Source organism: Capra hircus, chromosome 19 (genome assembly GCF_001704415.2).
Source record: "Capra hircus breed San Clemente chromosome 19, ASM170441v1, whole genome shotgun sequence".
Classification (NCBI taxonomy): Eukaryota; Metazoa; Chordata; class Mammalia; order Artiodactyla; family Bovidae; genus Capra; species Capra hircus.
Genome location: NC_030826.1, coordinates 42,177,823 through 42,283,880, shown reverse-complemented (window position 1 = coordinate 42,283,880; position 106,058 = coordinate 42,177,823). Strand labels below are relative to the sequence as shown.

The 106,058-nt window shown below is 45.9% G+C and overlaps 3 protein-coding genes, 1 long non-coding RNA gene and 1 other non-coding gene across 11 annotated transcripts; 2 read left to right on the top strand and 3 right to left on the bottom strand.

Moving 5' to 3' along the window:
* HSD17B1 (hydroxysteroid 17-beta dehydrogenase 1) lies at positions 9,443 to 11,929 on the bottom strand. 2 transcript variants are annotated; one of them, XM_018065126.1, is made up of 6 exons: positions 11,273 to 11,929; positions 10,993 to 11,160; positions 10,671 to 10,850; positions 10,386 to 10,479; positions 9,784 to 9,961; positions 9,443 to 9,695 (listed from the first exon to the last, which is right to left on the bottom strand). In XM_018065126.1, the coding sequence occupies exons 1-6, from the start codon at positions 11,367 to 11,369 to the stop codon at positions 9,459 to 9,461; spliced, it is 954 nt and encodes a 317-aa protein (XP_017920615.1). In that variant the 5' UTR covers positions 11,370 to 11,929; the 3' UTR covers positions 9,443 to 9,458. The 2 variants fall into 2 exon arrangements, with proteins under 2 accessions (XP_017920615.1, XP_017920614.1); XM_018065125.1 differs by having other exon boundaries at positions 9,445 to 9,961.
* Positions 14,485 to 21,444, bottom strand: NAGLU (N-acetyl-alpha-glucosaminidase). Its single transcript, XM_018065124.1, has 6 exons — positions 21,023 to 21,444; positions 20,063 to 20,210; positions 18,690 to 18,836; positions 18,447 to 18,532; positions 17,098 to 17,354; positions 14,485 to 15,922 (listed from the first exon to the last, which is right to left on the bottom strand). The coding sequence occupies exons 1-6, from the start codon at positions 21,403 to 21,405 to the stop codon at positions 14,718 to 14,720; spliced, it is 2,226 nt and encodes a 741-aa protein (XP_017920613.1). The 5' UTR covers positions 21,406 to 21,444; the 3' UTR covers positions 14,485 to 14,717.
* Positions 28,813 to 87,087, bottom strand: ATP6V0A1 (ATPase H+ transporting V0 subunit a1). 6 transcript variants are annotated; one of them, XM_013972159.2, is made up of 22 exons: positions 86,817 to 87,087; positions 80,004 to 80,167; positions 69,256 to 69,334; positions 67,643 to 67,740; positions 66,542 to 66,670; positions 60,799 to 60,902; positions 60,353 to 60,479; positions 58,430 to 58,512; positions 57,712 to 57,805; positions 55,067 to 55,279; positions 52,689 to 52,839; positions 51,664 to 51,803; positions 50,704 to 50,861; positions 50,161 to 50,251; positions 47,646 to 47,764; positions 46,629 to 46,845; positions 46,155 to 46,262; positions 41,459 to 41,566; positions 40,481 to 40,498; positions 36,295 to 36,412; positions 35,836 to 36,007; positions 28,813 to 30,360 (listed from the first exon to the last, which is right to left on the bottom strand). In XM_013972159.2, the coding sequence occupies exons 2-22, from the start codon at positions 80,118 to 80,120 to the stop codon at positions 30,267 to 30,269; spliced, it is 2,538 nt and encodes an 845-aa protein (XP_013827613.1). In that variant the 5' UTR covers positions 80,121 to 80,167; positions 86,817 to 87,087; the 3' UTR covers positions 28,813 to 30,266. The 6 variants fall into 6 exon arrangements, with proteins under 6 accessions (XP_013827613.1, XP_017920609.1, XP_017920611.1 ...); XM_018065120.1 differs by lacking the exon at positions 86,817 to 87,087 and adding an exon at positions 82,083 to 82,186; XM_018065122.1 differs by lacking the exon at positions 86,817 to 87,087 and adding an exon at positions 82,083 to 82,186 and having other exon boundaries at positions 60,799 to 60,881.
* Positions 30,368 to 33,358, top strand: LOC108638305. The gene is made up of 2 exons (XR_001919752.1): positions 30,368 to 32,970; positions 33,067 to 33,358. It is a non-coding gene; the product is annotated as an uncharacterized LOC108638305 (long non-coding RNA).
* TRNAS-GCU lies at positions 68,124 to 68,205 on the top strand. The gene has a single exon. It is a non-coding gene; the product is annotated as a tRNA-Ser (tRNA).

Genomic DNA, 106,058 nt, shown 5'->3' with positions numbered 1-106,058 from the left:
CATGGACAGAGGAGCCTGCCGGGCTGCACTCCATGGGGTCGCAAAGAGTCGGACACAACTGAAGAGACTTAGCACGCACGCTGGGCAAGGCGGGCTTGAAAACCTGCTTAACGGGTGCCCTTCAGACTCTCAGAGAAGAGACTGGCTTCAGCCAGGTCACTCGGGAGACAACGGCAAAGGCGGAGCTAACACCTGGCTTTCCTGCTTAATAAATCGCGGGGACAGAGGTGGAGGGATGTGTCATAGGGTAGCATTTAAGTTAGGGCTCGGCGTCCCCAGAGCCCTCCTGACGCCCTCCCAATCTAAGGATCTGGTCACGGAACAGTTCTGTCCAAGTCCCCATTTCACAGATGGAAACATTGAGGCCCTGTATGTTCCAGGGACATCTAGGGAGGTAAGGACAGAGGCCATGTGTCGTGGCTCCCGTGCAGTGCTCTCCACATCACCCAGAACCAGTGATATGACAGTTTTCCCAAGAGAGGAGGAAGAAGAGGAGAGCTCTGCGTATGAGCTCAGTAGAGCTGCCAGAGAATGGTCCCTGTGGGCGGAAGAAAAGGCAGCGGGGCTAGGGGAGGAGACTCAGTGGCGAGAATTACCATGAGGCTAAAAAGTTGGCTTAAAGCTCAACATTCAGAAAACGAAGATCATGGCATCTGGTCCCATCACTTCATGGGAAACAGATGGGGAAATAGTGGAAACAGTGTCAGACTTTATTTTGGGGGGCTCCAAAATCACTGCAGATGGTGATTTCAGCCATGAAATTAAAAGACACTGACTCCTTGGAAGGAAAGTTAATGACCAACCTAGATAGCATATTTAAAAGCAGAGACACTACTTTGCCAACAAAGGTCCGTCTAGTCAAGGCTATGGTTTTTCCAGTAGTCATGTATGGTTGTGAGAGTTGGACTGTGAAGAAAGCTGAGCGCCGAAGAATTGATGCTTTTGAACTGTGGTGTTTGAGAAGACTCTTGAGAGTCCCTTGGACTGCAAGGAGATCCAACCAGTCCATTCTGAAGGAGATCAGCCCTGGGATTTCTTTGGAGGGAATGATGCTGAAGCTGAAACTCCAGTACTTTGGCCACCTCATGTGAAGAGTTGACTGATTGGAGAAGATTCTGATGCTGGGAGGGATTGGGGGCAGGAGGAGAAGGGGACGACCCAGGATGAGATGGCTGGATGGCATCACGGACTCGATGGATGTGAGTCTGAGTGAACTCCGGGAGTTGGTGATGGACAGGGAGGCCTGGCGTGCTGCTATTCATGGGGTCACAAAGAGTCAGACACGACTGAGCGACTGAACTGAACTGAACTGAAAGAGTGCTGGTCTGGGGAAGGAAATGGCCACCCATTCCAGTATTCTTGCCTGGAGAATTCCTTGGACAGAGGAGCCTCGTGGGCCACAGTCCATAGGGTCGCAAAGAGTCGGACACGACTGGAGTGACTTAGCATGCGAAGAGTGCTGGAGAGGCTGGAATTGGTAGTCTTGGTGGGAAGACAAAGCCAGGTTGCCATTAGGAACATTTCAGGTAAATTGTTCAGGGAGGTCTCAAAACGGAGGGAAACCAATTTCCAAGATCCACAGTAACGTGCTGTGGTTTCTGTTCCCATACTAAATAAATGTTCACTTGCACACTTAATTTTGTTTTTAGTCATAAAGAGGTCTCCCAAAGTGTACAAGCTTCTGGCCTCACAGAACCTGGATCTGGTCCTGAAGTCAATGATGGAAGAGTTTTAGTGCCACAAAGGCCTTGAGACCAGTCTTCTTGCAGAGACATCTTAAGGTGGGTTTTAAAGAGAGGACCCAGGACTTCCCTGGCAGTCCAGTGGTTAAGAATCTGCCTGCAAATGCAGGGGACCGGGTGTGATCCCAGGACCGGGTGTGATCCCTGGTCCGGGAAGATTCCACATGCCAAGGGGCAGCTAAGCCCCTGTGCCACAACTGCTGAGCCCTTGAACCTAGAGCCCTTGTTCTGCAACAAGACACCGCGCTGAGAAGCCCATGCACCACAATGAGAGTAGCCCCCACTCACTGCAACTAGAAAAAGCCCTCACAGCAATGAAGACCCAGTGCAGCCAAAAATGAAAGTGTGAAAAAGAGAGGACCCAGTTGGGGAAGCAAACCACAAAGACTGTGAGGCGATTCCCTGAAACATCTGGACACACTGTTTCACATGCTTACAGAATCACTGTTGGAGGAGCTCTCTGGAGGATGTCACTGGCAATTGACCCTTGAGCTGGAGTTGGGCAATCAGAGGCAGCTCACCCCTCCTGTGTCCTTGGAATGTAGTCTTCCCACGATTCCTCCAGTGGGACCTATTTCAAGCATGCAGCCTTGAGAGGGCAACATGTTGTTGAGACCACCTGGATGGTTTAGGTGACTGAACCCAGTTAAGGCCTCTGTAGAAACCTGGAGATTCTGGTGGGCAGCTGCAGAGATCTACTCTTCTTTCTCCACCATGACAAGCCTCGTATGTAAGTTCCCTTGCTTTTTTTAAAAAACAAACAAACTTTTTTTTGGCCACACTCCACGGCATGTGGCATTGAACTTGCACCCCTGCACTTGAAGGCTTAGTCTAAACCACTGGATGTCTGGGAAGCTCCCATTGCTTATTAAACCTGCCACCTTCCAATCTAGAGTGGTTGCCGCTTTCTTCAGTCTGGGGGGGGTCTTTGCCCCCAGTTGACAAATCAACGTTGGTGGCAAGCCAACCAGGAGACCAAAGAAATGGACCTTGGCAAAGAGGCACCTGCATGGGAAATCTTGGGAAACACAGGCTGGTCTAGTGAGCTTGTTTGAGGAACCACGCAGGGTGAACCACTGCAAAGACGGGAGATGAATATCCTGGAGTGGGCTGGCCGCTGCTGTGGGCAGACCACTGGGCACCAGTGCCCAACTAGAGGCTGAAAGTCAAGCTGGAAAGTTAGAAGGAGAACTGAGGCTGGAAAAGCACGTGTGGTGCTCTCTTCGGGGCTCGCAGGTGGGTGGGAGAGCAGGATGATAATTTGGAAATATTACCCTGCTGTTTGCAAAGCTAGGAGCTCATGAGCTGCCTCAAATTAAGGTCCAAGCACTTGTGACAAAGCCTGACTGGAGGCTAAGAGGTGGAATCCCTGGGACAGTGAGTAGAGAGAAGGGGAGGGTGTTGTGGTGACTGACAGTCTAAAGACCAAACACACCTCATGCCCTAGGACCCCCTTATACAGAGGAAAACAAAAACCCTGCAATGACCCCCACCCCAGCTGGCTCATCAGCCCTTGTTCAGGGAATGTTCAGTTGAGAGGATAAACATCCACCGAGGTTATTGATATAGCTGCCAAATTCCAGCAAAAGGCCAGGGAAAGTATACAAGCATGGTTGGCTATGGGACTGGGGGGAGGGGTGGGGGTGATTTCCCTGGCTGGGGAGGAGGCAGAGAAACTGAGCAAAATCACCACACAGCCTGCCTTCCTGCAGCATCTGCATAGGACTTGAGGGGAGGGAGAACAAGGTCCTCACTTCCTCATAGACTGGATCATTCTAGCCTGCAGGCAGGCTTGTCCCAATATGGGGGGCAGGTCTCTTTGGGCATGTGAGACCCTGGAAGTCCATAGAGGAGGGGGAGCTCCTAGATTTGAAGGGCTGATCGAGCCACATTCACTGCAGGAATGAAAGCCAGGATCCTCCAGTCTACCTGTGTGGGATGTGATATCCGTGCTGAGCCCAGCTGAGGGACAAGACGTTCATGATGCTAGGCAACCATGTTGATCTGGAAGAAACTGACAAATCCCAGAAATGGGTATATACTGGCCTGCAGGAAAGACCCAAGACACAGAGGGAGCTCGAGAAGCCAGAATGCTATCCTGCAGGGCTGTAAAGATGGTAAAAGTAACCTGGAAGCCAATGTGGTTTAATCTTATTACTGCCAGGACTGCACAGAAAAGTACAAACTGGCCATCCAATGGTGTGTTTGTTGGCCTGTGGAAAGGCTTAAAGCATGAACAACTGTTCAGACCTGCCCTACCTACCCCTAAATCCCTGCTTCCCTGCCAACCCCAGCAGAGGCCTTGGAGAAACTCCTATTCAAGGTGGGTGCCTCCCACATCCCAGGTTATAGGATGCAGGCCAAGATTGCCTCCAGGTGAGACCCATTGGAGGCAATTGGTTGGAGCTCAACACGGATTGATCTTCCACAAATAAAAGGGGACAGCTTCAGTGGATACTGGAGCCAGTATGCTTTAATTTCTTTTTCCTTTTTGGCCACCCTGCACAGCTTGTGCAATCTTAGTCTCCCAATCAGGGATTGAGCCTGGGCCATGGCGGTGAAAGCCTGGAATCCTGACCACTGGACTGCCGTGGAATTCCCCGGACATACTCTAACACATAGTCATCTTCAGAAGTTTTTCAGGCTCCCTCAGCACCACTGAATTAGAGAGGGCAAATGGTTGCAATCAGGAAGATCCTTTTCACAAAACAAATTGGGCATTCTCCCTGCCCTTGCACACACCCTGAAAATATCCGATACAAGGAACACAGTGGGCATTGATATCCGACAAGGTCAAACTCTGCAAACCTCTGTCAGGGAATTCTGCCTCAGTTCAGTTCAGTTGCTCAGTCGTGTCCGACTCTTTGTGACCCCATGAACTGCAGCACGCCAGGCCTCCTTGTCCATCACCAACTCCCGGAGTCCACCCAAACCCAAGTCCATCAAGTCGGTGATGCCATCCAACCATCTCATCCTCTGTTGTCCCCTTCTCCTCCTGCCCTCAATCCCTCCCAGGATCAGGGTCTTTTCAAATGAATCAGCTCTTTGCATCAGGTGGCCAAAGTATTGGAGTTTCAGCTTCAGCATCAGTCCCTCCAATGAACACCCAGGACTGATCTCCTTTAGGATGGACTGGCTGGATCTCCTTGCAGTCCAAGGGACTCTCAAGAGTCTTCTCAAACACCACAGTTCAAAAGCATCAATTCTTCGGTGCTCAGCCTTCTTTATAGTCCAACTCTCACATCCATACATGACTACTGGATAAACCATAGCCTTGACTAGACAGACCTTTGTTGGCAAAGTAATGTCTCTGCTTTATAATATGCTGTCTAGGTTGGTCATAACTTTCCTTTCAAGGAGTAAGCATCTTTTAATTTCATGGCTGCAATCACCATCTGCAGTGATTTTGGAGCCGCCCAAAATAAAGTCTGACACTGTTTCCACTGTTTCCCCATCTATTTGCCATGAAGTGATGGGACCAGATGCCATGGTCTTTGTTTTCTGAATGTTGAGCTTTAAGCCAACTTTTTCACTTTTCTCTTTTACTTTCATCAAGAGACTCTTTAGTTCTTCACTTTCTGCCATAAGGGTGGTGTCATCTGCATATCTGAGGTTATTGATATTTCTCCTGGCAATCTTGATTCCAGCTTGTGCTTCCTCCAGCCTAGCATTTCTCATGATGTACTCTGCATATAAGTTAAATAAGCAGGGTGACGATATACAGCCTTGACGTACTCCTTTTCCTATTTGGATCCAGTCTGTTGTTCCATGTCCAGTTCTAACTGTTGCTTCCTGACCTGCATACAGATTTCTCAGGAGGCAGGTCAGGTGGTCGGGTATTCCCATCTCTTTCAGAATTTTCCACAGTTTATTGTGATCTGCACAGTCAAAGGCTTTGGCATAGTCAATCAGGGTTAAAGTAATCGAACCAGTGATGAAGTGACACCAACTGGGAACCGTAGGGGAAGAAAGGTAACTGTCATGTGGGCGGGGCTTAAGGAATTAAACAGAAGAAACTATTCCAGAACTGCACTGTGTGGGAATGGTACACCCTGCCCGTAATGCTTTCATCAGCCCGGTACAGTTGCTAAAATGGCCAGATGGCTCATGGCAGCTGACTGTGGGCCACCGAGAGTTGAACAAGCCCCCATGCACGTGGCTGTGCCCAACAATGCCACTCCTGCCGTCTTAGGAACCTTCCATGTAGTACTGGGCTTAGCAAATGCTTTTTTCAGTCTGCACCTGGCATCATCTTACCTTCATGTGGGAGGAGTGACAATGGCCCTTTCAAGGGCTTCCCCATGGTCACTTGCACAGCACCCCCACATGTCGTGGGATGGGAGCCCAAGACTTGTCCTTGTACTCCTTCCCCACATCAGTAAAACGGCCCATTACATGGATGATATAATGTTAACATATGCAGACTTGCCTCTGCTTCAGGACCTTCTGCAGATGTTGCTGGAACATCAGTGAGGAAAGGATGGGTGGTGAGCCCTCCAAAAATTCAAGGCCCAGACAACCCCATAAAGTTTCACGTCTCGGGAGCTGTGATTGATAAGTTACAAGCCTGTCCAGCTCCTAAGAACATGAAAGAGGTGCAAGCCTTTGTGAGGGATTTGGGGGGACTTCTATTCCCCACCTGGCCTGGTACCTCCATCCCTTATCCCACCTGGTAAAGAGAAAGCACACGTGGGGCTGGGGGTCAGGGCAGCAAGCTGCCTTTGAGACAGCAAGAATACCAGTGAAACACATCACAGCACTGGGCCTCTCCCGGCAGGGACACGATTGGAGCTAGAGGCGTCTGTGACGACAAACACATGGCGGCAGAGACAACAGAAGGCGAGAGTGCCCTAGGATTCTGGCCCCTGCTCTGGGAGGGGACAAACCCCAGTACACCCCCATAGAGCCTCCTTGCAGCATACACAGAACACCCCATCAGGTAGAGCCTCTCATGAAAAGAACAGTCTATCATGGTGAGAACTGCCCTTCCTGTCAAGAGCAGAGACTATGCTCTATCAACCCACCTTTGCCATGCTTCAACCCCCACGTTACCTAAGTGGCCATTTGCAACAAAAGGGTACCTTGTCTAGCAGTCCACTGTCTCTAGACATTCAAGAGCTACTTGGTCCTGAAGAATGTGGAGATGCCTCTATACCTGGAGTGGCCCCTGCAGCTCAGAGAGAGGTGGGGCGGGAGCAGGGGTCCCTGCTGGTGCCTGGTGTACAGATGGGTCTAACCAGGGCACCCCACGCACTTGGACTGCAGTTGCTCTTCTGCCCAACAATGACATCATCTAGATGGAAACAGGAAGGAACTGCAGCAGCCAATGGGCTGAATGCAGAACAGTTGGGCTGTTCTAAACGATTAACCCCTCTGCAACAAGAGAAGCCACTGTAATGAGAAGCCCCTGCTCACTACAAGTAGAGAAAGTCTGCACACAGCAATGAAGACCCAGCTGAACCCAAACTAAAATAATTTAAAAAAGAATTGCACTTGGGTGCACACGCACACATTCACTTGCCTGTACAGTTGGTGAAACGTGAACAAACTCTGGCGATTATAAAAATAAATAAAGGGGTTTACCCTATGGCTTGGACAAAGGGAAGCTGAGAGATGGTTAAGCCCTGGTAAGGTCAAGATGTGTGAAGACATTTGTGTTCATCTGCAAGAACCTGACGTGGTCCTCACCGTTTTCCACATTCTGGCTCATAAGGTGCTGACATCTCCTAGCGATCAGGAAGCTGATGCCCTGCCTAGGTACAAGCTCTAGAAACGGACCCTTCAGTAGATACAACAGACTGGGTGCATTGAAAAAGCAATCACTGAAGAGCCTGGATGGGATGGCGTATTGCCAAGAATATCCACTTGCCCTTGAAATATAGTGATGTGGTTAACGCAGTAACAGCATGACCTATGTGTTCTAAACAATGCCCAAAGCAACTGCCAAAGGAGTCAGGGGGCATCCACTGGAGTTCCCAACCAGTGATGGGTTGGTGGTTGAAACATACTCTACTTGGAGTGGACCATGCACCATTAAAAAGGGGAAGAAGGTGGGAATTCCCTGGTGGTCCCATGGTTAGGACTCTGCTCTTTCACTGTTGAGGCTGCAGATTTAACCCCTGGTCAGGGAACTAAGATCCCAAAAGTCACGTGGCCAAAAAAAGAGAGAAAGAGAAGATGAAGGTCTGGTCTAGCATACCCAGCACCTCCCACCGCGCCCCCGTGCTCACAGCTGACAGTGCTGCACCCTTGGGCAATGCGTATGGCATGCACAACCAGGTCAAGTACCTAAGCCTGCCGCCACCTCCTCTTCAGGGCCATGTGAGCGCATTCTGTGCTCACTGTCACAAATCATTAGCCTGCGGTCTTTGTTCCCTCCTTTGGCCTGGGGAAAGTTACAGCACACACATGCCCTAACTGACGGCACCCAGCAAGCCTTAAATGATAATCAACAAAGCCCGTCCTGAGGTCTCTAATGAGAAAGCTGTCCTCCAAAACAGGATGCCTCTGGACATTATCGCTGCCTCACAAGGAGGGACCTGGGCCGTTACCCAGAGTACTGTGTGTTCGTACCTGCCAAGTCTGCTAATGCATCTTCTGTATTAAGCTCCTCCTGGAGCACCCCTACTACTTTCCTCTTTTTGCAACCTCCCCATCTAGTCTCTATCTCCACCCCTCCTCCAGCATCCAAACTCCGAGGAAATCAGATCGTCTCTGCAACCCTGCAGGCCCTTTCAGTGGCTCTTGCCACTCCAGCTCCTTTTGCCGGCTTCCGGAAGGAGAGGATGGACCATTGGTCTGATCAGCCAGGCCTGCCGCCTCAGCTAGACCTCCTGGTGAGAGTCAGCTTCTGGGTGGGTCAGGATCCTTCCTGTTCAGTGTTGTCTAGGGCAGGGGGCAAGGAGGGGATGAGTGGGGCTGTTTCCTTTTGGGTCATTTAACCTTCTTTTTTACACATCTGGCTTCTACAGGGGAACACAAGGACAATAGTAATACCCCTAGTAGTAACAATGTTAGTCAGTGCCTGCTATTAAGACCTCTAATACCAGCACTTTCAGGCACTATCTCAGTTAATTCTTATCACAATCCATGATATGTGTGTGCCTACTGCACTCAGTTGTGTCTGATTCTTTGTGACTCCATGGATTGTAGCCCTCCAGGCTCCTCTGTCCATGGAATTCTCCAGGTGAGAATACTGGAGTGGCTTGTCATTTCCTACTTCTGGAGATCTTCCTGACCCAGGGACCGAACCAGTGTCTCCTGCATTAGCAGGCGGATTCTTTACCACTGCGCCACCTGGGAAGCCCCCACACAGGTATCATACCCATTTTTCAGGTAAGAAAACAGACTCAGAGAGGGTCAGAACGATGCCTAAGGTTCCGTGACTCTTGGGAGCCACATCACAAGCCGACTCTCCCCCGCCAGGTCCACCTAACTCCAGTGGCTGCAGACACCCCTAGGGCAAGAATATAGGGAATGCTCCCCCTGCCCTTCGGTGAACTTGAGGCCTGATCTTGGGCTAGCTCCTTCCCTTTCTGGGCCTCGGTTTCCAGAGGTATTACTCGGGCTAACACTGTCTTTCGCGATCATCCACCCACTGTGCGTGCCCGTGGTCACGCAGCTGCAGCCCAGTCAAAGCCCCTTTCCGTTCCCCAAACGCACCCCACCCCCCAGGGACGCAAAAGAGAGCGCGGGAGACGGCAGCGGATTAGGCCTTTATTGCGGGGCGAGAGGAGCGCGGAGCTCAGATGCTCTCAGTTTACCGGCTTCGGCCTCAGCCCCGTTGCCGTCGGAGCCCTCGGCGGCCACGTCGTGGAACGCTGACTTGTGCGCAGCGGCGACGTAGCTGGAGCCGCTGGGGTCGGAGAAGCGCAGCTGCACCAGTGGCAGGAATCGCTCGGTGGTGAAGTAGCGCAGGGCCGGGCGCCGGGCGCGTAGCGCCTGGAGGAAGACCTGCAGCAGCAGCAGGAGGCGCGCTGGCCGGGCTGGGCTGGGGAACCCGGGGGCGGCCTCCGCTCCCGCAGTCCTGCTCGGCGCTTACCTCGACCACCTCCTCCGGGTCCTGACCCGCCTCACGTATGACCCGCTCGCAGTGGCGACAGTAGCGGTAGAAGAGGTCGCGGGTCTCGGCGTCCGCGCGGTCCAGCATCCCGCCCAGGCCGCCCTCCACCTTCTCGGGGAAGGGGGTGTGCACCGGGCCGCACTCGATGAGGCTCACGCTGCGGGCCGGAGAGCGGCGAGTGAGCGCGGGCGAATGCAAGCCCGGAAGGGAGGGCCAGAGCGGGGCTCGGGCTGCGAGCACTTGAAAGCGGGTTTACAGCCGGAAAAGCGCCCCCACATCCCTTGGAGGTTCTGAGAGAGGCTCTGGCGTCAGAATGCCAACCTGGCCGGGTCACTTACAACGGTGTGACCTTGGGTCAGTCACCGAGCCTCTCTGGCCTGAGCTGCCCAATACCGACGCCTCACCAGCAGGGTGGACAGGTGGAACGAGAGGACGCGTGCCAAGCGCCCTGAACTGTGCCTGGCGCACAACCAACGGGAGCCGCACTGGGGAGAATGCCTGAGAGCGGGTCCAACAAGATGGGGTGCTGAGGTTCCCAAAGTCAGGGGTCAGGGGGCCCCCGGGGCAAGGCGGTGACTCACTGGACCCCGAAGGGCTGCAGCAGAATCGACAGACTCTCGCACAAACCCTCGAGCGCGAACTTGCTGGCGCAGTAAACGGCGTTGAAGGGAAGCGCTGGGAGGGAGAGGAGTCTGCTGGGGCGCGTCCGGGGTGGTGGGGTGGTGCGGTCCGCGGGGAGGGGCGCAGGAGCGGCCCGGGGCAGCCTCACCAGGGCCCTGCCCTTTATTGGACACCCTCCTCCCCATCGCTCCTGCTGAGCCACCCCCGCCCCGCGCGCCTCTGGCCCTTGGCCGCGTTCCGCTCACCCATCAAGCCGCCTATGCTCCCGGTCACCAATATGCGTCCCGAGCGGCGGCGCTTCATGTCTGGCAGGAAGGCCTGCAGCATCCGCACGGTCCCCGTTAGGTTCACGTCCAGCACGGCGTCCACGCTGCCCTCCTTGTGTGCCTCCAGCGGCCCCACCAGGCCCCGGCCTGCGTTACACACTGCGGGGAGAGAGAGCCGACCCCGCCGCCTCACGCACGGCCCTCCTTCCCGCCCGTCCCCCTGTGCTCCGTGGGCTTCGGACATCTTGGTTTGGACACAGAGTGAGGAAGGCTCTTGGGCTTGTTTTGCGGGGAGGCTCACCCAGCACATCCACGCGGCCCTCGGTCACGCGTGCCTGGGCAGCGGCTATGGAATCTGCATCCCTCACATCCAGCTGCAACGTCTCCAGGGAGCCGGGAGGGCACCCTCGGGACTGGGCGGCCTCCAGCAGTGGGCCCTGTGAGGCCAGGTCCCTCAGCGTGGCATACACTGGAGGTTGGGGGAGAGGACAAGGCTCTGAATTCCGGTCTTTCAGCCTTTCTTAGGCCCCCTAGGCCAGGAAGGAGTTGCTCCCTTCTCTCCACCCTGTTCCATCAGGTACCTTTGAAGCTCTGGGACGGGTGGGACGCCAGTCGCAGGGCCAGGTGTAGGCCAATGCCAGAGGAACAGCCGGTGATGAGTACCACCGTGCGGTCCATGGGGATGTGCGCAGGGAGAGACCCCGGAAATGCTGGGCTCTGGTCTCTGGGGATGGATATCACCTGCTTCGCTCCGCCCCTGCCCTCCAGGGTCCCCACCCCTTTATTATGTCTGCAGCACAATCTCAAGGCTGAGCCCTCCTGTGGGTCCCTGGCCTGCTCTCCAGGTCAAGGCAGAGAAGAGGGCCCCTGGCTTAGACAGCCCCTTCTTTGTCAGTCAGAGGGAGGGTGAAGTTTTGCAAACAGGAGGTATGAGCTCCCATGTGGGCACTGAGTGCCCTGGGCAGATCTTGTCCTGGCAAGCCTCTGTCCCAGAAAGCCTCTGTACCACAGGGACAATTTTTTTGCCGAAGTTAGCCGCTGAGGGTGTGGAAGTGTTTTGGAAGGGCGTTCTTGGTTCAAAGGTCAGGTGCGTATATGTGTGCTCAGTTGCTGGGTGGTGTCTGACTCTTTGCCACCCCATGGACTGTAGCTCGCCAGGCTCCTCTGTCCATGGAATTCTCCAGGAGTGGGTTGCATTTCCTACTTGACCCAGGGATCCAACCCATGTCTCTTGTGTCTCCTGCATTGGCAGGTGGATTCTTTACCACTGCGCCACTTGGGAAGCCTCAAAGATCAGGGGTTAATATTAAATCTGGGGAAGCTTGGTGGCTAAGTGAACAAGGAAGCAGCCTGATCTGGCTTTGACTGCTGAGGGCTGTGATCCAACCTTGGAGGAGGAGGAAGGGAGTGAACAGGCACTAAGGAGTAAAGACGAGCTGATCAAATTAATAGATGGTGTTCTGAGAGACAAGAACATGACAGATACAGGAACTATGCTGAGTGGCAAAAATCACTGCAGCAGACATGATGTGGCCATGTGCTAGTTAGATGCTAATGTGACCCATTCTAAAGTGATGGAAGGCTTTTGGTAGTGCAGAATAACCCACTTTCAAAACAATACCAAACAGTTATTTTGGTAAAAACCTGTAGCAGCTTGTTACATTAGGGTGAGAAAAGAGAAATCAAAAAGCAGAGAAAGGGGACATACTGTAGTCCTCAAGTATTGTTAACTCTCTAACTGGGCAAGAGTCTGATCAAAGAGTTCTTTTAAGAATATTGGATTCTTGGAGATGAGCACTCAGAAACTGGACTGGAGAATGCTGCCAGGCTCTTGATTTTAATTTAAGCCACGCGTAAAGTATAACAAGCTTTTGTTAACCAGACACATTTTCCAGTAACAGAAAGAATGGAATAAATGCCAGATATTTCCCCTGGGGATGTCCTGTCTCTTCAGGGAAATGTGGTCGATTTTCTGTAAAATTTCCCCTGGCCTAAATTGTTATCTGCTCCAGACAAGGAGTATTTATTAGACTGTTTCAAAGTGACACCATCAGGGCTTCCTGGATGGCTGTGTGGTAAAGAATCCTCCTGCCAACGCAGGAGACATGGGTTCAGTCCCTCTTCCAGGATGATCACGCATGCCTCGGAGCAACTAAGCCCCGGGGGCCACAACTACTTAGCTCATGTGCCCTAGAGTCCTTGCTCTGCAACAAGAGAGTTGACTACAGTGAGAAGCCCGTCACTGGAACTGAAGAATAACCCCCACTGACTGAAACTAGAGAAAAGTTCACACAGCAATAGACCCAGCCCAGCCAAAATAGAAAAAGTCACACCAGCAGAAAAATGTCAAATAGATCAGCTAGACACAGTCTCTTAAGATTCTGTAAGTCCTGGCACTTTAGAAATTACATGCCACTGATTTAAGTGATTCACCTTTTTCATTTTTTCAATATTTTATCAATATAAAGCTACTGCCTCATCCTTTGGAATTCCCAGGTGGCTCAGGGCCTGCCAATGCAGGACATGCAGGAGATTCATGTTTGATCCTTGGGTAGCAAGATCCACTGGAGGAGGAAATGCACCCCCCTCCAGTATTGTTGCCTGGAGAGTACCATGGACAGAGGAGCCTGGGGGGCTACGTCCATGGGGTGGCAGAGTCGGACTTGACTAAGCATGTGTGAGCACACCATATCCTTACACTTTCTTCTTCAACTAGGAGTGTTCTCAAATCACAGAGTGCTCTTGGGACTCCTCTGGTGGTCCAGTGGCTAAGACTCCTGCTTCCAATGCAGATGGGCCTGGGTTCAATCCCTGGTCAGGGAACTAGACTCCGCATGTCACATCAAGAGTTTGCATGCTATGACTAAAGACCTCACAGGCCGCAAGGAAGACGAAGATCTTCCGTGTCACAACTAAGACCAGTGCAGTCAAATAAATACGTTTTAAAAATTAAAGTGTTCTCTGTTTCTCATCATTAACAAATGTTTTAGCTTTCTAAATATTTGTATTTAACTGTTGCTTCTACGGTTTTGTTTTTGCAGTTTAGAAACTCTTAGGAATATAAAGACTTTTATCCCTTCTGCTTGAAACAGCAGGGGTGAACACTAGCCAGACTAGCCTAAGTGAAAAATGAAAAGATTCTTCATTAAGCACAGTGACTAACCTGATCTAAGTTAGATTTGGAAGGAATGTTTTAATTACCTCTTCTAGCCTGAATACATGAATTCTTTCAGATCAGGAAAGACTAGACAAAGCAGCAGCAGCTGATTATAATTTGGTTTATGGCCTGTCAGATGTGCTGTGATAGGAAATCTGAAACGACAGTTAAAGGGGAAAAAAGTTGTGTAAAATTTGCTGTAAGCGATATAGAGGCTTGTTTTCTGAAGTAGTCTTGTAAGAAAAACACGTATTTGTAAAAATGGTTTCCATGTCAAGGATATTTGTGCAATTAGAGCTGAACTGTATTCTATTCTTGTAATATTTCATTATCTTGAAATATTTAGATAATCAATTCTGGATATATGACCAATAAAACTAATAAAACACAACACTGAGGAAGCCAAGGCAAGAGGGCAGGGAGACCTGCCCTCACCAGTGTCCAGGCTACAGACCCGAGTCCTCGCTGGCATCATGACACTGACATTCTTTTTTTGTTTTTGCTTTTGCTATGCCACATGGCATGTGGGATCTTAGTTCCCTGACCAGGGATGGAACCTGCATCCGCTACAGTGGCAACAAGGAGTCTTAACCACTGGACCACAAGGAAGTCCAGCACTGACATTCTGACACACCATCCAGATGATTTACCAGTTTATTAAGTTGTATTAAAATAGTACTTTGATCCCAAATTTGGGATGTGGAGGAAGGCAGCTCAGCCCCTCCAGACAGTCCGCGCCTGACCCCATGGGTCAGTGAGTTCCTTCACTCAGGTCTGCGGTGCTCCTGTGATGCCTGCCCAGCCCCAGGCCCTGGAAACCTGCCCAGGTTGGGAGTCTGGGGAGAAGGTGGCTTCAGAATGGTTAATTGTCAGAAGAAGCCAGCCCGGGGGTAATATTTGAGGAAGAGCTTCTTGACCAGGTCCACTGTGTCTCCTTCAGGCTGGCTAGGATACCTCCTTGTGCCAAGGACAAAGGTCTGTTCGAGTTGGAAGGCGTTCTTGTCGAACTGGTGCTGCTGGAAGGGGACACCCTGGACCAGGCTTTCCGCCAGCGTCTCTGCGAAGAGCCGCCAGCGGGGGGCGTAGTAGTCAGCCACCAGTCCTGCCAGCTGCTTGTTAGCATAGTCTAGGATGTTGCCCTCCGGCCCCCACAGGGTCAGCTGGTAGCGGCTGTTCTGCTCATAGAAATGGGCCTCAGTCTCACTGACCGCTGCCAGTCGGGCCTGCTCCAGCCAGCTGCCCAGCAGGAAATGGCAGTCACTGGCCAGCACCTGGTCAAGGGCAGGCAGGAGCTCGTACGCCAGGATGCCTCCTGCCCTCATCAGGGGAACCAGCTCCTTCTTCAGATAGGCGGTCCTCATCTCTTCGTAGTACAAGCTGACCAGCTCCTGGACTGCCTGGCGGGTCACGTCTACCAGGTCGTAGCGGAAGGCCGGGCTGCTGGCCAGGGTGGGGGTGGCTGCCAGCAGCAGCCGCCAGGCTTCAAATACATCTGATCGGTTGTACCAGACAGTGGTGACCATGTGCAGGGATGGTCGCTTGACCAGCGGGCTGTGATTGTGTCCCCGGCACTCCTCACCCGAGCAGTTGTAGACACTCCTGAGCAGCAGCCGCCACGCTGCCTCTGCATCCCCATGGGAGACCCCGTACCGCCGTGCTGCAAAGCTGGTCACCCAGGCCCCCAAATCGGCCACTGGGTCCTTCCGCCAGCCCAGCTCGGCCATGAGGGCGTAGACCACCTCGTTCTGGCCGATGCCCTCGGGGGCCATGCCTGTGCCTACCAAGGTGGAGTTGGGGAAGCGGCGGGCGGTTGCGGGGCCTTGGTTCACAGACTCCAGGGCCCCGAACAGGCCATGGTTGCCCCCGAAGTTATGCAGCATGCACCAGATGAAGGGCTGGCCCTGGAAGGAGGCTGTGCGGACGTACACGGGCTGGCTCTCAGCGAACAGGTCCAGAACGAGGAGGCGACCACGGGGCACGGCCCCCAGCACAGCCGCCACCTGGGCAGGCCCCCAGAACTCAGGCTGGTTCTGAAAGAGCCAGCCTTGGAGCAGCCACACAGCGTCAGGGTCCACTGTTGGGGGCAGAGGACAGGAGGGTGATGAGAGGAGAGGGGGGTAGGGAGCACTCACCGTACTTTACAGATGAAGAAACAGAGGTCCAGAGAAGTTAAATGACTCTATCACACTCTATCATGTCCCTGTAAATCATCCCCCGACCCGCATCATCAGGACACTCCGTCACTCATACCCTTCCCCCTGGGACTACCAGCTGAGTACTGCAAAGCTGCAGAAACCATCAGAATTACCCAGAGGCCTGGGCCCCAGGCCCCCTCACTCTGACTCAGGAGATGGGGGAGGTTGAGAACCTGCAATCCGACCGGCCCTGGGGTGACACTGCTGGTCCCAGACCACACTTGGAGCACCGCTGCTCAAGGAAGCCTGAGCCAATTCACCCCAATCTGCCCCTTCCCGGCTGACACAGAGGCCTCCCCAAGCCATTCCTGACCTGGCCCTTCTCCTGGCCTCCCCTATTAGTGGCAGGGAGGAGTGCTGTGTTCATATTTGTGTACCAGGAAGGGCACCTTATTGACTGGGGGCACATCTCTAACCTCTAGCCTACCAGCATACACGTGTGTGCGTGTGCTAAGCCACTCAGTCATGTCCAACTCTTGGCAACCCTGTGGACTGTAGCCCTCCAGGCTCTTCTGTCCAAGGAATTCTCCAGGCAAGAATACTGGAGAGGATATGCACACCTTCCTCCAGGGGATCTTCCCAACCCAGGGGCTGAACCTGTATCTCTTGTGTCTCCTGCATTGGCAGGCAGGTTCTTTACCACTAGCACCACCTGAGAAGCCCTCAGCATGCAGGTAGAGACTAAATAAAACCTTTTCAATAGTCAGCACTTAATGACACTTTACTCTGGGCCGGGCGTCAGTCTATGAGCGAGCCCCTTTTGCAGATGAAGCAGCCGAGGTACTGGGAGGGAGGGGAGCTGCTGCAAGTCTCGCAGGCAGGAAGTGGCAGGGCAGGTGAGGGAGCAGGGTGTCCGCTCCAGGGCTCACCCCTGAACCACAGCGTGACTAAATGAGATGATGTGTGTGTACAAGTGCTTGGGAAATGGTAAAGTGCTCTGTGTCACAGTGAGGTGTTACAATTCCCCATCCCTCCTCCCACCCCCCTGACCTCTGCCACCTCCATCTCGAGGGCCCAGGGGACTTCCCTTTCTCCCCTCCCGCTGGCACCCTACCTGCGGTCATGGCCTGGTAGACAGCGGCGGTGGCTGCAGCCAGGTAAGAGGGCTCCGAGGACGGGGGCTGCATCTCGTTGAAAGTGTCAGCCCCGTAGATGTGGTCCGTGCCGAACTCTTTGGTCAGCTCCCGCAGGAAAAGGCTCCCCACGAGGGGGAAGAGGGGATCTTCTGGAGCCAGGAGGAAGGAGCAGGAGTAGGAGCAGTTGAAATGGCCCCAGCTGCCCATCTGGGTGACATTGACCTGAGGGAACACCCTAGTGCGGGGGAGGGGGTGACAGTTCAGACATTTACCGGAGGCCGATGCAGTACTTTCCTCTAGCCTCACTGACACCTGCAGTTCCGGGAGCCCTCATGCCTCTGGGCCTTTGCCCATGCTGTGCCCTGGGCCTGGAGCTCTCGCTTCCCCCCGTCCCTGCTGATGCATCTGGTTACTCCTTGACATCCTTTTTGTGTCCCCTGTCTGGAAAGCTTTGGCTGTCTCTCCTCCTCCCACAGAGGATGAGATGGTTGGATGGCATCAGCAACCAATGGACTTGAGTTTAAGCAAACTCCGGGAGATAGTGAAGGACAGGGAAGTCTGGCGCTCTGCAGTCCATAGGGTGGCAAAGGGTCGGACAGGACTGAGTAACCAAACAAGAAGCCCTTCCCACTGGCTTAGATAAATGATACCACCTCTGCGCTGAGCTCTTCTTGCCCCTCCCTTCCCCAAGCAGAAGTGACCTTGATGGAGAACTGGGCCACATCCATTCCTATCACTGGGTTGTATCCCCCTGGCAACGTGTCTCCCACCAGGAGCAGGGCCTCTGTGCACCTTCGTGGCTGCACCCCCAGCCCCCAGCCCAGGGCCCGGTCTGGCAGCCCCAGACAGTCTGACAAATGTTGGCTAAATGTATGAATGAGTTTCTTGCTGCCGAGCTAGGAAAGCCAAGGAGTGGCCAGTGAGGCCAGCAGCATGTGCTGAGCGCTGAGAGAAGTGGGAACCAGGCATTTATGGGCCCAAGGGAGGTGATAACCGATGCTGGGGGCCCCTGGCAAGGCTTCCTGAAGGAGAGGTCTCAGTTGGGCCTTGAAGAAATTGACCAGCCACAGTAGAGGGTGTGTATAGCACAGAGGAGCAGAGGAGCACCCCTACCATCACTAAGAGCTGCCATTTGCTAAGACTCTGTGCCAAGCCATACAAGTGAGGAAACAGGCCCAGAGCAGTCAAGGTCACATGTCAGTAACAGAACCAGGAATCAAGCCCAGGCCTACATCCAGAGCTTGAGTTTTTCTTCAAATAGTGTCTTGCAGGGGAACATGTATTCTCTCTCTGAGCTGAATGGGGAGGGGTGAGGGGGGGACATCACCTGGTGAGAGCCTTGGGGACATGTCCTGCAAACGCCGGCAGCACAGGGATCATACCAAACGAGCGCATCCGGTCAAGGATCCGATGCTGGGAGGAACAGAAGGGGTGGTGGAGAGCATGCCCCCCGCTCCCCCGCTAGGGGGAGGTCTCCTCTCTCCCAAGGCACACAGAGTCCCCCTACCCCCACCCCAGACCTGTGACTATCCAGCATCAATTCTGCCCCTTCCATTCCCCATCCTTTTACCTGCAGGTAAAGCTGCTTGAGGTGCCAGGATGGGGGCAGGGGGCCACTCCAGGTGTGCAAGTTGCCCATGCGCCCCCAGGCCAGGAAGGCAGGACCAGTGAAGTATTCGTCGATCTCTGTCTGGGTCAGACCCAAGGCCAGATACACCTAAGGAGGAAGGCAAGCCCCACACATAAGACCACTCATCTCTGTTCACTGATCCATTCACTCGACAAACATACATCCATCTCTTCTCTGTGCCTTAGAGTTCCTAAGACAAGCTCTGATCCCTGCCTGCAAGGAGCCCACAGTCCAGAAGAAATAGATCAGTTAGCAGGTGAGTTTGCGAATGTCACTCTTGGTGCATAGGCGGGGTGAGGCACAAAGGGGTTCTCCCTCAAATGGGGAAGGGGCTTAGAAGGCTTCATGGAGCAAGCAGGGCTAGCATGATGGGTGAGGGCAGCTCTGAAAGGAGCTTAAGCAGCCCCAGGTGCAGACAGAGCTCTCAGGGCTCAGGCATGGCAGCTCCCAGGCTGGGCAGAGCCTGATGGTAACAGGGAACTCCTGGGTGTGTTCAAAGTTGAAGGTCTCCCCTAGATTCACATTTCAGAAATGACACTCTGGTACAACTCAGAGCCAGGAGTCTTGTTTTGAAAGGAAAATATTTCTTAAGAGAGCTCTCTAAGCACTAATGACCAGGAGGTCACTAAAGAAATGTAATTTATGCATGTCTAAGCCGGAGAGGAATCTGACCTTTTAATCTGATCAAGTCATCCAAAATGCCTTCTAGAAACTCAAGATACTTATCAGGCCCTTACCCTAAAATAACTTGCAATCAATGTCAGTCAGTCACAATTCTCATCAGGTAACTTCTAATAGTCTCATGGCTTCAAAAAAAAGAGCCCCTACTTCTCTTTCTCAGAGCACTCTTTCAGGTATCTGAGCCTGTGTTTCCCAAATGGCAATTAGTAAAGTCTCCCAAACAAACTCTTCTTATATGCAGCCTCTTGCATTATTTTTTGGTTGATGCTCTTCAGGGGCTGTGGTGGGCAGGCGACCAAGGAGAGGGGACTGACTGCCTGAACTGGCGCCATGAAGAAGGATGGAGAGGAAGAGGGCAGGCAGAGCAAGAGCTGCTAATGGAACAGAATCCAGAGAAGCAGCTGACTGGCTCACGTGGGGTGGGGAGACAGGGAAACCTGGCTTCTTAATGTTTACTGGGGGTGCTGGGGGCCAGCCCTGGGGAAGTGTTCCCACGTGTGTGCCTCAACCATGGAAGCTGGGAGGCTGGAGCCGTCACTCCTGGTACCAACACTTCTGGAGCCCTAGTCTCTGTGCCAGATGCTGAGCTGATGTGGGGGAGGCAGGACACCTGGGGTGTGGTGGGCACCCACCCGCTGCCAGATGGCCTCCTGGCCGCTCCAGGCCAGCGCCAGGTTGATTCCATTCAGCGCCATCCAGTCGATCTCCTGCTCCCAGCGGGCCCAGTCCCACCACAGGAAGGAGTAGCTTTGTGTGCACACATTCTGGTAATAGCGGTACCTGCAGGCAGGGGCAGGAGCTGGGGCATGGCCCTAGGGGCAAAGAGGAGGTTTCTCAGCCCGGAGGGTACACAATCGGGGAAAAACTGGGGGAGCAGCTTGCCCTGCCACCCCAGATGGAGCCCAGAGAGGAGTGGCTCTGGGTGTGACCCCTAGACTACTGCTTCACTCCAGGATCCAACCCAGGTGCCGCAGAGACTCTGAGGCTTGAGCTTCCAAGGTGTCCACCCACCTATCCCCAGCACTCAGCTCTCTAGCCTCCCAGACATCTGCGGGCACATTCCATTTTCATTCCTACTCTGGGTACAGTGTGCCCCTGTCCTGTAAGGGGGATCACTCTCCCCACAGTCTAACGGGGAGAAAGCTGTGTGAACCCATCATCTCAGGACAGTGGGGCAAGCGCTGGAGCAGAGGACTGTGCCAGGCTGGGTGTCACTCCCCAGGGAGCATCTTCGAAGAGAGGGTGGGGTAGGAACGGAGCGGCATTTACTGCTCACCGATTGTGCACCACAATTTCTACACCCCGCACCGTGCAAATCATCACAATAAGAAAGGCACCACTGCACGGTAGAGGTCATTGTTTCCACTTTTCCCTTGTTTCCCGCTGAGGCTCAGAGAGGCCAAGTGACTTATTCAAGGATACTCAGCTTTTAGAATCAGAGCTGGGGTCTGAAGCCAGTGCTTGCTAGCAGCCAGGCACTGGGGCGGGGCGGGGACTTCGGCCCGAGTGGGCGCCCCTGGTGGGGGGAGGGGGCGGGAACGCGGCCAGCGGGAGCTGCAGGGGAGCCGACCGGCGGGGTCCGGTCGCGGTACCTGTTGGGTGTGGCCTCGGTCAGCTCCTCCGGCACAGCGGGCAGGGGCTGCGGTAAGCGCAGCTGAGAGCCCGACCAGGCCACGTGGCAGCCGCAGAAGTCGCGCAGGTATCGGTGGAGCCCCGCGGCGGCGGCCACGCCCGTGGAGCCGAGCACCTGCACCCGCGCCCCGGCACCGCCGCCGCTCAGGCGGTAGGTGTCCAGGCCGGACTTGGTCGCCAGGGAGCGCTCCACCGACACGGAGAAGGCGGCCGCTGGCCCGGGCCCCAGAAGCCGGACTAGCAGCTCCCGCACGGCGGCCGCCTCTCGGGCCGCGTCCCCGGTCGAACCTCCTGCCGTGAGGAGCAGGAGCCCCAGAGCCACGGCCACCCCCATGGCCTCCATGGTCCAGCGGTCCTCAGCCCGGCTGTGGCCCCGTGGGGAACCAATGGGGACTAGGGAGCAGGGCTGGGACGGCCGCGCCCAATCAGCTGCGGGCCTCAGGTCACGTGGAGCTGAAGGGACAACCCGCCGGCGACCGGGAAACTCCGCTTCCGGGCCCCGCACCAGCTTCTCGTGGGTGTTTTCCGACCACACTTGGTCCAAGAGCGCGTGACTCTAATGATTTCAAAAGTCCAGGACGGGATGTGATTCGCAGCCCTTCACAAGAGCCCTTGGGTATAATGTGCTTTCACGTACAAATCACTTTCCTTCCATCCATCCTACCATTTGATAAATATTTGACATTGATTTTGTACCAGGCACTACCACCCCTCTCCTGAGACCTACAAACTAAGTACTTATATTATACAACTGTATATATTGTACAATTATACAATTATACAAGATTTATATTATACAATTGACCCTTGAATTGTGCGCGTGTGTTAGGAGTGCTGACCCCGCTGGCAGTCAAGATATGACTTTACAGTCAGCCCTCCTGTATCCAGGGTACTACACCCGCAGATCATGTAGTACAGTAACTCGTATTTATGGGAAAACATCCCTGTGTAAGTGGACCTGTGCAGTTCAAATGGGTGTTGTTCAAGCGTCCACTGTAGTTGTGATGCTGTGCAGGGTACCCAGCCAAAGGCTTCCAAAAAGACGTGACATTTAATCTGAATTAAATTGGGATTGACTAGGAGAAGATGAGGGGAAGACCATTCCTAGAAGGAAAAAATGCATATATGAATACCCAGGAAGGGTAAGGAAAGAGCTGAGCAGGTTTGAGGAACTAAATTGTAAGGAAGGAAAAAATGCATATATGAATACCCAGGAAGGGTAAGGAAAGAGCTGAGTAGGTTTGAGGAACTACAAGGCCAGGAAGTCAGAGGACAGATGTGTCATGTGAGCCTGGGCTGACCAAGGAGCAGGGTCTAGTGGGTATGTCAAGGGCTCTCATGTGATCCATAAGTGGTAGCAGCTGCTGAACAGTTATCTTTTTTTTTTTTAAACTTCTCATTTTATACTGGAGTATGGCCAATTAACAATGCTGTGATAGTTTTAGGTACACAACAAGGGACTCAGTCATACACATACATGTGTCCATTGCCCCCCAAACTCCCCTCCCTTCCAGCCTGCCACATAACATTGAGCAGAGTTCCCTGTGCTATACAGTAGGTCCTTATTGGTTATTCATTTTAAATATGGCAGTGTGTACATGTCCCTCCCAAACTCCCTAACTAATCTGTTCCCCCATCCTTCCTCCCTAGCAACCATAATTTTGTTCTCTGTGACTCTTTCTGTTTTGTAAATAAGTTCATTTGTATACTTTTTTTTGGATTCTGCATATAGAGGATGTCATATGATATTTCTCCTTCTCTCACTTCACTCAGTATGACAATCTCTAGGTCCATGCATGTTGTTACAAGTGCCATTATTTCACTCTTTTTAATGACTATTATTCCACTGTGTATATGTACGACATCATCTTTATCCATCCCTGTCAATGGACATTAGGCTGCTTCTGTGTCTTGGCTGTTGCAAACAGTGCTGCGATGATCACCAGGGTGCATGTATCCTTTTGGACCATGTTTTCTCTGGACATATGCCCAGGAGTGGGATGGCAGGGTCACATGGTAGCTCAACTTTTAGTTTTTTAAGGAACTTCCATACAGTTCTCCACAGTGGCTGCATCAATTTACATTCCCACCAACAGTGTCGGAGGGTTTCCTTCTCTAGGACGGGAATTATCTTCATTTTACATACTGGGAAACTGAGGGCCAGAGGAAGGAGGTAACTTTGAGAAGATCAATGACAAGTAGGACAGCAGGACTGGGACTAGAACCAGAAAGTCTTAGCTCTCAGATGAGTGTTCTTGCCGCCATCCCCTGAGAGATGCAACGTTTCATGCTGCTTACTGGCAGGGAGGGGTTGAGTAGGGCTGTGTGGTGGCCAGGAGTGGTGGGCCCTTTAGAAAGATTGCACTTTCTAAAAGGATTCTGAGCCCTTTTGGAGGCAGGTGTAGCTTTTACCAAATTGTCAGGCCTGAGTGCAGCTGCTTAGAGACAGGAAAGGGGTCAGAGGAGGGTTGCCAACTCAGGACATCCAGAGGGAATGTGGGAATCCACTGAGCTTACTCTGCCCCCTGCCCCCAGGTTCGGACTCAAGCTATGGTGCCCACGGCCTTGTTCCTGGCTCAGTGGGCAATAAGTGCAGCAGGTGCGGCCCTGTTCCATTCTACTCAGTTCCTAGTATCAGAGGCTTTTCAGCTTTTTCTGGAAAGGAGCTCCTCGACCTGCCCAGAGAGATGGGCCCTTGTGGAGCTATAGCTTTTAGCCCCCCAGGCCCTTCTCCACTCCAACACCCCCTCCAAACACCTCTTGCTCCAGGTGAGATTCAGCAGACTCTACTCCTCCAAGGACCTGTTTTGCCAGTAATCTGGGTCTTAGGGAATGCACTGCTTGGGGGAACTGAGCTGCAGGTGCACCGTCAGGCTCAGGTTACCTCTCTGTGGGGCCTTCATGCAGAATGGCAGATGGTTGCTGGCAGGGACAGCAGGTTGGGGACACCATCCCGGGGGCTGATAGCACATTTGCAGCCTGAGCTCATGGGATGTGTGGCAGGGGTCGCACCGATTAGTCTGGTGCATCACACTGTCTTTCTCATTTTCCCCACCAAGCTGGGAACTCTTTGAGGACAGTAGAGGGCTGGCTGAAGAAATTTAAGGTGCATTGGTAAGATGAAATATCAAGCATTTGCTTTTTAAAAAAGTGAGGAAGATGTATTGGTGCTGATTTGGAATGTTCTGCAAAGTATATATATATATATATTTTTTAAAGGTCAAATCACTGGATATAGTACATCCCATCATTTTTTTTAAAATGCTGTTTAAAAAGTGCTTACCTTGCGTAGGGTAATGGGGTGGAAAACTTTACTTTTGGCTATGCTGGGCCTTCGTGGCTGTGTGGGGCTTTCTGTAGTTGTGGCAAGCAGGGACTGTTTTCCAGTTGTGGTGTGCAGGCTTCTCATTGCGATGTCTTCTCTTGTGACAGAGCATGAGCTCTGGAGTGTGGGCTCAGTGCCCGTGGTGCACAGGCTTAGTTGCCCCGAGGCATGTGGAACCCATGTGCCCTGCGTTAGCAGGTGGATTCATAACACTGGACCACCAGGGAAGCCTGGAAGACTTACTTTTACATTAGGCCCTTCTGTAAGGTTTGAGAAGCCATCGCAATGAGAAGCCTGCAGTCTCCTTTCTCCTGGGTTCTGGTGCGCACAAGGTTCTGTTTGTGCCCTCCGAGAGTCTGTTTCCCCAAGTCCTGTTTAAGTTCTGGCAGCTCTATGGTGGAGTTAATGGCGACCTCCTCCAGGAGGGCTTATGCTATTGGGGAAACAATGGAAACAGTGACAGACTTTATTTTGGGGGGCTCCAAAATCACTTCAGATAGTGATTGCAGCCATGAAATTAAAAGATGCTTGCTCCTTGGAAGAAAAGTTATGACCAACTGAGACAGCATATTAAAAAGAAGAGACATTACTTTGCCAACAAAGGTCCATCTATTCAAAGTTACGGTTTTTCCAGGAGTCATGTATGGATACGAGAGTTAGACTATAAAGAAAGCTGAATGCTGAAGAATTGATGCTTTTGAACTGTGGTGCTGGAGAAGACTCTTGAGAGTCCCTTCGACTGCAAGGAGATCCAAGCAGTCCATCCTAAAGGAAATCAGTCCTGAATATTCGTTGGAAGGCCTGATGCTGAAGCTGAAACTCCAATACTTTGGCCACCTGATGCGAAGAACTGACTCGTTGGAAAAGACCCTGATGCTGGGAAAGAGTGAAGGTGGGAGAAGAAGGGGACAACAGAAGATGAGATGGTTGGATGGCATCACCAACTCAATGGACATGAGTTTGGATGAACTCCGGGAGCTGGTGATGGACAGGGAGGCCTGGCATGCTGCATCCATGGGGTCGCAGAGTCGGAGACGACTGAGCGACTGAACTGTACGGTTTGATCCCTTTACCACGTGACACATTTCATTGCTGTTTCATTTACTGTGTGTGAAACAAATTGTCCACACTCTCCACTCCTATCTTATCTCTTTCATTCCTGCCAACCTGCCCTCTGCCTGTGCACCTTCCAGATCTGGTTGGCCCTCTGCCCTGCCAATCCAGTTCCCTACCTGTCACAACCCCACTAGGATCCCACCTGCCTTACCTACAAAGAGGAATGAGTCGTTCCCTGTCTGGCCACCAGGGAGCAGCCCATGCCTAGGCCTTGCCTTTGGAAGGCTGGAGAGGGGAGCTCCAACGCCCTTTCTACACCACACTCCTGGGCAGAAAGAGGTGCCATCCTGCCCAGGTCTTCCGAGGGACAGGAAAAAGAGACGGGTCCTGAAGATGGTGATGGAATTGTCCCCGATCTTTATAATACTGAGCAGGCCCAAAGCCACCCTCTCCACACTGTTCTAGGACCTCAAGAGGACTTCACTGATGGAGGCACAGACTCACTCAGCAGATGTCTGGGGTCCAGGGATTCCACCAGAAGGGGTATCAGGATAAAGGTCTAGACTTAAAAATAGGAGCAATGGGAATTCCCTGGGTTTAAGACCCCATAAACCAAGGGACCAAAAGAGATCACAACAACAAAAGAGCAACAGAGCCACCGTTCCCCACCCCCACCCCAGGGCTCCTGGGGATTCCCTCTCAGGGTTCAGTTCTATTTGGTCCTATCTTTAGCTGGCTGGGCTGGGATCAGCCCAAGGCCACTAGATCCTAAATCCTTAGCTAATGACCCCCTGACCCAGATCTTTTGGGAGGAATTTCTTCCTGGGGAAGTCCTAGTTCCACCTTCCTAGCCCCACTTTATTGATCTTATCAGGAAGTTTATCAGTTTAAACTCAATTGTTTTTTTTTTAGTATACCCATAGTTGTGCAACCGTCACCATAATCTAAGTATCATCCCCCAAAGAAACCCTGCCTGCAGCGCCGCCCAGCAGCGGGTACTGGGCAGCCACGGATCTACATCATCTCTGCAGATTTGCCCTTTCTAGACATTTCACATAAAAGGAGTCATACGTTGTGTGGCCTTATGTCTGACTCTGAGGTCCATTCATGTAGCATGTATCCATGTCCTTCCTTTTTATTGTAGAATATCCATTGGACAGATTTTCTGCCTTTTGTTTATCCATTCATCAGCTAACATTTGGGTCATTTCCACTTGGGGCTATTATGGATAAAGTCACTATGAGTGCTTATGCACAAGTTGGTGTAGACATTTTTTCATTTTCCTTGAGTAGATACCTAGAACTCAAATTTCTGGGTCCTAACTTAACCCTACATTTAACATTTTGAGAAACTGCCAGGCTGCTTTCCAAAGCAGCTGCACCATTTTCTGTTTCCACCAGCAGGGGATGGGGTTTTCAGTTTCTCCACAACCTTGTCAACACTTGTAATTGTCTTTTAAAAATTATAGCCTTTTTAGGTGGTGTGATGTCTCAAGATTTTGATTTGCATTTTCCTAATGACTTACCATGTCAAGTATCTCTTCATGGACTTATTTGCCTCATATTTTCTTTGGAGAAATGTGTATTCAAATTCTTTGTCCTTTTTTTAAGGTTAGGTCTTTGTCTCTATCACTGAGTAATGAAAGTCCTACGTATATTCTAGATATAAGCCCTTTGTTAGAGATACGCTCTGCAAATATTTTCTCCCACCACGAGGGTTGCCTTGACCCTGTCCTTCGAAGCACTAACGTTTTTTAATTTTTGCTAAAACCCAACTTATCTTTAGGAGAAGGCAATGGCACTCCACTCCAGTACTTTCGCCTGGAAAATCCCATGGACAGAGGAGCCTGGAAGGCTGCAGTCCATGGGGTCGCTGAGTTGGACACCACTGAGCGACTTCACTTTCGCTTTTAACTTTCATGCATTGGAGAAGGAAATGGCAACCCACTCCAGTGTTCTTGCCTGGAGAATCCCAAGGACGGGGAAGCCTGGTGGGCTGCCGTCTATGGGGTCGCACAGAGTCAGACACGACTGAAGCGACTTAGCAGCAGCAGCAACTTATCTTTTATCTTTTTATCATTTGTGCTTCTAATGCCATTTCTAAAAACCACTGCCTAACCCAGGGTCAGGAAGATGTACTCCTATGATTTCCTTTAAAATTTCTCTTACATTTAGGTCGATGACCCATTTTGAGTTAATTTTTATATATGGTGAGTCGCAGTCCAAATTTGTCATGTGTGGATACTATTCTAGCCTGGAGAATTCCATGGACTGTATAGTCCATGGGGTCGCAAACAGACACTACTGAGCGACTTTCACTTTCACCCAGCTGTACCGAAACCATCTGTTGAAAGGATTGTTGTTTATCCATTGAATTATCTTGGCCCCTGTGTGGAAAACCAGCTGACTATACCTGTTAGGGTTTGCTTCTGAACTTTCAATTCTATTCCATTAACTCCAAGTATCTATTCTCACTAGGCCTCCCTCTTTGAGTCAGTAACAGAGTGGAGGTTAAAAGAGCTCATTTACCTGAATGGTCCCTCTCAACTTTCTGAGGAGCGGATGCTGGGTGTTGTGCCCAGGCCTGTTCCAGGCCAGGTGGCTTGTCAGGGAGGAGACGGTTTGAGGAGCATGGCATGAACAGGGTGTTCCTGCCCCTCCTGGAGCAGCAGCAGTTGTCAACCTGGTGCTCACATTCCTGGGCAGCCCCTCCCCTGGAGGTTTGAGAAGGCAGGAATGGAGAGGACGGGCTGAGAAAGAATGTGGTCGCCTTACATGGCCGTGAGGAGGGAGAAGGCACCCGCCCTGCCCACCCCACCAGCTGGGACAGCCTGTTGGCCCTTGGGCTGCCTGCCTCAGCACCTCGAATTCTCCAGCTGCCCTGAGGAACCAACCCCCCACCCCCCCCCCCATCCCGGCAGAGTTCCACCTACACCAAGGCCAAAGGCAATCAGGGCTAAAAATAGCCAGGCAGCTGAGCCCTGGAGAGCATGCTCGTAGCGTAGCGGAGGGAGAGGAGGGTGGGCAGACACCCAGGGCCCTGCTCCGGCCCTCCCCGGGCTGTCTGGGTGTGCGGCGCAGAAAAGGGGGTGGTGATGGGACCCCAAGCCCCCTCCCCAACATGGGTGGTGTCTGCAAAGCTGCCTTGGCTCAGGGAGGGTGGGATCGGGGAGTGGGAAGGCCCCTGGGAAACGAGATAAGGTGAGAATTTCACAAACTGCCTGGCCAGGGCCACCGCAGCTGTGGCCTTGGATCACAGAAAAAGGCAGCAATGCTGGCGAAGGGAAGTGGAGGGGGTAAGATACTAGATGGACTCAAGAGGGTTGAGTGACACGGGAGCTGTGGGCACGCAGACGGGCAGCCTCCCTGATAGAGTCAAACACACTTTATTCAGCACAGGAATGTCTGAACAGAAGGACCTTGGCAGGATTCCTGATCAAGAACTCTGCTTCCAACCCCTCTGTCCACAGAGTAAAGGTCATCATGTAACCCACAGGGGCCAGACAGGAGGGGCTCTGCACATGGGCTGGGTCAGGTCACACTGGCTGGCACGGGGTCAAGCTGGGGTGGGGCAGATAGCCTGGGGAGTCACTGAGCAGCTCCAAGCAGCTCCCTTTGACAAGTGTGTGTGTGTGGGGGGCTGACCAATTTAGGGGGTCCTCTCGATCACTGAAGGTCTGCTGATCAATTTAGCTGAAGCAGCTGGGGCTGCCGTGCCAATACATGATTAAAAGGCCCCAAGATCCATCTCCTGCTGTGGGGGTGATGGGGAGGTAGTGCTCAGGGCCATGCTCACACAGCCACACACACTGGCAGCCCTGCCAGCTGCCTCCAACCAGCAAATGGTAAATGCCATCGACCTTCCCACCCAGGACTCACTGGACGTGGGGTTGTCACGGAGGTAGGGAGGGGCACTGGTGGGCAGAGCAGGCAGAAACACCTTGATGACTACAATTCTGAGACTCATAATTGGGGGTGGGCAAGGTCTCCCATCTGCACCAGGAAAGGACATCAGTCTGGAACCTCTGTGCAGAGGGTGTGCTTGTGGCATGGTCCAAGCGTGGCCTGAGACTCAGCCAACCAAGGAAGCCAGTCAGGACCTCTGTCTTGGGCCCTCCCAGCTGTGCAGGTTATGCTGGGTACCAAAAGGGGAATCTGGGAGGGAGGGGGGGAAGGTGCGAGTTTAGGGTGTGCTTAGGAAGGTGGTGTGGGGTATCTACGGACACTCCGGGCTGCCAGGGAGACGCCATGCTTGCTGGCGCAGCTGGGTTGAGCCGAACTCCTGATGAGCAAGCACTGAAGATCAAAGCGAGTGAGTGGAGGACAAAAACACCACCTCCTTGGATGCCTCGCTGCTAATCTAAGAGTGGGGAGTGTTAAAGAGCACCCCACCCCCAGCCAGGAGAGAGAATGGCAGGAGCAGGGGCTCAAAGTTCGGGTGTGGACAGCGGACGGCCCCCCTCCAAGTGCTCTTGGCTCTCGTGTAAATTCACAAATGGGTTCACCACCAGGGGGCAAAGAAAGAGTGAGACAGAGGCCGGGAGGGCAGGGTGGGTGCCCAGGGTGAGCGGGTGTGAGTGACCGTCAGAGCGCGGCTTCTCTAAAATACCACTACACTACCACACACCAAGCTGCGGGTGGCAGGGGACTGGGGGATCTGGGGGACCTGGATCGAGCTAAATGCCTCACAGGTGGCTGGGGGGAGGGGATGGGGATGACACAGGTGCCCTGATACCCAGGGATCACAACCAGCAGGCAAGCGGAGCACAGCTAACCACTGTGGCGGGGAGCAGAGGGCAGCCGGGCACACAGCCCCTTGGGGGCTCAGTCATCAAACTTCCCTTCCCGGATGTGCTCAAAGGAGAAAGGCAGGAACTTGAAGCCAGTCCCGCTGTAGAACTTGTTCTGGAACTCCACCCTGGAGAATGGGAAGAAGAGAGTGTCATTCCACAAAAACTTTGGGACTCTACAGAAAGATGCCTCGACCCCAAGTTCCTCAAGCCCCTTGCTGCCTATGAAGCCGACTTTAGCCTGCTTCCAGCCCGTGATGCCCAGGGCCTGCCCTCAGCAAGGGCGCACCGCACCAATGCATTGATTTGGTCTCAGTTCCTGCTCTGTCCTGCTCAGCGGAAAATGTGTGTATGCCAAACTCTGCAGAAAGCTGCGTGCAAAAACCCTTCAGCTGGCCTGAGCCTCTAACAGTGATGGGGAAGAGTCCCCCAGCACCCCCTCCTGGCAGGGCCTGGTGTGGACCTCCAACGGAAGTGTCCCACGTGGAGTGGTGTGAGCTCGTGTGAGGAACCTTGGCAGGGACCACTGTTCTCTTGTTTGTATCTCTTCTCAGGGGAGGAAGGAGAGGCAAGGGTTGCGAGTGAACAGTGGAGGCTTTCGATTTAGGGGAGGAAATTCCCAGGAAAGGGGGAAGTTAGGAGGGGAAGTCTTCTCAAAGCAATGGCAAAAATATTCTCCAACTACAAAAACATCTGAGAAAGAATTCTTCTCTTGGGGACTGAAAGGAAAAACAGCTTTAGCTCCCTTCCCCAGCAGCTCAGCATCCATCCCTGATGGTCTCCCTGGGCCCTTCGAGCTCTGAGGGGGCAGGAAGGCGTCCACGCCTGGAAGCAGGGCCTGGCTGCAAGCTCACCCTGGACGGCTGCCCAGCGACCAAATCACCACCAAATATGGGCAGAAAAATGCATGATTCAGAGGATAAAAAAGCCAAGGAGAGCTGCCCTGAGGAATAGTTTCCACTCAATGCTGTGTGACCCTGGTGGCCTGGATCCCTGAAGCAGCAGGCCGCGCGGGGCTGAGGCAGGCTGTGGGCAGCGGGCACCAATACACTCTCCACCTTCCTGCTTCTCATTCAGCCTTCCGCCAGGGCATTCTCCCTCCAAGACAAAGCAGGACATCAGTGAAAAGGAGGTGGGAAGGGGACTGTCTGCGGTAGTCGCAAGAGGTCCCCAGAGGCCCCTCAGACCTGGGGAACTGGCTGAGGTCACCAACTGCAGAGGCGCCAGCTCCATCCCCTGGGGAGAGGGGGAACAGGGTTTTCTGTGTGAGCACAAGAGGCAGCCCTTCTCCCTGGATCCCGCATTCCAGGGGCTGATCCCACATTCCAGGGGCTGCGCCAAGGTCCCCAGAGCCTCCTGACCCCTGGAGGAGTCCGGTCAGTGCCTCGGCCATGCCCCCTCAGAGAGCACGGGATCCAGGAGGGGGTGCTTCAAACTGACTCAGTTGCAGGACTCAGCCCCATGTCCCAACACCCCCATGACGAAGGTCCAGCTCCAGATAGCTCCCCTGAGGAATGCGGTGGGGGTGGGGGTGGGTTTCGGCTTCTCCCGGCTCTGAGGACTGAATCCGCCTTGCTGGGTAGGCTGTGTGTGCACAGGCAACAACATTTCATGTCATTCAACCATGTACAGCCAGACCATGGGCAAGCCACCTTGGGGTCTGTGATGCATCTGACCTCTGGCTGACTCATCACACAAACAGTTCTGATCCAAACTGGCTGAAGAGAGAAGCTGCAGATGTGTTCACAGGCCCAAGGGGTCAGAGGCAGAGGCCTCTTGCCATCATCCTGCCTGCTTCATGTGTATCAGGGGACCCAGGCCTGGGAGGGGGGCACACACATTCTACTGTGTGAGCGGATGGGCGGTCCCTCTGACACACCACCTGATGCCCCTTCGCCCACTAGCTGCCACTTAAGGACTTAGGGTGGTGCCCACCGGGGGCACTGTGGGTATTTCAAGGCCAGTGTGGCTCCACTTCTTGGTCGTGCTTGCCCCAACCTCCCAGTACAAAGCTGGAAAGCAGTTTCCTTGCCGGTCTCTCCCCCACACCCCCTGGCCGCAGCCAGGAACTGTGTGCTTCCTGACAAAGTACAGACATGAAGTTCTCTGTGCCGGGGCGCGGCGGGACCTTGCTGGCTGCCCTGTAAGTCCTTCCTCCTTGGGGGCGGGGGTAGGGGGGCTCTGCTTGGGGCGCCTCCAGGGTCTTACCACACCCCAGGTCACTAAAATGCATTTCCAACTCAGCAGCTGCGAGGAGAGCCTCGGGCAGTCGGGCGGGGTTCTGTCACTCTGCCAGCTCCCACACCTGGCAAAGGCCACCTAGTGGCCTGGAAGGACTGACTGGGAGTCCCCGGAGAGAGCACCCCTGCTACGTGACAGAAATCTTGTTTTCTTGAGTGAACGAAGGGAGAAAGCCTGGGCCTCTTCCCTTCCCTGCTGGGGTGTGGCCAGAGGGAGGCGGTTTTAGAAAGACGGTCCTGTCCTGATCTGAGCAGTGCTGGGCCTGCAGCACACCGCCAGCCGATGACCCCCATGCGGGCCCATGAGGTCAGCCCAGGGGGATACATTTCAGGGGTGTTCATTCTCCTGAGCAGCCACTCCCTCAGCCACCCGCGGTGTCTGGCTGTGGTGCCACTGTATTCCTTACAAAGTGGCTCCCAAATCTGCCCCTTTAGCCCCTCGTCTGTGAGTGTGCACATGGAACCTGCTAGGCAGGAAGGGATGAGGTTCCTGTGAAGGTAGGTCATTGGGCAACAAGTTTTCTATTAACATCAATCCAGTGTCCACAGTTCAAACCACAAATCGCACCCCTGCCTTTGCCTTTTCTGAGGAAGAAAAGACCTTTCATTATGGTGGGCAAGAAGGCCACGCGGCACACAGTCGGTGGGGGAAAAGACAGACAGAGGCAACTCAGGAGGAGACAGAATTAGCAGGTAGGTCCATGAATTCACCTGCTGTTTTCACTTGTCCTTCACCTCCTCATGTCCCTACATGACCCTCAGTCTCAAGGTTTATCCTTGTTATCAAGTCAGATGTTTTTCTTCTTGTTCCCACCGAAGAGACCCAGAACTGGTAATGGGGCAGTCCTTGCAGCAGAATCAAGAAAGCCCAGCTGAAGACCGGAGGTAAACTGACAGGTATGAAGATGCCCAGGCTGGAAGCCAGGAAAACATCGCAGCAATGTCCCATCAGCCATTTTCAGCGGGCCCAGCTGTTCCCACCCCTCACAGGATGGTCATAACTCAGAATGCCTGCAGTCCTGCTGGACTGAGATCCTTGGGGCACGTCCACACTCAGCCAGGAGGGGGTGCACGAGCACCAGCTTCATTCACTCCTTCCTAGTGGCAGGGGAAAACAAAGGTCTCCAGGGATGAGATTCTCAAAGGTGCACAAAGGAATCTGCACTGCTGTTTTTTTCTCTCCTATCCAAAATTTCCCCTACCAAACCACCACCACCCTGCAAGTATGATACAGTATTTGATTGGCTTATTCCTTGCAAACTACGTCTGGGAGGCATTCAAGTGGTCTCATGTGCCTCACCCTGGGGTCTCTCTTCTAACAGACTGAAGCAGAGCGCCTATAGGGGCCCCAGCCCTCTGGGCAGGGCAGCCCCATCTGCATTTGCTCTCAGGTTCGATGCACCAGGGCACCAGGACAGTCACTTGGTCTGTGCAGTATTTCCTACTCAACTGCAGCAACCTTGTCACATGGACATTATCCTCTCTTTTTACAGGAGAGAAAGTGAGGTTCAGAGAGGCCAGTGCTGTCCTCAGGGGCGCCCCCAGCCAGTGCCAGCACAGCTGGAATTTAAATTCGGGTCGCCCGATTCTGAAGCCTGCTCACTTGCCACCCGTTACTTCCTCAGGCTCGTTCATGAGGACTTTCACTCAAAGCCCACAGGTGAGTCTGAGGAAGAAGAATCCTTCTGGCAGCAAAGCATGACCTCCAGTCGCCACAGTTCACCCTGGACATCGGGCCCAGGCGGCCCCTCCCTGCTCCATGTGGGCCTGGCTCACTGCTCTGACAGGTCTGCCCCAGCTCCTTGACTGCGCCCCACTGACCTGGGGGTAAGTAATGGGCTCCCCACTAGGGCTGGAGTCCAGGTAGGTTGGTCACTGTTCCCTGGAGCCCAGCGCTCAGAGACCAAGTGAGTCACCACAGGCTGGCAGCACTGGGTGGTGAGGAAGTGTGCTGGGGCGAGCGTGCGCTGATAAGCTGAGAGCAGGTAGTGCGCCAGCAGTCGGGCCACTCGGCCGGGCTAGACTCCTGGCTCCCAGTAAACAACAGCTGGGCGGGGAGGGGACGTGGGGGAGGAGAAAGCACGGTGTCCTGACGCCGATTCTCCTAAAGGAGCTTTTGAGGGAAGAGTCAGACCCGGCCACGGCTCCCCCTCCCATGCCTCACTTTTCCCTCTGTAATTTAGAACAACAAACAGCGGAATCTTTGAGCAGGCTCAGCTGAAAACAAGTCAGGCGAGAAAAAAACAAAGATAAGGGGAGTGGGGAAGAGGTTTCTCAGGTTCAGATTTTAGTTTTCTTCAGGTTTTGAGAAACAACGGAAAGAGTCTCAGCCCTCTCTCCTGACCCTGAGATCATGAACACTACAAATCATCTCATCTCGGGAGCCCAAAGGGAGGGGTAGTGAGAATGTGAGCCCCTAAACTGGCACAACCGTGTGTGCACACGTCAGGTCTAAAGCTTCCAGAGCCGATGGACCCCAAAAGAGAGGGAGAATCAGGACGTAAAGGCAGAAATGGAGATTCAAGGAGGCAGGGTTTGAGGTCAGGTAGCCAGATAAAGTACGGTACGGCCAGTTTTCAATGTAAACATGTCCCATGGACATCTGGGAAATACTAAAAAAAAAAAAAAAAAAAAAAAAAAGGCTCAGTGTTTATCCGAAATCCAAATTTAACTGAGGGCTCTGTAATTTTATTTGTTAAATCTGCCAACCTTACTCTGAAGTTGTGGAGTCACAGTCCAGACCAGACCCCAGCTCTCCACTCCGCAGGACTGAGCCACTTCCATCCACAGCCATTAAGAGCCACAGACAACATTCAAGAAAGAAAACAAACAAATCCAAAACCTGCCCTTCTGATGAGATGGCTTCAGTGTACCAAGCAACATGCTCTGGAACAAGAATCCTCCTACTCACACAGAGCTGCCGGGGTCCTACCTAAAGATACTGGCGCCATGACGGATAAGGGGCAAGACAAGGGCAGAGTGTGCTCCAGAGCCTCCCTGGACTTAGAATCTACTCCACAGCTGCTTTCATTGCTCCGAAGACAGGAAAGAGTTAAACGCCAGTGCAAAACACCCCAAACAAACAAAGACTCCGGAAGATCTCTGAAGCCATAATCAGGACGCTGAAGGAGAAGGCTGAACACAGGAGCGCGACCTGACAGCACGCGACGGGGCCCTCCCTGGAGGCCGGGAAAGGGGCTGTGCTGATCAGAGGACACTCCTGGGGCTCACCGCCACGCACGTCCTTGGGCACGGCCCTGTGCAGGCAGACACTTCCCAGCGTCTTCACAATTTGGAGCAGCGTAAAACCGCCCTCTGTGCAGCTAAGGACACGTTCCCGCCCCAGCCCACGCTGCCCCTCACCAGTGTAACCGCAGCGCATGGAGAAAGGCTGAGAGGCCCTCCATGATCAGGAGGATGGCCACGGTCAGGGTGGCGAAGGCGGCGAAGATGAAGAACAGCGCCAAGCCCCCGGCCAGGCTCTTCACCTTCAGGCCGATGTGGATCACCATGGTCCAAAGCACCTCGGACAACTCTGGGGATGGGGAGAGACAGGACATCGGTTCAGTCGGGCCGGGGGTGCTGCAGGCTATGCACCTCGCTCTGTATCTCTCCACCGCAGTATGCCCTGCTCCCTGGCTTCCTGCGACCTCAACAGCTAACCTGGCAAAAGCATGGATCCTCCCGGCGGGATGTCACTCTCCTGTGATTCGGGAGTCCATAATTCCAGAGCCCTAAGGTCATCTCTATAAGCCCCCACTGTAGGGAGTGCCCAAGCAAGAGGAACAGACATGGCTTCTGACCTGAGAGAAATACACTCACGTGCATGAGCGAGGCTGAGGGCCCAGAGCCGCAGGTAGGAGGCGGTGTTGGAGATGCAGCCCAGGCAGTACTCGATGGTGTGGATGGCCTGGTGCACCATGGTGTCCCCAAAATCAAACTGTCAGGGGAGGAAACCAGACGGCAGAAATGAGGCGGGGAGGGGAGCGTGCAGGGGTCTGAGTGCTGGCATGAATGGTTACCTGGGCCCAAAGCCCCTGGTGCTGAATTCCTGGTGGGGACACTTCAGTGGGGCCACCCCTGGAAATCCTGCCTGGCTGGGCCCGTAGCCGGGCCCCACCCTGTCCCTCAAAACACTACACTGTAATGAACTAAATCTTAATGAGACTCTTCTCAACACATCTGCTTTTTCTCCCCACTAGGCTGTCAGCTCCAGAGTGGGGTGCACGTTGGGGTAAGAGCTGTCTGGCAGCTCCGTTCTGGCTTGACTTCCACCTTGTGGAGCCTGAGAGCAAAGCACCCTGCTCTCAAAGAGCCAGGAGGGCAGGAAGGGCTCTTCCCTGAGATGCATGTCAGGTGACAGGCCACCAGGCTGCAAACTGCCTGGAGGAGACTAAACCTCCGCAGCCCCTTATCTTCCCAACATGTGGGCAGCAGGGTCACTCCCTTCTACTTTAGACACTTCTGAAAAGATCACACAGGGACATTTTGGCAAAGTTTTACAAATTCCTACTCGGGCAGGTGATGAAGGTTTTCCTCACGCTCCCTTTCTTCTGGTTTTCCTTTCAACATCAAAGATTATTTCCAGCATAAGCAGGAGGGGCTGTGGGGAGCTTCCCGTTAGGCCTGCTCAGGGTCCAGCCCTAGGTGTGCTTCCAAGCCTCACTCTCCCACGTGGTGCCACAGCCACTGAAGGCCAGGAGGCAGGCAGCCCCTCCCGACAGGGCCCAGACCAGACCCAGTGAGCAGAGGGCCGCTGCCCAAATCTGCCTTCCAAGCCTGCCTTGCCTGCAGGTCAGAGTCTGTTTTTCACCAGTTTCTTTCCAGATTCACATGACCCCCAAAAGATACCAGAAAGAACTACCTTTAGAAACGGCATGAGGGCAGAAGAGGAGGGCTGGGCTGGCTGGTGAAGCGCTAACAGCCCAGGCCTCACGAGTATGGCCAGTGGTGAGGGGGGCCAGCTCCAATTCGCCATCTCTGGCAATCGCCTCATTTTCCCTCACCCTTATCTATACCGAGAGTATTTCTGGGCTTTTCTTCTGAAATAGGCTCTTGCAAAGTCTTCTAGTTACCCTGAAAACTAGGGTAACCATAGTTACTCCAATCGTGACAATGTTGTTAAGAGCTTTTTGCCACCGCTGCTGGCTGTCGCCCCACAGTCCATGCTCCAAGGAAGGACAGGGTCCCCATCTCCACGGAGTGCAAGGCTTTACTAAGAGCTCTGTGAAAGCAGTGATTCACTCCCAACTTCCTACTTTGTAACCTTGGGCAAGTTTTCATACCTGTATACTGAGGGGTGGGGCGGGGGAGATAGTAAGTGGGGTGAGAATTAAGTAAGGAACTAGCCAAGCAGTTGGGAGTCTGTCACTGCCCATGTGAGTCAGCTACGACTGACTCGGAGCCACCGCAGACGCCCTGTCTGATTCTCTACCCGCCTCCTAGCCGCCCCGCCATGCCTGTTGCTCACCTGCTGCACCCTCCCAGCTCCACACGCCTCCCAGGCTCGCTCCCCTTAGCTCCCCGGCGCAAGGTCTAACAGACACCTTGTGACTGTGCCTCTGCAGCGTCTGTCACCACTGCCTTGCCCTCCTCCTCTCCTTGACACGCTCGCTTCCTCTTGGTTTTTCTCTCCTGTAGCACTGCCACTCAGGCCTTCAGTGGCCACCCCGGGCGGAGCTCCCAATGGGCACCTCTACTTCCATGCTGCGGATTTCCAACCAGCTGTCCACATCTCCTGCCACACCGCAGGTGCTTCAAACTCCACACCACCCAAACTGAACTCACTGACTGCTCTCCTCTGACCCTCCAGACCTGCTTCTACTCCGCATCCCATCTCTAACTGGGGGTCCTAACTGGAGCCCCAGGCATCTGAACCTGGAAGTCGAGCTTGACTTCTCACTCACTCCCACTGCCTGCGTTCGCGAAGGCCCGAGGCCTGCAGCTTTTCCTTCCTCCATCTCCTATTGCTCCCTTCCTTCCCAACTCCCACTGCCAATGCCTGACTTCCCTCCAGGCCTCCCGGGTCTTTCCTGACCCTCTCAGGCTGTGCCCCTCCCCCACCCAATACACCCTCCACCCTTCTCCCCTGGGGTACTCAGCAATGGTACACACTGGGTTACTTGCAGCTTCACTGCCCCGTGATGCTCCTTCTTGCCTAATACTCTACTAGGGCTGCTGTCTGCCAACCTCTAGTCTTACTTCTCACCAGTCCCTCTACTCCTGACTGCGCTCCAGCAAGTTGAAAACTTGTTTATCCCCAAAATGTGTCTTTATGGTAACTACATACTATGGGTCTGCATTCCCTCTGGCCCTTCCTCCACAGAGGACTCTGGCTTGGCTAGGCTAACCTCAGCAATAATGCCTTTGGGGAATCCTTTCTAGGGGTCCTCTTCCACACCCCGACCCGTGTTCTGTCAGGTGCCCTCTTCCTGTGCTCCCACAGCAGCCTGGGCACACCTTGATCACAGCATCTGTCACCCAGACTCTCCTCAATTAGTCTGGGAGTTCCTTGAAGGCAAGGACTTGTTTTTTTTCTTCTCTCAGTTCCTGCAGCGCTAAACAGAGTGCTTGGCACATGGAGGGTGAATGAATGAATGGGTTGGATGAATGTTGTCTGGTGAGATGACACAGTAGGGAGAGGTCCCACTGACCCTTGCTGAATGGTTACAGCCTTCAAAGATTTCCCAGACAACTGAGGGGCTGGGCTCTGGTTTGCAGCTGGACAGAGCGCCCCCAGAGAGAGGGTCTGCTGCCTCTACCTGTGACGTATTTAGATCTCTGAGACAGTTATCTGAATGTCCTCACTACTTATGATGCTATGGGAAACAATCTGAGGGAGTCAGGGGTGGGGCCAGAGACTGGGAAGGCTGAATTCCAGCCTATCTTGTTTGCATGTCCACTCCCTGGGGACAGGGCCGCATATAAGAACTGAGCTGGAGGCACTGGTGCTGGAGGCAGCCTTACTGGGAGAGGGCTGGGCTCCTCTCTGACACGGATGCACTCCCACCTGGCCATGCACAGAGGAGTGGTCCGGAGAAACAGAAACTCCCAGATACCATCTAAGGAGCCTCTCCAGCCTTCAGGAAGACCGAGCACTGTCTGCTGTCACACAGAATAGCAAAGCCTTTCCCATTCCCATCCCACTGCCCACTTAGAGAGCACCAGGAAGCCAGAAAAGGGAAAGGGTCACAGGTCTGGGTATTTCAGAGAGAAATTTGGGGAAAAGATGCAAACAGTGCAGCGATGCCTATTAAAAACCCAATTCAAAATGTGTACACTGCTAAGCGAATTAGGGCCGAGCTAGAAGGCCTTCTAGTTTGGCTGTGGCCTGAACATTTAGCCAACTTTCTTTCTACTGTTACTCTCTATGTGTGGCTGGGATAATATGAACTCCTTGCATGCAGATGGACTGTTTTTTTCTGGAATGCATCCTAGAGGCAAAGCCTCCTTTTGAAAGCTGTCTGTCTTCCAACTGGGTCACGTGGAGGTAAAGGTGACCCCCAGCAAAGGTCCAGCATTCTCACTCCAAGCATCATCAAGCCGATGAGGGCAGCAGGAAGAGGTGGGCGGCATCTCAGGGAGGAAGGGTGAGCTTTCCCATAAGCACTCAGAGGAGCAAGGAGGAAATGGTTACCCCCAGGGCAGAGCGACTATACATAGCATCACAGAGAGGAAGGCAGAGGCCAACAGGGTTTAACTCCCAAGGGGAGTCACTTCAAGAATGCCAGTGCAGACATTACTTGCAGCTCCTTGTAAAGCCATTCTCAAGGCATTAGATCAGCAAAGTCAATGAAACAGAGACAGAGGTGACTGACATGAGATGCAGTTAATGGAGATGAGCTTTTTCATAACACAGATTCACAGACTGGTTAGAGATGGCCAGTGAGATGCAGGGTACACGGGTGTCATGTGGGGCCCCAGGATGCGGCAGGGACAGCAGAGTGATGACAAGGATGGGAAGAGAAGCCCCAGATAAACATGAAGCCAAAGCCAGCTGGTTTCTTACCACTTCGTCCTCGGTAGGCTTGAAAACACAAATTTACACTTAGTGGGAAGCCACACCACACACAAGGTCACGAGTCATAAGCACCAGGCTACTCATTGCTTCTTGTGGGGGTGGGGGACTGTGAATGTTAAATGTTCTAACATGTTAGAGACAGGCCTCCTCAGCACAAATGGAAAGCAAAATCAGCAGTGCTTGGAGTGCTGGTACTTATTTTGAAAAGGCATCCCAAGCCTTGCCATTTCTCTTTTAAAAAAAGTCAAACACAGTAGACGCGGTCAGTCATACTGCACAGTTCAGTCCCCTGGGTCTCCAATTCCTATTCTTTATGCTTTAAAAAGAATATAGTGGATAGATGAGATTCAAAGTTCAGCTCAGAGGCTTTGTGGTACAAATGGTCAGGCAAGGAAACTGATTTAAAAAAAACTGAGCTTGGAGGTGGTGGTTTAAGGAAAAGTCTAGCATGTTCAGACTTCACCCTCCCTTTAAAAAGTAGGCAAGTAACCCCTTTAAAAGGCTCAAGGAACATGTCTGCCACAAGAGCACATTAGTGGAACAGGACTTCAAAAACCCAGTGATTGAAGTTCACACGGGAACCAGTCTGAGAAGGGGCAAGGGACGAAGGGGCCACCAAAAGTGGCCGGGTTTCTGCTGTCAGAGCTGGGGCACTGGGGCTGGCTCTGCCTCAGTCTGAGGAGAGTGGTCAGTAACTGATTCACGCACAGGGTTACTGCAGGCCCCGCGGAACTCAAGAAGCCGGACAACAGAACAAAATGCTACAAGCTCAGCAGGCAAAACCTGGAGTTTAGAGCAGGGGCCACTGGAAAACAGCTGAGGGGCCCTAAGAGGTCCAGAAGGCAGGCGGATGCTCAGTGTTAGTATTTTCATCTTTCAAGGAGCAGACAGGAGTGAGGCCACTGAGGGACACAAGACTAGGGCTGACCCGATGGGAGGAGAGGAAGCCCACACCACTGATCTTACCTCCTCCGCGTCCTCTGAATGGGTGGAGAGCTGGTCATGCTGAATAATCTCAGCATCCTCCTCTGTCGGTCCGTTGCCCACCCTGATCCCACCAAAGTTGAGAGTTCCCTACACAGATGAACAGAAAGAGTAGAATTTGCCTGGGCTTTAATGTGACATTCTGTGATGCGGGGAAGGGCGACGGTTAGTACATACAAACCTCAGAAAAGCATATATTCTAACAACAAAAACAAAACCCGCTGATGGAACAGCTAAGTAAAATCAAGCCACTGCTCCCACCCCAACCACCTCTGCCCAGGCCCAGCCTGAACTACATGTACCACCTCAGTCTGATCAGAGGCAACAAGCAGTTTCTGCTGCACCAAGAGACACCAACCTCGCCTCGGCCAATGCCAACTGAGAATCCTGCTTGCATGCAAACTTAGTAGGAACAGACTCTCCTAACAAGCGTGACTCTATCTGTAAAGGCTTCAATGACCTAACTTTTTGTGAAACTAAAGATTACACTTTCTAAGAGGGAGGGGAGTCAGATGACATGGTGATTGCAACCTGGTCGGCTAAGATTTCAACAGGAGCCTGACAGTTTCACCAACCTCTCCCCCAAATGTACTGGGTCCTTGCCCAGGAACAAAGGACTTTCTAGGTCACACAGAACAGGGGAAAAAAAGCTTAATGTACATTAGCTTGCAGCTAGAGAATACTGAATTAGGCTCCTGTCCTTCAGGGGAGGACTCTGAGTGCTAACACAACTTTTTCACAGGCATGTGGGCAGATGCTGACTAGGTGCCTGCTGCCTCTCACTCCACAGGCATGTTGAGCAGGGTCCCCAGGACCAGAATTTCTAAGTCAGCCTGATCTGGAAAAGTTTGGGTTTTTTGAGGCAAGGGGATTCTTTGGGTACAAAAACCAGGCAGAACTGGGGTTAAGTGTGGCAGGTACCAATTAGTGCTAACCTGCCACTAGAGTGAAAAGGAACCAAGGAAAGAGCTCTGAGACCTACTTCACGTGGCTGCCACCCAGGGAGCCAAACAAGGCAAGAGTTCAGACGGCTTTCCTGGAAAATGGCCTCCAAGCAGCACCACCACCAATATGCAAGCGCTTTGGGACAGCCACCTCAAGGTCCCCACTCGTCATTTCACCTCTGGTGTGCATCTCTGACCACAGCATACGACCACCGACCCTCCAGGTTTGGGCAGATTCTCTCTTTTCTTCTAGTAATGGTTCTCACGTGCTCGTCAGAGAACCGGTTGTATCAGAATCACCTTGAAAGCTGCATTTCATTAAATAGATAGTCTCGAATATCACCTCTAGAAATGGTAAATTTAATAGGTCTAGGGTGGGGCCTAGAAAATCTGTATCTTAAAAAATATTTCCCCGAGGACAAACTGTATGATCGTTTTGATTGTCTACCAAAACTGAAAAGGTGTGCCCCCTAAAATGCATGCACCCTTTGAGACAGTAAGCCCACTGCTAGGAACACCTATGCCTGTGAAGTTTTATCAGGATACAAGGACAAGGATGTTGTATTATTTGGAACAGCAAAGAATTGGGAGCAACCACCAGAGCCATCTATAAGGGGATGGTGACATAACTTTAGCACATCCAACAGACAGTCCTATGGACTGCTGGGCAACTCTAAGGGTACTGTGATGAAACAATAAGTCAAGGGGCAGAAGAGTGCTACAATTTAAAACCCAACTGCTAAAGTGTTTTAAATATATATACCTGTACATACGTATATACGTATTTCTATCAATAGATGGCAGACAGATGCTGATATTAGCAGAAAAAAACTGAAAGGCAAAATTCCCCACTTGCTAACAACAGCCTGGAGGAGGAGGTGGGGGAAGCTTCACTGTCAGCACTGTTTGCAGCCCTAACCAAGGGCACCTATTGCTCTTAGTTTTTCGTGTCAGAAGGGGGTGACACATACTGCCATGAGGGGTCATGGCATTATGGGCAATCTCTCTGTCTTCCTCCACTTCTCTGTTCTGTTCTAACACCTAGGAAACAAGTTCAAAGTTCATCAGGTGATTCTGATGTGTAATCAGATCTGGGAACTGCCTCGGGCACCTCCAGGTTGTGTAACTATTACACTTGATGACCCCCGAGAGGCGGACTGAACTTGTAACACAAGTGCACACTCTGCAGCACCTTCTGCACCACACTGGTGACAGGACAGGACTCCTGAGCATCCTGGGGTGGGTCCTTGGGTGCCTGGGTTGCGGAAGCAGGCTTTAGGACCTAAAGCATAAAGTCGTTTCTGAAGTTTTCCCCAACCAGCAGATGAAGTGAGGGGCAGCCAGGTTAAACCTCCCAGCCAGACAGAATAGGTGTCCCTTCAGAATAGAGGAAGTGTGAGTTACAGGAAGGGAGATGAGACACACACATCAGCAGGAAGAAGAAAAGAAAAAATTAAAACTATGATACACTGCTTACAGACAACCAAGAGGACAGGGGACAGAACAAAACCAGATCTGTGTTCGTATCCTCAGCTCTTGGGGTCAAGAATCCAGGGCCCTCCTAATGGAGTGATCATCCTGATGCAGTCAGGCTGCTCTCCAGAAACAGATGTTTGGCTAAAGAACCAGTGGGCTAAGGAGTCCTTCCGAAGGAGCAGGTTTCCCGACTGGAGACTTTTAACTTGGACAGTATCACAGAAGAGGATGCTAGATTTAAAAGCATCGAGACTGACGCAGCAGAAGCACACTTTAAACTAAGACTAGAAGAAAGAACAGCACACGGGAAGAATGCCAGTACATGGACAGTAGGTGCTTTAGGGTATTTTTTTCCCCTCTATAAAAGAGAGTAAGTCCCCATTTGAAAACAATTGTAAGCAGCCACATTTAAATATCTTCTGATTCAAGATATCAGCCTTTTTAGACTAGTTCTAGAAGAATAATTAGTTTTTGGAGTTAAAAGGATCAGGAACACCTAATGAAGTAAACAGTCACCATCTAAATATTTCATTTATTTAAAAGAGTATGATGCCACTAGAATACAATAGAACATGAAGAACCGCTACCGGTGAGATTTCAAAAATATTACAGATTCATTATTACCTAGAATAGATTGGGCTAATTTGGTATTAGTGCATTTTAAGATTTTGGTTAAGAGCTGTTTTGAGGACAAATAATGAAATGCTTAAGGTTCAGAGGCTGTCACTGAATCTTGAGTTAGCACTGGAAGAAGGAAAGACTGAAACAGAAGATGACTTTGTTATTACACCAAGTGGAAAGTACATGAGACACATGGCAGGGATGAGGTCCCAATGAACAGCTGAGGATGTGAGGGCTTCCGAATCTCTCACAGAAAAGGAGACATGTACAAGCCTCCACTGGAAAGAGAGTAAGTCACAGCTCACGTGGACCAAATGTCCAACCATCACTTTGAAGTAGATCTTGAAAGTGGAGGGAAGAATCACAGGGATATTCTCAATCCATGATGGAAAAAATCATCCAACACAGGGTCACAAAACACACACATGACAACGGATGAGTCCAAGAGCTGCCCTCTTGGATTAAGATGATGGGCTTGGAGAGGGTATGACAAACGCCCTGCGTTCACAGACATGACTGTACTCACACACTGAATGGAAACTTAGTGGTCAAGATGACACTAGAATCTGTTCCTAAGAGGTGGAGGTTTTTTCTGTCATCGTCTCAGTGAGTAACAAGGACAAAATTCCCAAGAGCACACGTGGCCCATGCTCTCAACACACTTAGAAAGAATTCTGCTGCACTGTTTGCCACCTCTTTAAACAATGTGTGACGGTTCATCGGTTTTAATTCACTCACTGTTGCAGCCGCTGCTGCCTCTAGTCCCTGTTGGCTCGGGGTTGGGCTGACTGGGGCCTCCACAGGTTGCCCTTCCTGATAGTGAATGGGAGAAAAGAGGAAGGGAGAAGGAAACAAGAGAGGGAGGGAGTGAAAGGGGAGACGAATGGAGGGCACATGGAAGGATGGAGATGGTCAGAAAAGGGAGAAGGACGGTCTGGTAACTCAGCTGCTCTCCAACAGGAGTAACAATCTAACAGCCGTATGAGAGTCATGCAATATGATCTTTTAGGCTTTACCAGGCAGTGTAATAAGTAAGCATTACTGCAGTGCCAGAAACGGGATATTTGGCAACTTAAGTGTGTGTGTGTGTGTGTAATTCAGATGCACACATACATAAAGTAAGCACAAGTATGTATGCTGCTTTTTTAAAAAGAAAAAACATCGATGTGCTTTAAACCAAATCCTTCCCTACACCGGATGTTTTGGCTGGTGAAAGTATCATGGTCTCATTTTAAAAGAAAATGTCTTGGTGTCAGCCCTGTGGTTGCCCAGGCAAACCACATGAGTGGGTTCGTCGTCTGCAGCCCCGGCAGCCTTGCTTCGGCTATTGCTGCAGCGAGACGGGCCCAGACCTGGATTCTGCTGAGCACAGCATAAGCAAAGCTCCATCAGGAAAGGTGAAAACTATGACTTGTTCTTGCCACCTGGGCTACTCAAAGCTGAGTATCTGGCTGTCTGAACAGCAATTACATGTTTGTTTTTTTCTTTTCAGCTGGTCCAGGGCTCATGTTGGGATACAACACAAGTGCATTTTAAGAGAATACAGGTTATGCACAACTCATTACATCCAATGAGGAACTGCACCGATTTAAAAAAAAAAAAAATCTGGTAACTTTCAGCAACAGAAATATACCCACCAAATGCTTCCTCCTCAAATACTGACGGCGAAGGACCAGTGGTTTAAACAGTAGCATCCAAGGGACACACAGCAGTGCAACCACTACCAGGAAACACTGAATTCCTTTCTGCAAAGTAAGGAGGAAAATGCACATTGTATTAGTCAAACGTGCAGTTTCCAACTCTAGCACAGATTTCCCCTAAAATAGTTCTTTCTTACTGATCTAAGAATAAAAAACATAATCAGTTTCTCAAAATAACTAGATGTTGCAGCAAAGCCCAGGCTTGTCCCATAGGATGGGAGTTATAAATTCCACTCTGCCTGGATACAGAAAATTACAGTCGACTCTCCCAAAGAATGAGACTGGGTTGAATTTAGATCTGAATGTGTGGACCAAAAAGGAGTTTTAAAGGCTTTTTTCAGGTCACAGAAACACCTGGCTTCCTGACCTAGGCTAACAACCTGAGAAAAGTCCACCTCTAGATTGACGTACCTGTCCAGAATACAGCATTGAATTACCAGAGTCCCCGTAGGAAAAGAGGAACATATTTATGAAATGGATCAGAAGGCTTGGTGCTTTCTCCGATGTCTTAGCATTATAGGCCGTCCACTTGTAAAAAATAAGGATAACCAAGTAACCAAACAAAGAGGTCATGAAGATTATTTCCGGAATAAATCCAAAGTAGATATTCAGGGGCTTCTTGAAGTAGCTAAAAAGTAAGACAGAAAAAAACGTTAACAGTGAACAGACCCAGGGTCACCTCATACCAAGTGGACTGCTCTCCCTAGACGTTCTACCTAACTTTCCATCAATTCTCTGTTTAAGAATTGAACACTTTAAGAAGCAACAGCCAGAAGCACTAGAGGCAACAGAGACAGGCAGGATCAACAATGACTTCCAAACTTCTGAGCCTTGAACAGCTCCAATACCATCCCCGTCAATCTCTCGTGAGAAAGGGATGGGAAAATCAAGTACCTTCTGAGACTACAATTCACAAGTTTATGTGAGTTACACATCATGGGAAAAAACATAACTTCCATTTTGATGAAAATTACACAAGGTGTTTTTTTTTTTAACCAAGATCTTGAGAACGACTGAATGTTGTCTGCTCGGGGGCTCAGTCATGTCCGACTTTTTACAGCCACATGGACTGTGGCCTGCCAGGCTCCTCTGTCCATAGGATTTTCCAGGCAAGAATACTGGAGTGGGGTGCCATTTCCTACTTTAGAGGATCTTCCTGACCCAGGGATCAAGCCCATGTCTCTTGTGTCTTCTGCGCTGGCAGGCAGATTCTTTACCACTAGCGCCACCTGGGAAACTCATACATTGTTAAGGGACTAATATTAATAAGCAAGCTTCATTTGAAGAAGCGAGATTTTTTTTAAAGGCACTTCTTCAATACAGAACAGTGCTCTGAGTTATTATTTCCTCCTAAAGGTGTTATGACTTCATCAGGCAAAAGCACTGTCTGAACTGTGTGAATTCTTAGGACAAAACAGAGCAACTCACGTGTGGTTGAAAAGACTCAGGCTGACTCCAAACAACATGTGGATGATACCAAGGATGACAGACATCTTCATCTTAAACGAGTTGAGGAAGGTCAGTTTATTGGTAGCAATGTTCCAAATCTATCATAGCCCAAGAAGACAGAAGGCATTACAAATAGTTCTCAAATGGAAAAATATTTCCCTACTGTAGAAAAAGTTTTTTTTTAATTGTAGAAATTCTAAACATACACACAAGCAGGGAGAATAACATAACACTCCTATGTACCTATGGCCCAGCTGCAATGATTAATTATTGACTTCTCGTCAGTCTTGCTTCATCATTAATTACCTCACCTATGCCCCACCTCCATATTATTTTGAAGCAAAATCCAGATATCATATCCTTTTACCTGCACATATTACATTTCAGCATGGATCTCTAAAAGGTAAGAGCTCATTTTTAAAACATGACCACAAAGGACTCTTCTGGTGGTCCAGTGGCTAAGACTCTGTGCTCCCAAGGCAGGAAGGCCTGGGTTCAATCCCTGGTCAGAGAGCCAGATCCTGCCTGCTGCAACTAAAGATCCTCAATGCCACAACTAAAAGAACCTGCTTGCTGCAACAAGATTGAAGACCCCACGTGCTGCAGCTAAGGCCTGGTGCAGTAAAAAAAAAAAAAAAAAATCACCACAGTACTGTCATAACACTCCAAAGCATTAACAATGACTTCTGTAATACCATGGAATCATTAATATTCAAATTTTCCTGATTGCATCCATATTTTTTAAAATAATTCATTTATTCAAAGTAGAGTCCAATTAGTCACTGTATCACGCGACTGCTGATACAGTTTTTAAGTCTCTATAGCTTCTCCCTGGAGCTCTTTTTTATTCATTACAAAATATTTGTTGAAGAAATTGGGGACATTTATCTTGTAGATGCTGGCTGAAACCCAGTGGTGCTGTCCTTCCATTATTTTTAAATATTAATTGCCTTCAGTTTTGTCGCTTAAGACCTGGACGCCTGTCAAATTTTCCTGACAGTTCTGTCTCCACTTTGGCCATCAGAGTATGTTTCCTAAGTAATGACTCTGAGGCAGCCATGTCCCTGTGCCAAAACCTCCAAGAATCCCCCTGTCACCTCTGAGACCAAAAGCAAACTCTGTAACCTGTTAGGCCAGATCATCCACCATCTAGCCCAGTATCTTTTTTTCTGAACTAGCCTCTTCATGAAGAGTTCATCCTCAGTGACCTCTAACCTGAAAACTTCTGGCTGGTTCTCTCTGCAGCCCCAGTCTGGCCTGAGGTTCTGCAACTCCAACTGCCTGATGGACATTTATACCCGGATGACCCACAGGCACTTTAAACTCAGTACCTACCCAGTAAGCATCAAATGTCTGCAACAACAGCAAAACCTCTGTAACTACAGAACACTACAGAAATGTGAGACAGTATTATTATCAGATTCCAGCTGTTTGAGGGCAGGAGCTATGTCTTAGAATGATGTGTTTCACCAGCAGCTGCTACGCCTTATAGACAATAGGGATTCAGTAAACATCTGTTAAATGCACATATGAAATGTTATGAAATATCTCCAAGTATCAGTTTCCTTATCTGTATAGCACAGACAGCAGTCTCTACCCGACAGAACTGTTTGGAGATAAATAAGCTATGCTGAGGGTTCAGTACAGTACCTGGTCCATAGTAAGCACTTCAGTAACATTAGCTTCTATAAAAATTAAAATAATTAACTTTTTATCTCCCTAACTCTATGCTTTTGCACATACTTCTCTTAATCTCTAACAATCTGCAATATTTTTCAAAGGCCAGATTCATTCCTTTATTTTTTTAATAAGAAACCTCAATCTTTCTGGCAATGATCTGCTTTTCCTCTGGAATTCTGTAATCCTTACAATCTAATGCTTAAATTCCTCCCTACCTCCTCTGTTTAAGCACATAACACAAAAGATTTGATCCTACTTTACTTGCTTACACATTTGAAAAAAATAGAACTCTGGGACAAGTTTTTTAAGTATGTAAATATAAGAATGGTAATCTAAAATCCATAAAGAGCTATTTTTGCTTTATTAAAACATCTGCTAAAAATAAAAATGAAACTAAGTTAAACAGAAATAAACTGGGAAGGAGTCTTGAAAAAAATCAATCTTCCCAGAGTTAGTATTATTAGCCATCTCTAAAGTAAGTCATGTAGGAAAAATAACATGGCTCCCCAAGGCATCTGGGTCTCTTATGGCTTTAAAGTACTCTGGACAGATACACTGAAGTTTTCTAAAAATATGTTACCTAAAACTCTAAAAAAAACTATTTATCTTCAATTTCATTCTTTCACTTCTGGGTTTCAGTTAAAACTTGGTGTTAGAGACTTCCCTGGCAGTGCAGTGGTTAAGACTCTGCACTTCCAATGCAGGGGGTGCAGGCACAATCCTTTGTTGGGGAACCAAAATTCCAAAAGCCATGTGGCATGGCCAATTAAAAAAACAACTTCATGTCAGACACATAGAAAAGAAGTGCTCTTACTGGATCGATGCCAAAAGGATATGGTCCACCAAAAACTCCAGTGACGGCTGGGTTCAGCTGGAGGACAGGGTTCCCCCGAAGTGTCTCTTCCCTACCATGTTAGGAGAAAACCACCATTTATTTTTTTATCAAGAGAGGGAATCACTGGGATCCAGAAACTGATCCCCAGAGAAACTACTATAAGCTACCTTGTCTTTTCAATAACAGAGAAGGGATTAGTATTAGAGAGTGAGAAGGGATCATAGATAACAAAGAGAAAGATTAAACATACATACAAGACCAGGTAGGGAAATTGGGAGACCTGCTTTTAACTTACAAAAAGAATCAATGCACCTAATTTACAGTTTCAGTTCCTTGATACTACCGAACAAATCACAAAGCATTTCCCAGGCCGGAGCATAGATAAGAGGAGACACTACACTCTTTTGGAACAGAAACAGTGTCAAACACTTCTTAAAGAAGTGCTGGTTTACCACGTATCTGGAAATCCAGAGCTGGACATGAAAGGAATAAGCTTTGACTTTCAGCTTCTTGGCAACTTACGTCCAGTTGTATATATCGAACATCGGCCGTACGCTCCAGGATGACCCAAAGATATTAAGAGACTTGGAAAAGCAGTCATTATAGATGAGGCCAGTGTAGATGGAGAACACGCCCATCAACAGAATGATGTACCGGCCGCTGAATACAGTGCTGAACATCTGGGAGCCAGAAGAAAGAGGCCAATGAAACATAATCCCTGCAGCTCAAGTTGTGACACTGTCATTCAGAATATACTAGCCCCTTCTTCTCTCGCCACTTTTACCCCATTCTGGGTCAGAGAGCTTGACGTAAAGACCAAAATACAACGCTAACAAGAAATGTACTTTCACAGCACATGGCCTCTTTAGCATTAAAATGAACATAGCTCCTCTAGTCTCTAAAATTTCTCTTATGGATCAAAGACTTCCAGATCATAATTTTCATAATGGATGCTTGAGAAATTATCAAGTTCCAGACCAATGCAGATGTAACCTAGACATTAGTTCATTCTTGAATTAACTAGTGTTAACTGTGTGGTTACCAGTGGGGCGAGCCAAGGGGAGAGGGACAGATAGAGGCAGATGACTCAAGAGGTACAAACCACGATGTATAAAATAAATAAGCTATAAGGATATATCGTACAGCACACAGAATATAGCCAACATTTTATAATAATTATAAGTGGACTGTAATCTATAAAATTTTGGAATCACTATGCTGTACGCCTGAAACTAATGTAAGATTATAAATCAATAATACCTCAACAAATAAGTAAAAAGAAAATATATTTCCAACAATCATGGAGAAAAGACTGAATTATCCCTCTGTATGTACAAAATTATTATAAACCTGTTGCCCCATGGAGAGACAAAAACAGCACGCAGCCAAAGATTACAGGAGGAAAATATTAGAAATATGTCAAGAAAATAATAATACTATCTTATGGTTCAGAGTTTCTATCAAAAACAGACAAAATATCACCTCATTCTCATTCTTCTGGGAGAGGATCCGGCTCTCTCTTAACACCATCCATACAGCGAAAAGGGTCATCAAAATGCCATGGCCAAGGTCACCAAACATCACAGCAAACAGGAAAGGGAAAGTGATGATGGTGTATGGAGCTATCAAGAGACCAAAGAGAGAAAAAGACAAATTCCAGAAAACCGCAGCTCCCAACACATCACATCCCTCTCCATAATCTAAGATCAGTGTAAAAGGGACTCATTCCCAAGCTGCTGGTCAGAGGGACTCCCAGGAAATAATGTCCACAGCAGGATTTGCACAGACTCACAAAGCTACCACCAGCATTTTCAACAAAGAATCACACAGGAAATGAAGATTTTGTCTCTAGACTTGGCACCAGGGGGGTTTGTCTCTTGATTCCTTCTCTCTCACCCCTGGGATGCTGCTCCTGGGACAGGCCAACTTTCCTCCCCTGTGCACTGCAACCAGCTGAATAAAGCCACCAGGTTAAGTGGGAGAACGTTCAGAATCTGAAGCAGAGCAGGTCCTGCGGAAGACTCCCACTGAACATGAATTACCTGACTCTCGATTTCATCACCAGCTCTCTGAACAGAGGAGAAATCTGCCTTGTGCTTAAAATGGTCAACAATTGCTATATTTTCTCAATCTAACCTGGAACCAGGAAGCTATTCTAAAATGTCAATGACCTTGGGAAAACTTTTTACTTAAAGCAGTTCCAGCAAATGGCATGTGAGTGAAAGCCAGGTGCTATATAGCTGTGAGGACAGAGGAACCCCATCTATGGAGCTCATGCCTATAAAATTCCTATAAAATCGCCTGCTAAAGGAGTTCCACCTGGCAATAAACCTCACTCCTTACATCCAGATAGGCACCTCTTCACAGGAATTCTACAAGAGTTGAGGCCTGGACAGCATCTTCAGTTTTGAGCCAATGCAATTGTTCAACTGCATTCAAAGTGAAGCATTAAAAGAAATAACAAACAGAATAAAATCTCCAGAGGGAAAAGATTCAAGCTTTTTTACCTGGATTTATCTCTCGGTAAGTGCCAATTCCATAAGCATCCACTATGTTCTGAAAGCCATACGTGAACTTGTTGGTCTTGTTATAGGTGGGAGGAGTCTGGTTTGTCTGCATCCTGTTCAGAATGGAGGGCACGGTGGAACCACTGTGCTCCTGGGAAACATCAAGCACAGATCAGAATCAGGTCACCCTTCTGATTATGGTGGTGGATTCACAGGCATATATATTTGTCAAAACTCATTGAATAGTACACATAAAATATGTGTATTTTCTTTCAGGTAAATTATATCTCAATCTTTCCAGACTTTGAGCACACTAGAACTAGCTATAAAATTTATGATGACACGTGTAAACAAAGTCTTGGGAAGAATATCCTTACCATGAAACGAAAAAATTAAGTCTAAAATGTATAAACAAAGAAAACGTGGTACTTTCTTCCCTGAAGATATCCTTATCTGTCTACGAGTGTCATTGTTCTCTCCTGCTTTTGTGAAGAAAGCAAAGTTATTTTCTGACTTTTCCCTCTTTACCACCTACTCTTAATTCTCAGTCTAGCAGACCATGCCTGGTCAAAGTGGCTGGCTCATCACCAGATCCAAAGATCTTTTCTCTGACATGCAAGCCCCTGACCCTGGAGAGCTTCCTCTTCTGTTTACCAGCCATGCCTTTCCTGTCTCTGCTGGTTCCTCTTCCCCTGCCTGTAACACTGCAGGCCCTCAAGGTTCTATCATTAACTCCTTATTTTCTTTCTTGGAGGTCTCATTCCCTTCCAACCTCACGTATCCCATTTCTTTCATTTTGCTTTTTTTTGAGTAAAGCAGGCTTTTACTGTTCACAAGGTTATTTGTGAGGTGCAAAAATCTTCCCAAGCATTCTCACATTCAATCTGGGCTGCCACAGCAAGACGGACAGAAAGCTCGAGGACATATTTTTCTCGCATCTGTATTTAGTGGAAACCTCAGCAGAGAGTAAATACTCCAGGCCTGTCAAATAGAGGCATTTTCCCCTTTCTTTTGAGAACTATCTCATCATCTGTTTTACATTTCCACGTGGATTTCTGTCCAACCCCTCAATGTGACTGAAACTGAACTTAACAGCCTTCTCCAATCAGTAAGTTTCTCTTACTGAATCTCTACTTCCATTAATGGAACCATTATTCTACCAGTTATCCAGCTGATACCTCAGAAACATTTTTAATTTTTTCGCCTTGTATTTCTCCTGTACATTGCTAAATACCAAGTCTATCAACGGATACTTCCTTCAGAACGTCTCACAAATTCATCACTATTTGCTCTTCCCATTGCCAGGTCTTACTGCAAGGTCATTATCACTTACTACTGTTTACAGTAACCTAACTGTCTTCCCACTTGTAGGCTCTCTCAGCTCCCCAATCCAACCCCCACGCTATCAGTGGATTACTCTTTTATTTAATTGATTGAAACTGACTGATTGATTTGCTGAGGCATGCAGGACATGAGATCTTAGTTCCCTGACCAGGGATTCAACCTGTACCCCCTGCAGTGGAAGCGTGGAATCTTAACCATGACCTGTCAGGGAAGTCCCTGGATTATTCTTTTAAAACTGTTGTGATCGTCATGTCCTTTCACTGCTAAATAACTTCCAGTGTTTCTCTACTCCCTCTAGGATAAAATTTAAACCCACTAATCTGGTATTAATGACCCTTCATAATCAGGTTTATAGCTCCCTGACTCAGGTTTACCTCCTGCTCTTTCGGGTCACCCGCTACAATTCCTGTTCTGGCCCAACCATGCATGGTCACACTGTACTTGCCTTTGGCCAGACTGTTTACTTCTTGTTATTGCCAACAGACATCTTATCCAGTCTTCAAAGCACTGAGTAAATGCCACTACCATCCTCACTGGACAAGCTAGCACCTTCCTTCCCTCCACACACAGAAACTTCTCTTGGCACAGACTGTCTTATATGTTTGCACATCAGCCTCTTCAAGTCAGAAGATACTTGAGGGCCTACTTTTTACATCTCTGTACCTCCCGGCCCCTAGATCAGAGGCTTAGACAGGGCAGTAGCTCTAACTACTAAAGGGAGCTGCAAGGGTTATACTATGTACCTAGACTAATTGTCAGAGAGAATGAACCAGGAAACTGATGTTCTGAGTGTGAGTAACCCTGAAGGATCATGTGGATATGATCAAATCATTTAATCTTTTCTGAATTACAACTGCTACATTTGAAAATAAGGATACATGAGATGTTCTGTCAGGATGCAAGGTGAGTACAAGGTGGATAAACTGAAGAACTCTGAGACAAAAATGCCATGAGAATGTGATTGATTCCTGTTACCAGTGATGGAAACCTCTCTTCCTGGCTGGAGGCTACACTGCCAGCTGTGGGGGACTCACCGTGCCCCTTCTGAGCGCAAACTGGATGGAGTCAAGGTCAGTGACAGGGCACCAGACCTCCGCAATTAGACACTTCTGGGTCACATCTATGTTGCACAGGTTCAAAGTGTGGTAGATGGCCTTCATCTTCCGCACCTTGATGAACCAGACACGGATGTTCTTGGCAGCAGCCTGAAGAACCCTCTGGCGGTGATCCTCTGTTTGGTTCAGAACCTTTGGGGAGAGAAAGGAGCAGGAGAGCGATCCTCCTAATGCCCTTCTTCCATTTCAGGACATGAAGGCAAGGAGGCACAGCTTTCTGAGAAGGGATGCAGGGGATCTGTTTTTTTTTCTTCCTCTGGCTATAAGTTTGTGGGTTTTTTTTTTTGCCAAATTGAAAGAAATTAAGAGTTCTACTTACTAATGTTCATATTCACTCCGCTTCAAGCTAAAGAGAAACCTGAGGAAATGGTTTTCAGCTTTTCTAATTTTACCACCAAATCCATGGCTGAACAATGCAGTCACTGGCTTTTATCTGGTTCATTAAAGAGCAATGGGTTTCCATATGGAGCCTGTAACTCTGACTTGAAGAAGTCAGTGTCCCCGGCCCAGGAACGGACTGAGCTGTCACATTCCTGCTTATGAACGGCAGGCCGCAGAACGCCCCTGAAAGTCAGCCAGCACTGAGGAGCGGTGGAGAAGAGGCGCTGCTGACCACCATCTGCCTCTCAGAGACTCCATGCCAGGGAAGGAGACAGGAGACTTGTGGCCTCTGGAGAGGATTCAGACTGCCACACACCACAGTCATCACAGAGCAGATAAGGCTTGATCTTTCTGTCAGGCTTCGTTTTCTCCCCAGGAAGCCCGATCCCTTGGAAACCAGCACATAGTTACCTTGGAGGAATAATACTGCCTCGACTAGAGGTGGGAAGAAAGGCCAGGGACACTTTACATTCTGCTGTCTTGTTTATCACCAAATATTTAACAGGTCTATAGCAGGAGAGGGGAGAAGCCAAAATTAGGCAAGCAACTCACCACTCACTTGTGCATAAGAATCTATCTGAAATCTCAACATCTTTTTGAAGAAGAAAAAACTATATATTAATCATTTTAGCACAAGTACTCCATCATAGCTGGTTCTTCAGGTCAGTTCAGGAAAAAAGTCATGACTGCTCCCTGAGAAACTGTCTTGGGCAGTAGAAAGTAACTTCCATGAGAGGTTTTTTTTAAAAAAAACAAACCCATGGCATGCTAGGGAAACTCTTGTTCACTTGAGAATAAAGGAACAAGGATACTTTCTCTCCTGCTGCTGCTGCTGCTAAGTCACGTCAGTCGTGTCTGACTCTGTGCGACCCCACAGACGGCAGCCCACCAGGCTCCCATCTCTGGGATTCTCCAGACAACAATACTGGAGTGGGTTGCCATTTTCTTCTCCAGTGCATGAAAGTGAAAAGTGAAAGTGAAGTCACTCAGTTGTGTCCAGTTCTTCGCAACCCCACGGACTGTAGCCTACCAGGCTCCTCCGTCCATGGGATTTCCCAGGCAAGAGTACTGGAGTGGGTTGCCATTGCCTTCTCCACTTTCTCTCCTGGTTGTTGACAATTTCACAGTGACTATTTAAACTTCTGGAAGGATGCTAATAAACTTGCCCCAACCCCTACATCTCACTCCTTGGTATTCAATCCCTTTTAAAATTTTACTTCAAAAAATTATTTCATTAAAATTCTACTTCATACATTTGGTGCTGTAAAGTCAAACTCTAGCCATTTATAAAGGCTACTGAACATGTTCTTCACAGTCTGCTGCAAGCCTGCTCATAAGGAGGGGGCAGAACAGTCCTAGAAGCCAGAATGTACTGACATGGCTCATCACCCATCAGCAGTTCGAAGAAAACTCTCTTCCCTTGGTTAAACTGGTAAGTGCAGCTAACAGGAGCCAGCAGCGGGTCAAGTGGTGGGTCATACACAAGAGGGCTTGAAATGTTTCAACATGTCAAACATGTTTCTTAATGTTTCATGGTGGCAAACATTACATTCTTTCAATAGGGAACCAAACTCCAACTGGGCACCCTTTTCCTTCCATGTATGTATAAATCATGACTCCCTCTTTAGAACCCTGTGACAGCCATCATGTGTGCAAACTACACACACTCTAATGGGTAAAAGTTCCTTCCTGGGTATAAGAGTTACACCAGGACTCTGGCCAGACTGTATGGTTCAGATTCAAGGTGACCAGGAGGACACACACCAAGCTATTAAGAGTAGCTGCCTCTGGAGGTAGAGCATGTCTGTGAGAGGCAGAATTGATTTGGTATGTACTTCTATATTATTTTTTTCTTAACTAAGCATACTTCATTATTCATACTTCATTCATTATAAATGTATCTCAGACTCATGAGCTGGGGAACTGAATATTCTAAGCAACAATGATTTCAGGTGCATAGCATCTCTGTCTCATTTGAAGGTAATTCATGCCATTTTAAAGTCATTCCCTGTGGGGGATGGGGAAGAGTTTCAGGGAATGACTTAAAAATAGTACACACACAAAAAACCAAACATATCCTGAGCTGCTTAAGTGCCTAAAAAACTGTTAGTGCTTCAAGGAAGAAGTAAGGTCTTCTATAGCAGTATTTCACAATGACAAACTCCCTCGAGGTCTCTGTGTACCATTTGGAGATCATCAATCCTGGTATTAACTCCAGAAGCCATCTCCTTTCTCTCCTGCGGTGTCTCAGGACAGGGATAGAGTGAAGCCCGGAACCTGGAATGTGCAGACACAGCCTAAGAAGCACTGACATTGCTTCACGGAGCCAGTTTAAGTAATCTCAGAACATAATCCCAACATACTGGAAGGACCAAAACAGGGTTAGTCCAGACTGATGCACTAATCAATAATAATTATTTATGGGAAGGGGCCTACAGTAGAGCAGCAAGCAACATTTGAACTGTCTTGGCATTCTCTGTAACTATTTAATTCCTTTAGATTAAAAAAGAAAGGCAGAAGCAGTTATTACAAATCACATTATAAAGTGCTGGAGAAAAATGGCATGGAGAAAGGATCTCATGGGCAGAATTTCAGAAAAGTTTAAGGGCACAGTGCCTATGGTACACTGCTAGGTATGCAAACCCATTGTCCCAAAACAATGTAGAATTTATAAACCATGAGTCCTAATTACTTTTCCCAAGAAAAGGAAATTGTGATTTTGAAGGTCTGTAAAAAAAATAAAAATAAACTTAGGCCATTTCTGATCGTTTAAGATAACATTAACATTATTAAAATATATATTCCCCAGTTAAGGTGGACTTAACAGGGCTTGTGTCTCACTGTTCTACAGGCTTAATAGGTGGCCTGGCTACACCCTGGGGGGAGGCATGTTTCTCTTACCCTTCACAGATTTTCTTGACTCTGTTTTTCAGCTGATCGCCTTGGAAGAAAATGATGAACACAGACTTGTGCACGTAGTCTCCCTAGGCCCCAAACCAAAAACCAAGAATTCAGACTTATAACCCAGAAAACTTATAACCCAGAAAGCATCTTTCTTTCTTGGTGACATAGAAACAACCGGAATCCTTTAAGGGTCTGGCAACCATGCACTTTAACCATTATCTTCAATCCATCTCTTAAGCTCCACAAGAACGTTTGCTCTATAATCTTAAGATTTACAAAAATCTTTCCACACTTGTTTTTAAACTCAATGAGGAGCTTGACACAGATCAAGGATGATTCTCTTCTTAGTAGAATTTAGCCCTATTTACCAATTCAACTATTCAAACTGAATAATTCTTGTATTGCCTAAATGACTCAAGTACAGAGAAGAGGAAAGGAAGTCATTCCTGCCTGCTCGCATGCTCAGAAACTCCAGATAAAGGGGACTAACTACAAGGAGCTGAGCAGCTAGGGAGAAATGTTGATGCACAGTCTCATGACTCATGCTGAATTAGACCTCAGAGGGCAGGGAGGAAGGCAATCTATCCAAATACCAAGTGTATACCTGAAGCCTGAGGCAAAGGTTAGTAGGAAAGATCAGAAAAAGACTCTATAGTGGGTGTTAGCCAGGACTGTCTCTGGTGGCCTGTATTTTCTCCAGTTCCTAAAGAGCTTTTGTAACAGGAAAACAAACAAAACTCTGGAGGATAAAGAGGGAAGAGGAGGGAAGGAGTAAGTAAGGCTCATGGGTCTTAAATTCCTAAATTCTCCAGGAATTAACTGGAACACATTCTTTGTGCAGCTGCTTTGTTAGAGAGAGCCAGACCCTCCCTTTACTCCACTTGTTGATAAAAAATAATGCTCCTGTTGCCCAGGAACCTGGCTGAATATCCCTGAGAATAGCTCCACATGAGGTGTTTCCATGACCCAAGGACAGCCTTCAGTAAGACTACAAAACTGGTACTTTAGGAGACTCACCATAACCTAAGTGTCACCACCCTCCTAACTCGGTCCCGAGGACATGATCCATTTACTTCTAGCTGAAGGACCCAGCTACTCTCAGAACCCTCATAATTCAACCTCTCTTCTTAGGTTTAAAAAAAAAAGAATACTAATTTAAGACACCCAAAACATAATTGAGAACATAATAACCAACTCCAGGCTTCTAAATAACACTAATAGCAAAGTGAAGTAAATTTCTTGCAGAACAGTTACTCCTCTTTGCTTGTCGTCTCTGAATGGACTCACCATATAAATGTAGGTTTATGCTAAGAACTCTGTCCTCTTATGTCAAATGCCAAGATGTTAGGTTATTCCTGCTTTCCAGAGCACTGGGTGGGGAATATCATCCTATTTTGCACAACATAAATCTTGAAACTAAGTTCCTAAAATTCCCAACAGACAAGTAGACAAAAAACTATCAATTAAAGTTTCATCAACTTATGAAGATCACAGTTTAGGAAATCTCTCCTCCTTGTACACATGGTTGTTACCAAACTTGGAACCAGATGTCTTGCTTTAATTTTCATTAAAGAGTTAATGTTCTTTTGGTCCCAGATAAGTACCGGAAAACACATAAAGCTGAAATAACTGGAGGGAATTCCCTGGCAGCTCAGAGATTAGGACTTGGCACTTTCACTGCTGTAGCCTGGGTTTGATCCCTGGTAGGGGAACTAAGATCCCACACATCATGTATACACTGTATGTACACATACTATGGAGGCGAAGAGGAAAAGAGGAGTCCCTCAAATTCACAGATCCAAATGGAGTAAATGTAAGGGCTCCTCTTGGGAGGGTCAGGTTCAGGTGGCACATGGTATGTTACTGCTCTGAGTTCCTTGTACCAGACCTACTCCACCAGACGCAATTCCCTTGTCTTACAGTCACAGGATCCTCCAGGGGGTTCTCGATTTCAGCCTGCCGCAGGAACACATTCCCCCGGCACACCCGCCAAAGCATGCGCTCAAAAGTAGGGATGCGCTCCCGGTTAATCACACCAGCCACGAAGCTGTGGGAAGAAGAGCCAGACTGGGAACGGTTCCACGCCACAGGATGGGAGGAAAGTGAAGAGCAGGGGAGGGGAAAGACGTCAGACAGGAGGCTGGGCATTGCTATGCCAAAATAACTGCTGAAGTCTGATTCCTGGACTCAGCAGAGGGTTGACAGAACGACTTAGGAACTGAACCCAAGGTAAGTCAGCAACACCTTGCAACAGGCTCAGAAGAGAGGGAATCCTGGAAGCCAGTGAATGCCCAGCCTGACTGCTATTCTGAACAGCAAAAATGGACATGACACCGCTGAGTACAGAGGGTCGAAGTAGTACTTACCCAAGTCTTAAGGGCGTGCCTCTTCCCATCTCGCTTGGCTCCAGGAGGGACGAGGACTCTTCCAACAGGTCTGGATCCGCCATCTGCTGATGATGCAATTCAGCCTGAATTCACAAATCAATTAATATCTAATGAAAATAGTTAGTGGCATGCAGGGAACGAGGAACCAGGAAATAAGTTCAGAAAATAAAGATGAAAAAAAGAAAACCACCAAAAGAGAAGACATACCCACAAAAAGAAGACAAGAAGAACAGGGGGAGAAACAAAGAAAAGAAACAAGAGGTAAAGGAAGCAGAACTGCCCCAGTAAAGCATCTGGGGAAATGTTTTTAGAAATAAGGAATAAAGAAAAAAAACGTTACATGATAGTGACACCTGTATAAACCTGTGACTTGGTGGAAACCATTTTTTCTCTTATGTTTTCCTGAATAAGCCATGAAAGAACCAAAAATATTTTTGCATGTGCATAAAAGCTGAAGTATTTCTTCCTTTTGAGCAAAAACAAGGCAGCTCAGCAGATACATTCAATACCAAATTTCCAGGCAGCTACAAATTAGAATTTTCCCTGTGTAAGAATGTAAAAGATGGAGACTCTCTTTCCCAGGAAGAAAGCAAGGAGCTGTCACTGTTCTGAACAGAAGAAAGATAGAAGGGGTGTCTCCAGATGTTTAGGTTTTCCATGCCCTTAAAAAGTCAAAGCATGAGGGCTTTCAGCACACCCACTATTTGAAAGAAAAAAAAAAAAAGCCCCAAACCATGGGATTTAAAGAGTATTCTTTGTCCAAAAAGGTAAGAAACACCATAGTTGGGCAGGCATGGGCCTTCACTGTATCAATAAAGGGAAGGAAAAGTGAAAACATACCTGAATGTCCTAGTTTCTGACCAAGAATCCAGGAATAGTAAAAAGTTCCTGTGGGCTTTACAGCTTAAGGATTCTTGAGAGCATAGCTTAAGTCAACAATCTAAGTCAAGTGAAGAAGTAACAGATACTAAGCCAATTCAGAACATGTGGACTAGATGGACTGCTGAGATTTAAAATGATTTCCACCACAACAGTTTATACAATAAAATGGAGGAGGAGCGGGACCTTCTCAGATGCAGACCTATATTTCTCAGCCTTTCTCTACACAATACTTCTTGCCCCATTTCCTCTCAGCCTCTCTCTCCACAATACATCTCGTCTTGTTTCCTCTCACCAGGAAGGAGGAGCTGCCCTAAGAAACGAAGGCTAAATGACCGCTCCACTGCCTCATCTGCCCAGCTTCAACATCCACGGCCTACCTGTGTGACCAAAGACTGGAAGTGAGCCAGGGGAATCTTCCTTTTCAAAAGTAGAACTAAATAAAAATGAAGTCAGGAGACTTTTTCTCATCATCTTCACTCCAAATTTCAATTTGATTCTACTCTTACCAACTCTGCTATTAAAAAAAAAATGTCTTCTTGATAGTCACAGAACTATAAATGTAAAGTCACAGGGTTGGGGTGCGGAGCTGAGTATAAACTAGGTAAGTCTGAAAGTCTAAACAAGTGAAAGCAATTGTTCGGGAAGTAAATTCTAGAAGCAGGATCAACTCTCAATGACCAAAAGAAAAAAGAAAAAAATTTCTTTTTTAAAAAAAGGAAGGATAGGCAGTGGGCACACCAGAAGTGCAGAGAAATACCACCATGAGATTTGGGAAACTTTCTGAACTGAACTGAAGATGAGATAACGAGGGCATGGGTTACTACTTCTTCTCAAGTGCGCAGTTCTTGTTTCCGCTTAAAATCAAATCCGCTGACTACAAATCACAAGCAACTTGCTTTGGGGATCCAGAGTGACTACAGCATTTCATCTTGCTCTTAGGATGTCCCTTAGCAAAACCCAGTGAAACTCACAAGCCTCCTGTCTACTCTACTGCATGGTTCACAATGCCTGGTTTAAGTAAACTATAAAGATAAAGCTCAGTGCAAATATGTGCTCTAAAGGGGAGAACTGATGGAAAAGCAAATAGTGCTCCCCTAAAGGAGGAGGCTCCATCTAGAATCTCTGGGAAAACGAAAAAAAAAAAAAAGGCAGAATTAAAATCAAATACAAATTTATAATAATATTCTAATTAATAATTACACCATTTCAAACTTCAGAATCCTTCAAATGAAATAATTGTGCCTGATGAGAAACTGTCCAGAACCACTAACTGAGGGCCTTTAAAGCAATATCTAAAACCATGTCATCAAGTATCTCGATCCTAATCTGGGTTCTCTCATAAAAGTACTACCAAAGTTCTTCCACATGACTTGCTATGCCCTCTGGTTTACCCGTCCCCGTCAGAATACTAAACCATGCCTTGAAAGAGGAAGCAGCACAACTCCAATAGTTCTGTTTCTACACTTTAGTATGAGCAGCGCATCTAGGTCAGGCTACATGACCAAGAGCAAACACTTTTCTTTCCACTGACATGAGAAAGAAATTACATTTCATCACCCAAGGTAGTCACGCAAGCCCCAAAGGAGATGGCAGATGGGAAAGAAAAGTAAAGAAAGCAGATGGATGGAAAACTCAGAAGGAAAGGAAGGCAGGGCTCTGCATGCCATTAACCATTACTTTTCCAGTCTTCTTTACGCTCTCATATGTTATGGTGCTTATGGTAAAAGATGCAGAGAAATCTCTCCAGCTCTTACAGTTCTTCATAAGCAAGAAGACTGAGAAAAGGATAATCATTAACAAGTCATTTAAAATGCTCTGGATAAGAAATGGCTAAGTTGAATTTGTAATCATCATAAATCATAAGACTATTCAATATGTGTTGACCTCTCCCCTTCTCCACACCTGGCCAATCACAACCCCTATGCCTGGAGATGCAGCGAATCATTTTCTGATTTAGTCATTTTCTGCTCATTCCTCATTATTATTTCTGCTCTGTACTTATTATTGTACATTACTGATCATATTCACCAAATTATATTCAAAAGAAGGGTTTAAAATAGGTAGTGTTTCAGGCCATTGGCAAACATAATAATCTCAGGCATGGAAGAAAGGCTCATGAAAAGTCTACATTTCTGAGACCTGAGGTCCCAAGTCTCCTGATCTTTTGCATCATGTGAGGCGTGCGGTGCAGATGCGCTTAACTCTGTGAGGCTCTGTCTCCTGTCCTGGCAGCAACACCTGAGACTGCTGTCTGGCCTCAGCAGGGCAGGGGCTATTGAAAGGGACCTGGCTGAGGCTATGGGCTAATGGCGAGAGTGGACAAGATGCTGACTGTGCACTAGGAGGGAAAAGGAGGGGTTCCTGGCCCTGGAAATAGAGGGACTGATGACAACAGCAGAAGAGCCTCTCACAGCCAAGGCCTCATGCTCAAAGAAATGCTTTGCATGAGTAGGACGGGGGAAACGATGCAAAATGGACAGGGTGTGAAGGTCATGCCTGACTTCTCAAGATGGGCATTTCATGTTTACACCTATTAACCACAAAGAAAATTCCTAAACCCATAGTTACCATTTCAAAATCTTATATCATCTTTCCAAGTGATTCTGCTTATTTTGTTTTTACTATTATTGGGTTGTTTTTTTTTTGTATTATAAAATGAAAAGTTAAAAAAACTGTTTTCCTTGAGGGAGTCCATTTGTCAGTCTTTTTTCAGAATTTCTCCCAGAATGAACTAGACTAGGAAGTCTATGCCAATCCTTAAAACTCAGGAGAATATGAAAAACATTCTCATATATCTCATCAATATCCCAGCAGTAAACTAAAGGGTATATCAAAAGGGGGGAAAAAGCAGGGACAGGGTAAAAGAACTAAGTACCCAATAATGATAAAAGTAACTGAGCTTTGATCTTGAGGCCAGGTTTACTTTGGATCTGTGGGCAGCAGCTTGGACACGAATAAAAAGCACACCATCTTTGAGCCTAGGGAGTCACTGTGTTCGTGGATGTTTCCAGACATGACTAAGTGATATAGCCCTTGAACACAGAGACCATGTCACCCAGCTGATGCCTCACAAAAAGCAAGTGCTCTTCAAATGATCCAACAATAATAATGCTGTATTATTATTAAATATAATATTATCATTTAATAATAATATTAAATAATAATTATGTTTAGGCAGTGAGTATACTGGAATTCCAGATTATTTGTTCATCGAAAACCACTTGACATAAGTGACCATGCCTGTTGCAAAAGACCTGAAACACTTGGAAAGAGTTAATTACACTGTCCCACATCCTTTAATGTGATGATATCGGGGAGTGGTGAAAGAAGTTACCGTCAGTCTCAAAATTCTCAACTCAGTGAGCAAACTGAATATTCACAACCTCTCTGATACATAGCCTGATCCTGATTCTCAGGACCAGGCAATTTAATTCCTAGGAGCTTTTCCCCCCTTCCCTGGCTCCAGTAGATCTTCTTAATTAACATGGTTTCTCTGAGTCAGATCTTCAGTTACTGACGAATGTATCATGTCTTCAGCTGACTTTCTCCAGCCCTGTGTGGTTCTCACACTAGCATGCTTCAGAATCACCTTGTGAAAACGGACTGCTGGGCCCCACCCTCAGGGTTTCTGATTCAGTAAGTCTGGAGTGAGGACTGAGAACCAGCATTCTGACAAGTTCCCAGGTGAGGCTGACATTGCTGGTTGGCAAAACCCTGCTCCAGGCCAGAGAACTAGGGAGAGTTATTTTTTCTTCAAAACATAGAAATTAAAAGTGAAACTGAGGACTTATCAGATACTAACTAAAGTAGGCCTTTTGTTTTTTTAAAAGCTTTGCTAATTTTTGTTGTTGAGCAAAGGAAATAAAGAACTTAATGGGGTGGTCTCCCTGGTGGTCCAGTGGTTAAGACTCTGTGCAGTGCTTCCAGAGCAGGAGGCATGGATTTGATCTTTGGTCAGGGAACATGCTGCAGGGCGTGGCTGAAATTTTTTTTTAAAAAAGAACTTATGGGAAGGCATACTGAATAGTGACTGGGACAATCTATGAAATGTATGATGTTGCTAATCGGGTGGCAAAGACACCTATAAAATATAAGAGTTACCCATATTTTAGGCCATCAGAAAAAGCATGTCCACACTGAAAGCTAAGACTCCTCCCCAGCTTTAATTGGGAGAAGGAAGCCTTTTGAGAGCCTTGTTCCAAATCCTTGTGGTGGGGTCACTTCAGCAAGCTGTCCCCTGGCAACTGAGTCACCTACATTTTTAACCCGGGAACTTATTATTAACATTTTGCCCCTATAAGGTACTGAAGTTGAGTTTAGAGGAAAATCCAGGAATTTCAAACAAACATCCTACCAGTTTTCCATACAACATAAAAAACAGCTCTCAAATTAAGTGTGCTTGCCATCTGGAGTACTTAAAACTATCCTCAAAGGTTGACAAGCAACCATAGAGGATACAAGTTAAAATTTAATGACAAAAGGTTTGGAGATTAAATTTTTGTTTCAATTTCATGTATAACTTTTTCCTGTTGCTTCAACTTCAAGCATACACTTACCTTCATATGTAAAATTTCATCTATGTTTACACAACTACTTTAGGGTTCCTTTCCTCATCTTGAGATGAAAAACTGCTGAAAATGCGAAAATATACAAAACCATGGCTGGCTGTGTACTGCATGGAAAATGGAACAGAATCTGACATTTCTTCAACTAAAACAGGGTGCAGAAATGGTATTGTTCCCAAACTAGCAAATTAAAACAATTATTGGAATAAAAATATGGCCCATTAGTGCTGGTGTAATATCCGCTGCTTAAATACTAAAAGAAACAATAGTCTGACCTCATCAAAAAACTGTTGAGTTTTGCGAAGTATAAATTTTAATTCAGTTAGTTCCAGGAAATTTCTCTTCAGAGCTTCCTGGTTTGTGTTGATTTCCTTCAGTTCATTTTCAATCTTCTCAAAATTAGCCTACAGAAAAACAAAACAAAACAAAAAAACCAACCAAACTATTAACTCACACTAAGCTCAAAATGCTTGCTCTAAAAGACAGATGAAATGATCCATCCCACAGAATGCTGGCCATGCTGAATATCCAAAGGTATCTTCATTTCTACCCAGCAATACATCTGGCCCTGTGTATTCTTTGGTTCTATATCCACAGATTGTTTAGTTAATCATAGTTATGGTTAGTTAACCATAGTTCAAAAATATTTGGGGAGGAACATTTTCCAGAAAGTTCCAAAAAGCAAAACTTCAATCTGTTGCCCACTAGCAACTATTTTACCTGTGATCTACATTGTATTTACAATGATTAACACAGTATTTACATTGTATTAGGTATCGTAAGTAATCCAGAGAGGATTTAGAGTATATGGGAGGATAAGCCTAGGTTATATGCAAATACTACAGCCATTTTACACAAGGGTCTTGAACACTAGCAGATTTTGATATCGAGGGAAGGGCTGGAACCAATCTTCCCTGGTTACTGAGGGATGACTGTACTGTGTTTTTACCAGGGTGGTTTTCTTTATAAACGTTTTTTTTGCTTAAAATAGCCTCTTTTTGTCTATAGATTCTGTTATACACTTGGTTAAATCCCTCAGCGGACTTTAGATAAAATAATGATTGAAAAGTCTATCGAGATTTTATGAGATTCAGTTTATGAGATTATTAATAAATTACTAGATAAATTAACATTAATCCAATAAATTTTCAACAAGCCAATAAACATTAGTGGCATGTGACAGTATTGGAGATATTAATACCATAGTGATTTTTATACCATAAAAAAGGAAATTCATTTTAATCCCATCCACAAGAAACTTGCAATCAAAAGTAAAGGACGGCAAGAATTTATTCTACTTTCCATCTACTTAGGAAAGTAATTTCTGCCCTTAAATACAAAGAAACTTATCTGGCTTCCCTAGAAGAATTATTTACCTCTAAGTCAATCATGTCCCGGGGGAAGGGCACCTCTGGGTTTTCACCAGTGTCCATAATTGGGATGTTAGCTTTCCTTATCTCCTTCTCAACAAATCCTAGAACGACAGAATCAAAACATTCATGTCTAGCTCCACATGTCTGGAACTGCCAATATCTGAGGAAAAAACTAATAAGATCCCAAACCTGGCTAAGAAGAGCTTCATTCTAAGGAATACACTTTTCACATAAAAGAAGCAGACGTGTAAATCCTTTTCTCTTCACACTCCCCTTTCTCCTGCCCCACATTCTCAGGAACTAAACACAGTTCCTGCAAAGAGGCTTATCAGTCCACTACTGTCTTCTTCTCCTCTTCGGATCTTAACACTGGTTCTCATCTGTGTCAGCTCTCAACCCTGTATGATGGCTCTGGTCACAGATATTGGTGCTGGGGAGAGCTACAGTAGAGTGTTACTCAGTAGAATATTTGACACTCAGCCAGGACAAGGTGGCCAAGTGGTTAAGGCGATGGACTGCTAATCCATTGTGCTCTGCATGCGTGGGTTTGAATCCCATCCTCGTCGGCTTGTGGCTTCCATGCCCTGCCTTTAGCTGGGGCTTCCCAAGTGGTGCTTGTGGTTTGGGACTTCCCTGGTGGCTCAGACGGTAAAGCGTGTCTACAATGCGGGAGACCTGGATTCGATCCCTGGGTCGGGAAGATCCCCTGGAGAAGGAAATGGCAATCCACTCCAGTGCTACTGCCTGGAAAATCCCATGGACAGAGGAGCCTGATAGGTTACAGTCCATGGGGTCGCAAAGAGTCGGACACGACTGAGCAACTTCACTCACACTAGTTAGACAACTCCAACCTACAAGGGTTTCGTTAAATTTGAAAATAGGTCAGTTCTGAGTTAAACAAAGCAAGAAACAAAGCACAGAAAAGGCCCCAAAACACAGGAGAAAAGTGTGTTTTCAGGTGATAACTACTGACTTGTTTTTCAGCACAGAGACTAAATTCACCTAACTGAAAGCTGGCATCATATAGCAGCAAGATCTTGGGTTTTGGAGGTAGACAACCTGGATTCAAACACTGATTCCATCGTGGCCACTTATATTCTTGGGCACATCACTTAACCTCTCTGATCTTTAGCTTCCTCATTTACTTAAATAAGGAAACTGATACCCATCTTGAAGGAATGCTGTGAGGAATGAACAAAATAAAGTGTATGAACGCCCTAACTCTCAACAGTACCTCAATAAAAGTTAGGTTCTTCCCACATAAAAAGACAATTTAAAGCTGGCTATGCTACCATCTAAAACTGATGGTGTTCTAGGTCCTATCTCTCAGAATTCTACAGTGTAGCACTGCCATAAAACTCTTCTCATTAAAAAAAACAACAACAACAGTATTTTCAGCTTGCAGCCTTGTCATCTCAAAGTTTCTATTAAGCACCACCGAGCCCAAATACCACACATCTATTTGTGCACAAAAAATTCATCTTCACATTATTAGACTGCAAGATTTTTCCTCTCTCCTTTTCCTTTCATAGTATTTTCCTCCTTTATGAAGAGGACTCTAATTTAAGACAAAGTGGTCACTAGACGAACGTCAGACAAGACCAAAATGCACATACGAAGCTTTCGGTCCATTTCTTCACATCTTCTAACTTCATTCACAAATTTCCTCTGGAAAACGTTCACATCTGGATTTAACTGCAAAATAAGAACAGAATACCAAATATTCAAATACTGTATCCATTTCCTCTCTTTCATAAGTAACACATCCTGTGAAGTGAAAACCTAATTCTATGTCAATGTGTCAGTTCAGTTCAGTCGCTCAGTCATGTCCAACTCTTCACGACCCCATGGACTACAGCACGCCAGGCCTCCCTGTCCATCACCAACTCCCAGAGTCTACTCAAACTCATGTCCACTGAGTCGGTGATACCATTCAACCATCTCATCCTCTGTCATCTCCTTCTCCTCCTGCGTTTCCCAGCATCAGGGTCTTTTCAAATGAGTCAGCTCTTTGCATCAGGTGGCCAAAGTATTGGATAATACAATGCTATTAAAAAACTTTCTACTGATCCACACAACCCGCTTTAGGACCAGTCACCAAGGAAATGTAAAAACCCTTCTCTCGCTGCTGCAAGCTTATTACTGGAATAGAGGCAAATATAACAAAACACACTAGTACCAAATGTTCATCTCAGGCCAAAAAGCTCAGTGAGCGCAACCACCTCCCAAATTTGGGCAATGGATATAACAGAAGCTTTGCCTGGTTTTCCTTCTCTCCTTCTTCCCGATCAGTAGAGAGAAGAAAGCAAACTTCTCTTAGTTTTCTGCCCAGGGTCTTCACCTTCTAGGTGACAGGCTTGTTTATTCAATCATCCACCCATCACAGGCAATTTTCAAAACAATGCCACAAGATATTCTGGGAAATACAAACAAGCATAAAACAAATTCCTACTCATTAAGAAGCTTGCAACTTAATAGGGAAGAAAGATGAATACAACCCATAAGATAGACTGTGATAAGTTCCATAAAAGTAATACAAATAAAGAACTAATAGCTACTCAACATTTATGGAGCACCAAATATGCGCCAGACACTGTATTAGGCACTGGTATAAATACAAAGAGTAAGATATGTCCCAGTTTTTAACAGCTATCAGCCCTACAGAAGAGACAGACAGAAACCAATCAATACAACTTTTGTGAAAAATATTATTAAAGAGTAGGCAAAATGTTGGTAGTTTCCTATAAACATTCACCTACCTACCTCATGACTGAACATTCTACACTAGGCACCTGCTTAAGGAGAATGAAAACATGTTCACAGAAACTTGTTCAAGAATGTTCATAAAGACTTCGCTGGCAGACCAGTGATTAAGATGCCATGTTTCCACTGTAGCAAGGGGCATGGGTTCAATTCCTAGTCAGGGAACTCAGGTCCCACATGCTGTGCAGTATAGCCAAAGGAAAAAAGAATGTTTACAGCAGCTTTATTCACAATAGCCCCAAACTAGCAGTGATCCAAATATCCATCAACAGGAGACTGGAAAAAAGCACTGTGATATGTTCATATCATGGAATAAAAGATAATCAACTACAGAAATATATAAAATGAGATTAAATCTCAAGAACATGAAGTCGAATGAGTGAAAGAATTTGGACATAAGAGTCTGGGTAATAAAAAAGAAAAAGAGTCTGTACTGTATCATTCATTTACATGAAGTTCAAGAACAGGCAACACTAATCTATGATGGTAGAAATCAAAACAGTGGTTACCTACAGTGGGTACGGACTGACCAGAAGTGGGCACAAGATAACTTTCTGGGCTGCTGGAAATATTCTGTATCTTGATTGGGGTGATGGTTATAAAGGTGTATACATTTACCAAAATCATCAACTTGTACTCGTAAGATCTATGCATTTCATTGAATATAAAATTTTACCTCCATAAAAAAAAATGAAGGCAAAAAAAAGGAGGGGGGGGGAACAGACACACACACAATGAATAACTGATTCTATCTTAAGGGACGAAGAGAAAAAATGCACAAAGGTAACACCTGAGCTGGCAATGAGGCAGAGTTCAGCAAGCAGAAACAGAATGGAAGCAGAAAGACCACGACAAGTGACTCAGAGACATAAATCAATCATATTCTCAGAGAATGGGGGACATTTTCTACAGATGAAGATGAGGGAATACAAGGAGCAGGATGCGGAAGATTTTGTCCTCTGGGCAATAATATCGAATCAAATGATCTGATTTTTACCTTTTTTTTTTTTTTTAAAGATTTACTGTTTTGAAGAATATTGTATGTGAAGAATGAACTGTAAGAGAGAGAAAAACTGGTAACAGAGAGACTAATAAGGAAATTATTGGTATTATGTATCATATTAATGTTATGGAATCTATGTAAAAAGCATTGTTAGAGATTAAGAGAATCACTACATGATGATAATCAGAACAATTCTCAGGAAAAGAACAATTCCAAACTTGTGTGTCCCTAATAAAATGTTTATTTGGGTTTTGAGTTTTGTTTTTTTTTCTCACTGAGCAGGCAGTACCTTGACCTCTCATTCAGAAATTTCCATTTCAATAAACAAGACATTCTGAAATGAAGGTAGCCACAAGGCTCATGGTTAAATTTACTGGTTTCATAATCAGGAGTCAAGGTCAACTGCAGCCACACCACAGCCTGTTTCCGTAAGGACTCCTGAAATATCTGGGCAAGGTGTTTTCAAAATATTTCAAACAAACACTAACAGAATTACAAGGAGATACTGACAAACCTGTCCACGTAGTGGGAAATTTAATATAATTTTAAAACCATCGATATATCAAGTTCACCAAATATAAGGGACGAAGAAAATCTGAACAACATCAGCTTAATCTAACACACACACACACACACACACACACACACACTTTCTATCACTGCATCCAATAGTTTTCTCCTTAAGAGCTCGCTTATAGGGACTTCCCTGGTAGTCCAATGGTTAAGAATCTGCCTTGCAATGCAGGGGACTCAGGTTCAGCCTCTGGTCAGGGAACTTAAATCCCACATGCCTTGGGGCCCAAGCACAGTTGCAAAAGATCTTGTGTACAGCAAGTAAGATCTGAGGCAGCCAAATAAATTTTAAAAATAATAAATTTTCTAAAAAGTTCATTTATAAAAGCTAATCACAAAATAGGTCATTCAGCAAGTCTCAGTATAGAACTGGTACCATAAAATGTTCTTTGATTACCATGCAATTAAGTCAGAAATCCATATAAAAAATACAACTTAACATATTCGGAAATTCTAAATATGGGTGGGTGCATGGCTTGCAGAATCTGCGTTTCCCAACTAGGGATCGAACCCAGGCCCCAGGTGGTGAGAGAGCAGAGTCTTAATCACTAGACTACCATGAAAGCCTCTGAAAATCTTAAAATAGTTAGAATGGGATGACAGTGAAAATGGTAAAGGTCAAACTCTGTAGGATGCAGTTGAAGTGGTATTTAAAAAGAACTTTACAGACTTAAAAACAAATAGGAAAGACTAAAAAATAATGTGTTAATTATTAAAGAAGTTTTTTTTTTTAAAAAAAAAAGGTAATAGGACATAGAAAATAACAAAGAGCAGAAATGGTTGAAAGTTCCAGAACAAAACAAAGTCCAGAGAAGATTCCCCTAAATCAAAAGCTGAATTTTTCTTTTCTTCCTCTTAATCATTATCATTTTTTCTTAAAAGCAGGTTATATGAAAAGACAAAATAGACCAAATTTTTATAAGACTAAGAGATGGCATAAATAAACATGAGAATGTTAAAAGTCCACTAAAGATAGAAATTTCAACAGTTAAAATATACCCATCTAAAAACACCAGGCCTAGAAGGTTTAAACATAGGCTCTTTCAAACACTGGAAATACCTAAAGCTTAGAAAAACTATTCCAATAAGGAAAAAAATGAAAGGGAACACTCCTCAACTAGTAAGTGAGACTGGCCAATATAACCTTAATACAAAAATAAGAATAGTTTCAGAATGGACAATTACAGGTCAGTATCACTTGTAAATATAAAAGAAAAAATCCTAATAAAATTATTAGGACACTGAACCATAAAATTCTTTTGAAGTACACCTCATGACCAAGTTTCTCAGGCTTGCAAGGATAATTTTATGCTTTTTAAAAAAGTCTGCACAAATGGCCTGTAAACTGGCTTAAAAGTGAAAGTGAAAGTGAAGTCGCTCAGTCGTGTCCGACTCTTTGCGACCCCATGGACTGCAGCCTACCAGGCTCCTCGGTCCATGGAATTTTCCAGGCAAGAACACTGGAGTGGATTGCCATTTCCTTCTCCACGGGATCTTCCCAACCAAGGGATGAAACCCGGGTCTCCTGCATTGCAGGCAGACGCTTTACCATCTGAGCCACCAGGCAAGACAAACTGGCTTAAAATTCAACAATAAAAATACTGAGATCAGCCATGGGTATACCTATGGCTAATTCATGTTGATATATGGCAGAAACTAACAATATTGTAAAACAATTATCTTCCACTTAAAAATAAACAACTAAGATCCTGGCACCCAGTCCCATCACTTTATGGCAAATAGAAGGGGAAAAAGTGGAAGTGATGACAGATTTTATTTTCCTGGGCTACCAATTCACTGCAGCCAAAAGATGCTTGCTCCTTGGAAGGAAAGTTATGACAAATCTAGACAGCATATTAAAAAGCAAAGACATCACTCTGCTGACAAGGCTCATATAGTCAAAGATACGGTTTTTCCAGTAGTCACGTATGGATGTGGGAGTTGGACCACTAAGAAAGCTGAACGTCAAAGAACTGATGCTTTTGAACTGTGGGGCTGGAGAAGACTCTTGAGAGTCCCTTGGATTGCAAGGAGATTCAACCAGTCAATCCTAAAGGAAATCAACCCTGAATATTCATGGAAAGGACTGATGCTGAAGCTGAAGCTCCAATAATTTGGCCACCTGAAGTGAAAAGCTGCTGCTAAGTTGCTTCAGTTGTGTCCAACTCTGTGTGACCCCACAGACGGCAGCCCACCAGGCTCCGCTGTCCCTGGGATTCTCCAGGCAAGAATATTGGAGTGGGTTGCCATTTCCTTCTCCTGATGTGAAAAGCTAACTCACTGGAAAAGATCCTGATGCTGGGAAAGATTGAAGGCAAAAGGAGAAGGGGGTGGTAGAGGATGAGATGGTTAGAGAGCATCAAACTGTAGGAGACAGTGAAGGACAGGGGAGCCTGGTGTGCTATAGTCCATGGGGTCGCAAAGAGTTGGACATGACTTAGCAACTGAACAACAACAAGAAGCATGTGAAGAAAGCTCCACATCATTTGCCACCAAGGAAATGCAAATCAAAACCACTGTGAGATATCACTTCAAACCCATTAGGATGGCTATAATAAATATGTGTATATATATATTGGTGAAGATGTGAAGGAACTGGAACTCTCATACATTGCTGGTAGGAATGTAAAGTGGTATGGCTGCTGTGGAAAGCAGTGTAGAGGTTCTTCAAAGTGTTAGAATTACCAATGACCCAGCAACTCCAGGTCTATACTCCTAAGTATATACCCAAAATATACCCCTAAGTATATACCCAAAAGAAGTGAAAATGGGAACTTAAACCTACTTGTACATAAATGTTTATACAGCAATGTTATTCACAACAACCAAGAAGAGAAAACAACTCAAATATGTTCATCAACTAGTGAATAAATAAACAAAAAGGTGGTATATACATTCAATGGAAAATATTCAGCCATAAAAGGAGTGAAGTACTGATACTTCTATTTCTTAGGTTGCTGTGAGGAATGCCTGCAATAATAATGCAAAATGTTCAACATGGCATCTGTTTCAAAAATGTAAGTTGTCATTATCATCCTAAGTGTTGGAGAGTAAGGGCCTGAATAATAGACTAGAAGTATGTCAAAGAGAAAAAAATACATGAGGGCAGAGAAGCCACAGAAGACTTTGAACAAGTCAAGCAACGAAACATGTCTTAATTGTCTCTCTAAAACCCAGGGCGATATCTTTTGTACAGAAGATAAGTAAGAATTACTTATTACTTAAACCACTCATTTTAATATTCTGCATATGTTCATAGTTAAAAAAAGATACGAAAAAGAAAGAAAAGAACAGATACAAGCTACAATACAGTTGAACTTTTATAGTAAGTGAAAGAAGCCAGACACAAAAGACCACATACTATATGATTCCACTCACATGAAATGTCCAGAGGCAAACCCACAGAAACAGCAATGAAGATTGGTGGTTGCCAAGGGCTGGAGGTGGGGAGTGGGGCTGGGAGGAAATGGGGAGGGACTCTTAACGGGTACAGGGTTTCTTCTTGGCGTCACGAAAATGTTCCAAGATTGAGTGTGGTGACGGTTGTACACTTCTGTGAATATAATAAAAATCATCGAACTGTACACTTGAAATGGACAAATTGTATGGTATGTGGATTGTATCTCAGTAAAGCTGTTAAAAAAATTAGTAGGGAAAAAAGTGCCTATGTAATTCACCAAATTAACAGATTTAAAGGAGAAGAAAAATTTTTAATGGTAATCTCAATAAACAAAAGGCATTCAGTAAAATTCCACAACCATTTGTGACAACCTCAGAAAAACCAGAAATGGAAAGGAATCTGTGTAATCTAATAGAATTTTCCCAAAATATTAAGAATAAACATCCTATTTAAACTATAAAAAATCTAAACGATTACCCTTAAAGTTAGGAGCAAGACAAGCATACTATGTGATAGACACAAAGCATTCTGCTCTATTTCCTCATTAACAAAAATCCCAATTTTGTTCAGGGCAGTAGCAGATCAGTTGGAAAAAAAAAAAAAACAACCACCACCACATTTCCCAAACTCCCTTGCAGCTAGATTACACCATAATTTTGGCCAATGAATAATTAGCAAAGTCTGATGAGGATTTCTGAGAAAACTCTTTTCCTCCGTATGTAAGTCCTTCCCCTTCCTCCTTGCACTTTCTTCTTCCTGCCTAGAATATGGATGAAACGTGAGTTGTGGTGATCATCTGTAAAGACAAAAGCCAAGTGCTCAAGGATATTTAAACAAATACAAAGTGATCTTAGGACGCTGATGACAGTATGAAGCTGGGCTTCATGTTACATGAGAAAAGTATACCCCTATCGTTTGGGTTTTTAGTTACATACAGCTGAACACAATCCTAACTAGTATCAGCTTGGTCTTATACTTTATCAACATGTTACTGAAGGTAAAATAAAAAGAAAGAAAAAGGTTTGAAGGAGACAGCTCACTCTGATAGTGCAGTAAAGAAAAGACTGTATCAACTGCAGCAAAATATTAACAGCTAATGAATCTACACCAGAATATTCAGGCTTGAAATTTTTCAAGATAAAAATGTTGGAAAAAAAGAAAATACTAGTAACAAAAAAAGAAAAATAAACTTTACATATACGACAAACTATACCATCAAGAGGGAAAAGACAAGCCACAGCCTAGAAGTTACCAGTAGAGGATTTAGAAAAAGATTAGCTTCCAGACTACAAGAAGAACTTGAAAAAAAAAAATCCTACAAGTCAGTGAGCAAGCAAACTCAACAGAAAAACAGGCAGACAATATGGACATTCATGGAAAATGAAACTCATTATATTCAATAAACAAATAATAAGATACTAAATATACTAACCTAAAAGGTACAAATTAAAACAATAAGATACCACTTCATAACCATCACATAGGCAAATTTCTTTCTGTCTGAGCACAGAGGTGTTGGCACAATTGTGGAACAAAAGGAACTCTTCAGGCAGGGACGGGAGCATGAACAGGTACATTCACTGTGAAGTATAGATTCTGACTACATCTGACAGGGACACACACGATGATCAGCAATGCCCCTCCTGGTTATAATCCCTGGAGCAGCAGCAGGTCCATGAGAGCAATACCATTGTCATGTAACACTAAGACATTATTTGCCCTTTTCATTCTCATCCTCTTATGAGTCTGCAATGAAATTTCCCAGAGGCTTATAAGATATGTCACGGCAGATTGCAGAAGCAAGTAAGAATCAGGCTGTCTTCTACTAATTCGGACACTAAAAGATTTTCAAAAGTGTAAAAGCCATACCCTTCTTCTCAAAATTATTTTTTTTGTTTTGGAAAATAGTTATTTTTCATAAAAAAATTATGGTAACATGTGTGGGCTTATTATAAGTTTTAAATGAGTTAATAAATACTTCAAAGATTTCTCAGTACAATAATATCAATAACTGCAACTCACATAAAAACCCTCAAGGGTCCTCAGTAATTTTTTGAGTGTAAAAAGGTCCTCAGACCAAAAAGTTTGAGAACCACTGCCCTGAAGAAACTATCACATATGCATATTATGATATATACATAATATATAGAGAAGAAACTATCACATATATATATATATATGAATCTTCACTGTACCACTCTAGAGCAAATGACTGCAATCAACCAAAATGTTCATCAGAAGGAAAAAAATGCTAAACTGTATACTCTTACAATAACTATACAGCAATTTAACCTGTATACAACCTGTATCAACATGGTTTACTCTCACAATGTTAAATTTAAAAACTACTTGCTGAAGGATATATACAATATGAAATACTTTGAAATATATACAATATGAAACCATGTACACAGTTTTAAAACATACAAAACTATACCACATATTATTATTTAGTGATACATACCTATATACATACACACACAGCCAAAGTGGGGAAAAAACACAAAGGCATGACAAAAGCAAAGATCACTGTAGAGATCACCTTTGTAGGGGAGGAGAGAGAAATGAACGGCACAGAAGAAAGCTACACCAGCATTTTTCAATTATTCGTGGCGTAGTTCTCTTAATTAGATAATATAAACAGTTAAGGCATAACTCATTTTACTGTATTTCACACTACTGTGCTTTGCAGATATTGTATTGTTTTACGAGTTGGAGGTCTGTGGCATCCTTGCATCGAGGAAGTTGGTTGATCAGTGCCATTTTTCAATCGAATTTGCTCACTTTCTGTCTCTGTCACATTTTGGTAGTTTTCCCAGCATTTCAAACTTTTTCATTATTGTATCTGTTATGGTGATCAGTAATCTTCTGAATGCAAAAAGATTACCACTTGTTGAAGGCTCAGATGATGGTTAGCATTTTCTAGCAACAAAGTATTTTTAAATTAATGTGTGTACTTCTTTTTAGACATAATGCTATTGCACACTTAATAGACTTTAGTGTAGTCTACTGTCTACAGTATAAACATAACTTTTTCTTTTGGCCATGCCACTCACCTTGCAGGATCTTAATCTTTCAACCGAGGATTGAACTTGTGCCCTCAGCAGTGAAAGTGAGGAGTCCTAAGCACTCGATCATCAGGGAATTCCTAACATAACTTTTAAATGTACTGGGAAACCAAAACATTTGTGTAACTCGATTTATTGAGATACTTTATTGTAGTGGTCTGGAACTAAAATAAATATTCACTTTATTAATTCCTATTAATTTTTGTTATGACTGACATAAAAGTTAAGAATACTGAATGCACACAATGGTGTTAGGAAGGGAGACACCATAGGACAAAATAAAGGATTGCAAATTAAGGATGAGTTAGGTTTGATTTAGCCTTCAAGTCTAAAAATCTGGAAGAACATTGATGCATTAGCTGAGTTAGGTAGGAGAACATTTGAAGAGAGGTAATATAAGAGGGTTCAAAGAGAAAAAAGGAATGAGACCTTGTAACTGGATTATATTTGTGCAATTTCAGCTCAGACTGAGAATTTCCAGAAAGCTTGCCAATTCCAGGAAGTCAAAACTGATTAATTCCACCGCTTTCTGACCACTCCTCTTTCATCTATCCATTTCATTCCAACAAATATTGATTATCTTATATGTAGGCACTAAGGATATAAAGTGAATGTCTCTATCTTCCTGGTGCTAAGATCACTGCACAAGAGACATTCTTTAATCAGTCACTCACACCGATGAACAGAAAATCAGGACTCTGATGAATGCTATAAACAAGAGACTTCCCTGGTGGCTCAGACAGTTAAGCGTCTGTCTACAATGTGGGAGACCCGGGTTCAATCCCTGGGTTGGGAAGATCCCCTGGAGAAGGAAATGGCAATCCACTCCAGTACTATTGCCTGGAAAATTCCATGGACAGAGGAGCCTGGTAGGCTACAGCCCACAGGGTCGCAAAGAGTCGGACACGACTGAGCGACTTTACCTTACCTTACCTTACATGGAGCTTTGAGATTGCATAACAGGGAACTGTTAACTGCCTCTTCCTTTCAGATTGTGCCTTCCTGATCAGATTGTAAGCCTCATAGTATACTTTTTTTTTTTAATACTTAGATTGTCCACTTTCTTTTGCTATCTCCTCCAAAGTGCCTAGCATAATGCTTCAAAACAGTGAGTATTCAGTATACCCTTAGGCACTATATATCTGTAACTGGATGCTTCAGATTTTGTAATAAATACATCCTATTGTACACAGAGCTATGACACTTTTTAAAAATACCCTACTATGGGTGTTAAGGAGCCCAAAAGTGAAGTGCAAGCCTTGAACTTTTGAAGGCTGAGGATGGAGGCTGTCCTCCATCTGCATTTCAAGCAATTATGCTGAGAATTCGTCAGATTATCCTCCTTCACAGGGTAGGCTAGTAAAAGTGTGGAAGGATCAGCACAAATCACTTTCACCTGTGCAAAGACAACTTGAAATGTACACTCTTCTAGTAGTAAGCCAGTACTGTAATGTTATTTTTGCAAATAAAAAGCAAAACATTTGTCACGAGGCAATTGGCCATAATAAGAAAAATAAAGTTCAGTGGTAATCAAGAAGCAGTGCCGTAACTACTTACATCACGAAACTGAACCTTTCCAAGTTCACCTAATTCACTGACACAACAATAAGCAGCTTCTGACTGTAGAAAAAGCTGGGCCAGTGTCATCTCCTCACTCCGGAAAAGCTCCCCCATGGTGGCAGAAAGGACAGGTCAACTGAGTCCTGGGATTTCTCTGCAACCTAAAGCAAAAAGAGAAAATTACATGAACTTGGAACTACCAAGAGGACTGAAAGCAAACAACATCCCAGAAGGCCTCTTCCACGCTGTATTTCATTTCTCTCACTCCATGCTGACATCCTTAGCTTAGAAAGACAGAAAGAAGAAATTGCAAAGGCTGTTACTGAATCCTCTTGTGAAGAATGCCTGATGAACAGTCACTTCCTTTGCAGTCAACACCAAGATCAAATGACAATAATGTGGGACATCTCAATACATAAGAATGTATTCAGATTAAAAACAGGAAGTGCGAATCCGAAACAGCTCTTTAAACACCCTGGACACAGTATTATAAGGCAGTGACATTCACAGAGATCTTTTTTTGTTTTTTTCTGTGTCAGGAAACAATCAGAAGAGACTTCAATTACCCTCTCAAAAAGGATGTCTCTGTTGAGATTAGTTTTCTATCCTCCACTGCCAATTTCTAACAGCCAAAGTCCCAGCACTTCCCTCAAGGTACAGCTACCTTAAAGGATTTACCTTTTCAAACTCCTCGCAAAACACCATTTTCTCTCCAAAGAATCTAAACACGTAAGTGTTCACTTCTACATACACACACACACAGAAACAGCTTACACATCACGCCCAACTTCAAGTCAAACATGATGGAACACATGAAATGACTAGGCAATTTTATCGTCAGAGAATAAGCTTTCAACCTCTGCAGCTTTCTGTTTTTTATTCCCACCTTCAAAATTACTACGTTCTTCCATCTGTTAAAGCTTCTCACGAATGAGCCAATAAAGATATCCTTCTGGGGCGGTCTTACCGTTACCGGGTAGGAAAGACAATTGGCGCTATCAGTGGTCCTGAAACTGCAATTATTTATTCTCAGTCGGCTACTGTAAGGCACGGACTGTACCTTATAGTCCGTGCCTTACAGTATCTAAACGCAACAAAATGCACGTTATTTCTGGTATCACGAGGGCATTCCTAATGACAGGCGAAACTGGCATCAAAGGAAGAGCTATTTCTCCGGAAGCCTGGGAGACATTTTGAGAAATCTGAATGACAAAATCTTTGTGCATTTGGCATTCAAGGTAGCAAAACAATACACTTAGATAGAAGCAAGAATTTCTCAAGAGATTATGTAGCTTGACTCTGAGACTGCCTACACCTGACTCATCCAAAACAGCTGTTAACAGTCCCCACTCCACCTCCCAACACGAATAGATTCCACAACCTCTAAGCACATTAAATTATGCCAGATCAGCATAGTTCAGAGGCTGCCGATAATGACAACCTCCAATCAGTTGCCTCCCTGTTTCTGCTCTTTAATGATTAAAAGTCTCCCTAGAACATCTCTGTCCCACTGGAGCCAAATCGAAATATAAAAAGGCTATAGCGATCCGGGGGTGTTGGGAGGGTCACAAAGCAAAATAGGAAGAAACAGTAATCCTGCCTAAGAGGAGTCCAAATAAAGACCTCCCGAGCCCTCCCGCCTCACAACTGCCATCCAGCCGTCGCCTCCCTTAACGAGGTATTCAAGTTCACCTGCCTCATTTCCTGTCTATCCTGTGAGAAGCAGGAATTCTCCGGGCCCAGGCACACCTACCTCCTGGAGTGGGGAATAAAGGGGAGAACCCTCAAATGGGAGTCCCTCTAAGAAGACCCCCAATTCTTCTGCCTTCCCAATAACCTTCCGTTTTTCACTCTTCCACGTAAATGGAGAAGGGTTCGAGGCCTCCAAAAGAGAGTGAACCTCCTGTTCCTCCGCCCACAGGAGGGGTACCCGAGGAGAGGTGAACCCCTGCTAATTCCTTGAAGAGACTTGAAGCCCCTGCTAATTCCTTTGACAACCGAGCGGGCCATTAGAAGGGCTTGCTTTGCCCCTCAAAAGCCGCTCTCGGCCGCGCTGCACCCACAGCCCCGGCTCACCTCCAGTTGGGGGCCGCCGCCAAGGCAGCCGCGGCAAACCAAGCCCGCAGCCTCCGCAGCTCCTGGCAGCCGCACCTCGACGTGCGTGCGTCCGCAAGGCCCCGCCTCCGCGCCGCCGCCGGCCGCCGCCCCCACGATGACCTCATTGCCATTGGCCAATGGGGTGCGGCCTCAGCCGGAGGCCGCATTGCGGAGTCGCGGGGGCGTGGGCGAAATCCTGCGTGCTGACGCCATCTTGTTCCCGCAGCCGCGGCTGCAGGCCGCGGAAGGCCGGCTGCGGCGCCGGTGCTGGCGGCCTTAAGTCATTGAGCTCTTCAGAATCCGTGTTCCCTAATAAGTTTCCTTGAAGCCAGGCTGTCTGCTTTTTTCATTTCATATCCAAGGAATTAATTCACAACTTTTTCCTCTTCTAGGGAAATAGCATGAAGGGGAGAAATCATTATGAAATAACTTGCTAGCTGGAGGGAAGCTTTAAAGGGCTTCCAGCCAGTCTCTGTACGCACACACACCTTTTCCCCTTGTTTTACAGAGGAGAAAATTTGAATCCTAGAGTGGGGAGAGACTTGCTAAAGGTGCTAGATCCTATGGTCTAGGCTTGAGCAGGGGCTCTTTCGTTTAAGTACGGAGAAACCTCTTTGTAAAGGTAATTGTTTCAGTCCCTCCAGCAACTATCCAGGGCCTGTTTATCTCCAGTTAACAGTGGGAGAAACCTTACTAGGCCAAGTGTTGTGAAAGTTAATTTTGAATCTTGTTTGCATACTTGTGCTCCCACTTGACCGCTTAAAGGTTTTCTCTTCCTCAAAATCTGTAAAAGAATAACCTAAGTGTTTAAAACCGCGTTAAGTGATGCCTACCCATTATTTATTTAAAACAAAACAAAACAAAACCACCATTATCAACGATTGATGACGGTTCCCTTTTCTTGCCGGACTTGTAAGGAAGAGTGGGGATCCCAAATCGTTTGTCAAAACCAAAACTGTATCAGGAAAAACTCGGAAAACCGGTTATTCATACTTCGTGGGTGGTGGACCATATGAAGATTCAAATTTAATGACGGATTGACGTCTACCTGGCAAAACATCATCAATCTTGCTTTACCAGCCTAAAGGAAATAAGGGCAAAAACGGATGCTTAATTTGCATTTTCCATCTCACAGTGTGAATGAAGATAGGATTTCATTTCGATTTTGTTGAGAAATAGCACCTTGGAGAGCCCCAGAACCTCATTTTCCGTGTGAGCTTAGTTCTCCCTAGCTCTCTCACCTTAACCGGAAAGGCGGATAAAGACCCACATTTGAATGCCTGCCAAGTTTTAGAAAACTATTACACAATGACTGTTATTTCCTTCCTTTGAGACTTAAAATTTTTTTAAACCTCAGGGTCAGCTGTTTGCTAACCACAAGTTTTCATTCTCTTGCCTTTAAGACAGCCTTTCATCTGGTCTCATCTCGGTTCTATAGAATTCTCTTCTCTCATGGCTTCCTTCAAAGTATATTCTCTCAGAGCTCCTTTTCCGTTTCATCTCCTGCCATCAGTGTTCTGTTTCTTTTCCCTACCTGCTCTCTTCCTTAGAAGTCTTGCCTATTGTCAGGCTTAAATGTCTGTATATAGGACTCATACCTATTTTTCCCTCCACCTCCTTCCTCCAAGGCTCTCACTGAATAAAAACTGTCTCTTCCTCTGAGATCCTTAATCCTGCTAAAGGCATCGTTATTTTCCTAGTTACCAGAACTCCAAGCTTAAACCATCCTGGGTTTTTTTCCTGACCAGGGATGATGGAACTGTGGCCCCTAGCAGTGAAAGCACAGAGTCCTAACAACGGGACTACCAGGCAATTCCCTTGCTGCTGCTAAGTCGCCTCAGTCGTGTCCGACTCTGTGTGACCCCAGAGATGGCTGCCCACCAGGCTCCCCTGTCCCTGGGATTCTCCAGGCAAGAACGCTGGAATTCCCTTAGGCCATCCTTAATTCTATTCGTTTCCCTCTCATTCTTAATTTAGTCAGCTATCATGTCATTTTCATTGTATGATCTGCATTTATATCTTGTCTGCATCCCCTTGATCCTTTTTATTTTCATTGCTGATAACTTAGATAACCTTTGCATCTGTCAAATAACTAAAACAGTAGCCTATGGGAGGCGCATGGTGTAGTGCAGCAGAAGACCCCAGGCTTTTGTACCATCCAAATTAGGCTTGAATCTCAGTTCCTCCAGTTATTCCATCTGATGTCAAATGCAAAAGGAGCCAGTCTCAGCTCTCACAGTTACAAGATGTGGGAACTTGAGCAAGTGTGAACTGAACGTCATGTTCCTCACTGGAACTCTAATGGGGCTTTTCTGTTTCTCTTATAAAACACAGTACTTTCTACCTGGACTTTTCTCCCCTAGTTATGAGCCTGCTCATTCACTAGTAAAGTACCATTTCTTGAATGAATGGGTGAATGGGTAGTTGATTCTGAAAGACCTCGTAATGGAAACCTGCTATCACCAAAAGAACACAGGTATAAATGAAAAGGAATCTGGAACATAAGGAACATCCTGCCTTTTCTCTGTCCCCTTCATTTTATGGACTTCGTTATCTGTGGGGGTAGAGAGCTCACGACAGATGCTTGCATTCTTGTAATAGAGATATGAGGGAAAGGCTCCAAACAGAAACTAGAATCAGGAAATGTGTGTGGAGTCAGTGAAAACTTTGCAGAGTCATCAAGTTCAGTACAATAACAATGCTGATACTTGTATTCCGTGTATGGTTCCTGAAGTTATTCTACATTAGAACATTCCTATGAGGAAAACGCTCTTTTAAGTTCAATGATGCGTACTTTAATAAATAGCTTTCAGTCATCAAAAATTCATCATTCCTTCAGCAAACATCTATTAAGTGCATGCTTTATACCAAGCATAATGTTGGCAATGCAAAGAGGAAGAAGGGGCTCACAGTCTTAACAGGAGAGACAGACAAACCGCTAACATATGCTATGTAGCAAGGATTGAAGTGGTCTTTGTAAGCCCAGAGAAAACTCCCTAATCCTGTTTACCAATGGGGGAGGCTTTAAGAAGACACAACATTTGAGATGGGTATTAAAGGATAAATAGAAGTTTGTTTGGAGGAGAAGGCAAAGACTAGTAGAACAGAAATAGTACTACTATCAAACTAAATTCAGATTTTGTTCTCATCACAATAAGTAAATACATTAACTTAGCCGAAACTAAGATGTTTTGATCCAGAATAATCCTGCATTTACATTGATTTTATCTAGCGTTAACTTGTATGCTTCTCTAAGAAAGGAAGACATTGTACTTGCAACTTTCTGTAACTTGAACAAGTACAGCATATATCCAACAAGATCCAATATAAACAGTCTATCACCACACAGCCCTAGAAGACATGAGCAATTCCATATGAGCCATAACCAGTAGTGCATTTCTGGATGTCTAAACTGCGTTATTATTTCTTGGCATCTGTGAAAATGTCTGTGCAATAGTTATATAACACTCAGTTCTACTAGCAAGATGACAGACCAGAGTCAGTGATCAAATTTAAAAGAATTATCACTGTACTGGAGTAAGTAAAATATTTTTTTTTTCTCTTTTTTCTTTCTTCCTTTTTTAGTTTGAATGAATGCACAACAATTTTCTGAATTTCCACCAGTGAAAGGTCAGCTCCTGTTTGCTTACCCAACTGAAGTCCTAGATGGGGCCTTGAGGAGGGTATTAAAGTTAAACCAAATGTTTTGAAATACATATTTGCTGAAGTATTTCTGTCTGCCATATGCTTCCTGTATTAATTTCCTAGAACTGCCATACAAATGACCACAAACCGGGTGGCCTAATACAACAGAAATTTACTCTCTCATAGTTCTGGAGAACAGCAGTCTGAAATCAGGGTATCCACAGGGCCACAGTATTCCAAAAGGCTCTAAGAAAGAATCCTTCATTCCCTCTACCCAGCTCCTGGTGGTTGCTCCTAATCCTTGGGGTTCCTTGCCTTGGGAAGGCAGCATCACCCCAGTTGCTGCCTTCATCTTCACATGGCATTCCACCTTCTGAGTGTCTGGACATGCACCCACATTTCCCTCTTCTGATAAAGTCACTAGTCATTGGATCAGGGCCCACCTTAATCCAGTATGACTTCTTAATTTGGCCACATATACAAATACTCTGCTTCTAAGTAAGGGCATATTCACCAGCTCCAGGTGGACATAAATTTGGGAGGAGTACTGTTCAACCCAGTGTACTTGCCTTACCAGTTTTGAGGAGGAAATTTTGCTCTGTGTGATAGTGCAAGCAGCTGGCAGCTAAAATTTTGATTTAAAAGTTCATTCTGCTTGTCGGCCTTCTTTGAGGTGCGAGTATCACAGTGTAATGATTATATATATATAGTCAAATAATTTTTTCCCTTTTATATAAAAATGAACTCTAGGGACTTTTCTGGTGGTTCAGTGACTAAGACTCCATGCTTCCAATGCAGGGGGCCCAGGTTCAATTACTGGTTAGGGACCTAGATCCCACATGCCACAGCTAAGAGTTTGTGTGCTGCGACTAAGACTGGTCACAACCTAATAAATAAATAATATTAAACAAAATGAACTCTAATTCCTAAACTATTCTACCAAACATCTGATCTGAGTGTTGGATGAAAGATTTCTGTTGCCACAATCTTTAAGTAACCTGTCATGACCTTGACCATTGTTCTTGAAATATTGATTAGCAGTTTGTTTCCACAGAAACATGTACTTACTTTTGTCGTTGCACTCTGAGTTCCTTAAGATAAGCTTCTTGCGAATTCCTTGGTGGCCCAGTGGTTAGGACTTACGCCTTCACTGCCCAGCGTGCGGGTTTGATCCCTGGTCAGAAAACTAAGATCTCGAAAGCTGCACAGTATGGCCAAGATACAAAAACAAAGGAAAAAAGACTCTGCTATTATTTGCAAAGTTCATCAATGTTTCAGATAAAAGTTTTGAAATAAACATATATTCATAATAGATCTTGAGTCTCCCTTTGAAGCTCAGGGAATGTCCATGTCCTTTAGCTCTGGTAATGATACATCCACGAGGGGATGTGAATGAACCTAAGGCATGTGACATTTTATGCAACGCTTAAGACTCTTGTGACCAACACATGAGGCAAGAAGCCTCTTAACTTGTGTGAGCGAAGAATGCCATGGAAGGAAGCTTCTTAAAGAAATAAACCCAAGAAAAGTGGAGATGAAAAGGCGGAAAGGATTGAGTGACATAGAGCAGAGAAACCTCTCTGTGAAATTAGACCAGAAGTATTTGCCCAGGTAAACAACAAGTTCAAGATTTCTGAAGTGGAAAACCTGGCAAATGTTTCTGTACTGAGTTTCTAGTGACTTGGAGAAAGGAGGTGAGATCTGTAGTAAAGAAACACATGGGTAAAAATTCAAGTAGATTTATTGAATCTGGTTGATTTAATGGTCAAGGGATAGATTCACCCTAAACTGTTATATGGCCATTGCTTAACTTGGTGCCTGGCATTCAATAGACACTTCATATGTTTGAAAGAAAGCAAGCAAAACTGGGAATTCAGTTTAACTTGTGACAAACTGGTAAAGGTTATTTGCAATCACGCACTTACTTAAGACTGGAGATTTCTGTGCTTTACACTGGAGTTGTTTTTATGTTATAAAAACTTACCAAGTTTTTGTGGTATTTTTAAGGAGGGAGAACGGTGGGGAAGAGAGCCTGCAGGAAACTTGTAGAGAAAATAAATAAGGGTGTCGTCTTCAGAGGAGAAATTTTTTTTAGGGAAAGCAGAAAGTTATCCGAAAGGGAACCTTCAGATGGATATTGCCTTGAGCTGTATTTTCATTACAAATTTCCTTTTGCTTAGAGAGTCTGAATACAAGTGAACAATTAGTTCTGTTTAAAGAAAGGATACTTTGGGCCCTTAAGTTTTTCTGGCAACATGAATAGCTATTGACAAGACTGCGTTTGAGTAAAATCTGTAAGGGAAGTGAATTTTAGGAGCTTTCCAGTCAGCTTCTATATTCCTCTCTTCTATTATTTCACTCAGTACAAGGTTTTGTGCTTGATATGATTCAGGCCTACATATAGAAAATAGGGCAGGAATTCCCTGGTGGTCCAGTGATTAAGACTCCATGCTCACACTGCCAAGGGCCTGAGTTCAATCCCTGGTTGGAGAACTAAGATCCTGAAGAAAAAAAAAAAAGAAGAAGAAAGAAAATTGGACAAGGGTCTTATCCTGAAGGAGCACAGAATCTATAATACAATAAGGATTTTTATTAGTAATATATAGGTAGTACTATGGATTCACTGATAAAGGCATCACTAACGATGCTTTGAAATCTTTACAGAGGAGATGAAATTTGAGTTGTCTTAAAGAATGAGCAAGTGTTGTCTGTGAGTAGACTGTGAACCTGTCGGTTCTCTGCCTACACTGGGAATGATTCCAGCACTTCTCTGCAAATTGTTTCTTTCAAGACTGAGTTGAAGATCAATCTTTTAATGACAGTGCTACATATGAAATTGTATGAGAGATCACTAAAGTTGCACTCAGAATAACAATTGCTTTAAATGTGTCTATTAAGCAAGAAAGAATTAAGGTAAGTTAAATAAGCATAAAATTGACATGTTTTTCTTTCCAGTTTTATTGAGATAAAATTGACATACAGCACTGTATAAGTTTGAGGTATTGTTGTTTAGTCACCAAGTCACGTCAGATTCTTTTGCAACCCCACGGACTGTAGCCCACCAGTCTCCTCTGTCCATTCTGTCCTGGATTTCCCAGGCAAGAATACTGGAGTGGGTTGCCATTTCCTTCTCCAGGGAATCTTCCCAACCCAGGTGGGGAAGGTGGATTGGCAGGTAGATTCTTTAAGATACACAGTATAATGATTTGTCTTACATACATCATGAAATGATGGTCACAATAACTTTAGTGAACATCTCATATAGATACAAAATTAAAGAATAAAAAATTTGTTTCCTTGTGATGAGAACTCAGGATTTACTTTCAAGAACTTTTATACATGACACTTATTCATCTTTGAAATGGAAGTTTGTGCTTTTTGCTGTCTTCATCCAATTTCCCCTCTCTCCATGCTCCACTTCGAGTAACTGTAAATTATTTTTGTGGTTCTATAAGTTTGTTTGTTTTTGAAGTATAACTATGTTAGTTCCTGTTACACAACATAATAGTTTGATAGTTTACTGTATGTCAAAATGATCACCATGATAAGTCTAGTTACAGTGTGTCACCACAGAAAGATGGCACATTGTTGTTGGCTATATTCCCCACACTACATTTCACACCCATGACTCATTTATTTTGCAGTCCAGAGTTTGTACCTCTTAATCTCCTTCACCTTTTTCTTTCCTCCTCACAGCCTCCTCTCCACTGGGAACCACCTGTTTGTTCTCTGTATCTATGACTGTTTCTGTTTTATTATGTCTGCTCATTTCTTTTATTTTTGGATTACACATATCAATGAAATAGTACAGCATTTGTCTTTATCTGAACTTATTTCACTTAGCATAATACCTCCTAGGGCCTTCCGTGTTGTGTCAAATTGGCAAGGTTACATTCTTTTTTATGGCTGATATATATATATATATAAAATATATATATATAATATGCATATATATATATATATATATCATTGTAGCTCAGCTGGTAAAGATTCTGCCTGCAATGCAGGAGACCTTGATTCGATTCCTGGGTCAGGAAGATCCCTTGGAGAAGGGATAGGCTACCCACTCCAGTATTCTTGGGCTTCCCTGGTGGCTCAGACAGTAAAGAATCTGCCTGCAATGCAGGAGATCTGAGTTCAATCCCTGGGTTAGGAAGATCCCCTGAAGGAGGGCATGGCAACCCACTCCAGTATTCTTGCCTGGAGAGTCCCCATAGACAGAGGAGCCTGGTGTACTGCAATCCCTGGGGTCGAAGAATCAGACACAACTGAGCGACTAAGCACAGCACAGCACATCACTGATACATATCTCACAGCTTCTTTATCCATTTATCTATTGATAGGCACTTAGATTGCTTCCATATCTTGGCTGTTGTAAATAATGCTATAATGAATGTAGGGGTGCATCAGTTCAGTTCAGTCGTGTCCGACTCTTTGCGACCCCATGAATCGCAGCACTCCAGGCCTCCCTGTCCGTCACCAACTCCCGGAGTTCACTCAGACTCACATTCATCAAGTCAGTGATGCCATCCAGCCATCTCATCCTCTGTCGTCCCCTTCTCCTCCTGCCCCCAATCCCTCCCAGCATCAGAGTCTTTTCCAATGAGTCAACTCTTCGCATGAGGTGGCCAAAGTCCTGGAGTTTCAGCTTTAGCATCATTCCCTCCAAAGAAATCCCAGGGCTGATCTCCTTCAGAATGGACTGGTTGGATCTCCTTGCAGTCCAAGGGACTCTCAAGAGTCTTCTCAAACACCACAGTTCAAAAGCATCAATTCTTCAGCGCTCTGCATCGATCTTTGCTAATTAGTGTTTGCATTTTTTCAGGTAAATATCAGGAAGGGGAATTGCTGTATGGTAGTCCTATTTTTTGTTATTGTTGCATCATGTGGTGTTTGGGATCTTAGTTCCCTGAAAAGAAAGTGAAGTGAAAGTGTTGGTTGCTCAGCTGTCCAACTCTTTGCGACTCCATGGACTGTAGCCTGCCAGGCTCCTCTGTCCATGGAATTCTCCAGGCAGGAATACTGGAGTGAGTTGCGATTTTCTTCTCCAGAGGATCTTCCCAACCCAGGGACTGAACTCATGTCTCCTGAATTGCACGCGGATTCTTTACTGTCTGAGCTACCAGGGAAGACTTAGTTCCCTGACCAGGGATCAAACCTGTGTCCCCTGCAGTGGAAGTGTGAAAAGTCTTAACCACTGGACCACCAGGGAAGTTTCTATTTAAGTTTTTGAGGAATCACCACACTGTTTTCCAGAGTGGCTGCACCAATTTACATTTTCACCAGCAATGTGTGAGGGTTCTCTTTTCTCCACATCTTCACCAACACTTGTTATCTGTTCCCTTTTTCTTTTTATAACAACCGTTCTCACATTATATTTCATTGTGGTTTTGCTTTGCATTTTCCTAATGATTAGTAACATTGAGCAAATGTGTTCTCAGATCCTTTCGCTCTCTTCTTCTGGGACCCCTATCCTGTGAATGTTACTCCATTTGCCATGGTCCCAGATATCTCTTAATCTGCCCTCATTCCTTAAAAATTCTATTTTTATGTTTAGTGTACAAGATTTCTAGTGCTCTGTCTTCCAGTTCACTGATTCATTTCTCTATATCATCTAATCTACTGTTGATTCCCTCTCATATATTAAAAAAATCCCTTACTGTATTCTTCAGCTCTATCTGGTTCTTTGTATTATCTGACTCTGTTAAAAATGTCTAACTTCTCACTTTGTTCATCCTTTCTTCTGAATTCTTTGAGCATCTTTGTCATCATTATCCTGAACTCTTTATGGGATAGATTGCTTACCTCCACTTCACTTGGTTTTTCTTCTGAGGTTTTATCTTGTTCTTTCATGTGGAATCTATTCCTCTGTTGCCTCATTTTGCCTAATTCGCTATTTTTGTTTCTATGTATTTGGTAGGTTGGTTATATTTCCCAAGCTTGGAGAGGTGGGCCCTTCTGGTCACCAGAGCTGTATCTTCTATGCGTGTCCTCTGTGTGGGCTCTGTGAGAGCCCTTCTGTTGTAATGGGCTGACTACTGTGAGCAGTCTGGGAGGTGTGGCTGGTCCCTGGTCTGCTTGGTTGCCAGAGCCTGCCTTGTGCAGAAGATGCCAGATGCTGGTGGGTGGGGCCAGGTCAGGAGGCTGTTGGCTGCAGGGCCCCCATGGCCCTGGGGCTAGTGCTGACTCAGTGGTGGGCAGAGCCAGGTGTTGGCTTTCTAGTGAGTGGGGTTGAATCCCAGAGCAGCTGGCTGAGGGGTCTAAGGTGAGTGTCCTGGAGTTGGCCTGCTGATGGGTGGGGCAGGGGCCCAAGGGATACTGGGCTACTGCCAGCTTGCTGGTGTGTGGATTTGGTCCTTGAGTCTTTTATTGCAGGACCCTTGGGGTCCCAGAGTTGGTGTCAGCCCACTGGTGGGCAGAGCCAGGGCCCAGGGGTCCTGGGGCTGGCACCTGCTTATTGATGGGTGAGACTAATAAGCTAGAGAGAGGAGTCTAAGATGGCTCTTGCCAGCACCGGTGTCTGCATGGTAGACTGAGCTCCCCAAGCGGCTGCTGCCAGAATCCATGTCCCCAGGGTAAGCTCCAGGTGCCTCCTGCTTCTCTGGGAGGCTCTCCAGGATCAGTGGGTCTGGCCCAGGCTGCTTTCAAACTACTGCTACTTCCTTGTGTCTTATGGCATGTGAAGTTGTGTGTGTACCCTTTAAAAGTGGAGACTATTTCCCACACTCCTCTGGCACTCCCAAAAGTAAGCTCATTGACCGTCAAAGCCCAAAGTTCCAGGGGCTCATTTTCCCAGTGCGGAAACTCCAGATTGCAGAGGGCAGTGTGGGGCTTGGATCCCTTGCTCCTTGGACAGAACTTCTGCAGTTGTAGCTATCTTCCCGTTTGTGGGTCACCCACCTAGGGCTACGGGTCTTGACTATACTGCATCTCTGCCTCTGCTGAAACTGTGCACCTCAGACTGAGACTTCGACCGACCCATGTGACCAGGACTCAAAGCGAGCCAAAACTCTGACTGGGATTCTAACCTGTGGTCTTTTTTTTTTTTTTCCCCTGTTTTGTTTTCTTTTTTTTTTAATTGAAGGATAATTGCTTTGAAGAATTTTGTTGGTTTCTGCCAAACAACAACATGAATCAGCCATAGGTATACATAATTAGAGTCACTTACGTAGTGTCTGGACTTCTGAAGGCTCAGGTTCTTTGTGTCTCAGTGTGGAAGGAATTCAGTGAGAGGCAAAGTAATAGGCAAGAAGTAGATTTATTAATATTGGACGATTATGAGAGATGCAAGTAGGCAAGTGGGCTCTGCCTAGAGGATTAAGTGGGCTAAAATTTTTTAATCAAAGGAAAGTGGAAAAGTGAAAGTGAAGTCAATTAGTCGTGTCCGACTCTTTGCGACCCCATGGACTGTAGCCTACCAGGCTCCTCTGTCCATGGGATTCTCCAGGCAAGAATACTGGAGTGGGTTGCCATTTCCTTCTCCAGGGGATCTTCCCATCCCAGGACCTAATTGCAGGCAGACGCTTTAACCTCTGAGCCACCAGGGAAGACAAGGAAAGTGGGGGAGAAGAGGAAAGACCACCTTCTTTGAGTAGACATCAGGCTTATATCACTAGCTCCTCCTTTTGTGTCAAGCAGAAGAGTTTCTGACCCTACAAAGTCTAACTAGCATTATCATAGCACTTATTCAAATCATCAGAAAGGTGGTAACATTATTCTTTCACCAAGTAGCCTGGGGCATATCTTGTGCTTTTATTTATGGCTTTCTAGTTAAGCAAGCCTGCTTCGTTCCATGATGTTCCAATAGCTTTCTTGAGCGATCATTAACTTACAGTGGTCTCTCAAAGTTCCCTAGGTTTCCCTCTCTATTTATAGTCGCTTGTTGGCTTCCCTGGTGCTCAGACTGTAAAGAATCTGCCCACAATGCGGGAGACTGGGGTTTGATCCTGGGTCGGGAAGATCCCCTGGAGAAAGGAATGGTTACTCACTCCAGTATTTTTGCCTGGAGAATTACATGGACAGAGGAGCCTGGTGAGCTGTAGTCTCTGAGGTCACAAAGAGTCCGACACGGCTGACCGACTAACACTTTCACTGTTCCCTGGAACTTCTACAGCTACCTGTATATAACTATCCTATTCTATCCCTATAACCCCTACCTGTCTCACTGTGATTCTTTCTTTGTATCTTTAACTGTGGAAGATCTTTTCTACTAGTCTTCTGGTCTTTCTCATCAATAGTTGTTCTGTAATAGTTTATCATTTTGGTCTGCCCGTGAGAAGAGGTGAACTCAGGATCTTCCTACTGTGCCATCTTGGCCACTGCCCTCTCAGCATGTTTATAAAACACAACAAGATAAACCCAAATAAAGCAGAAAGGCAGAATTAATAAGTTCTGCCTTTCTGCTCTCTGCCTTTGTGCAGATAGCACGGTGGTCTATGTAGAAAATCTCAAGGAATGTATTTTTCAAAAATACCCTAGTACACGGGACTTCTCTAGTGGTCCAGCAGTTAAGAATCCCACCTTCCAATGCCAGGAACTTGGGTTCCATCACTGGTGGGGAAACAAAGATCCCATGTGCCTTGGGGCAACTAAGCCCCTGCACCACAGTCAGAGAAAGCCTGGGCACTGCAAAGAAGATGCAGCACAGCAGCACTCCATAAAACAAAAAACCTTCACAAAACCCAAGTAGAGTACACGAGTTCAAAATTAATAAAAAAGATAAAAGATAAAAGATTTGTTAAAAGATAACAAACATAAAAGGTAGTTCTTTTTTAATATTAATAAAATAGGAAACCTATTAATAAAAATAGGAAAACTTCTGGTAAGATGAGAGAAAGACTAAAAATATAATGAGAACTAGAATTGGTTTTAACCACAGATAGCAGAAGAAATGTAAAACATGAAAATACTATATACAGTTATAAGTAGAAATGTTAATAAAATTTTTACAGACTGGGTGCTTTTATTTAAAAAATTATAAATGAACAAAACTAATTCTGTTATATATGTTTTATTGGCTTCACATGTATTTCATATTTTTTTAGCAACTATAAATGCTTTGTGTTTTTGAGGGGGCCATCTCACTTTCAGGATTTCAGGTCCTCAACCAGGGATTGAACCCAGGCCACAGCAATGAAAACACCAAATCCTAACCATTAAACCACCAGGGAACCCCCATAAATGGCATTTTTTAAAAAAATTTTAAACAGCTTATATATATTTGGTTGTGCCAGGTCTCAGTTGTAGCACGTGGGATCTTCAACTCTTGGTTGCTGGCATGTGACCTCTTAGTTGCAGCACATGGGATCTAGCTTCCTGACCAGGGATCGAACCCAGGCCCCCCTCCATTGGGAGCATGGAGTCTTAGCCACTGGACCATCAGGGAAATCCCCATAAATGGTATTTTAAATTTCAGTTTCCACGTGTTTGCTGATACTCTGTAGAAATACAATTGATTCTTATGTGTTTACTTTATATGCTGTAACCTTGCTGAACTCATGTACTGTTTCTAGGGTTTTGAAAAATACATTCCTTGCATTTTCTATATAGACCACTATGCCATCTGCAAAAGGTACAGTTTTATTTCTTTTTTTCCAATCTGTATTCCTTTTATTTCCTTTTTTTTTTGCCTTACTATGCTGGCTAGTACTTTCTTGACTTGAATATGTGTGATAAAAGCAGATATCCTTGACTTGTTTCCAATCTTCAGGGGAAATAATTCAGTCTTTCATCATTAAATATGCTGTTAGCTGTGTAGTGTTTTGTTTTTATAGATGTTCTTTATCAAGTTGAGGAAATTGCACTCTAGTCTTAGTTTTCTGAGAATTTCTGTCATGAATAGGTGTTGAATGTTGTCAAATGTACTTTCTGCCTCAATTGAGATGGTCATGTGGTTTTTCTTCTTTACCTGTTCACCTGGTGAATTATACTGGTTGAATTTTGAATACTGAATCAGCCTTGCAACCCTGGAATAAACCACACTTGCTCATATATACAGAGAAGGCAATGGCACCCCACTCCAGTACTCTTGCCTGAAAAATCCCATGGATGGAGGAGCCTGGTAGGCTGCAGTCCATGGGGTTGCTAAGAGTCAGACGCGACTGAGCGACCTCACTTTGACTTTTCACTTTCATTCATTGGAGAAGGAAATGGCAACCCACTCCAGTATTCTTGCCTAGAGAATCCCAGGGATGGGGGAGCCTGGTGGGCTGCCCTCTATGGGGTTGCACAGAGTTGGACACGACTGAAGCGACTTAGCAGCAGCAGCAGCAGCTCATATATATAATTCTTTCTTACATATTGCTGAATTCTATTTGCTTATACTTTGTTAAGAATATTTACATGTATATTTATGAGGGATATTGGCTTGCCTTTTGTACTGTCTGTCTGGTTTTTTATGTTAGGGTTATACCAGTCTCATAAAATGGGTTAGGAAGGATTCTCTCCTCTTCTCCTTTCTGAAAAAAGACTGGGTAGAGTCAGTGTTAATTCTTTGTATGTTAAGTGGAGTTTCCACTAAAAGCATCTGGACCTGGATATTTCCTTTTTTTAGATTTTAAATTGCAAATTAAACTTCTTTACAGTTATAGAGGTAGCAAAGCTACTTCATGTTAGATGAGTTCTGGTGGTTTGTGTGTGAAATTGGTGTATGGAATATTTACTCAGTCTCAAAATACCACCCTACAAAATACTTATGGATGACAAAGAAGAAAAGACTAACTTTATAATCTGGAGAAGGAAATGGCAACCCACTCCAGTATTCTTGCCTGGAGAATTCCAGGGACAGAGGAGCCTGGTGGGCCACAGTCCACAGGGTCACAAAGAGTCGGACACAACTGAGTGACTAACACTTATACTGGAAAATCGGACCTCACCTTAACTGATCTAGGTTAACACCACAAGCAAAGGGCAAATCAAAATCATGTACCACTTGACAGGATACAATGAAAAGAACACAGCATCCCTTTCATGCTCTTCCTGCCAAAGTTAAAACCCTAAATCCAATCATGGAAAAAAAGCACATCAGAAAGCCCAAACTGAACAATATTCTGCATAATAATTGTCCTGTAATCTTAAAAAATGACAATGTTATGAAAGTCAAATGAGAAATGAGAAACTATTTCTGTGATTCATGGAGACTAAAGAAAGGTGACAAGTAAATTCAAAGTGTGAACTTAGATTGGATCACTAAGTGATAAAGGACACTATTAGGACAAATAATGAAATTTGATAGGTAGCTGAGAACCAGATGGTGGCATGTATTGATATCAATTTCCTGATTTTGATGGCTGTTCTGTGGTTATGTATCAGAATGGCCTTGTTTATAGAAACAAGGTATTTGGGGTTGATGAGACATCATGTTGCCAACTTACTCTCAAATGGTTCCAAAAATATATACAACCTTTTTGGTACTTAGAAATTTTCTGTAAGTTTTAAAACTTTGTAAATTATAAAAATTTCCGGATAGATAGCCTCTTTCTATTTTGCTCACTCTATCAATGAAAAATCAATTAACTACCCAGTTAAGGGAATTTTATTTGAGCCAAACTGAGGACTATAACCCGGGAAAGCAGATTCTCAGAAAGCTTGGAGAAATGTTCTACCTCTTAGAAGCTGAAGGCTTTACATATATTTTTGAGACAAAGTATCATACATCAAAATGACGTACTGATATTTTACATAAAGTTCACCAAGGATACACAGTTCAGGGAAACACCTACAAAGTGGAACAGCAAGTCACCATGACTCCCTACGGAGCTGAGAAAGAACACTGTTCTTTTAAGAAGTTCAAATCATCTTTATGGTTGGAGGCGCTCTGGTTAATGCATAATACAGGTACACACTGCACTTTAGGGAGGGAGGAGGCCCAAACAAACACAGAGACAGAATTTTCTGTTTAATTTTTTTTCTTGTCCTGCTTGAAAATGTAAAGTTTATTTCATTGACTCTAATATTCTAAGACTCAGAAACATTGATGGATATATTTTATATACACTTGTGTTGGGTATCATTGACTCATTTGAAATCTTTATACTTCTCGTGCATTCATTTCCTTGATGAGATTACTAAACACCCAAAGGATGTAATTTTGCTTCTATTACCTTTGTATTTCCTTATTGTATCTAGTAGCTGCTGTTTTTAAAATATTAATTTATTTTTGTGTTTTTTAACCGCACTCTTCAGCATGTCGGATCTTAGTTCCTTGGCCAGAAATCACATGCCCCCTGCAGGGGAAGGGCAGAATCTTAACCACCGGTCCTCTAGGGAAGTCCCTCAAGTAGCTGCTCTTAATAACCACTTGTAAACACTAAAGGTTTTGGAGCATGAATTATCTGAATAGCTGAATTGCTTCTTTCAATTTAAGCCCATGCAGAAAACTTTAAATCAAGTCATATGATGGGTCCAGGAGCCAAGTCTGTGCTGACTGCTCTTTCACACCAATCAGCGGCCCCTGGGATTCACAGAAATCTGCAGCTTGGTGGAAAAATGAGTCATTCCACCAACATGCAGCTGGACTCTCACACCCAGACCACAATGGAAATGTGGAAATCTGAGTGGCACACAAGGAATCTACATACAAACAAGAGTTCACACTCTTCCTGTTCTGTTACATTGGGAAATGGAAACATTGTTTCCTGGGAAACAAGCCAGATTCCACAAATGAAATGGTTTGCTTAAAAATGCACAGCTGCTAAACCCTTACTGTGCTTTATTGAGAGTGTCTTGTTTTAAAGGTCTAGATTTTGTTCCAGCTGCGAAGTTGAAAGGAAGAGGGGTACTAGCGTGTGCAACAGAATGGGTTTAACAGAAAATCTTTTTGAATACGAGTTCTTAACTGGTTCAAGTGCTCCAAAGGGAAAAAGGTTCTGTGCATGTCTTGCCATCAATGGTAGGTCAACCATTCAGATATGTGCCTTTATACAAGAGAATGCATTTCATCCTCAAAACAACCTTAGTATTTATTATGAGAAAGTTCAAATGTAGATGACAGTACAGAATAACATGAAGATTGTCTATGCACCTGTTGCTTGCATCAACAATTATTAATATGTGGCCACCTCATTTCACGTATAGGCCCACCCACTTCCCTCAGGATTATTTCTTATTTTTAAAATAATTTTATGTATTTATTTTTGTGTTGGGTCTTTGTTGCTGCTTGGGCTTTTCTCTAGTTTAAACAGGGGCTCCTCTCTAGTTGTAGTGCGAGGGTGTCCCATTTCAGTGGCTTCTACAATGGCAGGTGGATTCTTTACCACTAAGCCACCGGGGAAGCCCCCCTCAGGATTATTTTAAATGCTGTCTTAGATGTGATCTCATTTCATCTGTAAATACTTCAGTGTGTATCTCTTAAATATAAGGATTATCTTTCAAGCATAACCACAATGACACTGCTGCTGCTGCTGCTACGTCACATCAGTCGTGTCCTACTCTGTGCGACCCCATAGACGGCAGCCCACCAGGCTCCCCCGTCCCTGGGATTCTCCAGGCAAGAACACTGGAGTGGGTTGCCATTTCCTTCTCCAATGCAGGAAAGTGAAAGGTGAAAGTGAAGTCGCTCAGTCGTGTCCGACTCTTATCGACCCCATGGACTGCAGCCCACCAGGCTTCTCCGTCCATGGGAGTTTCCAGGCAAGAGTACTGGAGTGACAATGACACTATCATACCTTAAAATTTAGTAATGATTCCTTGAGGTCAGCAGATACCTAATCAGAGTTCAAATTTCCTGATTGCCTCATAAACCATTTTTGTTTTTGTTTACAATGTGTTCAAATGAGGGCTTCCCTTGTAGCTCAGCTGGTAAAAAATTTGCCTGCAGTGCAGGAGACTCCGGTTCGATTCCTAGGTTGGGAAGATCCTCTGGGGAAGGGATAGGCTACCCACTCCAATATTCTTAGGTTTCCCTGATGGCTCAGCTAGTAAAGAATCAGTATCTAAATAAAGTCCATATACTCTGATTCTTTGCAACCCCATGGCCTATACAGTCCATGGAATTCTCCAGGCCAGAATACTGGAGTGGGTAGCTTTTCCCTTCTCCAGGGGATCTTCCCAACCCTGAGATCGAACCCAAGTCTCCCTCATTGCAGGCAGATTCTTTACCGTCTGAGTCACAAGGGAAGCCCATACTGTAATTAGTTGACTTTTTCTTTTCTTATTTTTTAAAATAAGTTTTTTAAGTATTTAATAAATGCTGAGCTTGTTTTGAGGATGACATGCATTCTCATGTGTATACGCAGATATCTGGTTGACCTACCATTGATGCAAGAAGTGTGCAGAACCCTTTGGTGCACTTGAACCAGTCAAGAACTGGTATTCAAAAAGGTTTTCAACATTAGATTAGTTTCAGGTATACAACATAATATTTGATATTTGTATATATTGTGAAATTATTTCCACAGTCGAGTTAACATTCATCACCATACATAGTTACAGAATTTTTTTTTTCTTGAGAGAAACTTTTGAGATCTACTCTCAGCAACCTTCTTTTTTTTTTTTTTTTTTGGCCACACCAGGTGGCCTGTGGGATTTTAGTTCCCTGACCAGGGATCAAACCTGAGCCCCCTGGATTGGAAGCGCAGAGTCCTGGACCCCTAGGGAAGTCGCTGGGACCTCCAGGGAAGTCCCTCAGTAACTTTCAAATATGCAGTACAGTACTGTTAGCAAGAGAGTGTGTGGTGAGTCTGGTTGCTTACTGCTCAAAAGCCGATAAACAGGCCAGGTTGGTGGAAAGGAAAGTTTGCTTTATTTCGGATGCTGCAAGTGAGGGTTTGGAGGGAGGGTGGCAGACATCTGTCCGAAGGCCGACTCCCACCCCCCAGCAACCAGTGGGGCAAGAGCTTTTATAGACAGAGTGGGGGTTGGGGAGCTACACGTAGAAACAGCACAGTCATCTCTAACAATCATCTTCAAAGTGGTCATCAGTGGTCTGACCAGCATCATCTTGGTGGTTTTAGGTCCAGTTCATCTTCAGTTCCAGGGTCCATTTGTCCCCATTTCTTTGTGACCAATTCTCAGAATTGTGGCAGCTCATGTCCTAGGTATAGTCATCATGTAGTTAGCCTCTCCACCTGGCGTTTCAGCATCTGTAAGACGGCTCACAGGATCTGGCTCAGCATATTATCTGCGGCCCTTGAGAAAGAACTAAAGCTCCTTGACTATGCTTGATGACTCCATTGTTATTATTATCTCCTTTGTTTCCACATTTCTCACTTCTTTGATTAAAGTTTTCCATAGACAAAAGGCAGACAGAAGACATGGTGGGAGGGGGCAAGGACCTTCTCTGTTTCAGTACTATCAAATAGATTTTGAAGTCTCCTTTAATGTGGTTTTTTCCCTCTTTGTCATCACCTCTTTCTCTTCCCCTGCTCCTCGTTCTGTCTCCAGTTTGTCTGTTGGAGAAACTGGGTTGTTTGTCCTGTAGAATGTCCCACCTCTGGTCTTGGCTTATCGCATTCTTAGTGTTGTTTTAATATATTTCCCTGACCTCCATCTTTTCTGAAAACTTGAAGTTAGATCTGGAGTTCCAATCAGATGCAAGTTTGACTGTTTTCCTGCTGGTTTTTGTCAAAAATACTTCATAAGTGTTGGTGTGTACTTCCTATTACATCACACCCCAGACACACAATGTCAGTCCTTTCTCCTTTAAAAAAAAAGAAAAATGATTTGTTTATTTTGGCTGTGCCGGGTCCTCACTGCTGTGCAGGCTTTTCTGTAGTTGTGGGGAGTTAGGGTGCAACTCTCAGTGGCAGTGCAAGGGCTTCTCATGGCAGTGCCTTCTCTCACTGCAGAGCATGGGCTCAGCAGTTCCGGCTCCTGGGCTCTAGGGTACGGGCTCAATGGTTGTGGTGCACAGGCTTAGTTGCTTCTGGACAGGTGGGTTCCTTCTGAATCAGGGATTGAACCAGTGTCTCCTGCATTGGCAGGCAAATTCTTTACCACTGAACCTCTAGGAAAGCCCAGTCCTTTCCTGATTTGTGATGTTATGATTAATGAATGAGGGGTGAGGGGGCATTTTCTTGAATCTTTATTCCATAAATAAAAGAATGGGACTTCCCTGGTGGTCTGGCAGCTAAGACACTGCGCTCTCAATGCACGGGTCTGGGCTCACTCTCTGGTCAGGGAACTAGATCCCGCATGCCAAAAGGAGGACTGAAGATCCTGCCTGCTGCAACTAAGACCCAGGGCAGCCAAATAAATAAAATAAATAAGTTAATATTAAACAAAACAAAAATTATTGAAAAAATCATAAATAAAAGAAGAAACAGACTGTTCTCCCCCACCACCTCTGCCAAAAAAAAAAAAGATTAATGAGTGGGCTTAGGTGTTGTTAGTTTCATAAGGGGCCTCCCACAATTAAGAGTTCTCCATCAGCCTCCGGGCTTCCCTTGTGGCTCAGCTGTAAGTAATCTGCCTACCAATGCAGGAGATGTAGGTTCCATCCCTGGGCTGAGAAGATCCCCTGGAGAAGAAAACAGCAATCCACTGCAGTATTCTTGCCTGGGAAATCCCATGGACAGAGAAGCCTGGTGAGCTACAGTTCATGGGGTCACAAAGAGTGGGACTCGACTTAGTGAATAAAAGCCATGCCACATCAATCTCCACCTAATATTTTTAGCAGGCATTCAGTTCAGTTCAGTTCAGTTCAGTCGCTGAGTCATGTCCGACTCTTTGCAACCCTATGAATCGCAGCACGCCAGGCCTCCCTGTCCATCACCAGCTTCTGGAGTTCACTCAAACTCATGTCCATCGAGTCGGTGATGCCATCCAACCATCTCATCTTCTGTCGTCCCCTTCTCCTCCTGCCCCCAATCCCTCCCAGCATCAGAGTCTTTTTCCGATAAGTCAACTCTTTGCATGAGGTGGCCAAAGTATTGGAGGTTCAGCTTTAGCATCAGTCCTTCCAAAGAACACCCTGGACTGATCTCCTTTAGGATGGACTGGTTGGATCTCCTTGCAGTCCAAGGGACTCTCAAGAGTCTTCTCCAACACCACAATTCAAAAGCATCAATTCTTTGGCACTCAGCCTTCTTCACAATCTAATCTCACATCCATACATGACTACTGGAAAAACCATAGCCTTGACCAGATGGACCTTTGTTGGCAAAGTAATGTCTCTGCTTTCCAATATGCTCTCTATTGGTCATAACTTTCCTTCCAAGGAGTAAGCGTCTTTTAATTTCATGGTGACAATCACCATCTGCAGTGATTTTTTTTTTTATGAAATACACATATAAAATTTAATCCCTTTGGTTTAAAATACATCTTCAATTATACAATTAAAAACAAGACAAAATCAATTTCATAAAACAAAATACAAAATATTATTATATGACCCGTGTCCCATAAGATCTTATCTTAGAAAGCCAGCAATTTAGTTCACATACTTCATTAGAATATTTTAATGGAAGAATGTAACTATCAATCCTATGTATACAAAGAGCCTATTCTACTTCCCTGAACCTAAAGATACCTGCAATTTTTATTTCCGTTACAAAATTACACTCTTTAGTATTTTTATATATTTAAACATGTATAAAAATGTTCCCCATAGTAATACAGTCTCATAAACTCATGAATGCTTTTTAGAACTGTTAGCATACAAGACAATCAAAGCCTGGAGGTTCTGAAACGTGATAAAACAGAAGTCATTTCCTATAGCACAGAGATCTGGAAGCACTCCGTCCCGAGTTGCATCTCCTGGTTCACGGTGACGACAGTACGTGCCGTGATCACTGCGTTTATTCCCGCTGTCGGGGACACCTGACTGATACTAGCAGACACAACAGACGTGAGCTGCAGTAGTGCTTTTTCCTTTACTTCATTTGTTAAACAGGGCAGACATCCAAATAACAACCTTCTCAAGAGTGTGCAGCATCTCTGTCATCTGAGGTTTTGCCATGCTACAGAATGGTGGCTGTGTTCGGGAAAACCCAGAGAAAGCTTGCGAGCAGGATTCACTAAGCACAGCATGGGTGTGCTGGGTGTAGGTGGTCAGAAATAACTTATCCTCTCATCTCAAGAAAGTCCTTAGGGTAGACCTCTTCGCGTCTCCTCACTGTATGTACAGACACCACACGTATATATTATCTATTTATATAGGACAGGTATGTACACATTTACAGACACAGGCCTTCAAGACGTATTGCACTCACACACACGCAGCTTTAGCCTGACGGAGGCACACTGTCACCGTTCGGGTTCTTCATAATAGAGGCAGTTGATATGTTCAAGACAGTCGCAAAGGAAGATTTCGGTAACCTGCCCTGTTGGAGTAAATACTTACTGGGGAATGAGAGGCCGAGGAGAGAGGGCGCCCCCGTCTGGCGGGGGCACCGTGCCCGTGACCTGAGGCGGTCAGAGTCACACCGAGTCTGACGTGCACCGTGCTGAAAAGACAGTTCCATAAATAATGTAGCAGATATCCTAAAGGTTCCCAGGTAACCTAGCAAATCTTGGAACAAAGTTTCCACTTTTAATCCTAAGTATTTATAGCAGAAAATTCAAATATGCTTTCTGGGGTCATCTGAAAAACGTCAATGCAATAAATTCAATGCTATCTCCAAGCCAAAAGCAGTGCCACCTCCAACTTCCGCTGACATCCACCCTCATTTGGAAGGTGGCCGACTGGCGAACCTGTGGCTTGCCAACCCCAAAGGCCCAGGTGACAGCTTCACTGAGCTCGCTGGGAGTCGTGGGCGGGGCATCCTCAGGTCTCAGTGAGGGTGAGCTTGAACGATCCCCCGGACTCTTCCATCTGCAGCTGGAAGGTGTCTTCATTGGAGTAGTGCTTCACGATATTGTCGTCCATGTTCACCAGGATCCCTTTTTTACACTTCTTGAAGATTTTCCCAATCTTTTCTTGGGGAACATCATATTTGTCAGAGATAGCTTCCATCAGGCCTTTCAAGGATGGAGTCTTGAGCATCAGGGCATCGAAGACTTCTTCTGACTCCTTCCGCACGTAGAGCAGCACTCTCTTTGGTTCTTCTACCAGGGTCAGCTTAAAGCTGGACCCTTCACCCTCCAACTCTTCTGAGGCAATGGGAAGGACGTGGGCAAAAATTAAAGCCCAAAAATTAAAGATAATTTTCTAGATCATTATTTCACTAGCGGGTACAAAACAATGGTATTCTAATTCTATCATTCCTTCTTCATGTATAAGCTGAAATAATTCTATAAATAAGACCTTACCAACTACTTGCTTACCCTAAGGCACAATTCAAACAAAAGGGGTAGGGTAAATCCTTAGTTATTTCAGTTTAGCTCCAGTTTTCAGAATAATACATTGGTTATCTAGTATTTTCCAACAGTGATTTCTGAGGAGGTTTTTTTTTTTTTTTGCTTGTTTGGCATCATTGTTAATTTATGAATTTAAACATATTTAATATACCACCTTGGAGAAGGCAATGGCACCCCACTCCAGTACTCTTGCCTGGAAAATCCCATGGATATGGACGGAGGAGCCTGGTAGGCTGCAGTCCATGGGGTCGCTAAGAGTTGGACACGACTGAGCGACTTCACTTTCACTTTTCACTGTCATGCACTGGAGAAGGAAATGGCAACCCACTCTAGTGTTCTTGCCTGGAGAATCCCAGAGACAGGGGACCTGGTGGGCTGCCGTCTCTGGGGTCGCACAGAGTCGGACACGACTGAAGTGGCTTAGCAGCAATATACTACCTGAAATCAAATAACTGGAAAAAGGAATTAACAATGATTTTCTACTACTTTACTATTATAGAAAGAAGGAGATTAGTTAATAAATAAATAAATTAATATCAGGAATTTCTTTTTAAAAGCATTTCCAGGAGCAACCTGGAATATTCATTGGAAAGACTGATGCTGAAGCTGAAACTCCAATACTTTGGCCACCTGATGCGAAGAGCTGACTCATTGGAAAAGACCCTGATGCTGGGAAAAATTGAGGACAAGGGGAGAAGGGGCAATAGAGGATGAGATGGTTGGATGGCATCACTGACTCAACTGGACTTGAGTTTGAGCAAACTTGGAGATAGTGATGGACAGAGAAGCCTGGTGTGCTCCAGTTTGAGGGGTCACAAAGAGTCAGACGCGACTGAGCGACTGAACCACAAAAAAAAGGAGCAACCTAAGTAACCAACTACAGATGAATGAATAAATAAGATGTGGTGTACATATATACAATGGAATAGTACTCAGCCATAAAAAGGATAAAATTGTGCCATTTGCAACAACATGGATGAACTTGGAGGGTATTATGCTAAGTAAAATAAGTCAGAGAAAAACAAATACTGTGTGATATCACTTATATGTGGCATCTAAAAACATGGGACAAAA

Excerpts from the sequence above, each read along its gene's own strand:
- NAGLU (XM_018065124.1), bottom strand. The coding sequence starts at position 21,405 with ATGGAGGCCATGGGGGTGGCCGTGGCTCTGGGGCTCCTGCTCCTCACG. Across the intron at positions 18,837-20,062 it reads AGGAGGCCATCTGGCAGCGG|GTGTATCTGGCCTTGGGTCT; the intron begins GTGGGTGCCCAC and ends CTTCCTCCTTAG. Across the intron at positions 15,923-17,097 it reads CTACCAGGCCATGACCGCAG|TGGACCCTGACGCTGTGTGG; the intron begins GTAGGGTGCCAG and ends TGCCCCCAACAG.
- ATP6V0A1 (XM_013972159.2), bottom strand. The coding sequence starts at position 80,120 with ATGGGGGAGCTTTTCCGGAGTGAGGAGATGACACTGGCCCAGCTTTTT. Across the intron at positions 69,335-80,003 it reads GAAAGGTTCAGTTTCGTGAT|TTAAATCCAGATGTGAACGT; the intron begins GTAAGTAGTTAC and ends CTTATTTTGCAG. Across the intron at positions 57,806-58,429 it reads GTCAAGAAAATCTGTGAAGG|GTTCCGGGCTTCACTCTATC; the intron begins GTAAGAGAAACA and ends TGCACATTCCAG.
- HSD17B1 (XM_018065125.1), bottom strand. The coding sequence starts at position 11,369 with ATGGACCGCACGGTGGTACTCATCACCGGCTGTTCCTCTGGCATTGGC. Across the intron at positions 10,851-10,992 it reads GGGCCGCGTGGATGTGCTGG|TGTGTAACGCAGGCCGGGGC; the intron begins GTGAGCCTCCCC and ends CTCTCCCCGCAG. Across the intron at positions 10,480-10,670 it reads GAGCATAGGCGGCTTGATGG|CGCTTCCCTTCAACGCCGTT; the intron begins GTGAGCGGAACG and ends TCTCCCTCCCAG.